The 127,518-nt window shown below is 47.1% G+C and overlaps 8 protein-coding genes and 1 pseudogene across 21 annotated transcripts; 6 read left to right on the forward strand and 3 right to left on the reverse strand.

Moving 5' to 3' along the window:
- Window positions 1–343: 343 nt before the first annotated feature.
- LOC102690941 (BTB/POZ domain-containing protein KCTD12-like) lies at window positions 344–23,108 on the reverse strand. 4 transcript variants are annotated; one of them, XR_011190266.1, is made up of 4 exons: window positions 21,154–23,108; window positions 14,263–14,319; window positions 1,954–3,141; window positions 344–1,854 (listed from the first exon to the last, which is right to left on the reverse strand). XR_011190266.1 is itself a non-coding variant. In XM_069193542.1 (4 exons), the coding sequence occupies exons 2-4, from the start codon at window positions 22,013–22,015 to the stop codon at window positions 2,612–2,614; spliced, it is 1,449 nt and encodes a 482-aa protein (XP_069049643.1). In that variant the 5' UTR covers window positions 22,016–22,824; window positions 22,969–23,108; the 3' UTR covers window positions 344–2,611. The 4 variants fall into 4 exon arrangements, 3 of the variants coding, with proteins under 3 accessions (XP_069049643.1, XP_069049640.1, XP_015206847.2); XM_069193542.1 differs by having other exon boundaries at window positions 344–3,141; window positions 21,154–22,824; window positions 22,969–23,108; XM_069193539.1 differs by having other exon boundaries at window positions 344–3,141; window positions 21,154–22,588; window positions 22,685–23,108.
- An 886-nt stretch (window positions 23,109–23,994) lies between these two features.
- LOC102687224 (exocyst complex component 1-like) lies at window positions 23,995–50,413 on the forward strand. Of its 4 annotated transcripts, none has more exons than XM_015351358.2 (19): window positions 23,995–25,183; window positions 26,445–26,598; window positions 26,812–26,945; window positions 29,922–30,046; window positions 33,030–33,189; window positions 35,856–36,043; window positions 38,022–38,249; window positions 39,702–39,834; window positions 41,398–41,507; window positions 41,951–42,100; window positions 43,096–43,198; window positions 44,337–44,422; window positions 44,526–44,645; window positions 45,097–45,140; window positions 45,428–45,725; window positions 46,009–46,192; window positions 46,794–46,993; window positions 48,197–48,391; window positions 49,099–50,413. In XM_015351358.2, exons 3-19 carry the CDS (start codon window positions 26,816–26,818, stop codon window positions 49,255–49,257), a joined length of 2,613 nt encoding a protein of 870 aa, XP_015206844.2. In that variant the 5' UTR covers window positions 23,995–25,183; window positions 26,445–26,598; window positions 26,812–26,815; the 3' UTR covers window positions 49,258–50,413. The 4 variants fall into 4 exon arrangements, with proteins under 4 accessions (XP_015206844.2, XP_015206845.2, XP_069049639.1 ...); XM_015351359.2 differs by having other exon boundaries at window positions 23,995–25,173; XM_069193538.1 differs by lacking the exon at window positions 23,995–25,183 and having other exon boundaries at window positions 25,841–26,598; window positions 48,248–48,391.
- A 765-nt stretch (window positions 50,414–51,178) lies between these two features.
- Window positions 51,179–54,503, forward strand: glod5 (glyoxalase domain containing 5). Its single transcript, XM_006632853.3, has 4 exons — window positions 51,179–51,327; window positions 52,498–52,659; window positions 53,835–53,990; window positions 54,307–54,503. Exons 1-4 carry the CDS (start codon window positions 51,268–51,270, stop codon window positions 54,454–54,456), a joined length of 528 nt encoding a protein of 175 aa, XP_006632916.2. The 5' UTR covers window positions 51,179–51,267; the 3' UTR covers window positions 54,457–54,503.
- A 6,802-nt stretch (window positions 54,504–61,305) lies between these two features.
- Window positions 61,306–67,515, reverse strand: LOC138241047 (cis-aconitate decarboxylase-like). Of its 7 annotated transcripts, none has more exons than XM_069193544.1 (8): window positions 67,328–67,515; window positions 66,613–66,772; window positions 65,930–66,000; window positions 65,185–65,239; window positions 64,293–64,480; window positions 63,910–64,002; window positions 63,595–63,800; window positions 61,306–62,791 (listed from the first exon to the last, which is right to left on the reverse strand). In XM_069193544.1, the coding sequence occupies exons 2-8, from the start codon at window positions 66,635–66,637 to the stop codon at window positions 61,864–61,866; spliced, it is 1,566 nt and encodes a 521-aa protein (XP_069049645.1). In that variant the 5' UTR covers window positions 66,638–66,772; window positions 67,328–67,515; the 3' UTR covers window positions 61,306–61,863. The 7 variants fall into 7 exon arrangements, with proteins under 7 accessions (XP_069049645.1, XP_069049648.1, XP_069049647.1 ...); XM_069193547.1 differs by having other exon boundaries at window positions 66,617–66,775; XM_069193546.1 differs by having other exon boundaries at window positions 65,930–66,054; window positions 66,617–66,775.
- Window positions 67,516–68,300: 785 nt separating this feature from the next.
- Window positions 68,301–73,672, forward strand: LOC138241100 (uncharacterized). The gene is made up of 10 exons (XM_069193847.1): window positions 68,301–68,684; window positions 69,029–70,513; window positions 70,664–70,756; window positions 71,192–71,296; window positions 71,544–71,653; window positions 71,940–72,134; window positions 72,374–72,536; window positions 72,817–72,982; window positions 73,223–73,317; window positions 73,513–73,672. Exons 1-10 carry the CDS (start codon window positions 68,528–68,530, stop codon window positions 73,596–73,598), a joined length of 2,655 nt encoding a protein of 884 aa, XP_069049948.1. The 5' UTR covers window positions 68,301–68,527; the 3' UTR covers window positions 73,599–73,672.
- An 11,636-nt stretch (window positions 73,673–85,308) lies between these two features.
- On the forward strand, window positions 85,309–91,186 carry LOC138240978 (uncharacterized). Its single transcript, XM_069192952.1, has 10 exons — window positions 85,309–85,666; window positions 85,989–87,473; window positions 87,624–87,716; window positions 88,156–88,260; window positions 88,511–88,620; window positions 88,907–89,101; window positions 89,341–89,503; window positions 89,775–89,940; window positions 90,181–90,275; window positions 90,481–91,186. Exons 1-10 carry the CDS (start codon window positions 85,510–85,512, stop codon window positions 90,564–90,566), a joined length of 2,655 nt encoding a protein of 884 aa, XP_069049053.1. The 5' UTR covers window positions 85,309–85,509; the 3' UTR covers window positions 90,567–91,186.
- LOC138241101 (cis-aconitate decarboxylase-like) lies at window positions 91,123–93,801 on the forward strand (annotated as a pseudogene).
- Window positions 93,802–97,448: 3,647 nt separating this feature from the next.
- Window positions 97,449–102,696, reverse strand: LOC102685129 (glutamine amidotransferase-like class 1 domain-containing protein 3, mitochondrial). 2 transcript variants are annotated; one of them, XM_069193551.1, is made up of 5 exons: window positions 102,588–102,696; window positions 100,921–101,033; window positions 100,148–100,319; window positions 99,322–99,523; window positions 97,449–98,258 (listed from the first exon to the last, which is right to left on the reverse strand). In XM_069193551.1, exons 2-5 carry the CDS (start codon window positions 101,026–101,028, stop codon window positions 98,066–98,068), a joined length of 675 nt encoding a protein of 224 aa, XP_069049652.1. In that variant the 5' UTR covers window positions 101,029–101,033; window positions 102,588–102,696; the 3' UTR covers window positions 97,449–98,065. The 2 variants fall into 2 exon arrangements, with proteins under 2 accessions (XP_069049652.1, XP_069049653.1); XM_069193552.1 differs by having other exon boundaries at window positions 100,921–101,030; window positions 102,588–102,684.
- Window positions 102,697–106,615: 3,919 nt separating this feature from the next.
- On the forward strand, window positions 106,616–113,860 carry LOC102684932 (uncharacterized). The gene is made up of 9 exons (XM_069193553.1): window positions 106,616–106,738; window positions 107,915–108,028; window positions 108,574–110,256; window positions 110,405–110,504; window positions 110,723–110,871; window positions 111,454–111,566; window positions 112,143–112,232; window positions 112,462–112,584; window positions 113,023–113,860. Exons 1-9 carry the CDS (start codon window positions 106,672–106,674, stop codon window positions 113,185–113,187), a joined length of 2,604 nt encoding a protein of 867 aa, XP_069049654.1. The 5' UTR covers window positions 106,616–106,671; the 3' UTR covers window positions 113,188–113,860.
- The last annotated feature ends 13,658 nt before the right edge of the window (window positions 113,861–127,518 follow it).

A 127,518-nucleotide genomic window follows, 5' to 3' on the forward strand; every position in this document is an offset into this window, starting at 1 on the left:
AAGCGGACTTGAAACAAGGCGAAGGCTTATTGTGCTGGAGGACGGCCCCGTGTAGATCTCTTCTGCAGGGGGGGGGTCAGCCCTGGGCGCGAGTTAACGTAGACAGAGGTGTGACCCGACTCACCAGCTCCACCAGCTCGGAGCCAGCTGCCAGGATGCAGGCAGCCACCAGCTGAAGCAGAGAAAACGACGCGGGCTAATCCTGCAATTCACACACGAACTAGTGCGCTCCTCCACTCTCAGCGTGACCTCGTGTGTGTCAGGCCGGGGTTTGCCGAGACAGAGCTTGGACGATGTAGCAGGGCAGACAAAAATAACAAAACACACAGATCTTCAGAACATGTTTTTGGTAGGATATGGTTTATTTGTTGTACATTGCATACATCTAGTAAACACTACTGGAAAATTACTTCTGTTGACAGTGTGCTACAGTCTTAGACCTAGCTGCTATTTCAATGTGCTGCTGCAAAGATCAATGAAATATTCATGGCTCAACGGATCAGTCATGCTGGTAGTGTAGATACAGCGGTGTTTCTCTTATGCAATCTTTACGCTACACGGACAGCTCCTCTTTCCTGGGATGTGTCTATCTTTTCCACTCCCAGGTTGATGAATGCTGGGACCTGTTTAGACAAGGTGACCTCTCAGAGCTCACACCAACACACGCCAATCTTTCAGTAAAGGCTGTAAGAGAGGAGGCTTCTAATACACATGCAAATTTAAAAAAAAGTCCTCTGCAATTTCTACAATCGGGACATGGGACAGAGTTGTGCAGCACCTTTCCCATGTGATTCCCAAATTTTTGGAAATCCACTCGGATTTTGGCTGCATTTTTTCCAGGAATCTAGGTGTATATGTTTCTGCGTGGCCTGTGACCAAGAGTTGTCCTGAAAAGTATTCTTGCTATCACGGCCGATTTCAGCCTCTGTTCTGAGAATGAGAAACAGCAAGAATCCAGCTTTTAACGTGCGACCTTATCTCCACATTAACACAATACTTATACAGACCCTGCAGCTGATTACGGTCTTCCTGCTCACCACTCGTCTCTGCAGGTCAGGGGTGTACACTCCTGGTTCTGGAGACCTGCGGTCCACCTGCTTTTTAAAGCGAATTTCTAATCGTCAGCGAGCAGAGAGCTGGAAGCAGTGGTATCATATACTAATTAGGAGAACTAGTAATTCAGATGAAGTCGTTAATTGTCCAGTATGGAATATAAACTATAAGAAGTCAGTAATATCAACGACTCTCTTCTCTCGGAAGCGTAAAGCAAAAGCTGAAGAAACCGATCTGATCGGGAGCGAAACACGAACGAGTTTTCGAGCTGCCTGCCCCGAACCCGACTAATTTATGTTCCGTCAATGAGAAAAAAAAAACTTTGGGTGAAATTTAATACATTTTTTGAGCGAAAAAACGAGATCTTATTTTAAACGCCTTTAACTCGTTTGAGCTTCAGCCAGATGATGGTCAAACACCGCGCGGGCTGAAGTATGAACGTAAGATAAACAGATGCGAAGCAGCACTTTTTAGACAGACAGTTTGCGTCATACGGATCAGATGGTGCGCTTAGGCTGTTCTCTGGAATTCGGAGAACTGGCCTGTTTGGATTAGTGTGTCAAGCGTTAGTCTGGTGCCGAGTCAGTACAATATAACAGAGAAATGGCATAGACATCCATCGCACAACGGTTTGGTCAAATGCGGTTTTATTTCTGTATACAAGCCATCTTCGGATCCTCAGTGTTTTCAAGCCGGTGGCATTAGTCGGTCATCTGCATCCCAACTTTTAAAAAAAAACTGATTTCAGGGAGGGAGGTGTCGCCCCTCCCATGAAAACTTGCGCACTTTTTCAAAGTCCCCCTTGAAAAAAAAACAAATCACAGCTATATAATTAAATAATTCGCTGATAGATACTATATGAAATATGCAATACACTACACTATAAATACTATAACTCACCAGTCCAGTTGAATAATCTCACTTTCTTTGCAAACTTTCGTTGTACAGAGATGCGGCTCGTTTTAGCGGATTTGAGAAAAATGCGGGGGGCGATTTCCGGGGGATTATGGATCACTTACGGGCGTCAGGGAGGAGAGGCTGATTTCCGGCAGACTTGGGATGTCTGAAATGCTGTTTAATATAGTTCATTTACACACGGCCTCATCAGACGTTTCGGCGAAAGCGCGCCGTAAGACCTGAAATGGCTCGGAGTGCCTTACAATAGGAGCCTTAGTGGTCCGGCTGGACCGGACAGTGGAGGCTGTGTCCACACTGACCTGAGCTGAGCAGAGCAGAGCTGGCCCAGTGGGCTGAGCTTCTATGCGTCAGAGTGCGGAGAGGCCGGACGATCCCGACAGGAGTTTGGTGCTGCACCAGCACTTTATCCTTTGTCTAATGAATGGCAGCTGACCTCTTCATGGGAACGAGGGATACAAGCACGAACAGCTAAGACTGCCTGTGAGAAGGGGGCGAGAGGAAGAGTATTCCCAGATTGGCCCCCAGCTGCAGCCTGGAGTCTTCCCTAGAGCAAGCAGGGAGCTGCGGGGGGGTGAGCTAAGCAAGGGGATGCCATGCTGTATGCAAGACCCCCCCCCTCCCACTCCCACTCCCACTCCCACTAGGCATTGTACTTCCGGAGCAGATCGCTCTGCCAGTGCCTCTTCCGGTCGGGAAAGAGCTGGGGGATGCGGATCCTCCGGAAATCCTCGATGCACTTCTGCAGCTCCTCCTCCAGCAGCTTCTTCTCCTCCTCCACGTCCGGGTCCTGCCTGGGGGGCGGCCCGTTCTCCTGCCCGCTGGACTGTCTGAGCAGCAGGGTGGTGGGCCGGGGAGGGGTGTCCTTGGGTGGGAGGGGTGGAGGCGGGGGGGGCACGCTGGGGGGTAGTGGGGGAGGCATGGTCGGAGGAGGAGGAGGAGGGGGGAGTGTGGGGCTAGGGGGTGGCTCCAGGTCATGTGGGGCTAGTGGGGGCTTGGGTGCATCTGGGGAGAAGCCATTCGTCAGGTCCAGCGTGGTGCTGGTTTCTGATTGGTCGCCTGGACTGGCTGAGAGCTCCTTGGCCACACCCACTTCAGGGTGGTTTTGGGTGTTGTCTGGCGGGTTGTCTCTGAGCGGCCTTCCCATGGGCACTGTCCCAGCCTCCCTCTCACCTGGGAACGGAAGACAGAGACGGGACTGTTAGATGAGCACTGCACTCGAGAGCCCTGCTGTCTATTGTATTTTAAGGGATTTCTTTGGTTTTTCTTCAGCAGCTGACATGGTCGTGCCCTTTCTTAAGGGAAACAAGGAAAACAGGCAACGATGCTCTCAGAGGGGGGTGTATCGATTCAACTGGGAATTTGGGAGGGTTGCCGAATTCGCCAGCAGCTAGATCACCCTGCAACCCACTGGAGCTCACACTGTGGTCTGTGTCAGTCCTAATGTCCCAGTATAGTGACGGGGACACTAAACTGTAAAAAGGCACTGTCATTCAGATGAAACATAAAACCGAGGCCCTGACTCTCTGTGGTCATTAAAAATCCCAGGGTGTTTCTTGAAAAGAGTAGGGCAGTTACCCTGGCATCCTGGCCAAATTTCCCATTGGCCTACTCATAATCCCCATCTCTGAACTGACTACATCACTCTGCTCTCCTCCCCACTGAGAGCTCGTGTGTGGGGAGTGTTCTGGTGCACTATGGCTGCCGTCGCATCATTCAGGTGGGGCTGCACAATGGCGGTGGTGGAGGGGATCCCAATTACCTGTAATGCACTTTGAGTGGAGTGTCCAGAAAAGCGCTATGTAAGTGTAAGGGATTATTATTATTATTAACCTAGAGTTGCAAGCACCCTCAGAGAGCATTGAGGGTCAAATGAAAAGTGTGAATTCGATCACCCGTCCTCATTTAGTCAGTGCCTCTACTTTTTTTTTGTGGGGTTCCTTTACATTTGCTGTGCTGACTGACAGTGGGACTGCCCTAAGCCCTGTGTCTCCTCTGCAGTCTGCAGGATATCGAACACTGCCGTAATGTGAGCGTCCCCACAGTACCCCACCCCTCGCTGTCCCACTCCTCGCTCTTTGAAAATTACCCATGATCCAACATCTCGCAATTGATCTGAAGTGAGATTTCCTGCCAGTCCTTGTTGGAAGAGCATCATTATGCTATTTTCTGTGTGTGTTCTGTTTTCTTTTATGCTGAGACTATTTTCCTGAATAATTCATCTTTCCTGCGTGGCTCCACTTGGCTGTTGAGCTCTGCGAGCGGATAACTGAGTGTGTGCAGTAATTTTGCCTAAGTGGCGACTCTCCATGTAAATGCAGCTCAAAGCGAGAGAATTAGGGTGTGTGTATGTTTCTGTGTGCCTCTGTGTGTGTGCTTCATTGCCCAAGATCACCAAAACAATTCTTTGAAGCAATTGCTTAGGTTTCAGGGTATTACATCCATTGAAATGTTCAATTTGTACTGTCCCTGTATTTGTTTCCCTTGTCCAAGATGTGCCATCTAGACAGATTTGATGAGCTGGTGGGACACAGGAAGGGGAAGAGATCGAGCTGATGTAAAGGTGTGTGCACCAGCGATGCTGTAACACTAGATCAGTGCTTTCCCCGATACTGTTAGTTCAGCATATTGAGAAGCTGACCTACGCAGTGCCCCCTGATTTCTGCAACATTGCTGCCTTGTGTAATCCCACAGACCGACAGGGAGAGCAGGCTGGAGAGGCTGGACAGTGACCAATCAAAGTGTGCATGACTGATGCTCTGGAGGTCATTTTTACCCCCCATTCTACCCCTCTAACAGGTCACTGTACACCTGCTACTGCCAGCACCTCCCTCCTGAATGTGCTATACCTACATTCCTGGACATTCCTTCTTCACACACTCACAGGTGGGAAACAGGCAGGGACACAGCCTTTCGCGCATGGGGGCAGTCTAAGAGCGAAACAGGGATTCACATGAGCACAGTAACCCCCCTTATATAACGGCATTAAGCCATTAGAGAAATCAGCTTGCTCCATATGGAAGCTCTCTGCATGTGTAGAATATTCTAGCGCAGTGGTGTGTGTGTGTGTGTGTGTGTGTGCGTGTGTCTCTCAGTTTGAGCACGCGTGAGCTGTGAGAGGAGGAGGTGATGGTGTTTCAGCACAGAGATTATTACCCCGGGGCTGAGGCTCATTTCTCTGCGAGGATTATAAAAAAGAGAGAGCTTTACACTTTCTCCCGTTCTTCCTATAGAATACAGATGCTCTGCACAATGAGTTCCTGCTCTGATCCCCAGAACAGAGCTCTTTCACAATGATTTCTATTGTCAGCAGCAGTAGTAATGATAGTAGTGGTGCTATCACATTGCAGTACAATAACAATAGCAGAGTAGCATTATCTCAGTACGCATGTGTATATACAGTATACCGTAGGCAGGATGTGTGAGAGAATGAGGGGTGACAAGCCATCACTACCATCAAATCATCTACTGCAACTCAGAACAATTTTATTTTCACCACTGTAGCAAGTGGTCTGTGCAATTACGTTGTTTAGATATTGCTTGACACAGAAATACCAACAGCTTGTGGGATCACAGCTGGCCATTCCTGACTTAACTGCCTCCAATGAGTTTTATCAAGCCAATCGAAGCTCGCGTGTGGTCTTAGAGGGCCTGTAAGTTCCCCAGGTTTGTAGTTCCAGGGGACCGGGCCCCGCCAGCCCTGGTACATGCAGTAACACAGTGTGACTGGGACGCTGTTTCCAGGCCTGGGAGAATCACTGGATTTTAGATGTGGCGAAGAGCATTAATCATTCAAAAGAACTTGTTTTGATCTCGTACCCGTTTTACACACCTTCAAATATTCCAAATTCTGTTGAATCGCGAACTTCCAATCCAGTGTTTCTCAGCGTGTCTGGCCACCCAATTGGACCCTGTTGCCCATGTACCATCTCCACACCTGCGTGATGGCTGCAGGACAGGGCAGAGCTGGGCAGGGGGGAGGGGCGCAGATTAGAGATCTCCTTGACGGACAGTACGAGGACAAGGCCATTTGAGGATTAAACCTAATTAGGGACAAGATTATTCCTCCGAAGTCTCCAGATGGAGGAGGTGACACTCCGTCCCAGATCTTGAAACCCCTGTACGGGTCCGTTGCGGGAGCAGATTCAATCTGCGGTTCCCCTTATCGCCAATCCCTCACCCACACACCCCGCTTGCACTGTAGGGTGAGGGGCACTGCCAGCCTGGGCACACTTTCCCATCCGACTGTCTGTCATCAATTTCTGTTCATTTCTCCTGCCTCCTCTCAGACGTCAGAGGGATTTCAATCACAGCCATAATGACTGCCTTGTAATTACAGCTCTTCAACACTGGAAACAGAATTTTATTGCTTGTACGGTTTTTTTTTGGTTGATTGCTGTCATGTGCTCTGGCTTTGTCAAATGATTAGCTGTTATTTTTTTCAAACACTCGGGAGCTTGCTTTTTAAAGTGCTTTTTACTGAACCAGATATTCTATTCTATAGTAGCTCTAAGCAACAGCAAGGTGATGTACCACAATCCATAATAATAATTCCTTACACTTATATAGCGCCTTTCTGGAAATTCTACTCAAGCAGTTTTACAGGTAATGTGTAGCCCGACCTGGAACCTGGATGATGCAACGGCAGCCATAGTGCGCCAGTACTCTCACTACACACCAGCTCTCAGTGGGGAGGAGAATAGAGTGATGAAGCCAGTTCATTAATCTGTTCACAGCTGCCTAGCTGCAGTGAGTTGCCAGTTGTGATTTGCAGGTTAATATAACTGCTGGCTAGTGCCCCAATACATAATGGACATCTCCAGGTGCCTCAGGGTGTCGCACACTGTAATTGTTGGAGGCCACCTGTATATGGGTTGTAGGTGAAGTTATCAGGGGGGCAGTGGGTCCCTACTCATTCAGGGGATGGGGAGTCAGCAGCTTTTTGGGGTTGCTTTGAGGGTTTAGCAAATGAGAACGCAGATCCCGTAATTCGTACAATGCTTTTCAACCCCAAAAGATCTCAAGGCAGCTCAGGGGGATCAGGGGAGCAGTGAGAAATCCTTTACTTCATTAATTTAATTAAGGGGGGAACTTTAGGTAGGTCAGACTGTAAGCCTAGAGGGGCCTAGAGCTGGGCTCACACCTGTACTGTTTCAAACGGTGCCATAGGATTTACTGATGAAGTAGTCAGCATCTCAGTTTCTCACCCCACCCACGGGACACCACCTCCAACAGCAAGGTGTTTCCTGTCACCGTACTGGGGCGTTGGTGTAGAAATTCTGGTCTGGAGGAAAGAGCACCACCTACGGGTCCACCAACATCACTAACAGCAGGTAAGTGATTAAGCTGGCCTAACCCACACCATGCAGGTCTCTAGATGTGCATCTGATTATCTCAGTTACAGGTAAGTTACCTGCACCTGCATATCCTGTGTGCATCAGAGTGATGGAGCTGATTGAATAGAAAACCACATAAGCCACATAACTTAATAGTTTCCAGTCCCCTGCAACTAGGGTATTGACTGATGTATTACTTTGTGCAACACCCTTCAACTAAGCAACATTTAGGTAAAAACTGAAGAGGAATTCAGCTGAAAGATGTTACAAACTACTTGCCACAGGTCTGTTCTAATGCTGGGCTGGTTTGACAGCATCAATTTCCTGCTTCTGTCTGCTGAAAGCCTGTAAGGACGAGTGATAGAAATACCCATTCTGGCTGTGTTAATCGCCCCTGAATAATTACTGACCACAGACTGTACAATGGCGCAATAATGAGGAGCTGCACACAGCTGGCCCGCTGCCTAAACAGCTATAAATAACCTTGTTGACAATCTGTTAACGAGTGCTGACCAAGAGGAGCCTCCCTGAGAGAAAGAGAGGGAGTGCTCCAGTCTGCCAGGGGTCTGCCTCTGGCAACAGCAATGCCAGCTGTTGGGGCTCCACGCAGGAGCTGAACAATTTGGGGCGCAGTGTCGTCCCCACCTTCGGGAGACGTCAGAGGAATATTGAGTTTCCCTGCTCTCCAAGAAGTCCTGAGCTGTCCTCTGCTCCGGCTGTTATATCTCCGGCCTTGGGCTCTGCACCGTCTGCAATCTGTGATAAATTGTTTCCTTCCATGTTTAATTCGGTTGTTTTTTTTGTAATTCATTGGTATCACAAGAAGTTTAATATTGCTGAACATGTTCGCATATATTGCAATTGAGTTAGGCCAAATACAAAAACACAAATTGATGATGACAAAAGGAAGCTTTGGAGCTAAACCAGCTGCACTTTCTCTCTCTCTGAGTGCAGCTGGACAGCGAATGCAGTAACACAATGACACAAGGCAGGAGAAAGCAATGTGGATCTGTTAGTACTGCCATACCTGCTGCACCAGTAAATCCAGCTTGGTGCTCATAGGAACAGCTTGGATTGACCTGTGAGGCCTACAGGCGCGTGCCACAATCGACAGTCTACTTTACCACCTGTATAAATTCTGGTACAGAGGGAAGGGCACTACCTTCTGGTCCACAAACATCACTTACAGCAGGCCTAACCCACACAATGCTCAATCCTGTAGGAAGTGTGGTGTCTTGAATGATATGCTGTCATTGACACTTTAAGACAATGACAATGTCTTAAAATGACGTTTAAGATGTTATTCAACATAATAAGACAACTCCTCCCACTTGAACCTGCTGTAATACTGTTGTAAAAGCTCTAACAATTCATTCGTTAAGGATGTCTCTTTACCTTGAGAACTCATTGGCTTCAGATCTAACATTGTCTCCACTGGTATGCCTGTCTCAGGCTGTTTCTGGGCTGCTGTTTGCTGGCCAGTTCTGTTTGTTGCAAACTGTCACAGAGTGTAGTGAATATCGAGGTGAACCATGAGGTCTTGACTGCTTAACACACTGTGGAAAGATGTGGTTGCATTGTGGCGGCCATGACTGTTGGATAACGTTGTGTCACCCTGCCATTTGCTTTACAGTTTCCTAATGCTTAAACCATCTGTTTCCTACATGTCACCTCAAAGCAACGGGATTATTTTCTTGCAAAGCATGACTCTGTAATGGTCCTGGCTTGAGCAAGGGCTACAGCACTGGACCTGAGACACAGACTCCTGCAACCTGGAGGTAGGATCCAGGGTGCTGGTCAGCCATTACTGACCAGGCAGGATAGTTATAATTAGTAGCTTCATAGCACGAATGCAGACATTCCAAACAAGATTAGCATAACTGTTTTAAAGTAGATGGTTCACATATCAAAATGATTTTCCTGTAAAACAAGTTTCAGGAAAAATATTAATCTTAATAAACCTCTCCTGCAATAAACACAGTTTCAATAGTGAAATGTTAGTCAAAGAACACAAGTGCAAGCTAACAAGTCCATTAGATAATTCAAACCACTTATTCATATAAATGTTTGTGAAACAATACACAGTCATGTTGCTTTCAAGAAGTGTCTAGATCAGATAATTATTAGCTACTGGTAATCAAAAATGCTAAACGGACCTAATGGCCTCCTATGTCCACCACCTTTTCAGTGAACTCATTTTCTAATGAATAAGTAAGGCCTGTCCTGAAGACCCAGTATACAGGCAAAGCATTATACTATGAAGCTACTGTGAACTATTGTGGCATTTGAAATAATCAAGGATTTTCTTTTACATTATAAATTACTGTTTTTGATGGAGTGTGATTCAAGGATCCCCAACTGTTTTCTAAAACGTCCCTGTGTTTACAACAGTTAATAAACCTTCCATTTCAGACAGTGGTCTCAGCCCTGGTCCTGGAGTACTCCTGTGCGCGACCACCGACTAATTTATCTTTATTTTCTGTCTGAGGCCTTTTCAGAAATGTGCTTTCAACTCTGAAACCACTGAATGAGACGTGGAAGTGGTGTGAATCCTGTGCTAATCAGTGATGCACGCGGAAATCTTACTAGTTGGACTTAAGCGGAAGGAAAACCGCTGACTCACGATGGGGCTTGTGTGGCGCCAAGAGGGCACTGCTCCTGGCGCTGTCTGCCCCTGCCCACCTCTCCCTGAGCGGCACAGTAATGGACACAAGACCGGTGACAAACGGGCGGAGGCCCCACGCAGCTCATCCGGCTCGTTAGTCCAAGTCCTCGTTTGTCAGAAGCGGGAGGACGGGATGTGAAATCCAGGAGGCGAGATGAACACGTGGCTCAACTGGGTGGCTGTGGGTGCCAGGCTCTGACTGCCTCCTGCAGTCCCTGGATCATCATGTATGCCCTGTGGCAGGCTGGTGCCACGAGGGAAAAGTCTGCTCCTGTGACACAGTACGGCCTCTTCAGTTTGCACTTTCCTTCACTATTGTGCCGTAAATAGTACATATATGCATTGACCATGCCTGGACTACGATTCTCTTATAATACAGGTGCAAACAGTCTTTAAGAGTCTTTATGAGGCTAGTAAATGCATTAAAATCCTTAGAAATTCCACTTAAGGTTTAATGAATTTCATCCATGCAGTTTGACGCAGGTGTTCTCTCACATTCCTCTTCCGCATGGACAGTTTTTGGATTCATTTCTAAAGGATTACAGCCTGCCCGTCAGGGGCTGCAGTCAGCTTTATCTTCGTGCCTTACTATTCTCTTCCTGTGCTGGGGGTTAGGAATGCACCTTTCCATCGGGAAAGAAAAAAGGATTTGGTTGTATTTCCACACTGCTGCTGTGCTCGATATATGGCTTGGTGTCTTTTTACCTTGGAAGAGGATTATTGAATTTTAAACAATATTATTATAGGGGGTTTTTGTTTTCCTTTTCGGACTGCTCTAAGAGAAGTGCAATTTATTTTGCAATATCCCTTGCTCTGCTCAGTTCATACGTTCACTTATATTTCAATGTCCTGATTCTGTGAGATTTTGATCGTGCCCAATCCGCGTGATTGACACAGCCGTGTAATTATCTGTGTTAAAACAGGATGCTTCAAAACAGCAGCTCATCACGAGGCCTCACAGATCCCAGCTGGGGGTTTTAACACTTTGGTTGCCGGGCAGCTGCCCCTCCTTCTTTCCCAGCTGCATGTTTTCACTCCAACCCGAGCAGATGACTTTCCTCGCCGCTGTGTGCGGCCCTTTTCGGCTCTCCGCCATTCGCTCTCCTCACCATCCCGGGCCTGGATCGTAACCCGCTGCTGCAGCCTGGCGCAACGCGGCCAGGACAACAGGCGTGCCAGTACGGGCATCGCCACTCTGACAGCAGCCTCGTGGCTCACAGGAGAACATCGGGGCGTTTCTCCCACCCTCCCGGATGAGCTCTGCAGAGGAGCCCTGCCCGCTCCAGCTGACGATCAGACCCGACTCTGCACAGAATTAGCACGTCACTTAGAAAGCCTGCAGCCCCCGGCACTGTCACCCCAGCTAATGTTTCATAATTACAGCCTGTAGCTGTAGAGCCCTCATTACTCCCGAGGATTTGAGAACAGGGGAAAAGCAGGGGGATGGCAGTAAGAGTGCCTGGTACGCACTTTGAAACACAGGGCTTCACATTAAAGCTACAGGGCTCACTGGCTAATTGGGACTCTGAGTTACGAGTCTTCCTCTCCCTCGATCCCCCTCTGTATTCTGCATAACGCTTCAGACTGGGTGACAAGAGCCGGGCCACCGCTACTGCATCTCATTGAGATCAGAGGCAGCGACTGAATCCAAACACTAAGAGACCATACCAGAGGTCAGCCTGCCATGTAAAACTGTATTGCGCTGCCCTGGAAACAGGGAGGGGCAGAGCTGTGCCTCCCAGGGTACAAATCTGACCCCGGCCTGGGGTCATTACTCCTGGCCTGGCTTGGGGGAATCTTAAACAGACACCTGCTGTTGTACCTGACACCTCAGGAATAGCTGAAAGCTAGAGATAACATGATCAGGAATAGCCACTAGGCCATAAGTGGCTGTTGGTAATGGCCACTCATAAACCCCCATTCATGGTATTCATGGTAATAACACAGGCTGACCGGAGCAGGACTTGGACTATGAAACTCTCTGTAACACTCCTGGAATGCAGGGCACTGTGGGAAATACACCTTGTGCGCGTCTCCTTCTGTGTTTTCCAGGAAGGGACGTTTTGGTCACAAATTAAACTAATCTCAAACCTTCACTGGGCTGCGCTTGCATCCCTAACCCAGACTGTGCGCTGCTGTACACTGGTGTGCCATGAAATGAGAAGGAAGCCTGTGGATCCAGGCTTTCTTCTAGTTTTTTTCCAGCCAAAACAAATGGACCGAACATTTAACTGTTCTCTTCCCTGAAGCAAGCCATCGACAGCAACAAAGCAACAGTGAAGTAAATGCTGACTGTTAAGGTAAACTTGTGTGCCCGCGGAAGGTGTGGAACATTAAAAGAGTGCTGGGAACCTGTGGCAAGCGCCGGGTTACAGAGCGATCCGAAACACATCGCAGGCTACCCCTCCCCCACTTGCGAGGCACCGGTCACATGACCCTCTAACAGGGCACGGTCATGTGACCTGGGCCAGCAGCTGGAGTCCCTGTGTGTCTCTGGACTGAGACACTCCGGCACTGCCTGCACCACTATGACTCCCCACGCTCACTTCCACGAAGCACGTACCTTCGTTAAATTCAATATTGATGAGCAGCACACGTTAATGCTCAAGTGCATGTTATTCCATGTCATTACATGTGCCTTTACAAAGTCTGAATGAAGCTCCTCTTATTTAACACAAAGACAATGTCAGGGTAAAAAAAAATTGTCTGGTGCTTGCTAGACCCAGAAGTTATATATTGATTCAAATGCATGCATGTGTGAATTGCAATTCAATTCTTCTAGAGTCCCTTAACATTCACTGTATTTTGTCACATATTTTAAAGTAATAAAATTCAAACAACATTACCCATCCAAAAGCATAACGAAGCAGGACTACATCCTGTGGTTTTACCATGAAATCCGTTTGAGTGATCTGACTTAAAGTCACAATTCACTCGCGGTTTCTTCCATCTCAGACTGAACTCCCTTGTCCTTCAAGCTCCCAGGTGCTGTCAGTGTATCACAGTGTGTCTGTTCAGATCGGTTTGGACTGGAGCCTTGAAGCTCATCCATGCAAATATTCAGGTCTTAATATGAGCACACAGAGAAATCCACAATGCTGGGACTCCACTGTACTACTCCGGTCTGAACCTCATGATGAGATATTACCTGCCAACTTTATATTCAATTTATATTCAGTAGACCCCTGGCTATGGGGTGTGGGTTCAAGTCCCATCCAGCATGGGTGTCAGATGCTCTCTTGTCCTCTCAACACTACAGAGCCAGGATCAGCTTTGTTGTGATGAGCTGCTATGGCCTTCATCTTTTCAGCTATGTTGAAAGTGAAAATGAATTAATGTAGTTTCCTTTTTACTGGGCCTTTTGCTTCTTGCTTGATTTACGCCTTTAATCTTTTATAACCTCTTTCATAACTAAAAGGGTGAGCAAATTGTGCTCTGGAGCAAATAGATATGAAATCTCTCCTGTGAAGGGGTGTATCTACCACAGTCTGTGGTATGCTGTAGTGTCAGTGTGGAGTATTGACATGTACAGAAAATAACCCACTGGTGTCCAATACTGAATTTCACATAGGATCCTCCTTGTATATTTTAAATGTGATGCTGTGTTGCCTGAATTCCTCAAATGCTCTAAATTATTTTAATAGCATCACAGGTTCTACCCATGCATGCTTATTTAACATACTGTACATATTCCCAGACCTTCTTTCTCAGTATTGGAACAAAAGGCCAAAGAACATGACTGCAGAATTGTTTTCCTCCCACTAACATGACCACCTTTGCCTCATTTTGGCAGAGCTCAGACACTAAAAAAGTTTGTGCCTGTTTATTTCTGGGAAGGGAGACCACTAAAGTTGATGGCACCAGAATTCCCAAATCAATTTTTCAGTATGGTGAAAGCTGTACTGTACTTTCAGCTGTAGGAAGTGCTGTCTTTCAGAGGAGACATTAAAACTGAAGTACTGCCACTATGCCTAGAAGTGCCTGTTGGGCCACTGTGGTCCCTGGGCACTGTTAGAGTAGAGGTGGTAACTGCAGTATCCTGGCAAAATTCTAGTCTGTGCCTGTTTGTACAATCTGACCTCCGTAAGGTGCTCCCATTATGCAATCAGTGAAGCAGTTTCTCACTTCTGCACCTGATCTGTGCAGCGGGGCTGCTGGCGCAGAACGGCTGCCACGCGTCACCCAGGTGGGCACTGCCCTTTCTCGGGGTAAGAGCAGGAGCAGGTAGAGGGCGGGGATACGGCTGAGTGGTCAAGCTGGGACAGGAGGAGGGGGTGAAAGGTGTCACTGTACCTGTTCCAGGAAGTGGCCGACTGCCGCCCTCCTCCTCGCTCCCGACTTCGCCTTTACCTGCGCAGACAAGACAAGCTCGTCACACCTCCCACTCCCCAGCTGCGACAGGCACACACCTCCCTCCTCTACAACCCCTTCAGCAGCACTCACTACCACAGGCATCACAGACCCTGAGCAAGGCACATGATTTAGTCCCAAGCCCAGGTGACTATAGGGTACATACACCCTGGTACATTTTTAAATCCTTTCCTATGGAGGTCTTCACATACTCCGAAAAGAGCTGTATTCCTAGTCCTGGGGCATAAAATACCACAGGGCCCCTGCAGAACAGTTTCGAAGAATGTGGAAAACAAACTTTTTTTCTGCCTGTTGATGAGCAGCATCACTCAGAGAGCGAGAGGCCTCTAGTGAGAGAGAGAGAGAGTGGGAGGAAAAGAAAGATTCTTGGATAGGCAAAAAAATCGAAAGAGGGGAAGTTTTTGTCTTGAGAGAGATGGGGAGGGGAGGGGCCGAGGAAGACTGGGGGTAGGGGGGGGAGAGAGAGAAAAGGAAGAGAGTGTGGCTTTCTGAACAAAATCAACAGGGGGGTGTTGGGGGGCGGGAGGCAGGGCGATTCACCTTGGTGATCTGGGATGGAATGGTGGTAATAGCAGAGTGAGTGAGAGTTTATTTTTAAACTGGGAAGGTAGGGGGGGGACAGAGCAAATAGCCTTGGGGAAAGAAAGGAGGGGGCCTGCAGGGAGCTTTTCTCTGCAGAGGCAGGCAGAGGGGAGCCCTGTGGAGACTTTAAAAATACAGATACACATTTGTAAGACCACAAAAGAACAGGAAGGTTACAGAGATGGGATGTCAATGTCTTAATGATTGCACTGACTCTTCTTGAATGTCCCCCATAAATGAACGCTAAGAGACTCAGAGATAAGGGCAGTGGTAGAAGCAGGGTTCTGCTGTTTTTATCCTCTGAGTGGATCAAGGCTGTGATCCCCTGAGTGGGAGGACTCTCTGGACCCCAGGCTGACCCTTGAGTGGGTGTGTCACTAGGATGTGACCAGGCCCTACACTGTGAGCACTTGCCTGCAGCTGCTGCATGGCCTCAGGCCGGGCTGTGAGCAAGGGATGGCGCCTTGTTATTACAGTACCAGTTTGTATTGGTAAGGCAATGTAATGGTCAGGACCTTTCAGATCACTGATAATGAAGACCTGGTACTAATTAGTGATCAGTTACTAAACTGAAGGTCCCAGACTGCCTAGGCGTGCAGGGCGCAGAGAGTTTCGTTGCTTCAGATGATCTGGAGAAGAGGGGCTACAAGCTCCAGCCCCAGTGTCAGGTGGTCTCCTTACAGATATGCCTCCACTCCCCCAGCCTCCGGGCAGGCTCAGATTCAGTGATGGCGTGACAGCCAGCTTCCCAGGCCGGCCCCCTGCGTCTGACCTACAGCTCCTCACCTTCGGCGGACTCCGTAAGGACACGGTCATATTGGATTGTAGCGATCGAATGTTTTCAGACAAGGAGACGGAACGCATTTAAAAAGAAATCGTGTCAAAGCATTTATCAGTAAGAGGACGAGGCAAAACCACAACAGGCAAATACTTTTCATTTGCACATCCTCCAATGCAGATTTGCGCTCTGTAATTTCCCTAGGGCTCTTTTATGATTTCAAAAGAACTGTTTTAGAGCACCGGCTCCTCATCCTTCACTTTTCCGCACACAGTGTGATCTGAATGCGAGCAGCTTCCCTCTTTCACGAGCAGTGAAGTGTTCATCTGCCACTTCAAAGACGAGCGATTCCCAGTTGCGAGACGACAGAAACACACACACTGCATAAATCAGATTGCCACAACCCGAGTTCATCACAAAATAACTTTATTGTCTTACTCTGGTCACAGTAGGCATACTATTCCATAGACATCAAAAAAGTGGATCTGCTCATGGTTTTGGCACAGGTTCATGCACATTTAAACTTTTAGCCAAGGGTTTTTTTTTTCGGTTTTCTTTTAAACACAGAGCTTTACGACTGGTCTGCTGTAACATCCCCAAAAAAGGCATGAAGTCTTTTTGTGCTTTTCTGAACAGCTATTCTCATTACTGCTGTTTAGTTCTCCCCGTCCTTCGGCGGAAGGATCCCAGGATGCTCTGGGAGATAAACACAAACGACACTGGCCAGTCTGTGGCTTCTTCACTTCAAGACACACTGAAAAATACACCCTGTCAAACACAGGCACAGGAAACACTAAAGAGAGAGCAGGATTCTGGGAGCAGGATCTTTTTCACTCTAGCAGATGTGCTTTTGGGGCTTTCTGGGTGTGTGTGTGTCCAGACGGACTTCACCAAGGTACCCCTTAATGTGATTCTCCCTGTCTGCACCCAAAAAAACTCCCTGGCACACAGAGGGTTAGTCTTGTTCCAGTGCTGACTGACCTGGCGGCAAGCAGAGATGGGCCTTCAAAGGCTTTACTCACCGACAGAGCACCCACCTCCTCCAGCGGGAAATTGAACATAAAAGAAACCGAGGAGGTAATAAAGAGAATGTAAAAATATAGTACCTATGGCTGGGCTGGAGATCTGACCCTGGTCTCAGAAACAGCAGCCTGAGTACAAACACTGATTTGCAGTGCTTTGTCGATCCGAAATCAGCTATCGCTTCAAAAACAAAATGCCTCTGTACAGAGTCCCACAAGGGTTCAGACACTGCCGGGGTTCAGGCACCCCGGCACTGACTTTCTCCATTCACGGGGAGCCTCGTATTTTAGTGGGTTCTCTTTTTTTTCTGCATTCGAGCAAAAGAAAACCTCTTGGAATCTTGCGGCTCATCAAGCCGGTGGGAAAAAAACGCTTGTTGATGTAAGCAGGCTGGCGGTGTGGTGACTGCGGCGCACGGGACACGAGTGGGGTTTGGAGTTCTGAACGCCCCAGAGGGTGTCTCACTCCAGAGGAAGGAGGTGTGGCTTCGAGGGGGGGGGAGGGTTGTAAGCTTTGTGCCTGCTTGGGAAATGCTGAAGACCCCACAAACACCGGTGTTGATTACTGACAATCAGAGCCTCGGAGCCCACACTTCCAGTCCAAGGGGCTGCTCCCTGGCATGGGTAGCGGAGCAGAAATAAAATCAGCCCCCAGAAGCACACAGCCTTTCAAATCCCTATAGGAGCTTATTAGCACAGCCCCTGAGTGTCTCTGTGCCTCAGTTCGCTGGTGCGAGAACATGAACCTACACTCACTCCCCAGAGCACAGGGCTTTGGTGCACTGGGAATCAGGAGTGTTTTGGGATGTGTTTGTTTTCTGTGCTTTCGACAGCCAAACTTTTCGCAATCTGAAGCAGGAGACCCTGTGCTGACAGAGGGGAATCTGTCTTTTGGCCTTCCCCAAATCCTGTCCTGGAATTACAGCCACTGCCAAAACCTTCAGCAGTCTTCACCTAATATCGAAAAACCATGAATATTTTTAGTCTAAAACGCAGGCGCTCAACAGCTTCAGCTTTGGGCAGCTCTTAGTCCTGGCTTTTCTTTGAAGGATAGCATCGAATCTACCGAATGGACACATTCAAAAAGCGACTGAGAAAGAGACACAATCAAACCTTCTGCTCTCTCCCTTCATATCCGTGGTGCAGGTGACCCTCAAACACAGAATGCTCGCAGTTTTCGAGACAGCACCTCTGACTCAGCCTCACTTCAAAGCTTCCCGATCCCACAGACACCCCCAAATCTGCAGCGCGTGGGACAAAAACTCATGGTGTTGGGGCGTCCCAGAAGTCCCAGACTTCTTCCTACGGTGACTCATCTCGTGGCCACAGCCTACTTCCCTGGCCCGAGCCCATTCACTGGAATGACACCCAAGAACCTCCTCTGCTACCAGATCCTGCTAATGAGCTGTAATTAAAAGCGATTTTAGCAGAGAGTCAGGAGTTGCCCTTTCCTCAGTTGTCAGTATAGAAAGCTGGCTCAGACACTTCTGTGAAAGACACTCGGTTGTGCAGTTCTGTTTTTCCTCTCCAGGAGCTACGGCAGGAAGATGAATTCAAGCCCCAATCAGACCTCGTAGCTTCCAGGGGCAGAGGAGACAGATCTACACCGAATCCGGGCTTCCCACTGCACCAGACATCTGGAGGCGCACTGAGAGACCCCTGGCCCTCACAAACCCACGCCTCCTCGCAAACACCACTTCCCACCTTCTCCTAACCTTTGGGGCAAATCGCGTCCACGAGAAGAACCAAAATCAAGAGGGGCTCCAGCCTGCACACCTTGCTTTCAGTTATCTGTAGCTGACTGACCCAGAAACCTCACCCGGCTGCTTCTTAAAGGATACCAGCCATAATACCACGGCAGGTTATTTCACTTGCAATGACTGTTCGCGAAAGGAGGCGGAGAAACAATCCCGAGGCCGACTTCTTTTTAGCAGTTCGACGGCCGAGATCCTCTGCATGCTAGCATGGCGGAAGTTGTCCACGTCGTGCGAATGGGCGAACATCATCGCAAAACGATGGCCTGTTCCTTATTGACAGGACAGTGAATACTCCTAGAGGGAGGTTGGGGGACACAGTAAAGTCACCTGGTTCTGGGGGTGTAGTCCCCTATAGCAGCTGAAGTGTTTCTCAGGGGTGATCAGCATGCCAAGCTAGTGGTCCACCTGCCTGTTGGATAACTGACTGGATGTGTGCCTACCTACCCCTAAGACACGGTTTTAAGTCCCCGTCAATGACCCTGACAAGATGCGCGGTTTTAATCGAATCTGCGCGTTACATCTTCTCTGTCCTTCTCCGCTAGCCTGCCCTCACTGCTGCCTCCTCACCCCCAGGAACCGAGCCTTCCTCCTGGGCCACAGGAAGGCAGGGCCAGCCTTTCCACAAGCTGAACAAAATGTAACCCCCCCACCCCCCCTTCTCTCCTCCCTGCTTGCACAGTCCTGGGGTACCTCCAAAATTCAGGAGTAAAAAAATTTGCCCTGGCAACACCTGTACTTCAGCAGTGTTTTCCCCAAAACTGCCACAGCGGTTGTCCAAAGGCTTACTTTAGTTATCTGTAGTAAAATGAGGCAGACAAAAACACTGCTCCCTCATCAAAGGCAATCCACCTGTAATTGTGATGGAATTACAGCAGTGCTGATTGTTGTGCTCTATTTTAAGTGCAGGCGATGTGCTTTCTTTTCTTTCCCGGAGAAGGCGAGGTGGTGAGGCTCAAAGCCTGACTTTTTGTCACCAATTAAATGCAGATCAATAAATATAATCATTGCCTGCCCGAGTTTTTGCAACAAGCTCACTTAATGGCGTCTATCACTGTGGCCGCACCTCGATGCACAGACCGTTAGCCGAGCACGCTCATTGATTTTGGCGTTATATAAACGTGTGGGAAAAAACAGGCAATAACACAATAGGTCTTCACATGACTCATGCTGCCCCACTTCTTAAACAGCTGTCCGGCGGGTCTCGCCGAGAAGCTCCTCTGGGGCCTCACAGCTGCCTGGCAGTGTGGGACACCTCTTACCAGCCTGGCGTCTCGCAGGTCTTCTCTGCAGGTGCGGGCGACTGCGGGAAACCTTAGCATTCTCCAGAAAACAGGAGGCAGGTCTAGAGTTTTAGCTGTCTGTCTGTGCTTGGAGAGAGCTTATCTTCTCGATTATTGGGCTCAGGGAAGAATCTGCGCCTTTCGGAGTTCAGCAGGAAGAGCAGCCTGGACAATGTGCTTTCTGGAGCCCCGTACAGTACTGCCACAACCCCTCCTCCACGGGCAACAGAATGTCAAGAAAAAAAAATTGTTCCCGGTAAAGTTAAACGGGATTAACAGCCTCTCGCTTGTAAATGTTGTTCTGCCACAGCAGCAGCAATGTCAGTATCGAGCACAGAAAGATGCAAGAAACTGGTGGAGACCAGTGGCAGCTGGAGGAGAGCGAGAGGGCAGGTGCGGCTCACCCTCATCTGCCCTGACGGCGCAGTGACAGAGCCGTTCCCCTGCCTTTGAAGCTCGCTCGTGTTTTTCCTTTTTTCCCCCTCCGCTGAATGTCCTGCCCAGAGACGCTCCCCCTGCCCCTGCATGGCCGGGGGGTCCCCGGGCTCACGGCAGGGCTGAGGAGGAGGGGGTAGGGGTGCCTACTGCTTATTGATCTAGTCCTCCCTTCTGCCTTAAGCCCTGAAGGCTTAGGAGGGCAGCATCAGTTCACGGGGATCACGTCGCGCTGCCTGATCGGCCCTCGATTTCCTACCGTATTGATCAAGGGGGGGGGGAAAATGTAGTAGAAAATGAAAGACGTTACCTCCCCGCCCCCCCCTTCTTCATCGGGGAAGGCAAAGAGGGACCTTGAGGTCATTTTTTTTTTCACGGTTTGATAATCACCAGAAGGAATTAAAAAAAGGATTAAAAAAAGCCACCCGGCAGCAGACCGAAAGGAATGTGATCCCGGATGACCGCCGGTATCAATAACGGCCCTCTTCTGTTTTATTATTTTGCGCAGATGTACCAAGAGGAAGAGAGACTTCGCCCCTGTTTAGCTGCCCCTTTTAGAATAATAGAAAGGGAACCTTTGCCGTTTCCCAACCCCACAAACCCCCCCACCGCCCGGGTCTCAGAGCCGAGCGCTACTGGAGACGCAGCAAGACGGCGTCACCAGTCGTTAAAAGAGGTCCTGCGGGGGTCCTGCAGTCTCTCCACAGGGCGCGCGAAGGGTCAGTTTGCGCTGTGGTTAAACAGCTTCTGGGTAAGAAGACCTGTTTGGGTGAGCTCGGGCACAAAGAGGGGGAGATGGGGGCAACGAAAGATCTCTAATCTACAGCAGGTGGGGCCGCCTTGGAGCACAAGGGGATTCTGGGAAGGCAGGCGGACGGGCGGAGGTGAGTGGGTGCGCGGGGGGTGCTGTGGGGGGGGCTCGGTAGGGGGCGGGGAGAGGGGCCGTTGACCTCACTCACGGTAGAACACGTATTCGGTGTAGCTGGTCCAGATCTTGTCGTCGGTCTGGTCGTGGGCGAAGGCGCAGGTGCCCGTGGAGTTGCAGGCCACCATGTGGAAGCCGGCGTCGGCCAGCCGGTCGAAGGCCTGCTCCAGGAAGGTGAACTTCAGGTAGTAGCGGGAGGTGTAGCGCTCGGGGGGCCGGTCGGGGTCCCGGCTCTCGTTCAAGGTGTCGCCGAACACCTCCTTGGCCAGCGAAGTCTTCCCGCACACCATGATGCGCGCAACCCGCCGGAACTTGGCGTCCGTCTGGCTGTCGCGGCCCAGGGTGTAGGAGCCCCGGTACCCGATGGTGATGAAGCCGGAGCGCCGGGTTTCGGCGCCGCCCCCGGGGGTCAGACTGGCACAGGCGGCGGCGGTGGCGGCACCCAGCGAGGACAGGTTGCGCGCGGCGGCGTCGGCGGTGGGCGAGGACTCCTCGGGGTCGCTGGGGCAGCCGTCGTCGCCCAGCGAGTTCTGCTTGCTGATCCTGGGCGCCAGCAGCTTGACCAGCTCGGGCAGGTTGAAGAACTCGGCCTCGCGCTGCAGCCGGCCGCGCTCGGGGAAGTGCTCGGGCAGCACCAGGGTCTGGTCGCGCATGTAGTCCAGGATGTAGCGGAACAGGAAGCCGTCCCGGTCCACGAAGAAGCGCCCCTTGGCGTCCCGCGCTAGCCCCCTGGCGCTCTTGCGGCTGAACATCTCCCAGAGCAGCGAGTCGGGCACGCTGGTGAGGGTGGAGGAGCGGGTGATGTACACCTGGCCGCCCACGTTCAGCTCCACGATCTCCGGGAATGCCGCCTCCTCCCCAGGCGGGCAGCCGCTGGCGTGGTCCGGCAGAGCCATGGTCGGGCGCGTCCGGGCGGGCAAGGAGACCCCCAGCCCCTCCCTCTCGCTATCGCCTTCTCTCGCCGTGTGCGGCGGCGACTTCTTCGGCCTCGCCGAGCTGGGCGCGCCGACAGGTAAGGGGCGACAACTCCACCGCGCGACTCTCGGACCGAGCGGAAAGCCTCGAGAGGGAGAGGTTGTGACACCGGTAAGCCCTGGAAAACGCCTTCTGATTTTCAACTTCTCTCGCAGAATAAAGCCGGTGAACGGGCAAGGTGTTCAGCAGAGCACACGGCTTGGTGGTGAAACTCCGGCAGGGCACAGTACCAGCCTCCTCCTCTTCATTGCCCGAGAGAAATCGCCGCCTGGCTTCTTCTCCTCCAGTCTTCTTTGCAGGTGGTGGTGGTGGGGGGTGTTTCTGTATTCCCAGGACACTGTGGGCGCACTAAGAGCCAGGCACTGCTATAAGGAAAGACCGCTACGGAGGCATTCTCAAGCTGTCAGTCCGAGACACGCAGGTAACAGCCCGTCTCTCTGGGACGCGTGAAATATGTTTGCAAACAGCAAATACAAAACATCTCCGTACAGCTTCTGCAGAAGAAAAAAAAAAAGGAAAAAATCTCTTCAGGGACGCGAACACGGAAGATGCGCAGTGAAAATCAAAACAACGAAAAACCGGGACAATACCTGCCGAGCCGCTCTCTGTCGATGAATCAAAGCCGTAAATTTGGAGTGGGGGAACTAAAATATCCCTCTGTCCAGTTGGAGAACACTCAGTTCAGTATCCGGGAGACCCGTTTCGCGTAAGTAAAAGCAAGCTGCGGCGGCTGGAGAGCAAAAAAAAAAAAAGAGATTGTCGAGGTCCCTTAGTCAAAAAAAACAAATAAAAATAATAAGGAAATAAAAGCAGGTTTCGGTACTTGGAGCGCCTAGAACTCCCCAAAGGAAACCACGAAGAAGGCAAACATAACTGTTAAAAATATGTTGAAGCAGTAATGGGAGCCGATGGTGACGGCTAGGACCACCTCTGGGTCCATGCCTGCGCGCAGCGGCTGTCGTCTGCCTTCGCTCCTGCTCCACGGCTCGCACACCGACTCTCCTCGCCCGACACCCCGCTCCCGCGCACTAATAGCCTCCGCGCCGGCCCCGCCCCCCCCCGGCCCCGGGGCTCGGCCGCGTCACACTGGCGCCGCTCCAGAGGCGTGAGCCCGAGGGGGAGCGAGCGCCCGGCTCGTGGCGGAAACGGGACGGCATGCGCGCCAATAAGCGGGACAGATTGTGCCAGACTTGAGTCCAGCATTTTTTTTTTATTTGCATGATTTATATATTTTTATTTTATTTGCCTGCAGTACAGTAGTGTATCTGAAATTATACTTAATTAACAGGGAGAAAAGCAAACGCTTATCACCAGAGTGAAAACCACTGGCCTGTACTGCACGTCCAATAGTAAATGAATAACGCATTCATTTGATTGCTCGATGTACATGAGGCTCTAAGATGCTTTGGAAGCGTTCCTGTAACACACTCCGTTTAACCAGCAGTACAGAAAGTTCCCACGCTGCTGTAAATCACGCCCTTCCAAGACTGGTGTGCTTTAATGCCCGACAGACGCAGCAGGATTGTCTCATATTCTGCTGGTGTTATTTGAGCGGGTGGGACAGGCTGGCAGTGTTTGGATTCTGTTCTGGTGATTAATAAAAATGCAATAACGAGAAAGTGAAAGCTTGCAGTTTCGGGTCGGAGTCGTTCCGGGCAGGGAACACACAATAAACGCTTACACTGCCGTGTCCCGTGCTTCCTGGGCACCAAACCTCCAGTTTTTAATCTTGCCTGCGGAGACAATTTAGCTTGTACATACTTGTGTGCCAACAGCACTTTCAGCCGGGGTTCGTGTATTTTTTTAACTTTTGCCGCGGTGACGCCAGAACCTTTGCTGTACGTCTATATGTGCGTGTGAGGTCGCGTTCATAATCATTGCTCGTCTCTTCAGTCTCAACCTTTCTGGACACAAGGTATCAGCAATTACACTTAATCACCTCACCCCGCAGACAGCAATGTGTGCTAAACACTACGCTCTAGGTGTGAATAATGTTCGACGCCTTATGTCTTATTGTTTATTTTATTTTGGGGGCGTTTGTAACTGAATGAAGCAAGCAGAATTAATTCTCTTGAATCGATGCCCATTAATCGAAGTTATAAATACGAAGGGAAGCTTGGAGAAGTGAGGACTTATTATTACGAAAAGCGAATAACGGTCACGATCCATCCACCGGCCTATTAAGAAAGCAAATGCTAATTAACAGAGCCGAATGCGTTTTGAGCACAAAGCGAGGAAACCGGAAAGCTCAGAGAAAAGCCCCAGAAGGTACCCCAGGCCGGACCTCGAACCCAGAACCAAATGACTCGTGAGGCGGCAGTACCAAATACTGGCATTTAACTGGGGGGAAAAAAATTAGAGAGCCTCCGATTGCATATTAACACAGCGACATCTAGTGTACACGATAGAAACAATCTGTAGGTGCTGGACAGCGGTAGTGTAACACCAGCAAAGAGTTAGGAGGGGTGTGGATTTCGCAGAATGTGCACGGTTATCACTAAACTGATTTAAAGGTGTCATTCCGAGCTGGTCAGACAAAACACCACGCTTTCGGTTTAAACGTTGCTCCGTATTTGTAGCACTGGAGCAGCAAAGACATCGATTGACGTAAAGCATTAAGCGCCGGGTGCCGTTACGCCAAGCCATGCGCTAAATTAAAATTCAGAGCAGCTCGCCACGGATATCCGACAGAAACGTCAGGCCCTAACCGCTACGCCTACGGCTCTGGCGTTGTTCAACTCCTGAATTCATTAAAGACGCGTTTTCGTTCTCATAATGAGAGAGAAAAAAAGTATTACAACTATTGCAGATGTGGACAACTTTGTTCAACTTGACAACCGCAGGGCAGCGGTCTCTATGGGAACTCCAACACGAGGCTGAGATTGACACGTCTCGTGTCTCCATGGAGATACCAGGGCAAACGGGTGCAGCGGGTCACAGGTTTCCTGTGTCTCCTTGGAAACCGAGGCACGTTAAAGGTTTTCTTTAGGAGGAATATTTTTTGATAAACTATTCTTCTATAAAAGTATGGTTAGGTTTTACGTCAGTACGGTGCTCACTACATTTAAACTAAACAAAGGTAAAGAAAGGTACGTAGAATTTACTCAAGCGTAAATTGAATAAACTGTATAGTCAATGGTCTATGTATTTTCCCGTCAAACATTTTTTGTTTAGTCCTTATTTTCTAGCATCTCCATTCATTCTTCAGCTGACAGGAGATGGGTCTGTAGATATTCTGCTTTCATTTGGATATTTTCAAAGCCCCACACTGCTGAACACTGTATAGGTAACATCTGTCTGCCAGTTAGTAACTTAATGTCGAGAACGCCGAGTAGTTTAAAAATAAGCATTCTTCCGAGTTGAATTCATTAAAATAATCTTGAGGTTCCTTGCCTTAGATAAAAAAGAGCTGTTCTTCATTAAGCACTCAAGGGAGATTGTGCAGAAATAGGAATGCCAAGCAGCAGAACACAGAAGCTTAATATTTGACTGTCTAATTTTTATTCAATAAGAATCCTATCTGTATTCCACGATGCGTACAGTTCTATTAACTCTATAACTCTTAAGTAGTTACAGAAAATAAGAATAAAAGTTGGTTCTCAGTCTGGATAGATCCAATTTAAAGTCATGGTGGAATATAAAGACAGATAGTTAATTCCTATATTTTTAATTATAAAAAAACTAGACCTTTGAAGTCAGTTCCCTCTTAAATCAGTGCAATTTGAACTTAAATTTGAAGATGTCCAAACTTGTACAAACGCCAGAGAATCGTGACTGTGGCTCCCTGTGAAGCTCACAAGTGGTAATTACTAAGATTAATATCTTTGGATGGAGAATCAGGCTCCAAGAGCCCGAGAGTGGGATAGCAGATCGGGAATCGATGGCAGGAATTAAATGCGACGGTTGTGTGAAAAGTTGAGTGAAATGTAAAAGAAGCCACCGGGCTGTTAGGCTGCATGGCTGCTCGTTGAGAAGTCGTGATGTCAGCCCTCTGCACAGGGCCAATGGGGACTAATTAGAGCTTCCGAAAAAGGGATGTGTTTAATGAGTGTGTCATGAACGTCAAACCACAGGAAACAAGCGGTATACAGAAAGCAAGAAGTTCCTGTAAAGCATCTGGTAAAAAGGTGTAGGAGGAGGGAGAAAACAAGACTCCAGCTGCAGCAAGCATCTCTTTTTTAAAGCCTTTCTGAGCATGCCGCCAAGCCCAGAAACAATGGCAGCAGACGGGGGCTGCTCTCAGCTGAACCGGTTGCCTTACGCTGTTTAACCTGCGAGTTTAAAGTCTGCGCTAGTCAGCAGAGCACAAGACGCACGGGGCCGTTTCACCTGCTCCCCACTTCTTTGTAGCCGAGCGGGTCTGTCCGAGCAGCCACAGCAACCTGCGACCAGCGGCCTCCTGCACCTCGCAGTCACCCAGCCTGGCTCTGTCTGGCAGGCTGCCGGCATCGCTGAGCCCCCCTCTCACCCAGCAGGACCGCAGGGGAGTGAAAGCTTGACGTGGGTAAGAGGAAAGCTACCAGGCTTCTCTTGAAGGGCCGTGGTTGCAATTTCACTCTGTTCGGCCTTCTAGCGAGGGCAAGCTCAGGCAGCAACGTGGCCTTTTTTGTGCGTTCGCCATTGTCGTCGTGCTTGCTTTTCTTTTTTTTGGGGTGTGAAAAGAGCCGCCAGTGAGCCGGGGTCTTTGTTTTTTGCGTGCGCCCCCACACTGCTGCAGATGGATGGCCGTGTTCTCGCTGCGCAGTATTCTCCAGAGGGAGGTCTTCACTCCGCGGGGGGAGCGCCTGCTGGGTGTGTCCTTCGTCTGGAAAGCCCGCAGGAAGAGGAAGAGTGCCATCCTGTGTGCAGCAGGTAAAGTGTCCCCCCCGCTTGGGTCCACCATCCTAGACAGGAGGGGGGCGAATTCTACCATGGCCCAAATTCTAGAAGCAGTTGCACCCCATAAGACACACGTAGGCCGACACAGCTAACTAGATAAATACTGTAAAAATCTGAAGGACCTGATAACGTGCAACCTCTGTTAAAGTCACCAATGAAAGGAGAGCCTCCTCTGCTTCAGTACTGTGAGATGATAAGAGTAAAAAAATTGCTTTTCCTCGTAAACCATTTGTTTGCTTCAAACGTATGGTGTGTTTCTCAAAAACAAAACGCAAACAGATCAGCCCATTGTGTGAAAAAACATTGTTCCTCTTGATTTAAAAGTCATACCCCTGAGCTGGTGGCCTGTAGTTGAAAAAGCTGTATAGTCACTGCACAGTTAGTGTGAAACATTTTTTTCCTTCTAGCACAGATTGCAGTCTTAGGCCCCTGTCAATGTGTTGGCAACATAGGTTGTTGGCACAGTCACTCTGTGCAGTAAACTAATGTCTTACAATTGATACAGACCGCTGTTTGTCTAAGCAATGGCCAATCACACCTTAAGAACAATGTCACATAAGATAAGATAAGACCACTTTATAGGCCATATACAATTTTCTCGTACTAGGAATTTGTTTTTTCACAGACCCCAACTTACTCTCCATGAGACACACAGACAGGGAGAGAAGCTTGGGGTCAGAGCGCAGGGTCAGCCATTTATACATTAATATATACATGAGAACATAAAAATTCAGTGTGCTGGAGGAATAGCAATTACCTTTATACTTTTGTTGCTTTGTCTTCAAAATTGTCATATTTAGTCATAGGCCATTTTGTTATATACGTGGAAGCTATACAACAGATTTGTCTTTTCCCAATACTTTTATTACATTATTAAGCAATGTAATAATGTAATAAGACGTAATTATCCCACTGATTACTCCCTCTATATTTCACTTCCTAATCAGAAAACGTTTAATTTACTGTAACATTCCATAAAACCTCTCTGTCCTTTGTTCAGGTGGCTGCAGTTTCTGTGGTGTACATTTAACTATTTAGTATTTAGTATCTATTTACTACAGCTGACAGAGATAGAGCACTGCTATCATTGCTCTCAATGGATTTTGTTTGTAACTTGTGGATTGAGGGAAGCAACCCAATGAGGGAGAGGGTTGCTGTAATGTAATAGTTTAGACAGCCTATACGTTAACACCTACGAGAGTGTCAAGTTTCCTAAAGGTCACACTCTGCAGGTATAGTTGATGCCCCCGGAGCTTACATGCGGTGACCTACAGTAGTTGGAAGGATAAGAGGGTATGTTTTCAAAAGATCTTTTAGAGTAGAAGCTGCACCTTTCTGCAGAGCGCTGTCAAAAAATATCTGTCAACAAGAGCATGGAGAGCCTTTTTTGCATTGATTATTTAAGAAGGCTATCAACTCGGACATGTGGCTGAAGAGAATCAGATTGGAGATGCGTTTTTGTCATCTTTTCCCAGTTTTTCAGTTTCTCGGTGGCTCAGTGGCCTGTGTGCTTGAATGATGTCAGACATAATTGGATTAAAATGCCTGGGCCACATCTGACTGCCTTGAGTGCTTCTCAGATTTGTCACAGCTTCCGTCTCTGTCGCCTTCTTTCTGCCGGGGGTGCAGGCAGGAAATGGGCACATGCAAGCGCACACTTGACATGAACCTGGCTAGACCGCAGAGCTGGCGCCACGCACGCAGATTGAGAAGAAGGTGACATTGTAGACTGAGCTGACGTCCCTAGGGGCCTGCCACAGCCCAGAAGACCTTGGCTTTTCTGCTCCCAAGAACAAGGCAGCGGTCCCTGGGTTAGGAATTATTTGAGCGTCAGAATGGGCAGTGAGTTGGGACAGGTTCAGCCCTGAACAAACCGGAGTTCAGAGAATGACTGCTGCTTCTCATTAGGGCGCCATTCACTTGTGTTCAGGTGTTGAGAGCGCAGTATTACAGCGCAGCCCACCAATAGATCTGCAGTGGTTTCAGAAGTAATGTGCAGTATAGCAGAACATTCACGGAGTGATGTAAGCATAAGTGATAGTGTGTGTAAAAAACAATGCAACATTTCTCTCACTCAGCAGGTATGCAATGTAGTTATGTTTGTCATTTTTCACCTATTTATGTTTTTTACTTTTTTTCTTAATTTATAAAGGATTTGTTTCCCCGTCCAATTTTTATTTTGCTTTTAATTAAAGAGAGGGTGCTTTTTTGGTTAATATAAATTGTTTTTTTGTGTGTTTTATCTCTTTAAATCCTATAGAATTGTGTAAAGAAGGCAGAGGATTACTGTATGTCTTGTAAGCCTGCGACAAACGTGCTTTGTAACATCTTTAGTTTACTTTTACACAGCAGCAGCTAGTTCATAAATTATGAATTATTTAAAACCAAATTCCACACCAATCAGAAAAAAATGAGTTTATAACAGAAGTCAGGCCATCAAGCTGCTTAGAAGGGCTACAGATTAAGGAGCCTTGATTAAGGAGACACTCTGCATCACAGCAGCTCAGCACAAGACAGGACCAAGCCCTCTCCATTGCCCAGGTTTATTTCAGTCACTTGCTCAAATCGTTAATTGCAGCCTCTGTGAATGCATTACATAATTGTGGATCAGATGGGTGAGAGCAAGTCCTACAGCACAATGAGCTGGAGGGTTGGTTTCTGCAGAAAATGTGGCTCAGGCAGCTCCTACTGCAGTCACCGGCCTGGCTGTGGAGATGCAGCCCAGTTATTCCTTTCTCTTTCAGTGGTGGTGACTCCCCTTCACTCTTGTTCCTGCCTTAGTTCTTTCCATTGAGGCATCCTCATCACCACATCTGGGAGATACCCCAGGTTAAATTAAACATGTGAAAGAAAAACAAAATAATTAATTTAGGCACAAAATAAATAGGCTGTTGACTGATTCTAAGTGCAGCTTTGCTCTTGGTGCTTGCTCTCTGTTTGTCTCTGCAGTGAGTTCAGACCAGTCTGGGCAGGTCGTCCTGGTGACCGTGAAGGCGGACAGGGAGCACTACAAGCTGTCGGCATGCTGGCCAGCCACAGAGCTCACACTGGTGGATGGGAAAGATGCTGTCAAGGTCAGGAGCACTGTGTAATTGCAGCAGTCCCCCATGTTGAACCAGATGATCTCTGCAGGCAGGCAAACCGTGTATAAACTCATTTAATTCCCCCAATGTTGAGAGGAAAAGTTCATTCGTAGAGATCATGAGTAGAAGAATGCAGCAAGGGCAAGTCAACAAGAAGCAAATGATTTGGGGTACATAAATGAACTGTTCCTGAGTTGTAATGGTGTAACAGTTATTGCCAGGTTTATGGAAGCTAAACTTTTAAAGATAATCTATGAATGGCGATCACAAAGGAGTACTGCGCATAGATTCAGGTGCATGACATAATGTTCATAATCAGATGTTTATAGAAAAAAAACCCAACAGAAATGTATTTACGTAAAATCTTTTAAATACCTTTTAAATTCTTCATTAGTTTACAACACCAGCCTACAAATTAAGGTTCCCTCTTGTACACTTGGTGTCTTTCTTGGTGTTAAACAGCAAATTCCATTAATTTCAGTGAGTCGCTGTGGAACAGCTTTAGTTGCACATAGCATGTGAGAGTGCACTGTTTGTCCACCAAATGTGTTATCGAACCTTATCATTTCAAATCATTTATAATCATGTCATTTCTTCTTTTTTGGCATTGGACAATTAATTCGCTGTTCTTCCTATCTCCATTCTGGATAAACTGACGCACAAGGAAAATGCCACAATTTTAAATCAATTTCTCATTAGACATAATATTGTTTACATTTTTAAAAATTCACTTAGCTCAAGTGCCAGATGTTCATTGTCTGTGAATTGAGGTACAATGGCCAAGGTTACATTAATCTGGATAAACAGTCATTCAAAAATAATTTGTTTTAATTATTGAAAGAATAGCAAAAGATACAACCTTGCCCTGCTTAGAAGATTGCGCATGATTGTTTGAAGGCAGCTGGTCTGTATAAGACTTTGCCTGGAGACTGAGATTTGATTCAGCAATCAGCAAAAGAGTCCAGAGACACCAGGAAACTGAAAAGAGGCTCATGTCATGGACAGGACATGTCATGAGACCACACTGACCCAACATTTCAGTGGCTACAGTACAGGAAATTCCAAGAAGATACTATTCACTCTTCATCAAAATAACTATAGATTGCTGTCTGCATAAAAATGATATTACAGTGCATGCTTGCAGGGCACTTAACACTAATGTTGACCTCTCAAAGTCAGCATCTTCTGTGAACTAGAAAACTAAAATAGTGACAGAGTGAGTGTTTGAGTGTTTTATTCACTAGTGAACGCTGTTGTGCCCTTAACGCTTCTGACAGAAGATAATGTGTTCAGAGACATTATGATGGGCATTGTGCTGAGTGTTGGGCTGTTCAAGCCAGCTGAAGTGCAAAGTTATGAAGAGGAATCTCCTTTAACAAAAGAATTCCTCTAGAGGAAAACGTGGGCTACTTCACCACTCAGCAGTACTTTGACAAAAACCTGCCTTGTCCGTTTCTCCATGCTGGAGTTCCATCGAACATCTATGGGACTAATTTGCTAATGCTATCAACAGGAGACAACCAGGAATGGCTAACCTCTGCCAACTGGTTGCTGTTGTTCAGGAAGAGTGGCATAACATCTCATATCAATCTCTCCAGAGATTGTGTTAACAAGGATAAGTCTGTGTACAGGGAGGTCATTCCTGATAGTTATTTAGCACTGTTTTCAGTTTGACAGTGTCACATTTCTTACTCACATGGCAAGGTTTCTTACAGAACCTTACCATGATTATTTAATTGGTCTTTTTTGAGAGATTGCATTAAGATCTATTTTAAAATCCATTGGATATGTGTCCAATGGGCACACCTTTTGGGCACCACTCTATATTGTGAGTAGCAAAGGGCTATGCAGTGGAAACCGTAAAATCTCAAACAAACGTATACAACTTCCTTTAAATGTGCTGTTGAAAGTGAATTTCAACTACAATGGCATCATGCTGTTGCTGCCCTGGCATGATCTTTCACTGATGTATCTGGTCCAAATTCCTTTGATTTAAAGGAATTTAAAAAAATATATAATATACAGAAAAAAAAGTAATCACTCCACAACTAGGAATAATTCTCCCCTATGCTGAATATTTTATCTTATGAAAATGAAAAAAGAGCTAGATTAAAAAAAAATGATTTTCCTCATCTTCAGGTTTGGGACTGGTTGCAAACAAGACTATTTAAAGAAAATTAATTCAGTGTTTATTTTTTGAGGAGGGGAAGATATTTTTAATACAGGGTATCGCTATAGACCAGGGACAGGAAACCCCAGATCTTGAGGACTACAGGGTGTTCTGGCATTTCATTCCAATTGTTTGAGTTAATTAATTTAACAAGAAGATTGTCTTGATTAGGTGCCAATCAAAATCTGCTTGTAAAAGCTGCAGGAATCCATCCCTTATGGACTGGAGTTGCCTATCTTTGCAATAGATGAAAGTTACTTTGAATTTATGTTTTTTGACGTGATTTCTAACCCTGTCCTCTTTAAGTACATTTTGTCATTCTCTCTGCCTTTCAGATGTTTGCAGCCCATAGAATCTGTACGGAATGCAATGCTTACAATTAAATTACAGTATACTGTATAATGGATATCTTAATAGACTTTAATTTGATTGAATGCAAGCAGCATAATGACATAGTGATTTTGCTGCTGCTTCCCAGCTCTTGGGTTCTGGATTTAATTCCAGACTAGAGTGCCTTCTTTGTGGAGTTTATATGTTTTTCTGCTTGGGATTTCTGTAGGTGCTTCTGTTTCCTCCCACTTTCCAAAGAGATGCAGTCTGGGTTAATCAGTGTCCTTTATACTGTATGTGTGAGTCAATGAATGCTTGTGCGTCCTGTGTGCAATATATGGCATTGCATCATATGCTACTGTAGATTAATTTGCCCGATGCCTAGGTGCAATGTAGCAGAGATGGTTTGGGAGAGTTAGTGATGAGTTGGCAAAACCTTTAACCTGCAGTTTTTAATTTCCCCCTGATGGACAGGAGACAGCAGAGTTCCACCTGCACCTGGACAAGGTATATAAATGGGTATCAAGCAGCTCTGGGGAGAAGACTGCCTTCGTCTCTTGCTTATGGAAGATCAACCAGCGCTACCTGCAAGACAAAGTCAAGTTTATCAACATTAGCCCCTCTATCCTAGAAGGTATTTGCAAAAAATGTTAGCAAGAGTGAATCATTTCTTGTCTGGGACACCATATGAAATACAGTCATTGTAACTATTGCTATTCATTTGCAGCTATAGTCTAGTAACACCAGCATAACTAAACAAACACTTATTCTGAAAAAAGATGAAGATGATGACATATGAACAGATATGGAAACTAATGCCCGTAGCCAGCTGCAATTAACCAAGGCCAAGCAAGTGACTACTTACATTTTCACCACAGCAGCTGGTCTTGTATGACCATACCTCCAGCAATAATACAGCATTCAGAGACATAATTGTCCTTAATATGAGGGGAATGCATTTTGTTACATGTCTTTGGTTCTCTGATTCAACAATTGATTGAATTATGGTACTGTATATGTGAATGATCTGCATGCACTGTAATATCCTGATCTTAAGGGCTATGAGAAAGGCACTAGGCATCAGATCTTGCTTAGACAGAATTTATGAATGGTCTGAAACATCTTCTGCCTTTATTTTTCACTTTATAACTTTTGCCTTTATAAACCTAATTTTTATTAGTTTTAATTCCAGCTGATCTTAAATGAACTGATGCAATCATTAATTTAATTGTTTTCTGCACCTAAATAGTTGCAGTTTTTGAGTTATATAAAAAATGTATAAACAGTACTGAGAGGCATGAAAACTCAATAAGTGAGTATTATAGCCAACAGCATCTGTTGCATTTTTTATGCTTCAGTATATTTGAAATCTTTCACATTTGCAGAGCTGGAAAGAATTAAAAACTGTCTAATTAGAAAATATAATCAGTAAATATGGGTTTCGGATAATCAAGATCTCAGAATTATGTGAACAACAGAGGTCACAAAGACCTGAATAGGGAGAAGATTGACAGGAGTATAGATTAAGAGGGCTGAATCAACAGTCACAAGTAAATGAATCAAGTTAAAGCACACTGAGAATCCAGCTGCAAACTGCACTACTCCTATGCTATTATAGTGTACTGTATATTTAGCTTAATTATATATGTAAATTATTTTACCTGAAAACACTTACATCTGATCGAACAATGTTTTATAAAGTCCACATACTAATGTGCTGGAGCCTGTTGACAGCAGAATACCACAAACCTCAGCCCAGAACTTGCTGTGTTAGAGGCAAAGACAGAAAGACACAGTGCTCTGAAGCCAGAGATTTACTTAACAGCAGCACACCTCAATGGAAGTAGAAATCCAAAATTAAAAGAAAAAATTAATTTGAACATCGAGACCGTTTTTACTTTTAACCAGCAAGAAGTCAATATCAATGACAACCTGTATTTACGTCCTGTAAATTATTTTTTCAGCACACGTATAGAATCGATGGTAACCTTTAGAGCTTCATTTACACAGAATAGGTCCCAGGGGAGGCTAAACAGCAAGAAGCACAAACAGGTGGAGCTGCTGCTGCAACACAGCGGAAAACAGGCTTGACTGCAGCTTGTGTGAGAGAAGGCTTTTCAATTGGTTTGTCAGTATATAGCTGGATTTCTGCTCAGAGACACCGTTCGCTGGCTCAAGCCTGGGAATGTTAGTCTCATAAAGTAAAAGATCACCCAGTGTTTACTGAGATGAGTTTCCTTAACAGCTTGTTGGTCTGTAAAATTTTTTTTCAGGTATTGCAAGCTTAAAGGTGGAAGTCCTGAGCTACTGATAATGGACAGCGTATCTATCAGACGACTTCTTAAAAATCTGTTTTACTTTTTCCTGTTGACATCTTGAGCCTCTGCCTTGTCTCCCACACTCTGCCCCATAGCTAAAATACTTCTCAAATCCATATGGGCCTTTTTTTCCTCTTGCCCAACTCTGTAAGTTTTTTTTTATAAAAAGAAAGAGAGCCCCATTACTAGCCTGATATGGAAATGCATGACTGATACTGATCTAATAGGAGAAGAGACAGCATTTCTGAATTAATTTGCATTTGTTTGTTTTGTTTGTTTGTTTGTTTTTTTTCATTCTTTTACTTAAGAACATGCAGAATGAGAAATTAAGTATTCAGTTCCCAAAGCAGTCTCACAATCTGCAGGATCCCCCAACCTCCTACTTATACCTCTGGGAACAACAACAACAACAACACCGCGTTAGTCATTAGTGTGCATTCTGTCTACATGTGGAGGTGCTGTTCCTCCACAATCTCCGGCCTCCTCTCTGACCCTGGCAGATGGTATATGACAGTCAGCTATAAGAGATGATATATCTCCCACTCACAGCCTGTACGAACCTCAATGTGGAAGCGAAATTATAAATGAACTTCATTAGATTTAAATTGTACTTGTCTAAGATAAATGTGATGTAAACTGCGTGTGTTTGTGTGTGGTGGCGGGGCATAGTTCAGATATTGTTCATTGTTGTTTTTAAAATAAGAAGTATTTGCATTCCTTCTCAGTACGAGTTATTCCCTGTCTGATTTAAAAATCCACCAGTGGACTGTTTGTGCACGTTGCAGTCTTGTGATTCATTATACACACTGCAGATCCATCCTAAGATAAATTATTCTCCTGTGAATAGAGAAGAATGCTTCACCTAGCTGTGTGCACGTTCTACAGTGAGGGAGTTCATGCAATATGAATACAGTATGTGTTTGTTTATGCACAGAGATCTGTGGGTCTCTCTTCCTCTAATCAACGAGTCCCTCCCTTGCAGAGGTGTTGCCATGGCAGCAGGGCAGGGCAGTGAGCTCGCAGGTTGAGGAGGAGGAGGACGGGTACCAGGAGCTGACAGCACGGGAGGCTGCTGATATCCAGTACCTGATGGAGCAGAGTGAGCTGGCTGTGTCCAATGCCAAGGCCTTCACACAAACACTGCATGCTAACCTACAGGCCCTAGATAAGGTGAGGACAGTGGAGCGGAGGATACCGAGACAGCAGTGACCGACAGTGAAAGAGCATTGGGAGCTGTAATAACCTGAAAGAAGAGGCAGGCAATGTGACATGAGGGCATGGTTGTTAGCACTACTGCCTCACGATTTTATAGGCAGTTTCCAGCTTGGGCCATCTGTCTTCATTTTCTCCCTCTTCCCCACAAAAACACGCAAGGTTCGGTTACATTGACTACTCCAAACTGTCCTTTTCCAGGGGTGTTTCAAGGGAATTTCATTTTAGTCTGGTCTGTTACCAGACACTGACTAATGGACAATAGAGGACCAAATTAGCATGAAGGGTCAAGTTGTCTTCTTTCATTCTTTACCTTTCTCATGTTCTGATCTTAATTGACAGAAATAATTAATTGACTGTACAGAAATAAATACTTCAGTGTTGTGTCAACCTTTTCACTCAGTGTGACAGAGCAGTAATAAGAATCCTGTCTTTTTCGTCGACCATAAAATCACAGTAGGTTTGCTTTTAGCTCTTTGCATTGCGGGTCTTAGACAATTGTACTATAAGTGCGCATTGACACTGTTATAATACTTATGATTGGACGTACAGTCACATATTAAACAACACCCTTCAGTTGGTTTGGTGCTGAGAACTGTTCAGGATTAAGTGAAGTTAGACACATCCAGTGTCTGTGTGGTTAAAATCTCTTCACGATGCAAGAGCTCGGTGCTTTTTTCTGCCTGCCATGTCCCCTTTGACCTCCAGGAATAGCCACTCTGTCAGGATGATACCTACACAAGCCAGGCTGTGTGCTTCTTCCTCTGTGTCTCATCCTCCTGGTTTATAGGCATGCAAAATGATTAAAAATTGATAACATACCGCTGGTTCTATCTGGGGAACAAGCATATTTTTATACTCTGTGAACAGTGCAAGCACAGCTTCCTGAGGGAGCCAGTCTGCCTGTGCAGTACAGAGACCGTGCAACACAGCCCTGTACCATAGCTGTTGCTTAGAGGCATGCCTTAATTTGTGAAGCTTCTGCATACTTTGGCCCCCTGTTCTATAGCTGGAGGAAATCATGCTCTATGGATTAAGTGTGCAGTCCAAGCTTACTGACTGCTGTCGGTCATGCTGTGCGAAATGAATTTAATCAATAATCACAGCAGTCTGCAGGAATATGCTTTCCAATTCAACATTTCAGAAATGAACCACGTGATTAAATTACATATAAAACTGTCGTGAAGTATACTTGTACTATACAGCGTATGAAGGCATGTCATTCCTGAAATAAATGTGTGTGTAGTTGTATGCAAATGTCTGTTTTCACAGGGAGTATCGCTTTGAGCCATGAAGGCTTCAATGCTGTGAAGGGAGCCTCACCTCCACACATGATAATCTAAAAAGATCTTCAGAGGCTATTGTAACAAATAGTCAGGACTGTTAATAAGCAAATTTGAAATTGTAGGAAATAATGTGCAGTACACAGTGTGCACTGTGAAATGAGTAGGAAATGAATAGCAATTGTGGGACTTCTTGGATCCCAGACATACATACAGAGGCAGCTGTAATGTACAGTAAGACAGATGTTATTGCTTTATTTACAGTCACCAGAACATTGAGGATGGTTGGTAGATCATTCCATATAGCCTTCTGGGAAATGTAGTTGAGACAAGAAGCTCCATATAGCTTCCTCCTGTACATCCTTAATGTGTTAAAGGTGCTGCATCAAGGGATTCGCTGATGCCTGTTTTTCCTTTCACTTTCCCGCACAGCAAAACTGTTAAGAGCGAGGCTGAGACAAGCTACACATCCAGCCACAAGTTTTTTCTTCCTCATATTCTTCATTATTTGTTTACCTTTTTTAACCACTGCGACCAGCAAGAAAAACAAACCAGGTCATAATAATAAATTGTAATTTCCACCATGTAATGCAGAATGTGCTGTGTTTTGCTTTATACGGCGAAATAGAGGACACCCACGTTTTCCCCTCCAGGAGAACCTGCTGGCCTTGCTGGACTCCGAGCGGCAAGTGGGCAGCCTGGTGCAGCTGCTTGAGGTGGGGCTGGAGGAGGTGGCCCGAATCGAGCAGTCGCTGAGCCACCACGACTCACTGCTGCGCACCGTGCAGCAGCAGATGGACAGCATCCACACGCGCAATGCCTGGCTGCAGCGCATCGACCGCAACCACGGCCTGCTGGACGCCGAGCTTTCCTACCTGGTGGTGAGGACCCCGCTGCACGGCCCCCACACTAAATAAGCACCCACTGGCAAGAAGTATTGGGATCCCCAAGGAAAATGAATGGGCTCTCTCAGTGACAGGCAACGAGTGGCTGGACCTAACGAGCTGGAGTCAGAGTTACATCACCTTCCCTGGCTAGAATAATTCTCAGATAAGGTCACTTTATTAGCCATATACAATTTCTTGCATTAGGAATTTGTCTTTTCACATACCCCAGCTTGCTCTCCATGAGACACAAAGACACACAGACAGGGAGAGAAGCTTGGGGTCAGAGCACAGTGTCAGCCATTGTACAGAGTTAAGGGCCTTGCTCAGGAGCCCAACAGAGTAGGATCCCTCTGCCAGCCGCAGGATTTGAACCGGAAACCTTCTAGCCACAGGGGCAGATCCTAAGCCACAGAGTCACTGGACTGCCCTAGATCTCAACCCTTTTACAAACTGATTGAGAGGCTTGGATCTGTATTTAGGTTTGTCACACCGTTACCCTTATTACAGCTTCAGCGGTTAAAAAGAATGACACTGAGCTGCAAAACCTATAAATATAAAAGACGTGCCACACCCTCTTCATATTATTCTTGCTCCTCTCAATAGGCCCAACATGTTGTTGATTGGGTTTGTAATAGTCTGGCCAGCGTGTAGTACCATGGGAAGACGAATGAACAACTCTCCCCTCCCCAGGGTCTCTAGCAGCACCCACTCTCTCCACTCCTTCGCAAAATCTACAGCACTAAACCTGAGGCTGGAACAGCATTTTCCACATTGCTCAATTCAGTGGAGATTCATGACATCGGACCTATTTTTTCAATTGGCATAATACAAAATACGAATGATCAGGGACACTGGTGCTGAAAGGCAAATCAGACTAATCCCCACAGGGCAGCCTGTTAGTACAGATTGATAAATTTGAAAAGATATTTTAAGAGCCAGCAGTTCAACATGCTTACAGGAAAAACATCCCTGTGCTTTCCGGAACAGCCTGTTGTATTCATGGGTAGCCTTAGGATCACCAGACAGATTATTAAGAGGGGATAAATCAATGGAGAACAATAAAATGCATCATATTTCCTTTGGTCTTATTATATTTTGCCTTTTTCCCGTTTCCATTTGTCAGTTTGTTATTTGTGTTAAGTGTCTGGTAACTTTCCACAGTGACTTTACATTTACTGTCCTCCTCTCCTGTCTTTCCCCTGTTGAAGTGCTTGACTAAGTTTGGCAGAACTTGCCGGAAAAACCACACGAATCCTGACCCGTAGTACCCTGTCGTGATTCATTTAAACAGCTGACATGGCCTCCCTGCTTCGCAGAAGTAGGGATCATTTATTGGGGGCTAGCTGTGGGAGAATTGTTGTTATGTGTTGTAACGAGAATGTGAGTGCTGTAATATGTTGTAGAAATATGTGTTTAACTGGTGTTCCCTGGCGGTCTGTGCTCCAGGACAGCCTGACTCTAAGCGAGGAGCATGTCTGGGTTCTGAGTGAAGGGGATCTTGGGAAGGAGCGGGATGTGAAGGCATGTGTTGCTGCGGTTCGAGCCCTGACCAACTGTGCCAACACACCGCTGACCCCAGGTACGGACCCCGTGCGTCCACTTCATTGCCCGGTCTTCTAGTATTTTTACTAGAAGTATCTTCTAGTATTATATATTTCTATATACTAAATAGAAATTTAGTTGTTTTTTTTTATTTGGAGAAACGTCCCTACCAAAGAATTTCAAGTTCTTCAGTGGCTAAACCTATAGGTCATTACCACATTTTTTGTTCTACTTTGTGCAATGCTAATTTCTGCCTGTAATGATTTTCTACAAGAAAAAAAAAGATTAGTTAAAAAGTTTAAAAACCATCAAGAATGTGTGTGGTTACTCAGCACAGTCCTCAGTGTATACTCTCCAGCAGCCATAAAGGGTTGCACTGATCCTTACTGGCAGCTCATTGCTGACAGCGAGGATTAATGTGAATGCCAAATTTAAACCTTTCCCACAGAAGTCAATGCAGAGGTTGAGTATTCACCTGAGTTCCCGCAGAGAGGTGTGGGTGTGACCCTGTGCCCCTTGTGCTTCTGCCTGCTGAGGGCGGGTGATACACACCTTCTTTTCCGCAGGCCTCCAAAGGCACATCCCCTGCAGCCTCCTCTCAATGCGTGCATGCTGTCAGAAGTATAAACTCCAGGGGAAGCCTGACCTCTTTGCTGGCCACTGGTGCCAGCAGTCCTTTTTTTCTTTCTTCTTCTTATTTTTGTCTCCAGGAATGTTCCTGCTTTAGAGTCACTGCTCAGAATCGCTTATGAATCATGAAAAAGACAATAGGTCAGGGTATTAACCCTGACAGAATTTCACAAGCAGAAAGAGTGCTGTATCTGACGTTCCCTTGTGGGGGTGTTGTGTTGAAATAAAAGCCGGGCTTCAAAGGCTTGGGTTTCATCCAAACTCTGTGCTTCAAGTATCCACACTAATTGTTTTTTTTTTCAAATATTTGCCCTTTCTCTTTTGCTGAATAGCCTACAGAAGCATTGGCAAGGCTTACAGGAATTTTAGGAAGTTTGAATGGATTATTTTGCAATATCATGAAGGAGAATTTCTTTGCCTGTGAGCTTGACTATTTATGCCATCTTCCCCACCAATATTTTTTTCTTGGCTCCCCAAGTATTTTTGTTCTGTATTTCTCAAGCACAAGCATTTTATCTTCATTGAATTTAATTTTTTGGAAGCTCTTCGCACTATCAATAGATTGATGAGAAACTCAGAATAAAGCTTGTCTGCAGTTTAGTTTTAGTCCTGTGTGTAGTGAGTTGCCCCAGTTCTCACCACTCTCAAACACTGTGACAGTGACATGATAAGTGATAACTATTGTAACAAAACACCAGCCAAATAATGTAGCAGACCCAATCACATAAATATTTGATGGCATAAAAAATATAAAAACATTATAAAAGGCCTTACAGAAGTACACAGATATGCGCACATACAGAAACCTGAACAGAATTTCTATTTGGGGTGTAAGTATACTGTGATAAAATGTAGCAGAATGCTCATTACTGTGGAGCAGAACTGTATCGTGCTTTGTCCTGGAGTCCAGTGGGCGCTGTGACAGTGTCAGTGAAGCACTGTGCTCAGGTTTCCTAGCTTTGTGTTGCAGGGCAGCGCAAACTGCATGCCGTGGCAGAGCAGCTGATCAAGTTTGAGAGTCTGCGTCAGATCTTTGAGCAGCGCAGCTCCTTGTACATCAACGCCCTCATTGTCCAACAGGTAAAGGCCACTCCGTGCAGGGCCAGATAGCCCTGTACAGCTGCTGGGGGAGACAGAAAAACAAGATTTAAAACAATATGTTCTTCATCTGAATCCAATATATTTTATTTATAGCTTTACCGCAGTGAAAAAATATTGAGTTCCACTCAAAATAATATTGTAAACTGAAGCCCAAACATCAGGTCCTCATGTCAATGCTTAGCAGAGCAGATATTATTCTGATTGGTGTGGTGTGTGATCTTATGATTATTGCATTGACAATTTTTTTATTTTTAATGCTTGCGTATACCATCTATCAGGAGGTGCCTTAAAACTGAAAATGAATTATTCTGCTGTAAAGATTAGATGTGTTTGCCAGTGTTCATTGTCACAGCTTGCCGAGATTGCTGTTCAAAAGGCCTTTGCTTGAGTGTGTACAGCAGTGGTGTGGGTCTTGTTTGCAGGATGTGGCAAATACTGGAGCTGCTGCAGTGGACGGAGACAGGCTGGTTCTACCAAAGCTCACAGATTTTCACCAGCAGCTGACACAGTATGCACCACTGATGGACTGGTTAAGAGAGACCAACCCTACTGCCTTTCAGCACCTGCAGAAGGTCAGAGCTATCTGTATCTAGACTGCATCTACGGTATTCAGAGTAGTAAGCTACTGCTGGAAGTATCAGAAAGAGAAAAGCCAGAGCATTGCAATGTTTTGCAACTCTTGCAGGAGTAATTGTTACAACTTTCCGAATAACTGTTGCAACAGCAATTTCAGTACAGAAATAAATACTTCAGTGTTGTGTCAACCTTTTCATTCAGTGTGACAGAGCCGTAATAAGAATCCTGTCATTTTCATAGACCATAAAATTACAGTAGGTTTGCTTTCAGCTCTTTACATTCCTAGGCAATTGTACTATAAGTGCGCATTGACACTGTTATAATACTTATGATTGGACGTACAGTCACATATTAAACAACACTCTTTAGTTGGTTTTGTTGTTTGCGCAATTGTGAAGAGACTCATTTGTTAGTCAAAAAATGGAAATCTTGTTACCGTAAATAAGGCTTTAAAACAAATAGCATTTTAATAATCATCCTTTTTGGAGCACAGCGTCACGACAGATTGAATCTAAAATAATACTGTTGTTAGTTGTTGTTTCTGTAGTGCCAGAACTTGTCAGATATTAGAGAAAAACTGCCATCTGGTGATGAAGCTGTGTGGCAGTGTGATGTCTACTGTGCAGAGGTGCGGTGTCGATCAGGAGATGTTCCAATTGTGGTTCTGGTCTTCTGCTTTTTATTACAGCCAAGATCTCAGTAATCTAACTCAGCCACTTGTTGGCTTATTTAGTCAAGATTTAAAGATAGCTACAAAGTCTGCAGAACTGGAGCTGTTTATGCCTACAATTGCTGTGGAGGAAAAAGATTTTTCCCAACAGCTAGAGAATGTTGTGCCTGTCCCCTTTTTTAATACAGGAGAAAGCTGCCCTGCCTCTTTAAATCGGGTCTGATTTACACTTTTAAACCAAAGATTCTCGTTGAATGTTTAACTTTATCCTTTGACTGCACAGAGGCTAAAAATAAAAACATATATTGATCTTCATTCCAGGTGTATACTGACATTATTGGAAAGCTTTATGACAGACAAATGAAGGACCTTTTTGACGCAGCCAAATTCAAGGTGTCTGGAGTCAAGGAGACAAAGAGATTTGGTGAGAGGGGCTCTAGAGTGTGAATCTGAAAGCTGGTGTTTTAATATGTCTGATGGTTTCACTAAATTTGAGTCCAGCCACATGTACAGTACAGTATATATTCATGTTGGAAAATAAGTTCACCATGGTGGTAAAATGAATTTTCTTTACTGCTTGTGTTATTCACTCTTGACTTCGCCAACCTGTCTTTGACCTCCTGGCTAACCTAATTTATTTAATCTTTGTTTTCTTACACACTGAAAGGAAAAGATTTGTTTGCCTGCAGGTCCTCTCTCCTTTATGTGACTGTGCTGTTCAGAGTTTCACACAGGAGAACTACTCATTCAAACATACACACTTCTGTAGGGGTCACTGAAAATAAATTGGATTTCTTTGGAATCCAATAGAAAGACTTGTTAATAGAGTGCCAAAAGATAAATTAAATTCTTCATGCTTCCTAAGTTTCCTTTTAAACCCAATCTAGCAATTTCTGAATAGATGGGTTTGAAAAATGTCTCTATTTTAGCCTTGCACTCCTATGTATTTTTTATTTAAAACAAGAGCTGTTTTCAATTTACTCCTGACTGCAACCTGGATAACTGCATATCTTTCAATCCAGCTGGCAGTGACACTGTTCAGAAATATTGGCTCAAGGCAGTTGTTTTCTGTGCACAGAGCTGCCTGGCAATGTTTTCATGCATGACATCCAAGAGGAATATTTGTTCCAGTGACCAGAACACTGTATTATCCTTCCCTCCCCCATGTCAAAGACCTTGAGTGTGAAGTGCATTGTTCACAGGTCACCTGGTACCTGTCAAACACAAATAGCAGGCTTGTCCAGTTATCTGCGTTTCTTTATTTTAACAGCTGTGTTAATACAATCTATAATTTATTAGGGCTGCAGTCAAGGAGGAATTTGTGCCCTTGGAAATCCATACCCCAGTGCAGATACTTCTCAGTCTACAATTACAGTTTATCTCCTAGTTAGCAGCAGTATAACCGCACTTCTACTTTTCCAAACTGTATGCTATTGCAGGTACTGCAGCTTGTAAAATTGATTTAATGATTGGGTGAGATGCGAATAGATAACAGACCAGTGTTCTCCTACACCTCCGTTTGATGTATATTAACACATAATGTTGTTTGTTTCCTGTGACAGGTATGATTCCTGTGCTCCAGGGGTCTATGGAAAGAGCCCCCAACTCCAGTTCTTCATCATCCAGTGCAGAGTGGAGACCCAAGAGGGTGAGAATAGAGCCACTGTCCTTTATTTCAGCAGCATTCACACAATAACTTGCATAGGTCCACCAGCCATGCTCAGTAACCCCCCTCTTCCTCTCTTGGCCAGGTTGTTGAGCAGATGTTGAGCGAACTGAGTTCTGTTCTCATCGCGGAGCAACAGTTCCTCACCATTTTCTTTGCACTGAACAGAGGAGACAGAGGCAGCAAGCACAGTCTCAGCACTGAGGTGAGCAGGAAGTGGGGGTCTCTGCACTCAAACCAAATACTGTCTAGAAACGTATTGAAGATTAAAGTAGTCTTCACCCTGTATTAAGTGTACTACAATGATTTACAAGTTAAGAGAATTTAGTCATCTGAATAGCACCAGAGCAGCCTTAAATCACAAAGCAAAATGTTTGGTGTCAGGTCTAGTCTAGTCTGTCCTACTAATTTCTCAGAGCCATGAAAGGAGGTTTCTGCATTGTTTGCTAGCCCAAAGGTTGATTGTATCTAATGTCATTCACTCATTTCGTGGTACAAATCCTGAAGGACATTCACTATGCGACGGGTTGCTCTGTTTTGCAGTGCTTCACTTACTCTTCAGCAGGTTAGTATGCACAGTCTGTAGAGTATAAGAGGCTGCCTCTTGGCATCTGTCTGTGTGACTTACTCTCTGTTCTGCTGTCTTTTCTCTGCAGTACCCAGCTGTAACCATAAGCAATGTGGCTGACCAGACTAAATTGTGAGTATCACGAATCCTGATTCATTGCGAAATGTTTTTTTAATCCCTCGTATTATGTCCTGTGAAGGCATAATTGATTTGATAGCTCTGACACCACTTTTACTTCTTTTTTAATTCTTGTACAAGACCATATTAGGCCTGCTATGCCTTTATTCCTGACCAGGAACTCATCCACCTGACAGCCTGTATGTGATCTTAGTAAATTCTGAGGATATATAACAAAACATTGCAATCCAGTTCATTAATCTAATTCCCAAATCTCACCGTGTGAGTTTCTTTGACTTCAGGCCAGCAGGACACAAGAAGAGGCCATGCAGCTGGATAAGAGTGTCAAACACTGCTCCCCTGGTATCATACGGCCCAGGAAGCTTAGATTGCATGCAGGAGCTGCTGGGGTGTGTGGAGCCCCGGCTGAGTGTTCTGCTCACCCTCTGTGAGAAGACAGAGCCACTCAGCTGCCTGTGGATGCTGAAGGAAACTGACCAGCGTCTCCACAGCACGCTGCGCAACCCCCATGCCTCTTTCTACTGCTCCCTTCTCTTCTGCACCCTGCAGCTGAGCCAGCAAAGCCTCCAAGGGCACACTGTGAGTGTCGTACCGCACACCAAATACAGCACTCCCTATACGGCACACACGTGCCACATAGTAGAGAATCACCACTCTCTCCCATTACTGAAACACTGATAGTTAAGTAGTGCGTATGGCACTCACAGGAAAGAGGGATGCTCTGCTCTCATCAATTGATTTTTTAAACTTTAAGAAAACAGAACAAACTAAGGGTGAGAATGGAAAGTGTTTCAAGTAGTTTGGAGGAATGGGGCTTTTGCAGCAATGCCGACCTGTTATGTTGGTTATATTGGTCTTGCAGGAAGCTCTGTGCAAGGAGATTGAAAACTTGCGGCTTTCCAAGAAGGCTCGGATGGGCCTGCTGCCATTTGTGCCCCGACTGGAGGAGTTTGTGTCAGAAGGGGAGAACGTTCTGCGCGGCTCGGAGCGGCGCTGGGGGCTGGATGCTGCGTACAGGCAGCTCTTTACTGCTGCCTTCCAGAGCTGTGCGTGTATCCGCCTTCCCTCTCAGTCACAGCACCGCTGAACTGGACACAGAGGCACAGCTAAACTAAACAATACACAGAACACATGCACTTTCTCCGTCATCTATCTGGAATAGTCATGCCTCTTTTCAAATCGCATGTCAATCAGACCATGCATTGTACACTTTACTCTTATATTATCTTACTATACTCCTACTATTATCTTTGTGACGCCGAGTAAAGTGTAGTAAAACAAAGGTGAGATGATGACACATGGTAAAGTATGGTAAAGTATGCAATGAAAGAGCATGGTGAAACCATGGGGAAATCATGGACAATCTACAGACATTACAGGCAAAAGCTACCAGTAAGGTTTTATATGAAACTGGTGGCAAATAGCATTGCCCTTGGGAGCACTAAAAATGTAGAATCACAATCTGTAATAATTCTCTTTCTCAAATGCATTCCTGAACCACTTGGTAGGTGTATTAAAAATCTCAAAATGTAATGAGTGTTAGGCTGTAATGTTGTATCAGTGTAGCAAAAGCGTGTATTCCGTGCAGAACGACAACTTTCACAGCCGCTTCCTGAGGCCGTTCTCTTTCTCTCCTGTGGGTGTCAGTGGAGAGCCTGTCCACCCAGAGCTTGCGCACACACCCCCTAGTGGTGCTGCTGCTGAACTTCCACCGGCTACACGGTTTCATATCCCGCTTGCATCTGCCGGAGCTGGAGTCGCTGTGCGAAGAGGCCAGAGAGAAGAGCGCCCTCTACCGGCAGCAGTATGTCACTCTGAACCTGGGGCAGCCGCTTGGCACACTCACTGTAAGTCACTGCGTGTGAGGGACTCAGGTGTAAAGACTTACAGTATATGCTTAGTATAAGGCGCATCAGTGTTTTGAAGTGTGAGCATCTGTGCGTGTGGGCAGCAGTTTGTAGGAGAAGCTGATTGTTGCCTTAGGAGCTCTCTCTCTATAATATCTTTATCTACTTCTCGCAAACTCTTGTTATATCTCCATTCTTCCTTACATAAGATCGGGAAAAAAACTCACAGAAAGAGCCAGTCTTTCAGCCCATTTTGCTCACTTGTTTAATAGAAATACCACTGCGTGACAAAGAGGCACTACAAAGAGTTGTGGCATCAACCGATGAGATTCGCACAATCCGCCGTTGCGGAAAAAGCCCAATCCATTATTCAGAATCCCAACCATCCCGGCCACAAACTCTCCTCCCCCCTGCGCTTTGGCAAGCAGTACTGCACTATTAAAGCATGACCACTAGACTTAAAAACAGCGTCTACCCTACTGCAGTACGCACACTTAATAGCTAACTGCACTGCCTCAGACTCAGAGCACATCTGCACTATGCACGTTGTGCATGGCCTACCATGTTTTCATTTTTCACTACTACATATTTATTGTTCTCCACAACATCTTTATTGTTCCTGTCTTTATTATCTAATATGTTTGTAATGTACTGTCTACAGTGTGTGGTGTTGTCTGTTGTACTGTGTGTGTCCTGAGAGACCAGCGTGAATCAGAGTTCCAGTGTACATGTACATATGGCAGTAAACTCCTCAACTCTCTATGCTAGAAGTAATTGATCCAAGGATAAAGCCACTTCCTAAAAGGATCCAGTGAAATCTACTTCAACAATATCCGTTATTGCAAAGATGCATTTCTGTTCCTGGCCCTAAGTTTGAAATAGATGATATAAAGCGCTCTGAACTCAGTGTACTCCCGTCAAGATAAGTTGGTGCTGAAGCTTAAAGGCAGTTGGAACTTGTTGGGTTTTTTCATTTTCAGTTCTTCCGCCAAGTCTCCCGTGTATGCTATCTGTTCAAGAGAGGCCTGCAGCTACTGCCCTTCTCTCTGCCTTCTCTGTCTTCCTCTAGTCCCTGCAGGACTGCAGGTCTTCCCTCTTCTGTTCTTTCCCTTTTCTTTCAGCCTCACCTTTCTCCTTTTCTGTAAGGCCCTCGTAGCCGCGCTGATCCCTCTTTCCCTCGCCCTCCCTGCCTCCCCGTCTCAGGAGTTCCTGGGAGGGGTGCGGACGTGCCTGGCCCACGGCGTGCGCGAGGAGGAGGTCTGTTTCAAGCTGGCGTACAGCAAGCAGGAGCTGCGCAAGGTCATAGAGCGTCACCCAGGGCGGGAGGTGCGCAAGACCATCGAGACGCTGTACAAGCGGGTCAGCAGACACCTGGCTGAAGACGAGAGCCTCCTGCAGGTGCAGCACATTGTACACTACTCCAGCAGAGCACTGCAAGGGGTTGCAACTGCAGCGCCTTATGTGTGGAGTTTGCATGTCCTCCCCGAGCCTGTGTCTCTGTCTTTGCCAGGCTTCTCAGGTTTACCCTTGCTTTCCTAAGACATACCAGATAGGTAAATTAAATGGTGAATGTCTTGTGTTTTCGAATTTGTGACTCTTCCTATCGTTATATCGTATGTTTTACAGTTCGCAGGCACTGCAGACAGGTGGCAAGTTCCTCTAGTCGTTCGGCTGCATTCATCTCTCTCTGAATGCATTTGAATGCATTCAACTTACTCTCTTGCAGAGAACTAGATAGCTAAATCAGGTGGTTAGTTCCTTTACACCTTCAGCTGCATTCAACTCACTCTGAATGCATTTAACTGCATTCAACTCACTCTCTTGCAGAGAAATTGATAACTCTGTGAAGAAGGACATATTAAACAGATATGTATCTGTGTAATGACAGTGTGTGTTCCATGCAGGATGACAGTTTGGAGGGGCTCTTCCTGAGGCTGTTTACTGGCTGTTTACTCGTATTGATCAGTACGAGTACGTCGGCATTGATTTCTTTAGCTGTTGAAGTGTTTTTGGCAGTACTAGAGCCTTCTTATCACCCCAGTGCGGTTACGTTTGATAATGAATGTGAACCTTAGTCTGAGCGGTGCCGATTTCTCTCTGAGCAGGTGGTGTGGAGAGCCATGCAGGATGAGTTGACAGAGCAGTGCCGCGGGTTCGAGCAGCTGATCGAGAGGTGCTACCCTGGAGCCAGGATCAAGCTGGATTTCACTGAGGAGGAACTGCAGCAATACTTCAGCTCTGTCAGCTTTAGAGATAGAGAGTGAGGGACAGAGACAGGAAGACTGAGGGGTGGAGTGAGTGACAAAGAGAGAGCACGGATGAGTGACTTCCACTGACACCTATTCATTTGTAAGGGTTCATGTCAGATGTTAGATTTATAGTCCAAGAATAAATCTATTGTAAAGTGATCAGGCCCTCACATCATCATGGAAACCTGACAGAAGTCTATCAAGGCATCATTGATAGATGCCTTCACTCTGCAACTCACAACTGGCAGCCCCACTGAAGCTAAGCAGGTGTGAGCCTGGTCAGTACCTGGATGGGAGACCTCCTGGGAAAAACTAAGGTTGCTGCTGGAAGAGGTGTTAGTGGGGCCAGCAGGGGGTGCTCACCCTGCGGTCCATGTGGGTCCTAATGCCCCAGTATAGCGACGGGGACACTATACTGTAAACAGGAGTCGTCCTTCGGATGAGACGTAAAACCGAGTTCCTGACTCTCTGTGGTCATTAAAAATCCCAGGGCTTCTCGAAAAGAGTAGGGGTGTAACCCCGGTGTCCTGGCCAAATTTCCCATTGGCCCTTACCAATCATGGCCTCCTAATAATCCCCATCTCTGAACTGGCTACATTACTCTGCTCTCCTCCCCACGTAGAGCTGGTGTGTGGTGAGCGTTCTGGCGCACTATAGCTGCCGTCGCATCATCCAGGTGGGGCTGCACATTGGTGGTGGTAGAAGGGAGTTCCCAATACCTGTAAAGTGCTTTGAGTGGAGTGTCCAGAAAAAGCGTTATATAAGTGTAAGCGATTATTATTATTATTATTATTATTATTATTATTGCTCTCCAGACAAAGGCAGTGCCCATCCAGCACACTCTGCAACATATTCTTGTGCTCATTTTAGAGTGGTCAGGGCTTTGAGACATAAACTGCCTTTGCACTGAACAAAGGGTTATCTTACTCTCCTTGTTTCTGGACCAGCCCTCTGAACTCCTGAATAATGGAGTGTTTCATGCAGTTACTGTTTATGCAGGCAGTTCTCACATGCTCAGTAGATTACAGGAATTTTAAAAAAAGAGCTCTTAACAATTGTCAAAGAAAACAAATATCTATTATACATTTTTGAAATTGCTTACTTGATTTCTTTCTATGTCTTGCTGATGTAAATGGATATTTTTAATATTAAAAATGCAGATTCAACATTATGCTTCTCATATCTTATTAATACAGTAACAAGGACAGGGGTGTGCACAGCGTGGTTTGGGAATACCCCTGGTTTTGAGAAGCCTTGTATTTAATAATTTAATTTTTAGTTAATGAGTAATTAATGAATAATACATTAATAAGTAATATAACAATAGTAATGTAACTTAGGAAAAGACAAAAACTGCAAATATAAAATGGATAATACAGAGCTTGAAGAGGCAAATAATGAGAGGTGTTTAGACATCGATTTTATCTTCCAGGCAATGTGGGAAGCAACAAAACAAGGCAGACAGACTGTTAAGATATATCATTATATATGTCAAGGGACTTTAACATCCATTGTTAAAACTCTCAAAGGCACTGAGGAAGTATGGACGTCTTCAGAATCAACAGTGTAACATGAACAGAAAGAAGCAAGAGGAAATGGGAGTTGCATTTAAAACCGAGAATGGGATGCCTCTCTTTACACCAAGGGTTGTGGGAGTCTGGAACATGCGGACCACCCATATTACTCTAGTTTCTTTCAATTATGTATGAGATCTTTGGTTCAAGTAGCTACTGAAAAAAGCAAAGCATGGCCTCCCTTAGTTTGTAACTGGTTTGATATTCTTCTCAAGTTTTTATTTTTGCACGTTTTAATTCAAATTATGATAATACTTATAAAATGAGCAATAGTGAGCGAAAGAAACAGAAAAAACACCAGAAACCAGAAAGCCATACAGAAGATGCCTATTCCTGAAGGGAAATACGGTAAAAGGTCCTGTATTCTACGTTTTACGGTACTGCCATAGTACAATAGCGCGTTTGTTATTTTTCCCCCTTATCAAGTTTCAAGTTCTCAGGTGCTAAAGCAATGGTGATTTTAAGAACCCACTGGTACTCCGCGGTGCAATGGAGACTTTTCTGTTACAAGGTAAGACAGTTAATTGTTTATCTGGGCTTCGTACGGAATAAGAGATCACTTTTCAACACTAGAAGCAACGTCACCGAGCTCTCGTACGTTTAAGGAGTCTGTAACTTCAGTCATGGCCGCGGTTTTCCTTGCCAGAGAGTTACGTAAAGAAGGCAATCAAATCCCATTAATAGCAGTATCCGGATGGGGAAGATATTGAAGACACTGAATTTCTGTCCCGAGTTCACGTCCGGTGGGGAAAGGCGCAGGCTTTTGCTGGCAGTGACATCTTTATTATGCTTGTAAGCCACGAGCAGTTCAGCTGAAATAAAATATTCGGGTCTTTTTTATATTTAAAGAATTCATTTTTCCCCCTACATATCATTTTCATACCAGCGAAATTTGAGTGGGGCGGCACAGCGGCGTGACGGTGAATCCTGATGTCTAAACGTTAATGACCGGAGCGCTTTCTGTGTGGAGTTTACATGTTCTCCCCGAGTCTGTGGGGTTTTTTTTTGCCAGATGTTCTGGATTACCCTTGCCTTCTTAAAACACACCAGATAGGTTAAAAAAATTGGTGAATTTATTGTGCTTTAGAGTTTGTTCCCGTGCGTTTTCCAGTTCAGAGGCACTGCAAACAGCGGATTTGTTTCCTTTAGTCATTCGACCCAGGGAGACGAATCGAGCATCGAGCTCAGTGATTGTCAGATCGTAACAGACCTTGTTTAGATTGGAGGGTTGTTTCACACATGTTTTTGCTGGTTATTTCAGAGCCCTGTTTCGATTCGACTTTATATATTGCTGGAGTTATACCAGACTATTGTTATTACTGAAACTACTGGTTGCGGCTACTCAAGTAGGAATACCTAATCGTATTCCCTAAAAGATCAACCTGCTTTTTACTGGCGTGCCCGCTGGAATAGAATCAGTTTGACCTTTCCCAGGAAGCTGATTTCTGGATTTTGGCTTCATATTTTCTGACAAATTAGATTGAATATACGTTTTTTTCTGGCATTGATTCAGCTAAAATCGTGCAGTTTTTAAAATGAGCTTAACGAAGTCTACATTAACGGGTTTACAAGTTAATTAAATATGAATGAGTGAATACTTGTTAGTAACTGTCCACACGCAGAGCAGCAAATCAGACCGTCCCGGCTTTGTCCTGATGTAAGATCTACGTCTCTGTCCCAGTTCCTGGCCAGCCGGGTCACAACTCCAGCCAGGTTCTGCAGCTCCATCCCATCGCCGATCCAGATCCACGGTCTGGACCATCTGGTGCTGACGGTGAGGAGCGTGCCAGACTCCCTGGCCTTCTACTCCAAGGTGCTGGGCATGGAGGTCGTCACCTTCCAGGTACCGTGATATGGAGCTGCCGCTGGAATGAGCAGATAGTGACTTTGAGTACAACTTGCAGATTGGATTGGTGTAGTACCTCCTACTGTCCACTAGGTGGGGGCAGCAGCACATACAGAGTGTGCCGCAGAACCTTGTTTTTCTTTCTTTTTTTTTCTTTCCAATCCACCTAAAACAAATTCCGGCTTTTCCTGCTTGGAACTTTCTTAGATCCCCTGCCATTGCCTCGCAGCTGTTTACAGATTCGGTGCCTGTTGATGCCAGGCTTGAAGAATTCTGTAACTCCAGGCATAATAAGTTAGGGGTTTGATCCTGCTAACAAGCTGTAATTGTAGAGAGCTTTACTGTAAAATCAAATTTAACACTCCAGTGAACACTAAACACTCAATCTTCAGTCTGAGCACATCAATTCCAGTCAGCGTCCGCTCAAATGATAAAAGCAGTTTAAAAGACCTTTCAGGCTGATGTGAATGTTTTCTGCGAATGTGGGCACATTATTAAGCTTTAACTCCTTGCCAGCAGTCATATCACAACTGGCACACTGGCAGCCCACTGAAGCTCAGCAGGTGTGAGCCTGGTCAGTACCTGGATGGGAGACTCCTGGGAAAGCTAAGGTCACTGCTGGAAGAGGTGTAAGTGGGGCCAGCAGGAGGCGCTCACTCTGTAGTCTTTGGGTCCTTATGCCCCAGTATAGTGACGGGGACACTATACTGGAAAAAGGCGTCATCCTTCGGATGAGATGTAAAACCGAGGTCCTGACTCTCTGTGGTTGTTGAAAATCCCATGGCGTTTCTCAAAAAGAGTAGGGGTGTAACCTAGGTGTCCTGGCCAAATTTCCCCCTGGCCTTTACCAATCATGGCCTCCTAATAATCCCCATCTCTGAACTGGCTTCATCACTGTTCTCCTCCCCACTGGTGTCTGGGGAGTGTACTGGTGCACTCTGGCTGCTGGCGCATCATCCAAGGGTGGTGGTGGAGGGGTGTCCCCAATACCTGTAAAGCACTTTCAGTGGGGTGCCCAGAAAAGCGCTCTATAAGTGTCAGGTTCTTGTTGTTAACTGCACATGCACAGTCCTGCAATCCAGAAGAGAAAAAGACACAAATGCAGACCGTAGCGCTGCCCCCTGTGTACCTCTGAGCTGATCGCCCTTTCCCTCTCTCCGGACCTGCCCCAGGGCAATCGGAAGGCTCTGCGCTTCGGGAGCCACAAGCTGAACCTCCACCAGGCAGGGCAGGAGGTTGAGCCCAAAGCCCTGCGCCCCACGCCGGGCTCCGTCGACCTGTGCCTGGTCACTCACACCCCGCTGCCCACAGTCACACGGCACCTCCAGGTGAGGGCAGCACTGGGCCGATTCCTTCATTGTCTCTTTCTTTTAGACCTTTTTAGGGTGAAACCTAATGCACGGGCCCCTGAGTTTTCAACACACATATGTCCAGCTGTGTGAGCTGCGGTGAAAGTCCTTGGTGCTCTGATCCTGCATGCTGTTTTTAATTCCTTCTGGTCTTTTAAAGCTGGTGAGGAGGGATTTTACTTCCAGGATACTACCCCAGTTCTTCATCTCCTGGGGCGTAGGGGAATACTAGATCAGCAACGGACAGTGTTCCGGTTGTGAAGCTGCTGTGCTCACCGTGGGTCTGTGTCTCCAGGGCTGCGGGGTGACAGTGGAGCAGGGTCCTGTGATGAGGACAGGCGCCGTGGGCCCCATCACCTCCGTCTACTTCCGGGATCCCGATGGCAACCTGATAGAGGTCAGCAACTATGACAGGCGTGCTGGAGACGCAACAGGGAAACAGTGATCCCCCTGGCTGTTTCATATCTCATTAAATACTTTGATATCTCATGACCCCTTGATTTTGTGTGTTGATTATTTCCGATTTTGCACGCTGAAATAGGCTACACAGGGTCCACACAGCATCCTCGTACGGCCAAGCAGTGCAGCCATGGGATCTCGCTGTGTCCTTTGAAGGGTCACCCACTGCTGCAGTTGTGAAGCCCTAACGAGGAGAAGGGTCCTGGGGCTGGTGGGTGGGGGGGGGGCTCCATAACTCATGCTTGCTTCCCTTCCTTACAAGGGGGGAATCTCTGCTCCCTCCTCAGAGGAAGAGCTGTGCAGTGTGAGCCGTGAGAAAGAGGTTTGCACACACTCCACTCCACTGCAGCGAGGAGCTCACCACTCTTGATTGTGGGAAGACGATTGAGACCAGTAGAACGGTGGAAGGGACCGGAACGCCTCCGTCCGTCTCCCCTGCCCTGTTTGGGAATTTGCCAGCTGTTGTAGTTCTCTCCCTGACCTGTAGCAGGCGCTCAGTCCTCACGTAACGGGAGGAATGTACGAACACGGATTTGAAACCCAGTACGATAAGATCTGGAGACTGTGCCAGTTTTAGATTAGCTCCGCTTGTTGTTCTCAGAATAGCCCCTGTTTTGGGTGCTTGCGTGTGTGGCAACAAATAGGCCTTTCTGCAGCTTTCTGAACTGTACTACAGCCTTTCTGTATTCCGTGAGCAGTACTCAAAGAGCCCCAGAGTTTCATAGGTTCATATTTAAGTGCTGTTGGCTAGATGTTATAGTAGTGTCCTCAGAAAAGTGCAAGGCTAGTGGACATCAGGAAAATATGGAAAATTTTCTGCAACGATATTTTCTGTCTTTTACTTCACAGGTGTCTTTAGGTAAATTACATTTTATTTTTTTTCAGATGTTAAAAATTGTTTCTCCACATAACGTACCCACAGTATTGTGACCAGCAGTGTTCAGGAACTTATCAGGAATAGTGTGACTTACCGTACTAACTGCGTGTTGTAAATGACACCCACTGTTGACTGACCACACAGCCTTTAACAGGAAGAAAGAAATGAAAGCCTTTCAAGCCATTTTATTGTACATTCTTTTATTTGTTTTATCATTGATTCCTTATTCACAAACTGGCACACATATATGTTTCTAATTGATTTTTTGAATCTTTAATAAATGCTTTGTTTCTGCATAATTACATCAATAAATGATGCTTAATGGTGTGTAATGCTTTGTCAGCCTTTTCATCTTTTCTTTACTGATTCATGTTCTTAAAATGAATAAACCCTGGACTTTATTTCTCATAATTAAACAATGCTTAACAATTGCTATTTAACTTTGACTCAGTAACCAAATCTCAACTCAGTGTAGATCCTTCTCAGAAGCATCTTGTGTTGAGGTTGTACAAAGAATCAGTCACAGCAAAATACTTCATTGCAGTCTTACTTTTTAATTTGATTTCAGTTTAAATTAATTCAGTGCTGTGCTCCTTGAATGCCAGGCACATAATGACACAAATAGGCACAGATGACCGCACATTCCTCCTCTTCTTTTTATAGCAAATTATATCAAACAAGACTACACTTCTGTCTTGACTTTTCAGCCACCTTAAATGCCACATCCTGGCAATAAAAGAAGAAATGCTTGCTACTGGTCGACCAATATGCCTAGATGCTCCATTTGAAAGTTGGGAGTGCTTACCTTTAGTTGGGAGTGTTGCCATTACCTATCTGTAATGGGGGGCCTTCATTGTCCTTTCAATGTAGGGAGAAGGCACTGCTATCAGTTACCAGAAACCCATCTGCAGCAGATCCTCTGAACCAGGTAGTATGGGCGGAGGACCTGCACACATGCAAAACCTCTGCTTAGTGTGGGAAAGTGTGGAAGTAGGCTGAGGGCTGCCCAGCCCTAGTATGGTCCTTATCCTACCTGCCTTTCCATATCCGTTGAATCTGCACCTTTTCCTATTCTGCCGGCCGATCCTGTTTGGCCAGGAGCACTTCATCTAACTGCCAGATTAAACCTGCAGTTTGCCACCCCAGGAAGAGCCTTTACCTGATCTATCCTATCCCAGATATACAACAGCTGCTGTGTTAAACTCTTTTTATAGAAAGAAATTGGCTTGCAGATATCTGAAGACGAGTGCATTATATAACCTAAGTACAAAACCTTATTGAGCTCTTTCTCTTAGTCTCTGGAGCGTACCTATCCCACCCTCTCTAGCAGCCTAGTCCAGTATTAACACTCAAGGTCCTGCAGTTCCGTTACACCTATCCATGTAGATCTAAAGAGGAATTCTTTGGATTTCATTCTTCAAGACTGCAAGTCAAAAGTCAAAATAGCTCTCCTCAGAAGCAGATAAATCCATCAAAAATGTGGAAAAAGCAGAACCGAGACAGCTAGTGTATCTCAGTCATGTTTGTTAGACAAGCAAGACTGGATGAAATTCTCTTCTTTCACCCAGATGAAAGTTAGGTTTTCCTCTGCGGGTCCCAGGTAGCAGAGCTAATAGCCAGCTGGCCTCCTACAAGATGGGCTGAATGGCTTCTCTCATCGGTCACCTCTCTTGTGATTCCAGATGATTTGAATGCCTATTAATTTCAAGCAGTGTGCTCTGACTAACACATTGACCTGTGCTGGAAGTGGGCAACAATCATTAACTATTTCTGCTGGAGAAATCTGAGATTGTTTTTGTTACAATGCTGATGCCTAATCAGGATTATTTAGTTAGCAAAGTTTAATATTACATCCTTTGTCCTGTGAGTCAGCACTGATGGAAAACCACGTCAACTTTGTTACTGGCACAACTGTTTGTTTCTTTCAGGGAGCACTGAATACCTTAATTTCCTCCTTCCTCCTGCATTGTAACAGAATTAAATAAAGCATAAAGCAGTTTTTTTAATTCAAAGAAGATAAATCTAGCATTGCACTTTACTTGGTAGCTTCCCTCTAGTCAGTTTAAGATTCCAGTCACTGTGTTCTTTTGCAGTTTCCAGCAGCTGAAACTTGAGTTGCCTCAATCGCTTATGCAACAACAATTGTTTGACTGACAGGCAAGAGCTGATCAGTAAAAGGAAGGTAGAGAATTCCTCTGATTCACTGCTGTTCAAGTGTTGTTATATAACTCTTTACACAGGAAGTGCTTGGAAGGCTTGTTTTTCTTAATACATCATTCAAGAGGCCTTCCTGGTATTAGGATGTAGGTCTGTGACACCTGAGTTTTATGGGAACTGAATTTTACAGTAACAGCAATAGAAATGTCCAAGATTCTACTGGAAAGACTTCTAGGGGAAAGTAAATTTGGTCCGTGACCCCGCGCTGACCCCTGCCATGTTGACAGAGCGAAAGAGGTTGGGTCAAGGGGGACAGGAGGACAGTTCCGCAAGGGGAACACAGAACAGGTCCTTCCTCACGCAGAGGAGTGTGGTCAGCACTGAAGCAGAAAGGAGCTGGCCTGGCGCAACTGGAGGTTCTCCTGGCGTGAGAAGAGGATGTCTCACAACGTCATTTTCTTTTTATTTTGAATCCCGTCTAAGTTTTTTCCGCCTGCTGGTGGGCCAGCCTAAATTTGCAGGACAGTGGCTCAGTGTTTCAGGGGAGCCCCAGCTGTTTTTGTAGCGACCCGCCAGGACAGCAGCCTTCCTGTCAGTACTTTTGGGGGGGCACTAGGTGTAGGACCTGTCCTCCACACCCCCATCAGAGCAGCTGGGGCCTGCACTTACCCAGGGTACTGTAAAATACAAAAACACACGTGCGACATTCCGAACAGAACTTTTTCTTTTACAAAACCACAGACTGAGGAGGTCACAATTTCCACATTTCCAGAATATATTTTTAGCTTTCAGTGGCCCTGGTGTTTGGAAGGGACAATAAAGAACTCTCTTTATTCAAGTTTCATTTTTTTTTTTGGCCTCGTGCATTTCAGACTCTTGCATCAGAAGAGTCCGATTAAAATTCACAGGCCGAAGAATGGGAGTATTGCCAAAGCAATAACTGAAAGACATTTACAGACATTATAGTTATTAATAATAATTATTGCTCTCTGTTACATGATCAAGTACTGGTCTGCAATTGTTTCATTCACTGAAGCGCATCATTAAGAGGAGAGAAGTGACATAGATTGTCTTTTGTGTTTCTTATTTGTACAAAATATGTTTTAGGATGTTTTCAAAGGTGGCATCATTGTGGTGAGTGAGTGTTTGTGTGTCCATGTATGTGTATTCTTGTGTGTGAGAATGTATGTATGTGCGCATGTGTGTGTATGTGAGTGGGGGTGTGTGTGTTTGTGTGTCCACGTGAGTGTCCATGTGTGTTTTCTCTTTATCTAACACACCACAAACAGGGCATGACCAGGTCAGTAGTTCGGCTGTGTTCTAATTAAAGTATTGAAGGTTTGAAACTATGAAGAGTTTATTTGGCTCCACTCACTTGGTGAGGACCCTGCTCTCCTCACGAGGAATGAGCTGCCTGGGTGAAGATGGCTGGGAGGGAGGAGAGGGAGAGAAGCTCAAAGGGGGTGAGACACCTGTGTAGGAGGGAGGAAGTGGGAGAGTTGGGAGAAACATGGGCTCTTCCTGACCCCAGTGTGGAGAACCTGGTGTGGAAAAACACCATGAGCTTGATCTCAGAGCCCAGCCGGGCCGAAGAGACGGGCACGAAGCCAAGCGCCTCTTCCACCAGCATCCAAAGCGACCTGTTTGTTTCTCTTCCGTGCTTGTCGAAGTGGGAACCTTCTGCCAAGGAGCCTTTATTTTTACATCTGTTCCAGGTCGTAAATATGTTTTCTTTCCCTCCTGCTGGTCGCCAGAGCTCCTGTTTGTGTCCCTCTGGCCCGGCTGACCAAGGAGAGAGAAGAGGCCCACCCTCACTGCCCTGCCAGCCTGACCACAGCCCGGCCTTTGGCCAATCCTGAAGGCACCCGTTCCCCTGCTTCTGAACAAGGGGGATATTTTTTTACCCAGACAGCATAAAGTCAAATTGTGTTATCCCTCTCTTTTAAACACAGCACTTTTTGCCATCTTTTCCAGGCATTCAGAAAGAGCCCATCAGGGGTCAGGCTCATCAGTCTGTACACTGTTTTTCTTGTTGATCCTTATTAAAGCACACAGTTGTTTTCTGGACAGGAAATCCTGACTACTAGCGAGTCAATGTGTATTTAAGTAGAAAAATACAGGCAGTTCTTTAAGGCTTTCCAGGCACGTGTACTACCCACTTCTCTTAACAGAGTGAAGTAAGGTGAGACTAGAATCATGCCTCCTAAATTTGGAGCTATAAGCAATACTCAATACTCTGCCAAAGTCATTAATCCTGCTTACAATATAGCTGTAACATTAAAGTCTGGGGTCAATGGAAAATCTTAATCTAACCCTAGCTCAAATTCATCTCTGCGCCCTTCTGAAAGTGTTGAATACAAACATTTTAGCAATAAACCAACTGAAAGAAAAGCCAATCATATGCCTTTCTAACCTGTGACATGAATTTTTCCAGTTTAACATTGTTTTTGTGTTAGGGAACAAGTAATAGGTTTATTCCACGCTGAAAAAAAGAAGAAAGAGAACACAACGTTTCGGCCGTGGAGCCTTCTTCAGGTGTGAGAGAGACAAGGTAATAGGCAAAGGTAATGTAGTGGGAGAACAAAGGCTGGGAGGGAGGGGGGGTGAGAGGCGAAAGTAGGGGACAGAAAGAGAGGCCAATCAAGAGGTGTGAAGTCAGAATGGGTGCAGAGAGGTGTGAAATGAAACTTCCAATGAATGGAGAAAATTTAAAAGAACAGTAGTCTGTCGTTAAGGGAAGGGAGAATGTGTGATCCTAGCTGCAGAATAATTTTAGTTTCGGTGGTCTTTCTGATGTATGAGTTCGGAAAACCGTCTTTGAGAACACAAATGGAGAGATTAGAATGGCCGTGGCCGTCAGAGGTGAAATGAGGAACAATGGGCTTGGAGAGATCTTTATTCTTCACAGCCCTGACGTTTTCTCTGAAGCGGTCTCCGAGTCTCCTTCCTGTTTCTCCAATGAAGATGGCTGGGCATTTACTGCAAGAGATACAGTAAATAAGGTTGCTTGTTTTTGTGTTAGATGTGTATGCAACTAAAACTACAGATGAACAAGTCATAGGTTTATTCCATGCTGAAAAGAGAAGAAAGCAAACACGTTTTGGCTGTGGAGCCTTCTTCAGGTGACGCAGCTACCCACCTGAACTAAAACTACAGATTGTGTTTATATAGCATCTGATGTGCTGATGTTTAAGGGTTACTAGTCTGATTAAAGCTGGACTCGATCATTGAGGTTGTTATATAAAGAAGTAAGAAAGTTTGAGAAGCAGATTGTGTAAAGAGTGCATTACTCTTTAGGCCTAATAGCATATCAACAGCAAACATCTAAAAATGTAAAGACCAAGTTATCGCTCAACGTGGTAAGCCATTGCATTGGTGCTGAACACCACAAGAGGAGGTGTTTGCACAACTACTTAAATGCAGGGCTCAAAACTATGTGTAGCTTAATGAGTACACAGTAGGGTACAAGTTGCTGCTAGTAACTAATCCAAAATCCTTGTTCGTTCACCTGAGCATGACTGGGCACCTTGCTTCAAACACCCACACACCTTTGTGTAAAGTAGCCTCCTCTGGCTTTCTGTTTTAAAATGCATTTTCTTTCAGTTCCAGGCTGTGTCCTTAGCAGAGGACTTTGACAATATTTTTGAGTATTGTGAACACTTCAACTAAATGGTGCACTTTGTTTTTAACAGCTACAGTCCTCTAACTGCAGGCACTATATGCAAGTATGCAAAGATCTCAACGTGTCAGAGCGAAAACACACAGGCAGCAGAGCTTATTTCATCTTATTTATTTGTCAGAACAAAAATTCTTATTGCCCATTTTTACATCACATAAAGGTCATAATCAAAAGTTAAAAAATACATCATTCTTAATTCATTTACATAAAAAGTAGCAATAAATTAACAACAAACCCTGATTTTTTTTTCTCCAGCATTTACAGAATTGGTCTTCCGCAGCCAGCAGCTGACAAGTCCAGCGGGCTAGTTTGGATCAGAACGGCACCGGGCATGGTGAGACCTTGTCATCACCGCAGGACAGGTGGGCCCCGGGACAGGAGCCCCTCGCTCACCTTCGGCATGTATCATTCATTCACACGCAGCTCCCGGCACGCGGACATTCAAACAAAGCCCTCAACAGAAAGTACAGTAATCGGTTTTAAAAAATGACTATTTAACAAAGAGATTCAGTTCCCAGACAAGAATGCAAGAGCAGCTCGCTCTCCCGAGAATCTCCGATGCGTGAGTGCCCCAGATCCGTGCACGCGTCCCGAAGCAAAGCGCGGAAGAGGATGGATAGACAGTAAATCTGGGAAGAGAGCTTAAAACCAACATGCTGGCGGGGGTCCGGGGCCGCGGCTCAGTGCAGCTGCTCCAGCAGGGGGCGGCAGTCCCCCAGCCTGTCCAGCCCCTCCACCGTCTCGATCAGCGCCTCCACCTTCTCCCCGGGCAGCACGGCGCCGGCGTTGTGCCGGAACTTCCCCTGCAGTGCCTCGGCGCTCAGCGGGTTGCGCCAGTGCCCGTAGAAGGTGTCGCAGCGGCCCCCCAGCTCCTCCCCGCCGGCCAGCGTGACTCGCACCTCCCCGTACATGCGGTCGAAGTTGGCGGGGTTGTCCTCCGGGTGCTCCACTCGCACCCGGGCCAGCAGGGCCTGCAGCTCGGGCCGGCGGCGGGCGGCGGGGAGGAAGGAGCGCACCGTCACCTCCCCGTCCAGCAGGGCCGTGCAGGCGCTGAACTGGAAGGAGTGGCGGGCCTGGTGCTCGGACTCCGGGAAGGGCCGGTTGATGTACTTGGAGCGGGGCACGCGGAGCAGGATGTCCCGGATCAGGCCCGGGGAGAAGGAGCCGCCGCGGGCGCCGGGCAGCTGCTCGTGCACCAGGGCCGCTGCGTCCGCCACCCAGTGCATGCCCAGGTGGGCCGGGAACCGCTTGAAGGCCACGTCCTGCTCCTCCAGCAGGAAGCGGGGCTCGGCCTCCTCCGGCGAGGGCAGCGGCCGGGCCGCGTAGTCCTCGTAGAAGGCGCTGAAGCCCGCCACCCCTGGCACGGCGTCCAGCACCAGCGGGCTGGCCTCCAGCCCGCGAGAGGCCAGCAGCGCCGCCTCCAGGCCCAGCCGCGCCGCGTTGCCGATGTGCAGGGGCTTGGTCTCCGTGGCGGCGTTGGCCATGGGGGCGCCCGCCAGCGAGGCGGCGATGGCGAGGGCGTGGGCGCACTGGGTGCGCTCCAGGGCCAGGAGCCTGGCGCAGGCGGCAGCACTGCCCATGGTGCCCACCACGCTGGGGGGGTGGAACCTGCAGAAGGAGAGGAGAGAGGGGCATCAGAGAGGCCAGTATTCACCATGAGAAGGCCGCCAGTTGTTCTGCAGGAGGAAAAGCACAGCTGCAGTGTTAAAAACAAAATGAGTCCATACTGGCTCTTTACGCTGGCATTGGGAAGGAATTCTGAGATACATTATAATGCGTCTTGATTTCTCCTTAATGAGAAATCACTTGCATGACGTGAAGCATCCGATGAATAATATCCTCATTGCATGCAAATTTTGCTCATTGCATTTTTCATTTTAGCAAGTTTCTTGAAGGAATAATAGGACTTCAAGCTCTGGTTCTTTCCTCATGGAAAGACACGTTTGAACATTGTTATGTGGGCGAGGTTAATACCACAGTCTGCATCAAATCGCCATGAAAGAAAAGAAACAACTCACTGGCTGGTGAGTGAGTAGATGTCCTTTTCATGCATTTATAGCCCTTTATTTATTTATTTTTTGACAGTAACAAACCAAAACACAGAATGTTCTTTAATGGGCCAGTTCACCCAATAAACCATCCTTCATTATCCAAGAAATAATTGTGCGTTATTTTTACCTGCGCTGGCTAAACATAATAGAAAGTGTTTCTGCTGATAGAGCCTTCACTTTTTGCTCTACAACATGATGAGATAACTATCCCCGTTTCCTTCTCTACACGGATTAAATCCTGTTTCCATTCCCATGTTGGCACTAGACACCCATTAACCCAGCAGCTGCTGGGGTTAGGCCAGAGGGAAGACTTTGAGCCGAGACAGATCGGGCTCGAGAGAAGGTGGGCTGGAGTCTCACCTCTTGGGGATGTTGTGCGCCTCACTGGAGAACCTCATCAGCCTGCCCTGGACCTCGATGCCCACGTTGAACGCCAACAGGAAATCCAGCCCGCTGGGCTTGCTGTTGCTAGGCAACATGTCACTGACAGCCAGGAGGGCAGGAAGGACCGCCCCTGAGGGATGAGTGGCAGGGTGCCAGGTGTCATCGAAGTCCATGGAGTGGACCTGGAGTAGCAGGCGAGAGAAAGGCTGAGTAACGAGAAGAGGAGCATTCCTCTGTCCATCCGTCTCCCAGCTCATCACAGAAAGCGGGCACGCCACAGCGCCACCTTACCGCCACGCCATTGACGAAGGCCGCCAGCGTTGGGGAGAGCCTGGTCTGGCTGCGGCCGTAGACGGAGCTGATGTCATCGGGGGCGTACATGTGCTGGAAAGACAGGAAGCAGTCGGTCACTAACTCCACCAGCAAACTTTCACGCCTTAGGGCCACATCCCCACTGGACACTGACCAGAGCCCCATTTTGCCAGTGGGATTTTAAATAAGGACTGAAGCAATGGCCTGTACTGTATGAAAGGTAATCAAAGCTTCAATCACGTTTACCGAAAGGCATGACCATGCTTGATTATGAGATCGGCGCCAAGGCGATCAGGACAGCTGAAGTGAAGGAGCGTGCCCTGATCAGCGGTCGTTCTGTGCCCCTCGTGCGGCCCGCTCACCTGGCAGTGCTGCAGCGCCAGCTCAAACACCTGGGTGGTGCTGCCCAGCAGCCCCACGCCCAGACTATCCAGCACCATCCTCTTGCTGCGCCTCAGCACCGTCTGCGTCAGCTGCTCCGGCTGCACGGCCTGGATGAAGCCGCCGAAGCTGGCCGTCACCGTCTCCTCTGGGACAGGCCTCTCCGCCACTGCAGGACACACAGAACACACGGCGCTGACACCCGGCTCGCCCTACAGCAGGGCTGGCCTGGTGCCACGGCTCTCACTGCGGCCGCTTGCAGAGAGTGGAGGCTGAGAACCTGAAGAGAGAAGAGACTGGCTTTTCCAGACCAGGTATCTAAAGAAGACCTACAGCCCTGCATTAAGGCTTTTATGAGCAGCTGACCAGTCCTGAGGCGACATACTCTTTACCGGCCAGATAGAGTTAAGGACCTATATTCCAGGCAATAGTATATATTTGACTTTTTTACCCCCCTAAAGAGGCTTTCATTGCCTTCATTTATACAGAACCCTAACCGTGCTCAAGGGTGCACCAGCACTCTCTTATGTGAGATTTGAACCTGCAACCTTCCAGTTACAAGTCCAGAAACCTGACCGCTGCTCCACTCTGCCTCAGCTGAAACTGGTCTTGAACCCGCAGGACCCATCACTAAGTATTAGATGGCGAGAGCACATCCGCAAGGAACTTGCAACATGCAGAAACCCGCTGGGGCAGTGAAGCCTGTGCAGCTACAGAACATACAGCTCCTACATAATTAATCCCTTAAAACTGGTAAAAGGGTAAAAACAGGAAAAGGGCAAAGCCTGGGAACATAGAATTGACTTGATCAGTTTTCACTGCTGGTCTAGTAAATGAAGAGACAGATTTTGGAGAAATTTACAGTCTCTTTACCTTCCAGGGCAGGCTTGTGAAGCTGTCGGATGGCACAAACACGTCTTGACGTTCTCTGCAAAAAAAACCCCAACAAGATTTAACTTTTGATATGCCAGAGGAAAGTGACGGTTTGATCAAACCAACCACTAGGGGTCCTGCAGGTGTCTGGTAAAGCGAAGACTACCTGTGCATACTGTAAAGTAGGACAAAATATTTTTACAAGACCCTCCAGTGGTAAAATGAAGGCAAGAACTTTCAGAAGATACACACTGAAAAAGAAAAAAATACAGTTCATACCACTTTTTTTCTAGTTCAGTTTTAAAAGTTGTTTGACCTGCTCTGGTGCTGAAAGAAAGCGTCTTGTTCAGTTTGCCGACAAGAAACTCAGGCACAGAAGAAACTCAGACAGAAGAGCCAGCATGGTGAACACAACCGTTAATGCTGCAGTGACAAGTCTTTAAGCCATGTTAAACTTTCTAGTAAAACCTTGGTAAAGTAAAAAAAAGAAATAACACACCCTTACAGAGACATGCTAAAAGCAAAAACTGACAAAAATAATTTAACTGCAGTTTCGGGAGACATTCTGGCAAGACATACTCTGTACATTTTCACAAAACACTGAAGAAAAGGATTTTTAAAAAAAAAGTCACAAAACACTTAAACAGACTCTTTCACAAAAGCAGAACATCACAGTATAGCTCCATTTCACCAGCGGTGATTAAAGTCTCAAGGAGTGGCAGTCCGTCCTGGGTGCTGTGCTTACCTGCAGTGTGGAGAGCATGGTGTCCGCTGTGCTGGCAGGATCTTCAGGAGTCTCTGTGAGCCTTGGTGTTGCTGTGAGGAGCAGCTGTTAATCAGGTGAGGCTCTGCTGACTGCTTATATACACACTGACCCTCGGCAGACAACAATACACCCCATTCTAAGGGAGTGGGTTGGGCTGGGGCTTCCAAAAAACACCCCTTGCCCCCCCCCACCCAAACAGGTATTTCCTGCACGTATTCAGGGGGGGATTTCTCCGAATCTGAAAAGGAAGTATTATATAAGAAGGTGGGGGGCCTGTGATATCATTTCTGTTATCAATGCAGGGTGGAGGAAACAAGAAAAGCAGGGACTGTACAGACTCCTCCTGCTCCCCCTCCTCCATTTATAAAGCATATACTTACACCACCCTCAGCCTGCTCGCAATTTTGGGAACGGAGCCTTCTGGACAGGTAAATACCATTCTTCTCCTATATCTCCATAGCCTCTGAAGTGTTTTAACTTCCAGTGTGTGCTATTTTATCAGAGGTCTCAGTCTAGAAGAACACAGCACGTTACAAGTTCTGAGAAAAGCCACTCTGAGTAACAGGTCATGCTTGGTAAAGTACTACATACTTTTTATGACCAGAACTTCCCATCTCTTTGTGTTAGGAGGTATGGAGAGATCTGAAAGCTAGAATTCTAACCTACAAAACAGGTCGAGCACAGCATTCCCACGCGACTGCCAGGGACCCGGGTGTCCACAGGTCAAGCAGGTGCTCTGTATCGATGCCACCAGCCGCTTAACTCCGTAGTTGCCAGCGTGCGCCGCATCCCCGGGAGCAAATAAAGACTCGCACCTGCTACCTGCTGGAAAAGGGACATTGCAGGCGGCGTTGGGGACAGATTTGTTCCTTAAAGATAGTTCGGGCCCAGTCTCGCCTTTCGGAGAGAAGTCAGGCTTTCGCCTCGAAGGTGCGAGAAACAGGGAGCGCGAAGACCTGACTGATAAAACCACTCTGATTGCGCTCTGAACCGCGGGAACATTACAGATACAGCAGTATGTAGTTTCAGACAGGAGTACTGACGCTCACTGACATAAGTATTTCCCCCAACCCGTCATCTGCAATAACTAAATGCGATGTGTTGTGCTACTGTATACTACTGTATCCGCTGAGGTTAATGGATGCGTATTTACAGAGACAGTGTCTTAAATTACTTTCTTCCCAAGATCGCCGAGTTTTCGATCATTTTGGAAGCCGTGCACTTGTCGTAGATATCTTCTGTATAGTCCACCAAGCAGTACGTCTTAGGTTTAATGGTAAATAATTAGTGGTCATTAGGAACCGAGTGACCGCTGGATACATTTTAAGCTTTGTAATATTAATACTACACTCTACACTCTTAATCGCCATGAGTTACCAGCTACGGTGTCTTATTCCAGTATCCGGCTGTTTCTGAGCTCAAGTTTAAATAGTAATAGCGTGGGTCTGTGTCCGGGCATCTTCAGCCGTTGACTCAGTCCAAGGGCAAACCGTAGAGCCCGGTCCTTTGCAGTTTTGGAGACCGATGGTAATCTTACACGCGTTGTATTTTATACATCTGATCAAATCCAGGCCGTGCGTCACGTTCACTCGTGAAGTCTGGCGGACATCGTCACACAAGCCGCTCCGTATCATCACATACTGTACCAAAAAAAAACCTCTTCAGTGTGATCAGAGTAATAACTTTAACTTTCAACTTTATTGTCATTAAACTTACACAGGTGCATAGTGTAATGAAAAGTGTTTCTCATTAGTCACTCAGGTGCAGTACATAAATAGGACAGAAGATAAGACAATAGACAGTTACACAATAGCAATAACAGTAACATGTAATAACATAACATAAATAACACTGAGTAAATAACGAACAAAAAGCACCATTGTTTGAGAGCTAATGAAGCCGCTATAGATATAGTGAACTGTATAGTGAACTGTAACACCGACAAAGTTTTACCAGTCGAAATAAAGTCTTGAATATGCAATGTGTATTATTAAAAATTAAATAAATTATGCTTCGATTTAAAGCTGCACAGAATTATTCAGAGGGAGGTGTAACCGCTGACGGGACAGGTGTGATCTGAGCGGCGGTAGGAAGAGAGAATTTTCTCCAGGGGGTCCGCAGAGGGCGCTGTCTTCCAGAAGTCGCAGATCTGTACAGCTATTTTAGTGGAGCGCGCATAGTCGCAATTTACCGCTTTTCTCTAGGTCAATAAATGTATCGGTAAATTAACAACAACAAAAAAAAACCTTAGAGCTAAACCTTTTCCCCGTCCTCATTCAAATGTGTCCGTTAAACTATGGCCAATTCACAACTTTAGATGGCAACGTGATTAAATAAAAATCAAAGGGCGATTTTGTTCTGTTGTTTAGAGTCGGTGCCGTAGGTTTTGGCTCTGCCCGCAGAAATGTGAATTAGAAAAATAAAGATCTATTCTGTTGAGACAGTGCAATTAATCCACAAAGTAGAGCTCGGTATCACGAAACTAGTGCATATAAAACCAGGAAAGCTTGCGACGTGACCGTGAATCGTGCTCTCTGGTTTCTCCCAGGGACAGATACTGCACACACAACAGGCCACATGGCGACTACTGACGGCTTCGCTGCTGTGTTCTACGGGGAGCCCGGTGTCTTGGGACTCCTGGCGAATGGAATCAGCGCTTTCCTCGTCCTTCTGCAGAACTTCCACGGAGCGCACACTGGCGTCCCGGCTGTGGGCGTGGAGAACATCCTAGCTGGTAAACACCGCGTCCCGAGCCGCCGCTTGCGTGAATAATGCTGGTTCTGTGTCTTTAATGGCTTTTTTAGTTCTGTATCTCAAAAAGATTTCAAAATTATGCCTGGCCATCAGAATTGTATTTCAAGTGTCTCGTGTTGTTTTTTTTAAGCACCTTTAGTTTACTCCTGTATTTTATGGGTCATCTCAACAAAAAATTAAAAACATTCACCATTTCTGTGCTACACAGCTCCGCTGCATGCCCCCTTGATGTTGTTACTTTAAAACGGGAGGAATTATTGCAATAGAGCAATCTCTGACCCCTGACTCTTGACCCCTGACCTCTGACCCATGTCATTTCCACAGGTGTTCACCTGATCGTGATAGGAGGCGTAACTCAGCTGCTGGCTGGCCTGCTGTCCTTTCGCAAGTATGACCACTTGAGTGGAACATCCTTCATTGCCTACGCTGCTCTCTGGACCAGCTATGGTGCTACCAGGATCGTTCTGGGTGCCAACCCCCCGCTGAGTGACCTAAAAGCTAACAGCTCGAATGGCAGCCTTGGCCTTAATTCCAGCACTTCAGTCGCCTTGCTGAGTAATTCCAGCTTAGCTGCTCCTGCCATCCAGGAATCCGCCATCTCTGGGCTGGTCCCCTACATCTTCATCTCCTTCATCCTGGCCTTCTGCTCCGCCACGGTCAACTACATCATGCCCTTCGTGTTTGGCGCCATCACCTTGACGCTGGTGTTCGAGGCCGTGGGGCTGGTGGGGCGCTGGGCGCTGGTGGTGTCGGGCGTTCTGGAGCTGGTCATCCTGGTGTGTGGGCTCTATGGGGCCACCGCCCTGCTGCTGAAGGGCATATTGCAGCGCAATGTCCTCAAGGGCTTCGGCAACCCGCTCTTCAACGTCCTCCTGCTCGGCACGGCCAACAAGAGCAGCTCCCAGAGCCTGGGCCAGGAGAAGAAGAAGAACACCAAGTACGCCGAGCCCATGGCCCTGGGCTACATCTCCGATACTGTCTCCCCCTTCATATTCGCCTTCTACTGCTTTGGCTACATGCCCAACTTCTTTGTGGGAGCCATCTGGGTCTCCATCACCTCCTTCGCCCAGCTCTTCTCCAGCTACTACGCCTATCTGCGTGAGGACAGCTACCACACCACCAAGTTTGGGCTGCACTGCTCCTACTGGCTGATGAAGGCGTGGGAGGAGTTTGTGCTGTCCGTGATGGTGGGCAAGGAGGAGGTTGGAGGAGCCAGAGACGGCATGGTCGGGGACTGGTTCTTCCTGGCCGCAGCCATCGTCCTCTGCCTGCTGTCTCTGAACACGGACACCTTGGAGCTGCTTCACAACGCCCTTTTTCTCCTCCTCACCATCTCCACCATCTCCCAGATCCCACTGCAGCGGTACTACATCTTTTTTGGGGTGGCCTGCTGCCTGTTCCTGGCCCTCTCCCTCTATGCCACCTTCGCCAGGCAAGTCAACAGCATAGCGGAGAAAGCCCTGATCCCGGTGGGGCCAGAGCCTCTCTCCACTGACACTCTCCAGAGTGTGCTGATCGTCCTCAAGAGGTCTTGGGTGAAACCTCAGGATCTTCCACCCAGCTCCGCCTCCCAGCTGCCCGATGCCCTCTTCTTCCTCTGCAACGGGGTGGCGGCCATGTCCGCCATCCACAACAGCGGCCCGGGCGACTCTTTCCTGCACCTCGCCGTCCCCTGGGTGCTGATCACAGGAGCCATCATGCAGCTTTATGTGAGCAGGCTGGCGGTCCAAGGAGGCCACAGGTTCGGACCCATCATCCCCATCTCCTATGCCGCCATCTGGGCAACCTGGACCTGGTACCGGTTTGCAGGTAATTTGGCCAGCTAAGCTCAGGTGTTTAATACACCAACAGAATAGAACATACTGACTAGTCCCAGTTCTAGACAATTGCCACTTTCACACAATCTGATACGCCAGTTCCCAGGATCTCACTCCTTGCTCTCTTGTGTGTTTTTGTTAGGTTTTCTGCTTGACATCACTCCAGGTTCAGCTGGGGGATTTACAGCAGGAGCCATTGCGTTCCTTGTGTTGAATGGTTTCCTCATGCTTACTGGTAAGTCAAGTCAAGTTCTTAAGGATTTGGATTTTGGCCAAATCTTAACAATACTTTTAGTATTGGTTTCACTTTCCTTTACTGCTTGGGACTAGATTTCACCCAGTGTTGAATTTTTCATGCAATATTTTTGGCTGCAGTATTGGTATTGTTCCCAAGTTTATTTTTTAGAAAGGCAAATGTCTCTGACAATCTATACAGTCTTGGTCCTGAAGGGCTGGTGTGTCTACAGGATTGCTAGATCACTTAAAAGTAGCATATCAAGTGACCTAATCATGCCAATAATGAACTATTGGGGTAGTTAAGAGCTAAGATGTTCCTGAAAGACCAGGGATGATCAGAGCCATGTCTCTAAAATGGTGACTTAGGAGGTTGATTGCCAGTGATGTAGTAGGTTATACAGGTTCAAGTGCTCTCTTCATTCTCCTTCCACAGCCGGCTACAGGAACCTGGTGCTCCTGGCACTGACTACTGTGATGGAAGTCATCTTGGTCTGTTTCCTCCTCTCCACCTTGGACAGGCTGCCCTACAAACTGGAAAGTAAGACATTCCCCAGCTTTGTGAAATAAGCGCATCAACAGTCCTCTTTCCTTTCTCATTTGCCATAGTTCATTGCTGTCAGCAGTTAAATGCAATGTGCTGCAGGTCCTCCGCTTTGAGGAAGAGGAGATGCTCTTTTGAGACCCAACTGATGGGCATCACCCGAGCAGTTCCTTCATTCTAGACTTGCCTCACAAAGCTGAGAGTGATGTGCCACTCTCCTAACCTCCCTGGGTGTCTCTTGCAGTTGCCATGCTGGCGATATTCTCCATCATCTGCCTCTATGGCATGCTGGCCTCCCTGGCCAACGCCATCTTCCTCAAGGATCTGCTCCCCCTCGGGCCCCCTGTGCTGAAGGTGAGGCCCCCATCCGCCACTGCTTATACACTGCATACACACACTGGCTACCCACAGGTTCTTCTTTTCAGTCCAGAACGCGGTCTTCTCACCTCTTGGGATAAATCAGAATTATGTTGGATTCATATTTTAATCTTGATATTGACTTTACTCTATGCGTATGTCCCTTAAAATGAAAACCTGGATTCAGGGCAATGTGGAAAAATCAGGAAGCCTTTCCAAACAGTCATGCCACGTGGCCCAAGCCGAGAACTGCCCACTGACTAATTCAGCTCGTTACACCCAGGCTCAGAAGAAGGAACTGACCGAGAGGCCTCCTCCTCCTTGCCCCATTGCCAACTCTCGACTGACCAGCGGGTTGATAACCATCTCCAAGCTGTTGGACAGCAGTGGCGTATGTGGCATCCCTACTGACACAGTGTATGCCCTGGCCGCCTCCTGCAAAAACCCCAAAGCCATAGAGAAGATCTACAACATCAAGGTAAGAACAGGCCCCTTTCTGTGTGTAGAAGCAGCCTTCATTCCCTTTGCTTTCCCTTTGTCAAGAGAAACCTCTCGACAAGTTCAGTAGCAAACGTTCCTGCAAGCGAAGCCTCACACTATGCGACTGTACTGCAGTGCATTTTCTAACACGGTGACCTACAGAATCTTGAACAGCTCAAATGAGCTTTCATTTTCACAACTGGCGATCCCTGAGCATCTGGCACTGCCTCCCAACAGGACCGCCCTGCAGAGAAGCCCATCTGCATCTGCATCTCGAACCTGGAGCAGCTGGCCGCCGTCAGGCCTCCCTTCAGCACCCTGCTGTGGGAGTTCATGAGGAATGTTTACCCAGGGGGCATCAGCTGCATCGTCAAGAAGGGCGAGTGGCTGTCCAGGCTGGGTGAGTGGGGTCTACTGCGATGCGGAGGGATGTTGTGGGAATTGTGGTTAGCATTTTCCACTCATGGTCTACTCTCAGCTCTGAGGTCCTTCACTCCAGTTCTGTGTCTTATTCTCAATGTAAAGCACTGCAGATTCAAAAATGAATCACTTGACACTGGACAAGCACAACATTTAGGGATCCTCCTAGCCTGCCCCAGGAAAAAGTCTGGCTTGGCTGGCTATCCCGGCTATCCCAGTCCTTCCCTGTTACTGACAGTCCTCTGTTGGCTCGCTTCCAGGCGTTGGTCCTGCCTATGACCGGGTGGGCACCAAGGACAGCATCATGATCCGGGTGCCTGACCACACGGTGACCGCACACCTGTGTAACATGACTGGCCCCCTCGCCATCACTTCTGCCAACCCCAGTGGAGAGCCGGACAGCACGCACCACGACATGGTCATCACGTGAGTCTCCGTTTGTCCGTAGAGCTCTTCTTTATGGGAATGGGCCAGATTTGAAACCTCCCTGATCTTTGGGAAGGAACTGCTGCTTCTTTCTTCCGACAGCAGCTCATATAGAAAGATCTGCCTAAATCCTGCATATAATATATCCTTTGAAATTGATACCATATTCCCAATTGATGCCATATTGAGGTGTGTTGCTTTGCCTTGAGTCTAAATCCCCTTTTTATTCTTCTCCTCTAGGCGTCTTGGACACAAGCTGAACGGAGTTCTGTGTGATGGAGAATCGAATGAAGTCGTGGCATCCACTGTGGTCAACTGCTTGAAAATCGATGAAGGTACAGTACGTTCTGTTCTTTGCAAAACAGCTCTTACTTTCCAGGGCTGCCACCTCTGATCGGACATCACAGAAAAGGCCTCTTTGAGCTCTGTGTGGTCAGTCGGAGTTTGAGAGCTATACAGAGGGCCCTTGTTTGTAGGCAGCGAACGTGTCCTGTCATAGAGAAAAACCTAACTGTCCTTTTGTGTTTCAGGCATCATCACCATCATCAGAGAAGGCTGTGTTCCGGCTGTCAAAGTCAGGCAGATATTTGAGAAAGTGAAGACCAGTGTGGCATAAACACCAGGCCTCATCCCTTCGAACCTGAAATACTCTCTCAGGAACGGCAAGCTTTGAAACCACGTGGAGGAGCTTTAAACAATGCAGATATTTATTTGTATATTATTATTATTGTATTTTTTATATTAAAAAATAGCCATAGGTGGGAATGACTTTTGGGTTTATTTTCACCATTTTTTAAAAGGATTTTAAGATTCTGCAATGTACATAATGAAGGCCTCTTTTACTGTATCTGTTGGTGAACTACAGTACAGTTCTGTTGAATGCAATAAAGTGATTTATCAGACAACACCTTTATCTTTTGATTTTTGGCAAACAATAGCATTTGTATTATAAGATAAGTAGATCTTTTCAGCCCTCCCCATTGCCAAGAGATCTCAGATAAAGAGACTCCAATGGTATCTCCAGGTGTTCGGAGTGCTGTTACAGTAGCTCTGAAGGCACTATTCCAGCCCAGTGTTGCTCAACTATACTGAACTACACTTGCGTCCTCAAACACATTGGTTCTGCCGATTAGCATGTTTGCTTGTACAGTATCTCTGCACTGGTGGTGTGGTGCGAAATATTATGTCTCTTAGTTTTTAAAATGCAAACTGTTACTGCTGTTTGTGGTGAATAGTGAAATTCATTGCTTGTACAGTATGTTGAAAGCTGAATCAGTTTGTGGGCTAGTGTACAATGCCATTCTGGGTGTAGATATCCATTTCTTTTCCATTGGAGTCTCAAGTTTATAATCCTAATGCATATTGTATTTGAGTACTGAATACCCAAATAAAATCACCTGAATCAGTAAGCATGCTTTGATCTTTTGCCTTTTTTGCAAATCCAATAAGTGAATGTCTCACGAAAAGACAGCAGAAGCCTTTAAAAGATTGAAAAACACGGTCGCAGGCACAGCAGCCTGCAACATACAGACAACCTCTCCATTGCAGGGGAAGCTTAGCAAACTAGGTGTAGTCTACAAAGGAACAAGTAATAGGTTTATTCCATGCTGAAAAAAAGAAGAAAGAGAACACAACGTTTCGGCCGTGGAGCCTTCTTCAGGTGTGAGAGAGACAAGGCAGTAGGCAAAGGTAATGTAGTGGGAGAACAAGGCTGGGAGGTAGGGGGGGTTAGAGGCGGGAGCAGGGGACAGAAAGAGATAGCAGGACCACAGCTACTGAGCTGTGGAGAGATCTCTCTTTCGAATACTGGCCTTTCTTACCGAACACAATGTCCTGAGCAAGAGTCAGATTGGCTTCTTGCCAGATCACCGCACATCTGATCACATTTACACCCTACACACACTGATAGACAAACACGTCCACCAAAAACACAAAGGAAAATTTTTTTGCCTGCTTTGTCGATTTCAAAAAAGCATTTGACTCGATTTGGCATGAGAGATTGTTTTACAAACTACTCCAAAGTGGCATAGGGGGCAAAGTGTACGACATAATTAAATCAATGTATTCAGAGAGCAAATGTGCAGTGAAAATTGGAAACAAAAGGACTAAATTCTTCACCCAAGGCCACGGGGTGTGACAGGGCTGAAGCCTGAGCCCAACACTGTTCAATATCTATATCAACGAATTAGCAGGAATGTTGGAGCAGTCTGCAGCTCCTGGTCTCACACTACACGACACAGAAATCAAGTTCCTGCTCTACGCAGATGACCTGGTCCTGTTGTTGCCCACAGAACAGGGCCTGCAGCAGAACCTGGCACTGCTGGAGCAGTATTGTCAGACCTGGGCACTGACAGTCAATCTGGACAAGACCAGAGTTATGGTTTTCCAGAAGAAAGCCAGACCTCAGGGAAACAGGTACAAATTCACACTGAACAACAACACATTGGAGCACACATCCAGCTACACATATCTCGGTCTCACCATCAGCTCTTCCGGGAGTTTTGACCTGGCAGTGAAGGCACTGAGGGAGAAGGCACTCAGGGCTTTCTACGCAATAAGAAGGAGGCTCTTCAACATCAACCCACCAACAAGAATCTGGCTCCAAATATTTGAAAGCTAAATCCAACCCATTGCCCTATACGGCAGTGAAGTGTGGGGTCCCCTCACAGACCAGGATTACACCCAATGGGACAAACACTCCACAGAAACTCTGCACATGGAGATCTGTAGAAACATCTTCCGTGTGCAGAGATAAACTCCTAACAACGGGTGCAGGGCCGAATTAGGCCAGTACCCACTATTGATAAACATACAGAAAAGAATATTAAAGTATTGGCTACACCTAAAAAACAGCGACCAAAATTCCTAGCACCACAAAGCCCTGCTGAGCCAAGAGCTGAGCCCAAAACAGCCCCCTGAGCCAGCTGGTCCTGAGGCTCACCGACCTGAGCCACACTGACACTAACCAGCCTCAGGACAGCACTGCTAGAGCACCACAACCCAGACTCAACCACATCACAGCACAGATCAAACAGCAATATCTCACACACTGGGACACACACACACAAACACAACATAAATTGGAATGCTACAGAACCCTAAACAGACAATACACACTAGCTGAATATTTGACCAAAATAAAAAATAACAAACAAAAACAGACCCTGACGAAGTACAGGCTCAGTGACCACAGCCTGGCCATAGAAACTGGGCGACACAGGCAGACCTGGCTGCCCAGAGAGGACAGGCTGTGCTCCCACTGCCAGCTGGGAGAAATAGAGACAGAGGTGCACTTCCTACTGCACTGTGACAGATACTCTGGGATTAGAGAAACATTCTTCCCGAAATTCAGAAATCTAATCCCAGAGTTCCAACACCTGCCAGAGTCACATCGGGTCCCAATCCTACTGGGAGAGGGAGGAGGGAACTCTATTGATCTGGCAGCCCAGTATGTGATCTCCTGTCACAGCCTGAGGAACAGTGAGTCTGTCTCCCAATAATGCTCCAGCCATCTACAGTATATGTCAATATTTTATAATATGTCTTTGTTGTAAATGTCTGTAACATGTCTGTAGATTTTATTTTACTTCTATTTTTTGTTTTGTTCCATGTTAATTTTATTATTTTTATTTGTTTTGGCAACACTGATTGTACCCATCGGTCATGCTAATAAAGCACCTTGAATTGAATTGCATTGAATTGAGAGGCCAATCAAGAGGTGTGAAGTCAGGATAGGTGTAGAATAGTGTGAAATGAAACTTCCAATGAATGGAGAAAATTTAGTAGAAGAGTAGTCTGTCGTTAAGAGAAGGGGTAAGTGAAGGGTGTGATCCTAGCTGCAGGATAAATTTGGTTTCAGTAGTCTTTCTGATGTATGAGTTTGGAAAAACCATCTTTGAGAGAGAGATTAGAGTGGTCGTGGCCGTCAGAGGTGAAATGAGAAACAATGGGTTTGGAGAGATCTTTAATCTTCACAGCCCTGACGTGTTCTCTGAAGCGGTCTCCAAGTCTCCTTCCTGTTTCTCCAATGTAGATGGCTGGGCATTTACTGCAAGAGATACAGTAAATAAGGTTGCTTGTTTTTGTGTTAGATGTGTATGCAACTAAAACTACAGATGAACAAGTCATAGGTTTATTCCATGCTGAAAAGAGAAGAAAGCAAACACGTTTTGGCTGTGGAGCCTTCTTCAGGTGACGCAGCTACCCACCTGAACTAAAACTACAGATTGTGTTTATATAGCATCTGATGTGCTGATGTTTAAGGGTTACTAGTCTGATTAAAGCTGGACTCGATCATTGAGGTTGTGATATAAAGAGGTAAGAAAGTTTGAGAAGCAGATTGTGTAAAGAGTGCATTACTCTTTAGGCCTAATAGCATATCAACAGCAAACATCTAAAAATGTAAAGACCAAGTTATCGCTCAACGTGGTAAGCCATTGCATCGGTGCTGAACACCACAAGAGGAGGTGTTTGCACAACTACTTAAATGCAGGGCTCAAAACTATGTGTAGCTTAATGAGTACACAGTAGGGTACAAGTTGCTGCTAGTAACTAATCCAAAATCCTTGTTCGTTCACCTGAGCATGACTGGACACCTTGTTTCAAACACCCACACACCTTTGTGTAAAGTAGCCTCCTCTGGCTTTCTGTTTTAAAATGCATTTTCTTTCAGTTCCAGGCTGTGTCCTTAGCAGAGGACTTTGACAATATTTTTCAGTATTGTGAACACTTCAACTAAATGGTGCACTTTGTTTTGAACAGCTACAGTCCTCTAACTGCAGGCACTACATGCAAGTATGCAAAGATCTCAAAGTGTCAGAGCGAAAACACACAGGCAGCAGAGCTTATTTCATCTCATTTATTTGTCAGAACAAAAATTCTTATTGCCCATTTTTACATCACATAAAGGTCATAATCAAAAGCTAAAAAATTCATCATTATTAATTCATTTACATAAAAAGTAGCAATAAATTAAAAACAAACCCTGATTTTTTTTTCTCCAGCATTTACAGAATTGGTCTTCTGCAGCCAGCAGCTGACAAGTCCAGAGGGCTAGTTTGGATCAGAACGGCACCGGGCATGGCGAGACCTTGTCATCACCGCAGGACAGGTGGGCCCCGGGACAGGAGCCCCTCGCTCACCTTCGGCATGTATCATTCATTCACACGCAGCTCCCGGCACGCGGACATTCAAACAAAGCCCTCAACAGAAAGTACAGTAATCGGTTTTAAAAAATGACTATTTAACAAAGAGATTCAGCTCCCAGACAAGAATGCAAGAGCAGCTCGCTCTCCCGAGAATCTCCGATGCGTGAGTGCCCCAGATCCGTGCACGCGTCCTGAAGCAAAGCGCGGAAGAGGATGGATAGACAGTAAATCTGGGAAGAGAGCTTAAAACCAACATGCTGGCGGGGGTCCGGGGGCTGCGGCTCAGTGCAGCTGCTCCAGCAGGGGGCGGCAGTCCCCCAGCCTGTCCAGCCCCTCCACCGTCTCGATCAGCGCCTCCACCTTCTCCCCGGGCAGCACGGCGCCGGCGTTGTGCCGGAACTTCCCTTGCAGGGCCTCGGCGCTCAGCGGGTTGCGCCAGTGCCCGTAGAAGGTGTCGCAGCGGCCCCCCAGCTCCTCCCCGCCGGCCAGCGTGACTCGCAGCTCCCCGTACATGCGGGCGAAGTTGGCGGGGTTGTCCTCCGGGTGCTCCACTCGCACCCGGGCCAGCAGGGCCTGCAGCTCGGGCCGGCGGCGGGCGGCGGGGAGGAAGGAGCGCACCGTCACTTCCCTGTCCAGCACGGCCGTGCAGGCGCTGAACTAGAAGGAGTGGCGGGCCTGGTGCTCGGACTCCGGGAAGGGCCGGTTGATGTACTTGGGCAGGACCCATCACTAAGTATTAGATGGCGAGAGCACATCCGCAAGGAACTTGCAACATGCAGAAACCCGCTGGGGCAGTGAAGCCTGTGCAGCGACAGAACATACAGCTCCTACCTAATTAATCCCTTAAAACTGGTAAAAGGGTAAAAACAGGAAAAGGGCAAAGCCTGGGAATATAGAATTGACTTGATCAGTTTTCACTGCTGGTCTAGTAAATGAAGAGACAGATTTTGGAGAAATTTACAGTCTCTTTACCTTCCAGGGCAGGTTTGTGAAGCTGTCGGATGGCACAAACACGTCTTGACGTTCTCTGCAAAAAAAAAACCAAACAAGATTTAACTTTTGATATGCCAGAGGAAAGTGACGGTTTGATCAAACCAACCACTAGGGGTCCTGCAGGTGTCTGGTAAAGCGAATACTACCTGTGCATACTGCAAAGTAGGACAAAATATTTTTACAAGACCCTCCAGTGGTAAAATGAAGGCAAGAACTTTCAGAAGATACACACTGAAAAAAAAAATTACAGTTCATACCACTTTTTTTCTAGTTCAGTTTTAAAAGTTGTTTGACCTGCTCTGGTGCTGAAAGAAAGCGTCTTGTTCAGTTTGCCGACAAGAAACTCAGGCACAGAAGAAACTCAGACAGAAGAGCCAGCATGATGAACACAGCCGTTAATGCTGCAGTGACAAGACTTTAAGCCATGTTAGACTTTCTAGTAAAACCTTGGTAAAGTAAAAAGAAAATAACACACCCTTACAGAGACATGCTAAAAGCAAAAACTGACAAAAATAATTAAACTGCAGTTTCGGGAGACATTCTGGCAAGACATACTCTGTACATTTTCACAAAACACTGAAGAAAAGGATTTAAAAAAAATCACAAAACACAATTTCTTTTTTTCTTGTGCAAATCACATTCTTAGTTAAACATGATAATGTTTCTCACTGTTTCTTGAGATATTGACCTATGCCCTCTATTTCCCACAGATTTTCTATTTCCTCCCTCCCTTCTCTCCACAGATCTCTGAGGTAATAGTTCTCTCGGGTGATGAACAGGGCCAGGCTACCTGCTGCCTTGACTGGGACCTCGGTGCCTGAACAGCCAAATGTTCCTCACTCTCCACAGGGCGTCTTTCCCACTGTTCACCACGGCCCAGATCCTGTCGAACACGTCAGGAGGAAGTTTGACAGGAGAGATGCCGTATATAACGAAAGCAGCGGTCAGGAAAAATTGGGGCGAGAGAGCTTGCAACCAATCTTCAAACTGTGCCCAGAAGGCCTTAGCAAAAAAGCAGGACCACAGGAGATGGGTCACAGTCTCCTCCTCGGGGCAGCCCACCCTAACGCAGCAAGGGCTGGGGGTGAGGCCCCTACGGTACAAGAAAGTTCGCACCGGTAAGCACTGGTGGACGACACTCCAGGCTAAATCTCTGTGAATGTTGCACAGAAACTTAGAGGATGTGTGTTTCCACACCTTCCTTGTTTGGGCTGATGTTAAAATGCCCACAGGGGCCTGCCTATTGTTCTGGGGTGCAACGAAATCTTCCAGGTTTTGGACGCTGACATCTCGGGGGGGAATATGGCCAATTGGGTGAGATCTTAGAAAACTTTTAACTGTCCCATAAATTGCAGGGCATGTGTCAGAGAGTGGGATATCCAGCTTGGGTCTGACACCCCACACTCTGAACACCTCCCTACCTACCCAGAGCCTGGAAAAATAAGTCCAGGTACGCGCTGCAGGTGCTGTTGCAAAGCCTCTCAGCACAGAGGCCAGGAAAATGCACAGCAGCTTCGTAGCAATATCTGGGACAGACTTCCCTCCTGAGACTAGCGGCCTGTACATTATTTCTCTTCTGAGTCTTTCCTGCTTCCCACCCCATAGAAATTGAAACATCAATCTCCTCAGCACCGCCACAACACGGTGTGGGATTGGGAAGGTAGAAGCCAGAAAATTCAAGACAGGCAAGAGCTCGGCTTTGATGACCAGCACCTTCCCTGTCATGGTGAAGTCTCGGTCCTTCCATTGCATCAGTTTTGTTTAAGATTGGCAATTTGTTCTGCCAATTTACTGTTCCCATCTCTTCTCCAAAATACACCCCTAGGACCTTAATTTTCTTCTCTTGCAACCTGAGATCATGTCCTTCTTTTGGTTCCCTCCAGTTCTGATAAAAAATCTCACTCTTAGATTTGTTAATTTTTGCGGAGGAAGCCAAAGAGAACCGATCACAGCACTGCAGAGCTCTGCTAATTGAGGCATTGTCAGAGAGGAGCAGGGTGATGTCATCCATGTATAGAGATGTCTTTACCTCTCCTCCCCCACTTCCAGGCACTGGTATCCCATTAATGGCCTGATCCTGGCGCAAGGCACAGGCTAAGGGCTCCATAGCCAAAACGAATAACAAGGGGGATAATGGGCAGCCCTGCCTCACCCCTGAACATTCAAAGGGGCGTTATCTATTGCCATTAACCATTACTCTGCTGTTGCTACCTGTGTACAGCAGGTTAATCCACTTTCTCATGATGGGGCCAAACTTCATGTGCTCAAGTACCGATGTTAAGTACTGCCGGTTTAGACGGTCAAAGGCCTTTTCTAGGTCTACACCTAAAATGCACAGAGGGAGGGAGCGGTCCTCTGAGTACAGACAGACATCCCTCAACCAGGCCAGGTTGTCGCTCATCAGGCGTCCTGCTATCCCACAAGTCTGTTCTTTCCCTACCAGTGAGGCCACTACATTTTGTAGGCGCAGGAAAAGGGCTTTGGACAGGATCTTAGTGTCCACACCTAACAGGCTGAGGGGTCTCCAGTTCTTTATGTCATTCTTTGCTCCTTTCTTAAACAAGAGAGAGATAGTGCCTTCTCTTAAGGAGTCAGGCAGCAATTCTGTCTTATAGCTTTCCTCGAATAGGAGCAGTAGCGGATCCTGAAGCAGATCCCAAAAGGTGCAATAAAATTCTTTAGGGAGCCCGTCAGCACCCGGAGTTTTCCCCTTCTGTAAGCTCTCCATAGCCTGTCTCAGCTCTTCTACTGTCAAATCCCTCTCAAGTACTTCCCTATCTTCTTCACTCAAAACGTTTTCTAGCTTTGAGGTAAAAAAATGAATTTCTTCATCCTTTACCTCTGTAGAGCTGTACAGTCTTGAGTAGAAGGCCTCGGTGCAGGAGAGGATAGCACCCGGCTCTGTTCTCTCTCTTCCCTCCTCATCAACTACACTTTCCATGACAGACTTGGAGCCTACCACTTTCCTGAAAAAGAAGCGAGTACACTTCTCATTTTCTTCCAAGAACTGCACTCTGCTTCTTAACAGCACTCCTCGACTACTTTCTTCGGCTATGCCCAGGATGTCCTTTTTTAAAAGGGTGATATCCCCGAGCACATCGAAGCCACTGTGCAGCATCGTGTAGAGACGCTGCAGCTGCCTCTGTTTCCTGGCTAGCACTCCTCTCCGTCTGGCAGCAGCCTTCCTTCCCTCAGTCATGAAAAAGGCCTTTGTCCTCACCTTCACCTCCTCCCACCACTCTCCTACTGACCCGTACAGACACTGCAAGGACAGCCACTGTGATAGTTTCTCCTTGTAGCGGGATACTACCCCCTCGTTCTCTAGCAGCTTTGTGTTGAGTTTCCAGAGGCCTGGGCCAAAGACAGTCCCGCCCTGGAGTTCCACTCTACACCCTAAAGCCTGATGATCTGAGAAGAAAACGGGCTGAAGAGTGACCCCAACAACTTTCACTCTCTCTGAGACAAAGCAATAGTCAATTCTGGAGCTGCTATTCCTCCCTGACCATGTATATCCTGCTGTTGTGGGATATATAGATCTATATGTGTCTGAGAGTTTAAAGTCTTGAACTAAGTTTTGCAGGGCCAGTGAGCTGGAATCCAATTTTATCGGAGAGCTAGACTGCCTGTCTGTGTGCTCTAAGATACAATTAAAATCCCCTCCCACTATTACATCTGTGCTACATAACAATAGGGGAGAGAGTCCCTTGAGTAGCTCCACCCTTCCTCCCATGTCAGTAGGACAACACATATTGATTAGACGCAGGTTAACGGTCCCCCATTCGACATCCACACACAGAAACCTGCCATCTTTGACCCTCTGAATACTTTTCAATTTGAAAGCCCATCCTTTGAAAAGAATGGCCACGCCAGAGGCTCTGTTGTTATTGTCCCCTGACCAAACAGAAGGCCCTTTATCCCACCTATCTTCAAAACTTTTATACCTCTCTTGATAGGCTAAAGCACACTCCTGCAACATCAACACATCTCCCTCTCTCTGCTGGAGGTAATCAAAGACAGACTGGCATTTAACTCTGTCATTGATACCTCTGGTGTTAAGAGAAATTATGTTTAGAGCCATATTACATAAGAAAGTGGAACCAGTCTTTACAAAACACATTTCTCTTCTGTCTCACCTGTTACCTTCTTCTTTTTCTTTTTCTTCAGGTGAGGCTCTGCCCTCGGCAGACAACAATACACCCCATTCTAAGGGGGTGGGTTGGGCTGGGGCTTCCAAAATACACCCCTTGCCCCCCCCACCCAAACAGGTATTTCGTGCCAGTATTCAGGGGGGGATTTCTCCAAATCTGAAAAGGAAGTATTATATAAGAAGGTGGGGGGCCTGTGATATCATTTCTGTTATCAATGCAGGGTGGAGGAAACAAGAAAAGCAGGGACTGTACAGACTCCTCCTGCTCCCCCTCCTCCATTTATAAAGCATATACTTACACCACCTTCAGCCTGCTTGCAATTTTGGGAACGGACCCTTCTGGACAGGTAAATACCATTCTTCTCCTATATCTCCATAGCCTCTGAAGTGTTTTAACTTCCAGTGTGTGCTATTTTATCAGAGGTCTCAGTCTAGAAGAACACAGCACGTTACATGTTCTGAGAAAAGCCACTCTGAGTAACAGGTCATGCTTGGTAAAGTACTACATACTTTTTATGACCAGAACTTCCCATCTCTTTGTGTTAGGAGGTATGGAGAGATTTGAAAGCTAGAATTCTAACCTACAAAAAAGGTCGAGCACAGCATTCCCACGCGACTGCCAGGGACCCGGGTGTCCACAGGTCAAGCAGGTGCTCTGGATCGATGCCACCAGCCGCTTAACTCCGTAGTTGCCAGCGTGCGCCGCATCCCCGGGAGCAAATAAAGGCTCGGACCTGCTACCTGCTGGAAAAGGGACATTGCAGGCGGCGTTGGGGACAGATTTGTCCCTTAAAGATAGTTCGGGCCCAGTCTCGCCTTTCGGAGAGAAGTCAGGCTTTCGCCTCGAAGGTGCGAGAAACAGGGAGCGCGAAGACCTGACTGATAAAACCGCTCTGATTGCGCTCTGAACCGCGGGAACATTACAGATACAGCAGTATGTAGTTTCAGACAGGAGTACTGACGCTCACTGACATAAGTATTTCCCCCAACCCGTCATCTGCAATAACTAAATGCGATGTGTTGTGCTACTGTATACTACTGTATCCGCTGAGGTTAATGGATGCGTATTTACAGAGACAGTGTCTTAAATTACTTTCTTCCCAAGATCGCCGAGTTTTCGATCATTTTGGAAGCCGTGCAATTGTTATAGATAACTTCTGTATAGTCCACCAAGCAGTACGTCTTAGGTTTAATGGTAAATAATTAGTGGTCATTAGGAACCGAGTGACCGCTGGATACATTTTAAGCTTTGTAATATTAATACTACACTCTACACTCTTAATCGCCACGAGTTACCAGCTACGGTGTCTTATTCCAGTATCCGGCTGTTTCTGAGCTCAAGTTTAAATAGTAATAGCGTGGGTCTGTGGCCGGGCATCTTCAGCTGTTGACTCAGTCCAAGGGCAATCCATAGAGCCCGGTCCTTTGCAGCTTTGCAGAGACCGATGGTAATCTTACACGCGTTGTATTTTACACATCTAATCAAATCCAGTCTGGCGGACATCGTCACACAAGCCGCTCCATATCATCACATACCAAAAAAAAAAACCTTTTCAGTGTGATCAGAGTAATGAATACTAGCGCAACGATATAGTGAACTGTAACACCGACAAAGTTTTACCAGTCGAAATGAAGTCTTGAATATGCAATGTGTATTATTAAATAATAAATAAATGACACTTCGATTTAAGCTCCCCAGAATAATTCAGAGGGAGGTGTAACCGCTGACGGGACAGGTGTGATCTGAGCGGCGGTAGGAAGAGAGAATTTTCTCCAGGGGGTCCGCAGAGGGCGCTGTCTTCCAGAAGTCGCAGTTCTGTACAGCTATTTTAGTGGAGCGCGCATAGTCGCAATTTACCGCTTTTCTCTAGGTCAATACAGGTATCGGTAAATTAACAATAACAACAAAAAAAAACCTTAGAGCTAAACCTTTTCCCCGTCCTCATTAAAATGTGTCCCTTAAACTATGGCCAGTTCACAACTTTAGATGGCAACGTGATTAAATAAAAATCAAAGGGCGATTTTGTTCTGTTGTTTAGAGTCGGTGCCGTAGGTTTTGGCTTTGTCCGCAGAAATGTGAATTAGAAAAATACAGATCTATTCTGTTGAGACAGTGAATTAATCCACAAAGTAGAGCTTGGTATCACGAAACTAGTGCAGCCAGGAAAGCTTGCGACTTGACCGTGAATCCCGCTCTCTGGTTTCTCCCAGGGACAGATACTGCACACACAACAGGCCACATGGCGACTACTGACGGCTTCGCTGCTGTGTTCTACGGGGAGCCCGGTGTCTTGGGACTCCTGGCGAATGGAATCAGCGCTTTCCTCGTCCTTCTGCAGAACTTCCACGGAGCGCACACTGGCGTCCCGGCTGTGGGCGTGGAGAACATCCTAGCTGGTAAACACCGCGTCCCGAGCCGCCGCTTGCGTGAATACTGCTGGTTCTGTGTCTTTAATGGCTTTTTTAGTTCTGTATCTCAAAAAGATTTCAAAATTATGCCTGGCCATCAGAATTGTATTTCAAGTGTCTCGTGTTGTTTTTTTTAAGCACCTTTAGTTTACTCCTGTAATGTATGGGTCATCTCAACAAAAAAATTACACAGCTGCGCTGCATGCCCCCTTGATGTTGTTACTTTAAAACGGGAGGAATTATTGCAATAGAGCAATCTCTGACCCCTGACTCTTGACCCCCTGACCTCTGACCCATGTCATTTCCACAGGTGTTCACCTGATCCTGATAGGAGGCGTAACTCAGCTGCTGGCTGGCCTGCTGTCCTTTCGCAAGTATGACCACTTGAGTGGAACATCCTTCATTGCCTACGCTGCTCTCTGGACCAGCTATGGTGCTACCAGGATCGTTCTGGGTGCCAACCCCCCGCTGAGTGACCTAAAAGCTAACAGCTCGAATGGCAGCCTTGGCCTTAATTCCAGCACTTCAGTCGCCTTGCTGAGTAATTCCAGCTTGGCTGCTCCTGCCATCCAGGAATCCGCCATCTCCGGGCTGGTCCCCTACATCTTCATCTCCTTCATCCTGGCCTTCTGCTCCGCCACGGTCAACTACATCATGCCCTTCGTGTTTGGCGCCATCACCTTGACGCTGGTGTTCGAGGCCGTGGGGCTGGTGGGGCGCTGGGCGCTGGTGGTGTCGGGCGTTCTGGAGCTGGTCATCCTGGTGTGTGGGCTCTATGGGGCCACCGCCCTGCTGCTGAAGGGCATATTGCAGCGCAATGTCCTCAAGGGCTTCGGCAACCCGCTCTTCAACGTCCTCCTGCTCGGCACGGCCAACAAGAGCAGCTCCCAGAGCCTGGGCCAGGAGAAGAAGAAGAACACCAAGTACGCCGAGCCCATGGCCCTGGGCTACATCTCCGATACTGTCTCCCCCTTCATATTCGCCTTCTACTGCTTTGGCTACATGCCCAACTTCTTTGTGGGAGCCATCTGGGTCTCCATCACCTCCTTCGCCCAGCTCTTCTCCAGCTACTACGCCTATCTGCGTGAGGACAGCTACCACACCACCAAGTTTGGGCTGCACTGCTCCTACTGGCTGATGAAGGCGTGGGAGGAGTTTGTGCTGTCCGTGATGGTGGGCAAGGAGGAGGTTGGGGGAGCCAGAGACGGCATGGTCGGGGACTGGTTCTTCCTGGCCGCGGCCATCGTCCTCTGCCTGCTGTCTCTGAACACGGACACCTTGGAGCTGCTTCACAACGCCCTTTTTCTCCTCCTCACCGTCTCCACCATCTCCCAGATCCCACTGCAGCGGTACTACATCTTTTTTGGGGTGGCCTGCTGCCTGTTCCTGGCCCTCTCCCTCTATGCCACCTTCGCCAGGCAAGTCAACACCATAGCGGAGAAAGCCCTGATCCCAGTGGGGCCACAGCCTCTCTCCACTGACAATCTCCAGAGCGTGCTGATCGTCCTCAAGAGGTCTTGGGTGAAACCTCAGGATCTTCCACCCAGCTCCGCCTCCCAGCTGCCCGATGCCCTCTTCTTCCTCTGCAACGGGGTGGCGGCCATGTCCGCCATCCACAACAGCGGCCCGGGCGACTCTTTCCTGCACCTTGCCCTCCCCTGGGTGCTGATCACAGGAGCCATCATGCAGCTTTATGTGAGCAGGCTGGCGGTCCAAGGAGGCCACAGGTTCGGACCCATCATCCCCATCTCCTATGCCGCCATCTGGGCAACCTGGACCTGGTACCGGTTTGCAGGTAATTTGGCCAGCTAAGCTCAGGTGTTTAATACACCAACAGAATAGAACATACTGACTAGTCCCAGTTTTAGACAATTGCCACTTTCACACATTCTGATACACCAGTTCCCAGGATCTCACTCCTTGCTCTCTTGTGTGTTTTTGTTAGGTTTTCTGCTTGACATCACTCCAGGTTCAGCTGGGGGATTTACAGCAGGAGCCATTGCGTTCCTTGTGTTGAATGGTTTCCTCATGCTTACTGGTAAGTCAAGTCAAGTTCTTAAGGATTTGGATTTGGGCCAAATCTTAACAATACTTTCTTTTGGAATTGGTTTCACTTTCCTTTACTGCTTGGGACTAGATTTCACCCAGTGTTGAATTTTTCATGCAATATTTTTGGCTGCAGTATTGGTATTGTTCCCAAGTTTATTTTTTAGAAAGGCAAATGTCTCTGACAATCTATACAGTCTTGGTCCTGAAGGGCTGGTGTGTCTACAGGATTGCTAGATCACTTAAAAGTAGCAGATCAAGTGACCTAATCATGCCAATAATGAACTATTGGGGTAGTTAAGAGCTAAGATGTTCCTGAAAGACCAGGGATGATCAGAGCCATGTCTCTTAAATGGTGACTTAGGAGGTTGATTGCCAGTGATGTAGTAGGTTATACAGGTTCAAGTGTTCTCTTCATTCTCCTTCCACAGCCGGCTACAGGAACCTGGTGCTCCTGGCACTGACTACTGTGATGGAAGTCATCTTGGTCTGTTTCCTCCTCTCCACCTTGGACAGGCTGCCCTACAAACTGGAAAGTAAGACATTCCCCAGCTTTGTGAAATAAGAGCATCAACAGTCCTCTTTCCTTTCTCATTTGCCATAGTTCATTGCTGTCAGCAGTTAAATGCAATGTGCTGCACGTCCGCAGGCGCTTTGAGGAAGAGGAGATGCTCTTTTGAGACCCAACTGATGGGCATCACCCGAGCAGTTCCTTCATTCTAGACTTGCCTCACAAAGCTGAGAATGATGTGCCACTCTCCTAACCTCCCTGGGTGTCTCTTGCAGTTGCCATGCTGGCGATATTCTCCATCATCTGCCTCTATGGCATGCTGGCCTCCCTGGCCAACGCCATCTTCCTCAAGGATCTGCTCCCCCTCGGGCCCCCTGTGCTGAAGGTGAGGCCCCCATCCGCCACTGCTTATACACTGCATACACACACTAGCTACCCACAGGTTCTTCTTTTCAGTCCAGAACGCGGTCTTCTCACCTCATGGGATAAATCAGAATTATGTTGGATTCATATTTTAATCTTGATATTGACTTTACTCTATGCGTGTGTCCCTTAAAATGAAAACCTGGATTCAGGGCAATGTGGAAAAATCAGGAAGCCTTTCCAAACAGTCATGCCACGTGGCCCAAGCCGAGAACTGCCCACTGACTAATTCAGCTCGTTAAACCCAGGCTCAGAAGAAGGAATTGACCGAGAGGCCTCCTCCTCCTTGCCCCATTGCCAACTCTCGACTGACAAGCGGGTTGATAACCATCTCCAAGCTGTTGGACAGCAGTGGCGTATGTGGCATCCCTACTGACACAGTGTATGCCCTGGCCGCCTCCTGCAGACACCCTAAAGCCATAGAGAAGATCTACAACATCAAGGTAAGAACAGGCCCCTTTCTGTGTGTAGAAGCAGCCTTCATTCCCTTTGCTTTCCCTTTGTCAAGAGAAACCTCTCGACAAGCTCAGTAGCAAACGTTCCTGTAAGCGAAGCCTCACACTATGCGACTGTACTGCAGTGCATTTTCTAACACGGTGACCTACAGAATCTTGAACAGCTCAAATGAGCTTTCATTTTCACAACTGGTGATCCCTGAGCATCTGGCACTGCCTCCCAACAGGACCGCCCTGCAGAGAAGCCCATCTGCATCTGCATCTCGAACCTGGAGCAGCTGGCCGCCGTCAGGCCTCCCTTCAGCACCCTGCTGTGGGAGTTCATGAGGAATGTTTACCCAGGGGGCATCAGCTGCATCGTCAAGAAGGGCGAGTGGCTGTCCAGGCTGGGTGAGTGGGGTCTACTGCGATATGGAGGGATGTTGTGGGAATTGTGGTTAGCATTTTCCACTCATGGTCTACTCTCAGCTCTGAGGTCCTTCACTCCAGTTCTGTGTCTTATTTTCAATGTAAAGCACTGCAGATTCAAAAATGAATCACTTGACACTGGACAAGCACAGCATTTAGGGATCCTCCTAGCCTGCCCCAGGAAAAAGTCTGGCTTGGCTGGCTATCCCAGTCCTTCCCTGTTACTGACAGTCCTCTGTTGGCTCGCTTCCAGGCGTTGGTCCTGCCTATGACCGCGTGGGCACCAAGGACAGCATCATGATCCGGGTGCCTGACCACACGGTGACTGCACACCTGTGTAACATGACTGGCCCCCTCGCCATCACTTCTGCCAACCCCAGTGGAGAGCCGGACAGCACGCACCACGACATGGTCATCACGTGAGTCTCCGTTTGTCCGTAGAGCTCTTCTTTATGGGAATGGGCCAGATTTGAAACCTCCCTGATCTTTGGGAAGGAACTGCTGGTTCTTTCTTCCGACAGCAGCTCATATAGAAAGATCTCCCTAAATCCTGCATATAGTATATCCTTTGAAATTGATACCATATTCCCAATTGATGCCATATTGAGGTGTGTTGCTTTGCCTTGAGTCTAAATCCACTTTTTATTCTTCTCCTCTAGGCGTCTTGGACACAAGCTGAACGGAGTTCTGTGTGATGGAGAATCGAATGAAGTCGTGGCATCCACTGTGGTCAACTGCTTGAAAATCGATGAAGGTACAGTACGTTCTGTTCTTTGCAAAACAGCTCTTACTTTCCAGGGCTGCCACCTCTGATCGGACATCACAGAAAAGGCCTCTTTGAGCTCTGTGTGGTCAGTCGGAGTTTGTGAGCCAGCCCCAGCTATACAGAGGGCCCTTGTTTGTAGGCAGCGAACGTGTCCTGTCATAGAGAAAAACCTAACTGTCCTTTTGTGTTTCAGGCATCATCACCATCATCAGAGAAGGCTGTGTTCCGGCTGTCAAAGTCAGGCAGATATTTGAGAAAGTGAAGACCAGTGTGGCATAAACACCAGGCCTCATCCCTTCGAACCTGAAATACTCTCTCAGGAACGGCAAGCTTTGAAACCGCGTGGAGGAGCTTTAAACAATGCAGATATCTATTTGTATATTATTATTTCTTATGCACTATACTAATAAGGGGTGGTGGAGCATACTGGGTTAGCTTTTTGACTCATGACTTCTTGGTTGTGGGTTCGAGTCCCCACTGCAGACACTGGTGTTGTAGCCTCGAATGAGGGACTTTACTCCAGTCCACCCAGCTGTGAAAGTGGGGACCAGCCCTGCTGGGGTATCATCACTATGATGGACCAGCGTCCCATCCAGAAGAGGGCATCACAATCTCTCTTGCCCAATGAATCCCACTAAAATCAGGAGGAGTTATGGCCTGATGAGTCACTGTAGCTCTAGTATGGACGTCACCTTTTACACTAATATTACAAGAGGAAAACTATTAAGCTCATTCCCAGCTGACCCATCAGCTTTGCACACTTTACAGCTTTGCAAAGCTATAGAGTGAAGTGAATCACTACAATAATGAACTTAGTGTAATTACTTTGTGGAAAATGTGGAATAAAGGGTGAAATGTATGATTGTGTGAGTAGTGACCTACAATTACTTCGGTACTTCTGTGTCAGAACAATAATTTATTTTTTAAATTAAGAACATATTTTTGAAATGTAAAAAATAGCCATAGGTGGGAATGACTTTTGGGTTTATTTTCACCATTTTTTAAAAGGATTTAAAGATTCTGCAATGTACATAATGAAGGCCTCTTTTACTGTATCGGTTGGTGAACTAGAGTACAGTTCTGTTGAATGCAATAAAGTGATTTATCAGACAACACCTTTATCTTTTGATTTTTGGCAAACAATAGCATTTGTATTATAAGATAAGTAGATCTTTTCAGCCCTCCCTGTTGCCAAGAGATCTCAGATAAAGAGACTCCAATGGTATCTCCAGGTGTTCGGAGTGCTGTTACAGTAGCTCTGAAGGCACTATTCCAGCCCAGTGTTGCTCAACTACACTGAACTACACTTGCGTCCTCAAACACATTGGTTCTGCCGATTAGCATGTTTGTTTGTACAGTATCTCTGCACTGGTGGTGTGGTTTGAAATACAGTATGTTGAAAGCTGAATCAGTTTGTGGGCTAGTGTACAATGCCATTCTGGGTATAGATGTCCATTTCTGTTCCATTGGAGTCTCATGTTTATAATCCTAATGCATATTGTATTTGAAAATCCTTTTGCAAATCCAATAAGTGAATGTCTCATGAAAAGACAGCAGAAGCCTTTAAAAGTTTGAAAAACACGGTCGCAGGCACTGCAGCCTGCAATATACAGACAACCTCTCCATTGCAGGGGAAGCTTAGCAAACTAGGTGTAGTCTACAAAGGAACAAGTAATAGGTTTATTCCATGCTGAAAAAAAGAAGAAAGAGAACACAACGTTTCGGCCGTGGAGCCTTCTTCAGGTGTGAGAGAGACAAGGCAGTAGGCAAAGGTAATGTAGTGGGAGAACAAGGCTGGGAGGGAGGAGGGGTTAGAGGTGGGAGCAGGGGACAGAAAGAGATAGCAGGACCACAGCTACTGAGCTGTGGAGAGATCTCTCTTTCGAATACTGGCCTTCCTTACCGAACACAATGTCCTGAGCAAGAGTCAGATTGGCTTCTTGCCAGATCACCGCACATCTGATCACATTTACACCCTACACACACTGATAGACAAACACGTCCACCAAAAACACAAAGGAAAAATTTTTGCCTGCTTTGTCGATTTCAAAAAAGCATTTGATTCGATTTGGCATGAGAGATTGTTTTACAAACTACTCCAAAGTGGCATAGGGGGCAAAGTGTACGACAAAATTAAATCAATGTATTCAGAGAGCAAATGTGCAGTGAAAATTGGAAACAAAAGGACTAAATTCTTCACCCAAGGCCACGGGGTGAGACAGGGCTGAAGCCTGAGCCCAACACTGTTCAATATCTATATCAACGAATTAGCAGGAATGTTGGAGCAGTCTGCAGCTCCTGGTCTCCCCTGCACATCGGCAACGCGGCGCGGCTGGGCCTGGAGGCGGCGCTGCTGGCCTCTCGCGGGCTTGAGGCCAGCCCGCTGGTGCTGGACGCCGTGCCAGGGGTGGCGGGCTTCAGCGCCTTCTACGAGGACTACGCGGCCCGGCCGCTGCCCTCGCCGGAGGAGGCCGAGCCCCGCTTCCTGCTGGAGGAGCAGGACGTGGCCTTCAAGCGGTTCCCGGCCCACCTGGGCATGCACTGGGTGGCGGACGCAGCGGCCCTGGTGCACGAGCAGCTGCCCGGCGCCCGCGGCGGCTCCTTCTCCCCGGGCCTGATCCGGGACATCCTGCTCCGCGTGCCCCGCTCCAAGTACATCAACCGGCCCTTCCCGGAGTCCGAGCACCAGGCCCGCCACTCCTTCCAGTTCAGCGCCTGCACGGCCCTGCTGGACGGGGAGGTGACGGTGCGCTCCTTCCTCCCCCCGCCCGCCGCCGGCCCGAGCTGCAGGCCCTGCTGGCCCGGGTGCGAGTGGAGCACCTGGAGGACAACCCCGCCAACTTCGACCGCATGTACGGGGAGGTGCGAGTCACGCTGGCCGGCGGGGAGGAGCTGGGGGGCCGCTGCGACACCTTCTACGGGCACTGGCGCAACCCGCTGAGCGCCGAGGCCCTGCAAGGGAAGTTCCGGCACAACGCCGGCGCCGTGCTGCCCGGGGAGAAGGTGGAGGCACTGATCGAGACGGTGGAGGGGCTGGACAGGCTGGGGGACTGCCGCCCCCTGCTGGAGCAGCTGCACTGAGCCGCGGCCCCGGACCCCCGCCAGCATGTTGGTTTTAAGCTCTCTTCCCAGATTTACTGTCTATCCATCCTCTTCCGCGCTTTGCTTCAGGACGCGTGCACGGATCTGGGGCACTCACGCATCGGAGATTCTCGGGAGAGCGAGCTGCTCTTGCATTCTTGTCTGGGAGCTGAATCTCTTTGTTAAATAGTCATTTTTTAAAACCGATTACTGTACTTTCTGTTGAGGGCTTTGTTTGAATGTCCGCGTGCCGGGAGCTGCGTGTGAATGAATGATACATGCCGAAGGTGAGCGAGGGGCTCCTGTCCCGGGGCCCACCTGTCCTGCGGTGATGACAAGGTCTCGCCATGCCCGGTGCCGTTCTGATCCAAACTAGCCCGCTGGACTTGTCAGCTGCTGGCTGCGGAAGACCAATTCTGTAAATGCTGGAGAAAAAAAATCAGGGTTTGTTTTTAATTTATTGCTATTTTTTATGTAAATGAATTAATAATGTATTTTTTTATGACCTTTATGTGATGTAAAAATGGGCAATAAGAATTTTTGTTCTGACAAATGAGATGAAATAAGCTCTGCTGCCTGTGTGTTTTCGCTCTGACACGTTGAGATCTTTGCATACTTGCATATAGTGCCTGCAGTTAGAGGACTGTAGCTGTTAAAAACAAAGTGCACCATTCAGTTGAAGTGTTCACAATACTCAAAAATATTGTCAAAGTCCTCTGCTAAGGACACAGCCTGGAACTGAAAGAAAATGCATTTTTAGAAAGAAAAACAAAGCCAGAGGAGGCTACTTTACACAAAGGTGTGTGGGTGTTTGAAACAAGGTGTCCAGTCATGCTCAGGTGAACGAACAAGGATTTTGGATTAGTTACTAGCAGCAACTTGTACCCTACTGTGTACTCATTAAGCTACACATAGTTTTGAGCCCTGCATTTAAGTAGTTGTGCAAACACCTCCTCTTGTGGTGTTCAGCACCAATGCAATGGCTTACCACGTTGAGCAATAACTTGGTCTTTACATTTTTAGGTGTTTGCTGTTGATCTGCTATTAGGCCTAAAGAGTAATGCACTCTTTACACAATCTGCTTCTCAAACTTTCTTACCTCTTTATATCACAACCTCAATGATCGAGTCCAGATTTAATCAGACTAGTAACCCTTAAACATCAGCACATCAGATGCTATATAAACACAATGTGTTTTAGTTCAGGTGGGTAGCTGCGTCACCTGAAGAAGGCTCCACAGCCAAAACGTGTTTGCTTTCTTCTCTTTTCAGCATGGAATAAACCTATGACTTGTTCATCTGTAGTTTTAGTTGCATACACATCTAACACAAAAACAAGCAACCTTATTTACTGTATCTCTTGCAGTAAATGCCCAGCCATCTACATTGGAGAAACAGGAAGGAGACTTGGAGACCGCTTCAGAGAACACGTCAGGGCTGTGAAGATTAAATTTCTCTCCAAGCCCATTGTTTCTCATTTCACTTCTGACGGCCACGACCACTCTACTCTCTCCGTCTGTGTTCTCAAAGACAGTTTTCCGAACTCATACATCAGAAAGACCACCGAAACTAAAATTATTCTGCAGCTAGGATCACACATTCTCCCTTCCCTTAACGACAGACTACTATTCTACTAAAATTTCTCCATTCATTGGAAGTTTCATTTCACACCTTTCTACACCTATCCTGACTTCACACCTCTTGATTGACCTCCCTTTATGTCCCCTGCTCCCGCCTCTAACCCCCCCTCCCACCCAGTCTTTGTTCTCCCACTACATTACCTTTGCCTACTGCCTTGTCTCTCTCACACCTGAAGAAGGCTCCATGGCCGAAACGTTGTGTTCTCTTTCTTCTTTTTTTTCAGCATGGAATAAACCTATTACTTGTTCCTTTGTAGACTGTGCCTCCGAATATCAAGCGCAATATCATTTACCCTCACAAGGGCCTCGCTGACCTGTGTCAGTACAGATAGACTACACCTAGTTTGCTAAGCTTCCCCTGCAATGGAGAGGTTGTCTGTATATTGCAGGCTGCAGTGCCTGCGACCGTGTTTTTCATTCTTTTAAAGGCTTCTGCTGTCTTTTCGTGAGACATTCATTTATTGGATTTGCAAAAAAGGCCAAAGATCAAAGCATGCTTACTGATTCAGGTGATTTGATTTGGGTTTTCAGTACTCAAATACAATATGCATTAGGATTATAAACATGAGACTCCAATGGAAAAGAAATGGACATCTACACCCAGAATGGCATTGTACACTAGCCCACAAACTGATTCAGCTTTCAACATACTGTACAAACAATGAATTTCACTATTCACCACAAACAGCAGTAACAGTTTGCATTTTAAAAACTAAGAGACATAATATTTTGCACCACACCACCAGTGCAGAGATACTGTACAAGCAAACATGCGAATCGGCAGAACCAATGTGTTTGAGGACGCAAGTGTAGTTCAGTGTAGTTGAGCAACACTGGGCTGGAATAGTGCCTTCAGAGCTACTGTAACAGCACTCCGAACACCTGGAGATACCATTGGAGTCTCTTTATCTGAGATCTCTTCACATTGTACCCAGGGCTCTTCCGGGAAACACCTGTGTGCAGCCACACGCGTGTGGTTAGACACGGATGTGTTTGCATCAGCCACATGCCTCGAGTCACAATAACGCACGCACGCACGGCCAGACCAGTACATACTCTCCCACAGGCAGACGCACAACCCACAACCACCCTGAACCTCCCGCCCAGCTCAGAGTTTTATCATCTTCGCAAGTTATTTTCTAAGCCTGAGGTTTCCTACCAGCATCTGTTAAATCTCAGTTCACACATATTTTCACTTCCTCATATCGTTGCATACTGCAGCCTGACCCTCCAGGTAGTGGTTTAATAAATGTAACAATAACAGTAATTAGAATGTCCTGAGGGTTAATATAAGAGGGCTGATCTCCAGTGTCCTGGCCTGGGCTTCAGCTTTCAGCTGTTGCGATGGAAAGGGTGGGCCTGATGGTTTTACTTCCTGCTGAATTCCATCAAGTTCAGGTATTGCATTAAATTGGCTTCTTTGGCCAGAACACTTCTTGGGTTCTGTGTTCTCAATATGCGATATGGCTCAAAACTCTGGATCTCCCCTTCAAATTAAATGCTTCCTTGGATGCACAAAAAAAATCTTTCAAACCAGCACTTAATTTAGCCTGTACAATTGTGGCTTGATTTTGCAGTGTATCTTGTGTTTTCCATACTGCACCTTGAGGTGGATTTTACAAGATGCTAGGAAGTCAGATGAGATTCCAAATCTCTTTTACACAGCAGGGTGAGGTTGACAACACAAACTTTCCAAATCCCACAAACACACACAGCTGTTTCCCAGGCCACACTGTTTGCCGGTGTGATTCTCATCCCTCTGGAAAATATGATCAAAATCAGAGCACTTTTTGGGCCACCTGTATAATGAGCAATATTTGTGTTACTGTGATACTTTATAAAGAGAAGGAAAATTAAACATGTTCATTGGTTTTAACACACAAAATCTGACCTTGTTCCTGTTCCATAACAGTGACTAGATACAGCAGCTATGTAGAGGTGTAGTTTGGCTTGCATCAAAAGAGGAGTCTTTTGTACTATAGCAGATATGTTCCCTTGTTTCTGCACCAGCTTTCCATCCTTACAAAATAGGGAAGAAATGCCTGCCCTGCTGGTTTCTAGTTCTGCAGGTTCCCTGCACTCAGTCAAGGAACATGTGTGCAGGTGTTGTAAGAATGTCTCCACAGTTAGTGGGCACGGCCTGTTCTCCAGACACATTGCCAACAAAGAAACGTTGCTGCTGTGTCAACTCAGAATGCTAACCAGGAAGAGGCAATGGCACCATGCAGCCAGTCAGGAGCGCTGATCTGTCACTATAGCAGCCTGGAACAGGTCCCTGTACAAACCCTACAAAGGTGCCAATTTGCAAGGCGGAAATAACCAAGCAGTTAATAAAGGAGAACAGTGACCTCCATACTTAATCAATTTAAAAATGAATCTGAATTGTATCAGTTAAACCATATTTAATCAACACATTTAATCAGACGGGATGAATTCACCGATAGTTTCACTTTCTTTTTATTGAACGATGACAGAAAACTCACACATTAAATACACACACAGGGGTAACACAAACATGGCATTTGAATCAGTTTACGTTTAGCAGGTATAAGCTACAAAGGAACAGGTAAAGGTCTATTCTGTGCTGAAAGGAAAAGAAACAACACTTCTTCAGAAGTCGTACTGTTTTGTTATTCAGACTCGAGGGGTAGCTGCGTCTGTCCGAACATAACTGTGTCACACCTGGAGAAGGCCCCACAACCAAAATGCTGTGTCTCTTTCCTTCTCCATTCAGCATGGAATAAACCTTTACCCCTCCCTCTGAATCAGTTCTCCTCGTTTCAATGCCCAGCTTGTACACGACACTGCAAAGACACTCCACTTGGAGCAGGCTGATGGAGGCCGTGGCCCCTACCTAGCAGGAGCATTCCAAGGAACATGAGAAGGCCAGGATGAGCCAATCAGGGTGTAAAACACAGCAACACTCGATTTAACAGCCAAGGGCGTAAGAAACTGTACACCCCTGGGGTAACTCTTCCACGGGGGGGCCGTGACCTCCTCAAACCACCACTGTAACGCCTCTCTCACGCCTCCCCCGAGCTCTCCGGTCCAGGAGGCTCTAGGCCATCTTGAGGACGTCGGCGACCATGACGCCGATCCCGTCGAAGATCTGGTGCAGCGGCGCGTTGCACATGAAGGCGCTCGTGGTCACCAGCTTGTTCTTCGCGTCCACGTGCACCTCCCCCACGTCCCTGTTCACGTGCTTGCAGCCCATTTCCTTCACCGCGGCTGCAGTTCCCGCGTACGGCCACCTGGGGGCAGAGCAGAGCAAGGCGGGCGGGTAAACGGCTGCGGTCACGCCAAGAGCCCGCTTCGGGGAGCCGCGGTTCGTGACAGCCAACCTGCACAAGCGACTTTAAAATTGGCCATCTTCGGTGGCTCACTATCAATTCAAACAGGAGATCTAATTCTGTCCTTGAAGGTGGCCTGCGCACGTGTACTTCACGAATGCGTCTTTGCTGATTGACATTGACATTTGTTTTTCACCTAGAGGAGCAATCTGCGTTTTCCCTAATGGCGAGTCACCGAGGATGGCCATTCAAAGGGGAACTGCAGTCCCAATTTCTCAGACCAGTGATTAAATCAAGTAACAGAATAAGTTCTTTGACGTTATAGATTTTTTAAACCAATTTTATATTAAGCACAAACTCTCCGCGGTCGAGAGGGAGAGTTCACGAGAACCGCGACATGAGGCGGCCCTTCCTGCTCACTAGTCACTGTACATTTCAGGGTTAGAAAGAATCGTCACTGACGAGCGATTTCGAGCCGCAGTCAGAGTAACGCGACGTACGAGTGGAAAAGTCCAGGTTGTGCAGCAGATACTTCCCCGCAGAGATGTTCCCACGTGAGCCGCCTGCAGAGTTATCGAGTGGCAGCTGTCGGCAAACCCGTCTGGAAGTGGAGAGCAATCTTTCCAGTGGACTTACAGAGCTGGATTCCCCAGCCCGCTTGTTCACAGTGGAACAGGGCCACTTCACCTCTCGGGAAGTTTGGTTGCCTGGTTCTGAACCACAGAGGCATTACCAGGAAACGCCGTCTACCGCGTGATGTAAATTGGAGGTTATACTCATTACCCTTGTACGCTTTACTTTTATTGCATTTCAAACGGCACTCATCAGTGCCAGTTCTCTCTAACCACGAAATGTAAAAAGAGCGGTGTGGTTCCTCTTTAACTCAGGTTAAAGGCCACAATTAGACATCCTGTTCTAAGGAACATTTGCGTTCTTGGCTCTGGTGACCATCAGCTCTATGGAACGGACGCTGCTGGCCCCACCAGCCCACCGCCTCCTTCCTCACCGGCGGCCCCTCACTCACTTGTCGGACTCCTTGTCGTGCCCCACGGTGACCTCGCAGCCCGGCAGGATCTTGGCGGCCAGGACGGGGGAGATGCAGCAGAGGCCCAGGGGCTTGCCCGCGCTGTGGAAGGCCCGGACGGCGGTCTCCACGGCGGGCCGCACGGTGCACTCCTTCCCCTCGGTGGCCCAGGAGCTGAGGTTCTTCGCCACGCCGAAGCCCCCTGCGCGCGCCGGGAGAGCAAAAACACGCCGCGAGGTCAGCTCCCGCCTGCGGCGCGGCCCGGCCCTCCCCGCAGGAACCTTCTGCTCAGCGCTGTGCGATCAGAAACTATGCAACTGAAGAGAAGGCTAAATAAATGTAGCCAGTAGCCAGATCACCCTAGAACCCACTGGAGCTCAGCAGGTGTGAGCCTGGCCAGTACCTGGAGGGGAGACCTCCTGGGAAACACTAAGGTTGCTGCTGGAAGAGGTGTTAGTGGGACCAGCATGGGGCACTCACCCTGGTTTATGTGGGTCCTAACGTCCCAGTATAGTGATGGGGACACTATACAGTAAAAAGGCGCTGTCCTTTAGATGAGATGTCCTGACTCTTTGCAGTCATTAAAAACCCCAGGGTGTTTCTCAAAAAGAGTAGGGGTGTAACCCCGGCATCCTGACCAAATTTCCCCCTGCTCTTTACCAATCATGGCCTCCTAATAATCCCCATCTCCGAACTGGCTTCATCACTCTGCTCTTGGGGAGCTTTCTGAAATGGGGTTCTATGCGTCACTGTGTTGTAGCCAGGTCTGTGTGCACAGCTGGTCTCCGTGCATCAGTACAGCAGTGTACAGCCCTGTGTGACTCACCGGGGATGATGAGGGCGTCAAACTGCTTGGGGTCCAGCTTGGCCAGGTCCGCGATGTCGCCGCGGGCGATGCGGGCGCTCTCCTGCAGCACGTTGCGCTTCTCCTGGGTGGGCTGGCCCTCCACGTGGTTGACCACATGCATCTGCTCCACATCTGGGGCGAACATCTGCACCTGCCACACGGGAAACGTCGGCATCCGTCATCCGCAGAACGGGAGAGGACAGACCCAGCTACCCCGCGAGTCTGAATAACAGGCCCGGGTGCCATGTCTTTAGGAGAGAGCCGTGCAAAACCCCCATACGAAGGTACAGGCAGAACATGTGGACTCCCCACAGACAGACTCCCAAGGCCAGAACCTAGAACAATAAGGCCATTCCTCCCTCCCCTGCAGTCAATAATGTGTCCTTAAACACATGCTACTGATGAAATATTCACAAAGGCCGGCTATCAGATATCCTGACTGTGTCAGACACCAGCTAAGGAACAATACTGGATCTTAACCGCCATCAGCAGGTTGAAAATTCACCACCAACACCTGCCAGGAAGCAGACCATGAACGGAGAACAGGTACGTTTTGTTCTGCTCGGACTCAAAAGCGTGGGGGGTCGTTGTGGGTGAATGTCACGATAAGGGAACACAGACACAGGCCAGGCTGGGCATTGCCAGTTCTACTGTGGTTCTGCATGAGGCGTGCGTGCCTGCCTGCGTGCGTGCGTGCCTGCTTGCGTGCGTGCCGGCGGCGTGGGTGGGTGTTTGGGGGGGCGGATCCTTACCTTGGCGCCCGCCCTGCTCAGGTGCACCAGCACAGCAGAGGACTCGTGGACTTCACTGCCATCGTACACCCCACAGCCAGAGAGAATGACCGCCACTCGTTTCACCATTGCTGCTGAACGCAAAACACACACAGAGCGTCATTAGGACAGAATAATAATAATCCCTCACACTTACATAGCTCTTTTCTGGACACTCCACTCAAAGCGCTTTACAGGTGATGGGGATCCCCTCCACCACCACCAGTGTGCAGCCCCACCTGGATGATGGACTAGTACACTCCCCACACACCAGGTCTCAGTGGGGAGGAGAGCAGACTGATGAAGCTAGTCCAGAGAGGGGGATTATTAGGAGGTGATGACTGGTAAGGGCCAGGGGGAAATTGGCCAGGACACCAAGGTTACACCCCTACTCTTTTAGAGAAACACCCTGGGATTTTTAATGACCAGAGAGTCCAGACCTCGGTTTTACGTCTCATCCGAAAGACGGCGCTTGTTTACAGTATAGTGTCCCCATCACTATACTGGGGCATTAGGACCCACATGGACTGCAGGGTGAGCGCCCCCTGCTGGCCCCACTAACACCTCTTCCAGCAGCAACCTTAGTTTTTCCCCAGGAGCTCTCCCATCCAGGTACTGACCAGGCTCACACCTGCTGAGCTTCAGTGGGTTGTGAGTTGCAGGGTGACATGGCTGGAATGATCAGTGCAAAAGCAAACGGACACCGCAATACTGTAAAAACGGTATTTAATTGGACTGTGAAGTGTAGTAAGCGCATCTCGCCTGCCCCTGTCGCTCGAGGAACTGTCACGCCCTAGACAGCGCCACAATCAAGTTCAACTTGCTCTGGAGTGACGTCACTCCCGTCGCTCGCTCGGCACGCCGCGCACGGACACGCCAGCTGACTACTAATAAATCATTATAATTTCAGGCGGTTAGCATTTCTTTCTGTTCAAGCGTCCCTTCAGACAAAGCGTTTCTCTGCCAGACGATAGGTTCCCAGGAGGTACCAGAAGTTAGAAAGACTTCTGATAGAAGGATAACCACCATCAAACTCGCAGGCTGTCATGAAAACCAGGTGCTATTCACAGCGGTAGGGTACCAATACAACTGCTGCTGTGCGTTAACAAGCCAGCAGCACTCTAACCCTTCAGTAACTAGTAGTTCAGATGGGCAGCTGTGTCAGCACGCGTAGGCTGCAAAAAAACAAGTAAAGGTTTATTCCGTGCTGAAAAGAGAAGGAAGAAAACACACCGTTCCGACCGTAGATGCTTCTTCGGGTGTGAGGGTCCACAGCCGAAACGTTGTGTTTTCTTTATCTCTTTTCAGCACGGAATAAACCTATTACTTGTTCCTTCAGTAATTAGGACGAGAGAGTGCGAATGAGCGATCTCCCATGAGGAGTGCGCGCAGTGTCTCCAGGCCAGGTGTCAGGGAGAGACCTCTGTAAACAGGGCCTGCAGGTAACACGCAGACACCACTGGATTACTTCTGCACAAAACGGGAAACTGCAAGGCACTATTTGGACAAAAACAGACCTAGATCGGACTTGCTCTTGCCTCAGCCTTCAGGAAAAAAAAAATCTCTTCTTTATTCTAAGTAGTCTGGATATATAAGTCGACATGCGATAGAGAAGCATCCATAACACGTTCATACTGCGGTTTTCTTACCTGTTGAAGAGTTGGTAGCCGGCAGGTAAGCAGAGGTACACAAGGAAGAATGTTCCGACTGGGAGATATGAATGACTCTCGCTGCGCTCAGCTGACTTATAGCAGCAGCCGCTGAGCACCGGTGTGGCCGCACCCACGGGGGCCGGGTCCCACGGCTCCGACTCCGCCCACGCGGGCGGGTTTATCTCGCCTTTGCGGGCCTGAAGAACAAACACGGGGCTCTCCGTGCTGCGCAGAACAAGGAAAACAAATTAAAAACCCATTCAGAGTGAAAAGAAACTCGTCATTCTTGCTCCGTGCTATTTTATCATCAGGTTTATTGACAGTACCTGTTCAGACCAAGTCCCCTCACCCAGTCCCAGTCCCAGCTCTGCAGGCCCACACACACCTGCCGGTTTTCATTCCAGTTGAGCTGCATTACCGAAAAAAAAACAAACTTCTGCGAGGTTTTTTAAAATCCCATTTAAGTAGTTTGTGATTGTGTGTTATGTGTGAAATGCAACAGGTTAGACAGCGGTGCGCGCATGATGGAAATGTACGCGGTCACTCTCGCCTCACAGAAGGCAACCCGGACACGCAGAGATCTTGACTCGCCTGGAACCTCTTTATTACCCCACTTTCAGGGAGAGTACACCGCGGGGGGGCATACCCCCTATATCGATGAAGAAAACCCATCCGAGTAGTGAAATAAACTACCGTTAATCCCACAGTCCTACACGGTGCAATGACGCAGCCTGTCCAATAGGGGCAGCCTTCCCGCTGCTATCTGCAGACTTGCTTCAGGAGTCGGAAAACTACGGCTTTTCTTTAAAGAAAGTTTGGGGTGTTACTCTAGTCATGTAAAATTTGTATATTTCCCCCTGTTTGTACTGTCTTGTATTGTCGTGTTTATACTGCTCTTGTATTGGATTTATATATGGCGTGCCATGCAGATTAATGTTACGGCCTCATTGTTCTTAGTTTCAGGGTTTGATTTCCAGGCTGGGACTCCTTCCTGTGTGGTTTGGGGGTGTTATATTTCTCCGGAGATAGTTATGATGGCGCTGTGGTCGCGATGCCAATATCGTCAGCCCCTCTGCCCTCACAGACAGGGATATGGAATCAAACCACGATCTGATCTGGGGGAACGACTGGCTCTCTTCATTACCCCTCTCGCTTTTTTATAAGCAATCAGTCGAGATTAATTCCTCGTGAATAACTGGTAAAACAGTGTTTCATGGGGGAGCTATTTCCAAACGTGTGACTAAAATGCATTGATGCAGTTCTCCACTCTGACCTCACACATATTTATATAAGTCATACTCATATACTGTATACCCATCCATTCTCTTACACCCTTAACACAGGGTCACAGGGAGCTGGAGCCTATTCCAGCAAGCAACAGGCACACACAGACACACTCACGCCAGGGCTCATTTACAATTAACCCACCAGTATGTTTTGGACTGTGGGGTGAAACCAGAGCACCCAGAGGAAATCCACATAAACACAGGCAGAACATGCAGCCTCCACACAGACAGCATGCCCAGCCAGGTCTGGAGCTGAGGGGCTCCAGCGCCGTGAGGCTGTAATACGAGGTCTCGTTGACAGGTTCTTCATCAGCAGCAGAAATCGAACTCTGAAATCCCAGCCATTGGATATCGAGCTCTCAGCAACCAGAACACTAACCAGGTCCCGTTCAAGTAAGCATATTAGTCCTGTCTACAGGAATCTTGTTTTATGATTTTATTTTATTCTGTTAATAATGTATAAATAGTGATAGTTTTATTTTCAACACTGCCAATCTTTGTATTAATCATAACATTCTTTTGTTGACAGATTTATTTTCTTTTGTAATTTAGTTAGACTCAACCTTCACCTCCCTAATTCTAAACGTCTGTGTGTTCTCACTATAGGACTGTGCAGGCTGGGCTGTTCTCAAACCTCTGAAACTCCCTTCCAGATACAATCATAGCCTTTTAAATCAAGCTGAAATCTTTGCCATACGGCACACTGCAAGTTTTTGTTTTCTGCCTCGTGCTTATAACTTCCACAAAGGAATTGTTTCTGGTTTTGAACAGTGTTTATAAAACAGGGGGAGTTATTGTATCACACAAAAACAAACGTCATTTCTCAGGCGACTGGGAAATATGATCGAAATCGGCGCACGTTTCCAGCCATTTACAAAACGATCAATACTTAGGTCAGCAAGGTATTTTAAACAAAAGGAAAAATGAAAAAAAGTTCAATGTTTTTAACACACACACACGCAAAGGATTTCTCGTTTGGTTTAATACAGAGATGAGATGTACAGAAACAGTTGCATAGAGGTTTTTGATCGCGACGTGTTAACGAGTCCTGCCTCTGTCGCCGGTCTCCAGGAAGTGAGGGCAGGCAGGGTTCCAGGAAGTACCGTGACGAGCCGGCAGGGACGAGCAGCAGGTGAATAATTAACCGAGCGAAGGTGCTCAGCAGCTCAGCACAGGCGGGCACTGCCCCGGGGATAGGCGTTGGTCAGCCGTGCCGAGAGCCATCTCTTGACTCCTTTCAAGAAGCATACTGGGTGAATCACAGCATTAAAATAATAACAACTACTGTGCCGTGAGATATGCCATGGTAATGGAAGCCATTAACTGACGTCCGGAGGGGACGACAACGACACAGCTGCACCTAATCACCCTCATGACTAAACCACCTGCATAACCTAACTTCAGACGCCTCTCTTCACACTCGCCTCATGCCTCCCTCCTCCACCCTTCCACTGCCAATGGGGCCACCCTGTCTGAATGGGGTTCGAGCCTGCACGCCCTGAGGCCAGGAGGCTGACCATTAACCAGGGTCGTCAAGCCAAACCTTTCTCACCCAGTATTCCAAACATCACAGGGCACTCAGCTCTTGGATGTTGTCGTCTCTATATAGTACTGTATAACACATATCAAACATATCAGTCTATATATTTATAAATAGTGCAGCGTGATGGCACAGTGGTTAGCGTTGCTGCCTTGCTTCATTTCAGGACCAGGGGTGCTGTCTGTGTGGAGTTTGCATGTTCTCCCTGTATTCGTGGGAGTTTCCTCTGGGTGCTTCAGTTTCCTGCCACTGTCCAAAGACATACTGGGAGATGAACTGGCTCCTGATAACATGGCCGCTGGTGTGAGTGCTTGTGTCTGTGTCTCTGCCCTGTGATGGATTGACATCAGGTCCAGGGCGTACCCTGCCTTGCGCCCGTTGCTTGCTGGGAAAGGCTCCAGCTCCCCTGCAGCTCTGAACTGGAAGAAGTGGTTAGAAAATATTTACAAATGTCCACACCTTCTACTTACATAATATAGGAAAAAGTATACACTGCCACTGTGCCTGTTTACATCGCTCTATGATGGCCGGACATCTTGCACCCCAAATCACCCCAATTCCCTCGCTCGAGCCTGTTGTTCGCTGTATAATCCAGCTCAAACCATTTATATGTCTGAACGTCTTCCCTTTAAACTCCTGCCTCTTCTCCAGTTCTGTGAGTGGGGCTCTGTGTATCACCTCTTGCTTATCCCACGCTGAAAGACAGGCTGGGGCCATGTACGTTTGGATTTTTTTTCCCCTTAATAATATAAACCTTCATTTAAAAACTGCATTTTGTGTTTACTTGTGTTATCTTTGTCTAATATTTCAATTTGTTTGATGATCTGAAACATTTCAGTGTGACAAACATGCAAAAAAATAAGAAATCAGGAAGGGGGCAAACACTTTTTCACACCACTGTAGTTGTCATTTTCAGAAGGCTTTTCCTTGTATTAGAAGTGTATCCGTGCTGCGAGTCATACATCATTCCCAGGAAATTATGCCTTTTTTATCTCTCTTTTTTTCAGGGCCACTCAGCGTAAGAAATGCATTACGTCAGCGTAAGAAATGCATTGTTCTTCTTCAGGTGACGGGTTTCGGGTGCCTTCTAAGAAGTCCCAAAGTAGTTCTAATTTACATACTACCAGGCTGCCTAACTTCCTCCAGGAAGAGAAGCGAGCTGTCCGAGAGGGGAGGGGAGGATTTATAAGGGCTGGGGTCTGATAAGCGCCGCAGTGTGTCTTGTTCACCCGAAGCCTCTGGGCAGCACGCAGCGATGGCAGAACCGCGGGCGCACGTCGAGTCTCTGCACTTCTCAGTCGGAGTTCTAGGAATCGCCGGAGGTACCATCTTTCTCATTTAATTGACTGTTGCTTCACTCCAGCAAATTTAACCCTTCACGAGGAAAATCAGTTTATAACGCCGCTCCCCCTCTCGAAACTTTAGGCGCAGTGATGGGGAAACGGTAAACGGAGTCTTTTAGAATAGATTATCTGCTTTATGTATTTTATACAGAAGTGTAGAAACCGATTTCAGATTTTGTGTACTTTAAAGCATTAAAACACTTAACCCAGGTAGAATAATATCTCGCTTTTCGGGAAATGCTTCATTTTAATATTCCTTAAGTAATATACCACACTTTCTGATCAATTACGTTTTTAGCTGAAGAAATGTGTATTCCAGTTTAATAAATACCCCGCAACCCTGAATTGGAAGAAGGGGTTAGAAAATGGAGGAATGGAAGTTTAATATATGAGTTTAGAACAGAAAAAAACGCAAAGCAGATAAAAAAATGTCTTCATATCACTGAGGGGACAGAAGAATGAGTACTTATCAGCAGAACTGTAATTAATATTATAGCACAGGGCATTTTCTAGTTTTTTTAAATAAACCTGCGAACCACGGAAATTCTGCAACCGTTTCTCGATCACATTCCACTTATCTGTGTCATTTTAAGAATGTTCTGGTATTTTGTACAACTACAGCTGAACTTCTCTGCCCCTTTTTTCCGCTCGGATCCAGCCTAAGACCGAGCTGGTGTTGAGTGAGTCAGAAATGAGCAGTTACATTCAGAGACTGGTACAATTGGGCAATATCTGCGTCCCCCATCGTGCAGAGCAAGTGTCGCTGTCCCAAAATGCCTTCAGTCAGAAAAAGAGCTCCTTGAATCGCTTTTCTTTGTGTACCTCTAAGACCCGTTAATTAGGATGAGAAAGTGTTTGATCTATTTTATTGTGGGTTTTGGTCCCGAATTAGCGGCGAATATGAGCACCGCGTTTGTCCCGGGGTAGGAGCCGGCAGATCAGAAGGGCAAGCGGCGCTCCCAAAGCTGTAAACCGAGAGGAGTTTGCGAAACGACAGGACGCGATGAGAAATCGCGCTTTCGAAACCGGGTGTCCTGTACCTGCGGGCGAATCACCGACAGAGGGCGCCGCGCGAAGCAGTTGCGAGTAAAACACGCGGGCGGTTGTAACGCAGGCTTTCGCTAACGGTGTCCGGTGTGGCGTTGCTTCCTGCAGGGTCCCTGCTACTGCTGGTCAATGGCTACACTGACTCCCCGGTCCAGCCCCTCATCCCTGGCACAGCCCTGGGCATCCTCCTCCTCATCATCGCCTCTCTCCTGGCCTATGCAGGTATGGCAAGCAGCACTCTCATCCCCAGCATCCAGCTGTAATGCACGAATAAAAATGGAAATGCACGAATGTCACTTTTCAATAGAATTGTTACTCAGGCCCTAAGGACAGGTGCAGTGAGTGTTTCAGGAAAAAAAAGACTAGTTATAAAGATTGGGGTCATGCCCGATGAAGCAGGGGAGATGGAATAGCATATCAGTAAATAAAAGTCATGTGAGCACAGCATTTCATTTTGCAAGAACTTCTGGAAGTTTGTTAAAATATACAAAATAAGCTGCAAGTGTGTTCTTTAAGTTGTCCAGGAGTCTTGCACTGTGTGTGTGAGAGGTTACTGATGATAGTCTCTGCCTCTCTCTCTCCTCTCTCTCCTGTCTCTCCCTGTGTCTCACCTCTCTCCCTGTCCTCACTCCCCGTCTCCCTCTCTCCCCGTCTCTCTCCTCTCTCTCGACACTCCCTGTCTTCCTCTCTCTCCTCACTTCCTGTGTCTCTCCTCTCTCTTCCTGTCTTCACTCACTCTCTCCCCTGTCTCTCCCCCTGTGCTGCAGGAGTGCGTCGCTGCCTGTGCCACGCCCCTCTCTTCAGTTCTCTCAGCCTGACCATCTCGGCGCTGTGGTGCGGCTCGGGGCTGGTGCACATCCTGTCTGGGCAGGGCGTGGTCCAGGGCCCGGCGGGCCTGCGGGGGGCGATGGTCCCGGGCCTGGCGGCCTTCACCCTGGCCCTCCTCATCATCGGCGTGGTGGGGCTGCTGCAGAAGGAAGCGGTGCTCTCTGTCATCGCCTTCTGCGTGAGCATGGCCTGCGCGCACCAGATCGCCGGCCTCTACGACCTGGGCTTCGGCCAGGGCGCCACGGCCGCCAACTACCTGCTGGTCTGCTTCGTGGCCGCCTACTTCGGCACGGGGCGGCTCCTCAGCTACATCACCAAGGGCGCGCTGCAGCTGCCGGGCACGCGGCTGGGCAGGAAGGCGAAGCTCACCGCCGCCCAGGCGCAGGACCGCAACGACGTGACGACGGCCGGGCTGGCCTTGAACCTGCTGTCCGCCAGCGTGCTGGCCTGCCCGCTGCTTGGCGTGGTGCCTGCTCTGTTCCCGGGCCAGGTGCCCTGGCTGTGGACGGCGGGCGTGTACCAGCTGGGGGTGTGCATCTTGTCCTACCGGGCCATGGACACCCTGGCTGCCACCTTCTACGGCTTCACCTCGGTGCTGAAGTTCGCCGAGGGGTACAGCCTACTGCTGGGCGCCTGGAGCCTGCCACCACCCTACTCCCCCGTGCCCTTCCCCACGGTCTTCGCCGTGCTCTTCTTTGTCCTGGCCCTCTTCAGCACCCAGAGGAGCCTGGCCGAGGGGCTGTACCAGCTCTTCTACGTGGCCTACTGCATCGCGCTGGCCGCCCAGCCCAAGGGCTTCTTCCAGGGCGGCACGCAGGGCGTGCAGGCAGCCATCTTTGTGGCGTCCGCCCTCATGCTGCTGGTCACCCTTCACAACATGGCCTCCCCCTGGCGGGTGCCCACGGGCGAGGGGCTGCTGAGATCCCTGCTGTCCCGAACCAGCCGCCTGGTCCTGCGGCCGCAGGACAAAGACCTGCACGCGCCCTACCTGGGGTACTCGAAGTACGCGGACGCGGAGGTGCTGGGCCACGCCTGCAGCGTCCTGGCCGCCTTCGCCATCACCGCCACCGTGGGCCCCGAGGGGCCGCTGGGGGTGCTGGTGCTGCCCTGGGTGGTGGTGGCCGGGGGGGCGCTGCAGCTGGTGTGCGGCTCGGTGGCCTTCGCCCGGGGGAAGACGCTGGAGAGCACGGCCTTCATCCTGTACGGCATCATGTGGGTGGTGTGGGGGCTGACGAGGTACGGCGGGCTGTACGGCAGCGTGCGGGGGTTCAACGTGGCCGTGGGCATCATCTGCTTCATGCTGTTCAACTGCTTCGTGACGGCGGGGGCGCTGTTCCTCAGCAAGGCCTGGTTCGCCTACGCGTTCACCTTCGAGCTCATCCTCATCAGCTTCCTGCTGGACGCGGTGGGCGCCCTGCCCTACGGCTACGACATCGGCGTCACCATCATCTACGGCCTGGTCAGCTTCTACTGCTTCCTCGCCAACCTCTTCAACAGCAGCTTCCAGAGCCCGCAGCTGCCTCTGGGCAGCCCCTTCGTCAAGCTCAGCGGGTACGGCAGCGGAGGCGACAAGTGCCCCCACGTCCCGGCCCGCAAAGCCACCTCCGTGCTGCAGATCGCAGGTGAGAGCGCCCCCTCCTGTTCCAGGCTGCCCTCTGCCACCTGCAGCCTCATTTCCTTTGCAGCCATTGCCCTAACCTGCACATAGCAAGTCACCATACATTTGCATTGAGTCTTGGGGTGTCTAACTGTTGTCCCATTGACCTGCAGAGATCCTGAAGAACGGTGGCGCCTGTGGGATGCCCACAGACACAGTCTACGTGTTGGTAGCCGCGTGCAATCGCCCTGATGCAGTGGAGAAGGCGTACAAGTAAGTCGCTGACCTCTATTCAGACCTCTCCCCTTCTCTGATTTAGGGGTGATCCTATGAAGCATCTGAAATCCCACCTTTGGTTACTGGTGTCCTCCATATCAGCCAAGCATTTGCAGGTTTCCCTGTTGGTCAGCCCGAAGAGGCTTTGCTCCATCACTGCTGTTAACAGATCCTTTTGGGTCGCTGGTGCTCAGTGTTGTGTGTCGGTCTTGCAGGGTAAAAGTGCACGCCCAGGACAGGCCCATGTCTCTGTGGATCTCTAGCATCAAACAGCTGGAGCCATCCAGGCACCTCATCAACCCTGTACTCTGGGACTTCATGGAAGCTGCCTGGCCATCCTCCATCAGCATGGTCATCCCCAGAGGTAGGTGGCGCTGGCTGTAGAGCACAAAAGCAGTGGAAATGCTGGTGGTAGAGGAGTTGGGTCAAGAGTAGAAGCTAAATCTGTGCTGGTTCTGCAGTGTCAATGGATAAAAATGTAGGACCAATTCAGTGAATAATCTGGACAGAGTTAAGGCCAGGGCTGTAGTTCTCTACATCCAGATCTGAATATAGGTGTAGTCTCTAACTTGTATTTACAGATTCATTACTCTCCACATGTGCTGTTTTCTTTCATACATTTGTGTCAATTTTCTTAATCTTACATTTGATTAAAGAATTTCCATAATTCAAACGTTCTCCCTGTTGGCGACATGCAAACATGCAAATGCCTTGTTAAACAGACGAGTAGTTCAAAGGCTGCTTACAGGAGCTCACGGGCAGGTGTGCAAGCCGTGCCGGGAGTCAAGCTCGATGTTCAGCGGGAGGACGGTGGTAGCACTGTGCCGGAGTACTCGGGGAGAGTTCCAGCCAGGATGTCCTGCTGATTTCAGAGGCAGCAGCTTGTGTGTGTGTGTGTGTGTGTGTGTTGAGCGACGTTTACAGGGAGTGTGTCTGTGTCCCACAGGCCCGTGGATGGACTGCTTTGGCTTGAAAGAGTCGGCGAAGTACATCGGCACTCCCCAGAGCGTTGCAATCCGCAATCCTGACTGCACGGTTGCCACACACCTCATTGACCTGGTGAGATACGGACAGGTGCACCTCGGCACACAGGAGCAGCAGACAATCTGTCCAGCTCCAGACCATTCCCACACCACACTGTGATCCAGACAGGATTGCATTCATTAAAAAGGCCCTCAGTCACTCAATCTGGGATGAAGTCTTTGTAGTGGGATATTTCAGAATGCAAACAGCGAAGAAGCCGGATTTGGAACACACCCCAATGTTTTGTTCTTCCACTGTCTGTTATGTGTGGGGCTGTCCCTGCTCGTATGGTGCGATTTGTGGGAAAAGGTGGAAGCTGTGTGGGAGTGCATTTAAAAGTGAGAGGAAGAGGCATTTCTCTGTACAGAGGGATGTAAAGAATGATACGAATGAACTGGCCATGTTGTTGAAACTTGCACCCCAGCTTCTTTCAAGAAGCAGCTGGATGAGATCCTCGGGTCCAAACGGGCCAGATGGTCCTCCGGGGCTCCTCTTGTGTGTAGCCGTTGTTATGGTGCTCCCACCGCGGTCGGGTCGTGTGCTGTATAAGCCACAGGTCACTACTCCCCACCGATGGGCCCGGCAGACACGAACCCCTCTTCTCTCCCGCAGGTTGGGCCCATCGCCACGATGTCCGCGAACCCCACAGGCGAGGCGGACACGACGCATCACAACCAGGTGTACGCCAAGCTGGGAGACAAGGTGAGCAGGTGGAGGGGATCAGCTAGGGGAAGGAGAGCCTCTGTCCCCATGTCGCTCCAACTCTAGCTTGGCGATCGTCGGCTGTCTCTGCAGGGATGGTGGCTTTGTGTTCAACGGTCGTAGCCTTTGTCCCCACGGCCAGCTCCCTCTCCCTCCGAGCGGGACTCTGTCTGCCCTGTCTCCTGACGTGTCCCATCGTGAGTGCAGATGCCATTACCTCTCCCCACAGGTGGATGGCGTGCTGTGTGACGGCCCCTCTCCCGAGAACATCGCCTCCACGGTGGTGGATTGCACCAAGATCGAAAGCGGCAACATCGGCTTCTTCAGAGTGGGCATCATCCCCAAGTCCCAGGTAATCCCTGCGCCCATTGGGCCACCCATCTCTGTCCCCATCTCCCAGGGATCTTGGTCAGCTTCTGGAGACATTGTCTCATCCGTACAGTCAGGCGAATGGCAGCAGGTCCCCTGCAACCTGACCATAAGGATGATGGCAGGAAGTGAATCAGATCTGGCAGGGTGGGTGGGGATGATGGGATAGAGGGAGGGCTGCAAAGGAGCTGCGTTAAAGCGGTGAGATATCTTTGCATAGCAAGAGTGGAAGTGGGCAGGAGTATGGATAGACTTCCCCCAGAGTTGCTGTTTAAAAAGAATCCTAGGAAATCCGATTTGAATGTAGAGCGGTCTCACACCCGAGTTACAAACCACGAGACTGCAGCGTTCCGTCCTGCTGTTCCCAGCTCCCTCCCGGGGTCCCAGCCCCTGCTAACGCGCGGCGCGTCTCTGTCGGCAGGTGCTGCAGATCTTCGAGGAGGTGCAGAGGAAGCACGCGGGGGGCGGAATGGTGAACCCCACCTTCGAACCAGACACCCCCGACGCAGGCGAGGAGATGGACCACGAGGCTGAATCCCAGCAGGGGGAACTGAGCCCAGTGAGGGAGGAGGATGAGCAGTTGTAGGAGCTGTGCCCTCCACACAGCGCCCTCAAAGACAGCTGCATGCTGTTTGTAATTAAAAGCATGATCCGCAGGGATGTGGTACTGCATGACAGCAATACAGTACCTCTTACCTTACTGTCTGTCTGTCAGTGTGGCCATGTCCTTCATCAGTCTCTGTATGAGTGAGATCCTTAGTGTCATTCATTCAGTGTCAGTGGGGAGCTGTCAGCTCCACACGCCTCCGTTATGTCAAACCGAGTCCGAGTGTCCATAATCGTTTGAAGAGCTCATTCGCCACACCGCAGTCTGCACTGCCTGGCGCACTGCTTGTTCAGAGACTGGGAGATCTGCAGAGATCTGCTGCCCCCTCTTCAGAGATTTTCAAACACCTGGAGATGGCCCAAATGATCTTTTATATATTATTAGAATATCTATTCCAAAAAGAGATCATTTGATTGATCATTGTAAATAATGTAAGTATGCTGCTTTTTTACCATCTTCTTGAAAGTTTTCAATGGAACTTTGAAGGAGTTGATCCATGGTGCTTTGTTTTAAAAGTAATTTGAATTATTTATTTTAATTTTCTAGCAGATTTGCTCTGCGTATCGTCCCTCGTAACTCCTTTGTTTTGTGTTTTTTTTTTTTTATTATTATTGGACTTTTTCCTGCTCTGCAATAAAGCCCTTGTGGTTTACAGTTGTGTTGTGTGTTCTGTTGAGAGCTGCTGGTATGGCATATTCAAACGGGCAGTGCTTGGCAGAAATGACTGCGGAAAATCCAAACGGTGAAACTCAAAAAATAACCCAACTTGTAATTAAATACATACTGCATGACGGCAAGGCAGAACTGAACACAGAAGTCATTATGCACATGGTTTAACATTGCCCTGCCTGTTCACTGCATTTATAATACAGACTATTGTTCACAAGGCAGGGTCACTATTATAGTAATATACAAAATTATTTAAGAAGTCAGGTGGGCAGCTGCGTCAGCACGCGTAGGCTGCAAAGGGACAAGTAATAGGTTTATTCCACGCTTTGGCTGTGGAGCCTGTCGCGATTGTCACCCCTCCTCTTAAGGGCGCTCTGACCATTTCACATTTTAGTTTCTTATGTGCACCTGCCCCCTGTTTTGCCTGTTATTATTGAAGCCAAGTGCTCCCACTATTCCTGGCTCAGCATTGGAAGATGGACGCCACAAGGCTTGGCTATTCCCCGGGCTTGTGGGTATCCCGAGGGCTGGTCTTATTCCCAGACGTCCTGACTGCCTGGGCCGGCACCTGTGACAGAGCCTTCTTTGGGTAAACTTACACCCGAAGAAGGCTCCAGAGCTGAAACCCGTTTCTTTCTTCTCTTTTCAGCATGAAAATTCTTTAATGACGTCATTCTACTTCATGCACCTTAAACTATTTCTGCAGAAATCCCATTGAATTCGATCACCCTTGTGCATTCTTGTAAACAAAATTCTGGAAACTTTTCAGAAGTAAAGTAACGTTTCCTAAATAAAAAAGGCAAATGAACGTTGGTGTCGGAGGATTATGTGAATATGTGGAGAATGTCCTGCGGGCCAGCGAGGGCAGGACACGGCAGGGTACAGGAGCCTGTGCCACGCACCTCCGTGGCACTGGGCAGAGAGATGACAGACCAGCAGGGGGCGACCTGCCTGCTGGGCCCATCGGTGCTGGAAAAGATGAACGCCCAGCCCGAAGACAAGCCCAAGCTGGTGGAGTCCTGCTCAGGGTCCTTAATTGCTCATTCCAAGCATAATAGCTGCTTTGTTTTCCGGTTCCTGGGTTTCCTCAGGACAGGGGTGGACAGGGGTGGGCAGAGGCTGAGCAGGGGAGGGGGTCTCCCAGAAAGGTGTGCTGAACCTAAATAGAGACAAACATCGGCACAGGGAAGGCATGAGATTAATTCACTTCCTGTCACACGCTTAACTGCAGGTGTTGGGCTCAAAAACACCTTACCTTGGCTGTTTAGTGGTAATTCGGAGTTTTGGGCAGTCTCAGAGGGTGCACTGTGTTCTTGGGCATACTGTTATTATGGTTGCTTGCTCTCCATGAGGCTCTGCTGACTTCGCCTATTAGCTAGTTCACCATGAGTGCAGTCTGATGTGCAGCACCTGAGAGAAAGGGTATAAAGAGACACAGGAGTCAGAGATGGCTGCATTTCAGCTATAACAGCTGTTGACTGCCCCTGTATGCCTCTTTATCCTTTACCTATTTCCTGAAGTCTTCTAATTCAGCATGAAAATCCAATGGAGTATGGAAGGTGCACTAATTAACCAACAAGGTTTTTAATTGGATGGCCAGGAAGATTTTTAGGGCCTACAACCTGGGTTGTAGGGGCTTTTGTAGGGCACCAGTCTGAAAAGATATGGAACAATTCCATTGTGATCAGTTAAAAGTGTGATTTGTAACATTCTATGGTTTTGAGATAATTTAGGTCTAAAATCTAAGTACTCTCCAGCCCTCCAGAGGACTGGAGTTCTCTTACTTGAACGGATTACTTGCTTTAAACAGAGGTGTTATCTGTCTTTAGAAACGGGTGACTTTCAACAGTAAGTGGATTGGGGCTCTCTGGTTGGAGACCCCTGTACTGTACAAACACTGAGGAATAATGATTATTGTTATTCGTTAATTTGTTATTTCAGAGTTTTTCTGAAAAGCATCCCTGAATCAATTGTTTGCAATTTGGTATTCCACATCCACTTTTTAACTGATTTTTTTTAGGATGGAATGCTTTTTACTTTATACCAAGTGGATTAGTCCAGCCAAGGCTAAGTCAAATAGACCTTCGTGATCCAATATACATAAGACATGTTGGAAAAAATCAGCAGGATTTTGTATTTTTATTTGTCTTGCGGTGCATTTTCATGGCACAAACTAAACATGAAAAAGTTTATTAGACTTAGCTTGAGACTGTGTTGATGTTTCAAAAACACACTAGAGCTGTGTCCTTAAATATTTATTTCACGTGGACAGTTTTAAATGTTTTTCCCCTTGCACGATTTTTTAAAATTTGCTAAGCAGACTCCTTTATCCAGGGTGATTTACAATGTACTGCAGAAAACGTGGGGTGGTACAGTGGTGCTGTGGTTCGCAATTCTGCCTCGCAGTGCTGGAGGCCTGAGTTCAATCCAGACCTAGGGTGCTGTCTGTGTGGAGTCTGTATGTTCTCCCCATGATCATGTTTGCATGGTTTCCTCCACACACTCCAAAGCCATGCTTGTAGGATAATGGACTTCTGGTAAACTTGGCCCTGGTGTGAGTGTGTGTGTGTTTGTGTCTGTCTGCCCTGTGATGAACTGGCATTCCATCATGCCTTATGCCTGTCGCTTGCTGAGATAGGCTCCAGCTCCCCCATGACCCAAAACTGGATGTAGCAGTTAGAAAATGGATGGATGTAGCCAGTGTACTTTCTGGACAAAGAGCAATTGTCCAGGTTTGAGAAGGTAAATCAGATTAATAAAAAGGCAATGAGGTATGAACTGGACAAGCATCACAGACGCCACTCAAACAAAAGGCGCAGTCAGAACGAAATTACCCAGCAGCAGTGTAAACATGTCTTGCTTCCAGTGCAATAAGATGGAAAATGAAAAGCATGAGTGCGATACAGTGAGAGAGACGGCGATGTAGCAGAGAACTGAGAGACCACCACCGCTGTCTGAGCAGGAGGATCGTGAGTCAGAAGGGGTTCGGAGACTCGGAGAAGCTCTGATTTCTCTGTGGTGTAGATTGAATGACCAGGCTGTGGCAGTCTGAGAATGGAGAGGCGATATTGAATGCAGGAAGGGTCGTTTAGTATTACATCATTTGTACCCAATATTCCCTTTTGGAGTCATTGATATGCACCTTGTACCAGACTTTGTGTCTGTCACGGACGTCCAAAGGGACTAACCGTGGGGAGCAGGAGAGCGGAAAAAGACCCATATGCGTAGCGGCGAGACAGGAAAAAAGGCCCGGGCTCATAGTGCAAAGAGTTCAGGAATGCCGTATAGAAACCTATGCCCTCAGGGAGTGGACGTGGGGCGCCCTGCTGCTAGGCGGGTCTCAGGACATCAGAACGTCAATGCTGAGCGAGGACAGAGAGCAAGACCCGGAAATATATAGCCCAAGGGAAAGAGAGGGACAGGAAGGACAGCAGACCGGAAACTAGGGACAGGACAGAGAAGGAGCGCCCTCTGGCTGCAGAGGGCGTGACAGTGTCTTTGTGTTATTTGACTATGAAAAAATGTGAACGTTCTATTCAAAAACGCTCCAGTCATTAATTTGCCTTTATTTTCGTGCCAGTTTTGCTATGGGCTGAGCTTCAGACCTGAACTTCATAGGAGTGCCGGGACACAGGTGGAAGTGAAGCTGAACTAAAAAAACACCTGGGGATCAGTTAGTTTTGTTAATAAGAAGTTTCCAAATGTAAAGCTTGGGTATATACATATATAGACACAGTCTATATTGACAGATTGAGCAATGTAAACTTTGCATTATGGAATATGGTACTGCATAGTATACTGGTAAAAAATATATCAGCTTTCAAATCCATTGCTTAATGAAAGTTCAACACAGTTATTTCATAGATCATTCAAATGGATTGTAGAAAATAAGCTATTGTATTTATCAAATAAAGACCCCGGAAGGTTTCTCCTTCATGAATAGGGCTTTTGTGTTTCAGGGTGTGGGAGTCACTTGTTCTTTATGTCTTAGAGGGTGGGTTGTCACAAAAGGATTGTCAGGAGGGCTTGGGGGGAAAAGCATTAAATAGCTCTAATAGTTTCAACAGGTGCTTTTCCATCAGAGATCTGTCACTTGCGGTGGAGGTATTCATAGCTGTGAAAAACACAACAGGCTACTCCAGTAAATTGAGTTACAGGTATTTATAAAATAAATAAATTGTAATTCTAAATTTAGGAAAGGAAAACTCTAGACTCCGTAGTGCACTCGAAGGAGCACTTACTGGAAATTGCACGACTTCCTTGTTGTTCAGCTATTCCTTGCATCTTTCTCGACAGCAGGAAAAGGTAACCCTCCAGTGGGCAGCTTTGGCATTGTCCTTGGTGATGCCAGTAACCCAGACCATTCTGGGATCTTTCCCTGGCTGTGCCCTATTGCTCAGAGCCATGAAAGTGGACAGGGGCGTGACATCACTGCAAAGCTATGATATTTCTGATTAAGACAATGACGCCCCCTCGGTTTAGAATTACATATGGAACCTTTTCCTGCTCATGAGCACACATGTGGACAGTCCCCATCCCTGTGGAGCTCCTCGCCTCAGGCTGTCACTGCATCCCCTCATCCCTGCAGACTCTGGGAAAGACGAGCTCCCACCATGCTCTGACTGAGGGGTACAGCCTGCTGCAGTTGTATCTTTACCGACCAGTCGGCTGTGTTCGGAACCTGCTGTACCGCTTGTATGCAAGAAAGACAATTCTGAAGTACCTGAAGTGCTAAACTTGCATTTCTTGATACAGTCATGGTTTCCTCTGAACTAATATACATTCAAACTCATGCAGTCTTTCCACGCTCCAGACATACATGCAATATTCTGCAGAATCAAGTCAAAGCCAAGCAAATTTATTACATTTGCTTAAAAGAGACTCTGAAGTGATGAAGTTATGTAACCTTCCAGCTTTGATATAAGCAGTGTCAAATATTCTCACACAGCCTCTTTCTCTTGATTCTTGCTTCTACTATGTTTATTACTTAATCATCTAATTATCATTTGCATTATATTATACCCTGAGTTAGAAATGATTAGTTTCAAACTTCCTGTGAATAACTGAACTTTAAAGTCCTTTGAGTTATCATTTTGCTATCACCTGGTCAGTCAGCTCTCAGCACAGGGAACTCTGGAAAATAAAGGCATACAGGTGGCAGATGCGATGTGTCATTCTCTGTTGGGCACAACCACACAGGATGAGTTTCTTGAGCTACAAAAAACAGATGCTGGGAAAGAATTAGCGTTGCTGTCTCTTTCTGCGCAGCATGTACAGAACAGCACCGAGACCAGTGCTGGATGGACAAAGGGGTGTGCTTTCATTCTGTGCTCATAAAGACTTAAGACATAAAGACTAGTAGAATGAGAGCAGAAATCAGGTTGGTGCAAAAGTTGCATTAAATTATTCTTGCCTTTCTATCATGAAGATTCTCAGGTTTAAAAAAATAACCAGAAGGACATTGTCAGACATGGTGTGTGAGTGTAAGAAACATTTCTGGATTTGGAGTGGCGACCATGGTACAATCATAGGCAAAGATTCAGCTGAAAGAGCATGGTTTGCAAAACAGGAGGCATTACTGAGTGTGCCGAACATTATTTTAACTGAAATCAGTGATATGATGCGAAGCTGTGTGTGTCTGAGAATAGGCACTTACCTTACTCATACCCCGCTTCATTTCCATAAGTATCTGCACTCGAGGGGTGGGAATCTCTCCCTAACTAGCCCCATTGTCCTCTGGCACGAGGAAGGAGCCACACTTAGTAATGGCTCAGTGGCCTTGGGGTAAACTAGGAACACTCAGCCCCTCTGCTGCAGGAATCACCCAATGTTCTGGCTGTGATTCAAACCTGATAGTTCAGATTGTTTTGACAGACTTTGTTGGGCACAATTGTCTCCTGTCACTTCCGACACATTCCTCATTTGTGATGAAACTGGGCTGAACCCCATTGTCTACTGGGACTCCACCAGTGATGGCTCTCTGGGTCTGAGGGTTGACCAGAGACACTCACCTCCCCCTTCAGGAATCACTGGATGTTCTGGTTTTGAGTTTGACGTATGTTGAGTTCCGGCATTGATTGTAAGTGAATAGCTACTGTTTATAATATATAGTTTAGTTATATTGTAACAAAATAGCCTCACCAGTCTGAATTGATCGGCATTAGAAGATAAAACACAGATCTTCCTCATATTTACTGGATATACAGTACTATACATACAGTACTTGCAGTTGTACTTGTCAAAAACACAGCCTGGCCGTGATCAGGGCCCTTGTGTTGTACGTCAGAGGCTGTGGGTTCCAGTTCCAGCTGGAGTGAAGCTGCAGAAAGATCTTAGGACTGGTAGGAGTTAGTGCAGCACTATGGCGCAGTGTTTAGCAATGCTTAGCACCACTGAGTTCCTGTGCCTCAATTCCCAACATGCTTGACGTTAGTACGTTCTTCCCATGTTTGCCTGGGATTCCTCTGGGTGCCCTGGTTTTCTCCCACAATCCACACACATGCTGGTAGTGCAGGTTAATTTGCCTTTTGCCAAATTGGCCCTGGTGTGAGTGTGCGCATGTCTGTGTTTGTGTCTGGGTGCGGGCCCTGTGATGGACTGACGTCCTGTTCAGGATATACCTTGCTTAGTCCCCTATGCTAGCCAGAATAGGCTTTGGCTCCCCTGCAACCCTGTATTGGTTACACTGGTTAGAAAATTGATGGATGGATAATCTATTAGATGAGAAATTATAAGACTGTGAAAAGATCTCTTTAGATCTTCTCAAGAACAAAGTGAAATCTGGACAGTGGCAGGTTGCTCTAGAAATAAGGTAACTCATTCAAAAGAGGTATTGTACTGTACTGTATGTCTGCATATGTAATATGACCTCCATCATTACATGCATGACATATCAGCATAGTGTCAAAACTCCCAAGAGCTGGACTGGACTGCTGGGCTTTACCCTATGTTTTCAAAGCCAATGTTATGCAATGCCTACAGTGTTTTTGAATACAAAATTTAAATATTGCTCAAATATTGTTTATGTTCAGATTGCACATTGGGTCTGGGAAATCAGATGACAACTTGACAAATAAGAAATTGCTATCAATACAAGACTGGTTACTTCCTATAACAGGCAACATTATGGTTATATTGCAAATTAGTTCAGGTGGGGAGCTGTGTCAGCATGTGTAGGCTGCAAAGGAGCAAGTAATAGGTTTATTCCAAGCTGAAAGAGAAGGGAGAAAGAAAACAGCATGGAATAAACCTATCACCTGTTCATATTGCAAATGATAATACTTGGGGATCTGAAGATTGATTTGAGTATAATATACTGATACTACTTGCTAAAGCCTTGCTTTACAAGACACAACAAGCAAATATCTTAATTGTAAATGGTTTAGGCGTAGTGTTAAACATTATTATACAGTGTGTTGAAAATGGCTGTTATGGGGGATGCTGAGACAAGGAAGTGGCTGACTCAGTGTGAGGGATGGAGGGGGTAATAAGTCATTTTTGGTAATTGATTTGGATAGAAGAATATTGAATAATGGACTATTTGTGTTTTCCTTGTCTTTTATATTGTTTGTTGTATATTGTTTTTGGTTTGTGCTTTAATAATATTTGTTTGCGTTTATGAGCTGTTTGTTGAAGAGAAAATAAAAGAAATTGCTGCTTCATTTCCATAAGTAACTGCACTCGAGGGGTGGGAATCTCTCCCTAACTAGCCCCATTGTCCTCTGGCACGAGGAAGGAGCCACACTTAGTAATGGCTCAGTGGCCTTGGGGTAAACTAGGAACACTCAGTCCCTCTGCTGCAGGAATCACCCAATGTTCTGGCTGTGATTCAAACCTGATAGTTCAGATTGTTTCGGCAGACTTTGTTGGGCACAATTGTCTCCTGTCACTTCCGACACATTCCTCATTTGTGATGAAACTGGGCTGAACCCCATTGTCTACTGGGTCTCCACCAGTGATGGCTCTCTGGGTCTGAGGGTTGACCAGAGACACTCACCTCCCTCTTCAGGAATCACTGGATGTTCTGGTTTTGAGACTAACCTGTATATTGAGTTCCGGCATTGATTGTTAGTGAATGGTTACTGTTTATAATACATAGTTTAGTTATATTGTATCAAAATAGCCTCTTGTGACTAAACCCCAAGTCCCGAGTAACCTAAGGAGACCTGTGGGTTTCTAGAGAGCTCCAATCCAGCAGGTGTAACAGGTGGTCTTAAGTCCTCAATTGCCAATGGCCTTGAACAATTTAGCTGCAATCCAGTTAAACTCGTGGTATGTCCATTTCAGTCATTTGGACCATAAGAAAGGTTACAAGAGGAAGCCATTCAACCATCTAGCCCCTTTTGTAGTTAATTGAATTAGAAATCTCAATTCATTATTTCTTGATTAAAGTCAGTTTTCTTACTGAGTTTAGCTACATGGCTGGGAAGCTTCTTCCATATTCTCACAACTCACAACTTCTCATATATGGCCACCAAATTAACTAGATAGGCCTGGTAGTTTCCCTTCTTATTTAGGGATCAAAAAAATCCAAATACCCTTCTCCCCACGATGTTCAGTGTTCACTTCACTGAAGCACTATTTGCTTAATTGATAAATTGCTTAATACCATGGTGAACTTGGCATCTCTTAATCCTTAAGAATTGAATCCACTCCATTGTTCTCCCAGGCCCTGGGATAGAGCAGAGGCACAGAGTTTCTGCTGCGGGAATCACAGAAAGTTCTGGTTGTGATTCAGACCTGAACATTCAGATTCTGGATTGATTGGTATTCATGGGCATAATTGCTCTAGGGTCACTTATAAGATATCGCTCTTCTAAGTACAGACTAGCTGTCCTGTTTCAAATACTGTAAATGCAATGCAGATGCACTGATGTCTATTTTAAAAACAAAACCTCGGAGTCGTGTCCCTTCTATAGAGCCCTGTGGAGTGGACTGTCCCTGGGCTCCCCAGCCCATGAATTGCACCCCACTCTGTTTCCCCAGGATCGCGAAGAGAGGACAGACCAGAACCCCACACTTCAAACGAAGGGGATTAATACGTGCTGAGACTGAAACTTTAATTGTTGACATTGCCTTATTACCAGTCTGAATTGCTCGGCATTAGAAGATAAAACACAGATCTTCCTCATGTATACTCTTTTACTTCATAAGCACATCCAAATACTAATGCATATTAATTTCCAGAGCCATGACTAGCATGACCCCTGTTTATTTGTTTAGTTTTTCTCTGCACTGAGCTACTTTCGATCCAGCAACAGAGCCACTGGATCTTCCCTTGACTTCAATCTTAAATCATTAAACAGCCTGCAGTTGTTAACCCTATTAACAAAGTCGTAACAGATGTTAAAATTAAGTCAGCACCCATGGACAGGTGCCTGAAACACAGTGCACCTGTTTGTGCTGGTGTTGTCTATTATGTTGTCAGTTATGTTATTTTCAAGTTTTTATTAAAAGATACTTAAGATTGAGAGGAAACATGACTGAGGGCCTTGAGCCCGTCATGGTGATCTAACTCCCCAAGAACTTGTACTGCATAGAGCTGTCTTGAATTCCAGTAGAGCAAGAGTTACAGGGGTGTACTAGTCAGCGATGGGAATGTGGAGGAGGACTTTGCCAGTTAAACACGTAATTCCAGCAACAGAGTGCAGCAGTATTCAGCTAGGGGAATCATTTTATTAAAATAACAAAATGGCATACCTGAATACTGCACTAATCGGCCAATGGGATCAAATTAGCCACACCCTCCTTCCCTTCCTGTTAATGGAGTTTTTAAAGAAAGTTCAGGAGGTATGACAGCACCACGGTCTCCATAACCTCTGAACTCCGTTATGTAATTTTCCATGACATCACTTTCTGAAAGAGGCCAATACCTTCTCCTGCAGCCCTCATCCAGCCTGTGGGGCTCCCCTCTGGTTAGCTCCCCTGGCATAAAATCAGACAAGGGGGGAACACTTCTGATCACACACACCTTTCTGCCTTCATGAATTCTGGGAACAAGCAGAATAATTATGTCAGGTGTTTTTGCTCCCCACCTTATCTTCACAGCCTTGGTTTCTTGTAGAGTCTTTGGATTAAAGGCAATCGACAGCCAAGGCCTATGTAGTAGCACCAAACAAAGCTATTGTCAGATAATAACTATTATTTGCAGTAATATTATAATATATAATAATAGTTTATACTGTATAGTTTGTAACACTTAACAATTGTCTAAATTCGTTCAGCATTTGTATTTAGAAGCATACAAACTTTGCTGAAATAAAGAATTTTTCATTAAAGGATTGCTCATTGAAGCCCGTAGGCCCCCAGCACACCTGTCCTCCAGGAGATAGCCAGCAGCAGTGGGTGATGCATTAAGGCTGTAGGAAAAGCGAGAGCAATTACCTTTCACTATACAGTATATTATTAATGTGACAGAAGGCACCGGAGCAAGTACATCTACACATCTCTCCTGATCTGTTTTTAATAAAGACCTTGGTAGTTTAGGATTTGAGTTTCATAGACTGAAAAGGCTTATTAATGTCACAAGGGAAGGTACCTGACTTAATCACTAACCTCTGTGCCCTCTGAATCCAATTATCTGCTGTGAGTGTAGGCTTAAAAAACAGTTTTAAAAGCTTTCAGAATTGCCGTGCGTGAAAGGTTTAAAAAGAGGAAGCTTACTTAAGAATCAAGGCTGATCTTTTGGAAGAGATCAGAGATCCCAACCCTGCAGACAGCTGTCTGAGCAGGTAGTATTTTCAATAACCTTTTCTGGCTGCAGGTGAGTGAAATTATCGTGCGCACCAGGATGGGACCAAGCTACAGTATGCTAACATGTTTGTGCCAAAATTTCTTCATGCTGTTTGTTTAAGGAGTGAGGAACATTTTTAATCGAGAATGCTAATGTTGACTGATCCGATAACTATATCTATGTATGATTCAGTTGTGTTGCTTGAGGAGATAGTATGTACTGTACCTGACTATCACCAGATGTTCTGTCACACCAGTAATACAATCTTTACAGAGCAGCGCAGTCATGCAATGACTGTTGAACTAGGTTCGGAAATATAATCACTTATAGGATTATTGCTTGTTGAAGAGAACAGAAACAAAACACATATAACTCTGTAGGGCAAAATACCTTAACCTTCTGATAAAACATTTTTTTCAGTCAGATAGAGCAAAGTAGCAGTCTAATCATGAAATTCAACCAAGCCAACACGGAAATATGCTTCTCACGAAAATTAAATTCTGCAGTTTCCTTGCTGGAAATGATATAAGTGTTGGACAGGTCGAATGCACATATTTAAAGTGTTCTGGATAGATAACAGTGAAACTGGCTTATCAATGAAGTTTTGACATGTGAAAAAAAAATCACATTGTTTGTCTACAAACAGAGGCTTCTGTTTTGCAGGTTTTTCTGATGTAATCTGCTTGGAACTTAAGAAGTGTCACTTGCACTTACTGTAGGTAGTATCATTATAATATAAAATTTCCTGCAATGACTACATAGTCAATACAGCCAGTCTTTTGTTAATTATAAATTATGATTGTTCTGAGTTGGCTGCATAATTCTTTTGGAATCTGTTGGTTACAAGGTCATTTAGTAGGGAAGCGCATTGTCCTTTACTCATAATTATGACAAAATTATCTTGTATTTACGAGATACTAATTCTCGCATACTTTGTCTGGTCAATAGCACAATTGTCATATGATACCTTTATCACTACGTGTGGACTTACAGGTTTAAGCAGTGGAACCGATTGCATGTATCGCAAAGCAATAACATAACCATCATTGCTTTGATCTCTAAATCCCACAAAACCGGTCCTCATGCTAATAACGATTCTGTTCATATTTGCTAAAAATTGCAAGATTTCATTATGACTAAACCCCCAGTCGAAAATAAAACGGTACAACTTCTGCAGCACTGGACATTGACCCAGTCATGAAATTGAAAGTGCCAGCCAAGTTCACAGTAGCTTCTAGATACTTCATTCATAATTACGAGATAGGGGAGCAATTATTTTTTCCCTTGGTGGCAGCAATTAGAACTCTTATTCATTTTTAAAACAAATTCATTGATTAAACAAAATAACTTGACTGTCATTTTGCATATAGAGACCCAGTTCATGAAGAGGTGATATTCTGCAAGTGACCATACTGGTTAGTCACTGGTTAGTAATTGGTAACTGGTCAGTTAATTTGTCTTGCTCCATACATGGTCCCATCAAAAGCTCCCTTCCAGCTCTATGCTTCCCAGCGCAAAGATGGGGGCTTGATTCCTAGAGCGAGACTGTTCTTGCACGGTCACCGCCGGTAGGTAGAGAACCGTTTGTATGAGGCAGAGCAGAGGCCTAAAAACTAGGGGAGATCTTCCTGTGGTGAAGTGCACAGCCTGAGAGTCTAAGGACACGCTTGCTCTCTTGCATCACACATCAGCGGTTGAGATGACCAAACTCTCAGCGTTTCCTCAGAAGAGGAACCATGACAGAGGGAATCCAGTCATGCCTCTCCTGTAGCCAGGTTTTGCACAACTTCCTTCTTCAACCTGGACCCTGGTTTCAACACGTCCGCACTAACGCTGCTCACCATTACACAAGAGTGAGGAGAGGGGGGGTGGGGCTGGGGGGTGCTGGAGTTTTCCAGAAGAAAAGGCCAGGGGACAGATAAACACCAGGTGCTGGGGTATCCTCCCTCCAGGCTGTGGGAGCTCTCCACAGATCCTGTCCCGCCTGATCTTGGTGGGATTTTTCCGAAATGGCTCCTTTCCTTCGTGGGCACTCCCTCGTGCTTTGGAAAGATAAAAATCACGGATTAGAGAAGTAAAATCACAGCGTCATGCTTCATGTCGTGCGCTGATTACTTCCCGGTGCTGATTTTTGTCGTTCTATATGCATGCTGTGTTTGCTGTTGTTAAAGTGTGCCTGGGCTAGTTTAACACACAGTTGTCTGTGTTGGTTTTGTACCAGGGTTGGCTGTAGTTTTGCTGTGGTGTCCTATGGTGTGAGCATGCCTTCACCGTGCTGTATGTCTCTGGACCACAGTAATTCACAGTAATGTGCTGCACGGTGGCTTTCCCATGGTGCTTTGTGGTAAGAAACAGCGGAGGCACTGTTAAAGTGTGGAAAATCCATTGGAAAACCATCCAGGGGAAGAATATAAAGGATCTGAAAACAAATGATTAAAGTCCCTTTGGCTACAAGGAAGAGAAGCAAGTGATTTCTTGTCAAACTATTTCCCAGAAACTAAAAGGCTTCTTTGATGAACATAGTTCATCCAAAATCACATTCCTACTGCTGGTGCACAGCTTTGACAAAACAAAAGATCTCTGACTCTTTCTGACAGACATGTAGTCTGAGGTAATCTGGTTGGCACTTAGTCAGTACAGACAGTACAGACCCAGCCAGTAGTGGAAAGGGTCTTGAAAATGTCTGGCTTCCCCTCCTGTTAAGGAAGTAAGCCAAATCGTATTTTTACCACACCACAAAAATCATTTTAGTTCACCTTCTGTTTGTGAGCAGACCTGCTCCTTAAATATTTGGGGAGCTGTGTCAGTGTACATTGTCTGCAAAGGAACGAGCTACTGTAAGATTAATTCCACATTGAAGAGTAGGACGATGAAATTACATCTGAAGAAGGCAAAATGTTGTTTCTTTT

The sequence above is a fragment of the Lepisosteus oculatus genome, chromosome 8 (assembly GCF_040954835.1).
Source record: "Lepisosteus oculatus isolate fLepOcu1 chromosome 8, fLepOcu1.hap2, whole genome shotgun sequence".
Lineage (NCBI taxonomy): Eukaryota > Metazoa > Chordata > Actinopteri > Semionotiformes > Lepisosteidae > Lepisosteus > Lepisosteus oculatus.

What these genes read in the sequence shown, in the direction of transcription:
- LOC102690941 (XM_069193542.1), bottom strand. Translation starts at nt 22,015, where the DNA reads ATGGCTCTGCCGGACCACGCCAGCGGCTGCCCGCCTGGGGAGGAGGCG. An exon ending in CACCGAATACGTGTTCTACC is followed by an intron (nt 14,320 to 21,153) that starts GTGAGTGAGGTC and finishes TTGTCTGCGCAG; the next exon opens with GTAAAGGCGAAGTCGGGAGC. An exon ending in TCGGCCACTTCCTGGAACAG is followed by an intron (nt 3,142 to 14,262) that starts GTACAGTGACAC and finishes TTCCGTTCCCAG; the next exon opens with GTGAGAGGGAGGCTGGGACA.
- LOC102685129 (XM_069193551.1), bottom strand. Translation starts at nt 101,028, where the DNA reads ATGGTGAAACGAGTGGCGGTCATTCTCTCTGGCTGTGGGGTGTACGAT. An exon ending in TGACGCCCTCATCATCCCCG is followed by an intron (nt 99,524 to 100,147) that starts GTGAGTCACACA and finishes CGGCGCGCGCAG; the next exon opens with GGGGCTTCGGCGTGGCGAAG. An exon ending in CACGACAAGGAGTCCGACAA is followed by an intron (nt 98,259 to 99,321) that starts GTGAGTGAGGGG and finishes CTCTGCCCCCAG; the next exon opens with GTGGCCGTACGCGGGAACTG.
- LOC138241100 (XM_069193847.1), top strand. Translation starts at nt 68,528, where the DNA reads ATGGCGACTACTGACGGCTTCGCTGCTGTGTTCTACGGGGAGCCCGGT. An exon ending in GACCTGGTACCGGTTTGCAG is followed by an intron (nt 70,514 to 70,663) that starts GTAATTTGGCCA and finishes TGTTTTTGTTAG; the next exon opens with GTTTTCTGCTTGACATCACT. An exon ending in CACCACGACATGGTCATCAC is followed by an intron (nt 72,983 to 73,222) that starts GTGAGTCTCCGT and finishes CTTCTCCTCTAG; the next exon opens with GCGTCTTGGACACAAGCTGA.
- LOC138241047 (XM_069193544.1), bottom strand. Translation starts at nt 66,637, where the DNA reads ATGCTGTGCTCGACCTGTTTTGTAG. An exon ending in GTGCTCGACCTGTTTTGTAG is followed by an intron (nt 66,001 to 66,612) that starts GTTAGAATTCTA and finishes TGCTCCTCACAG; the next exon opens with CAACACCAAGGCTCACAGAG. An exon ending in GCGCACAACATCCCCAAGAG is followed by an intron (nt 62,792 to 63,594) that starts GTGAGACTCCAG and finishes CTCCTTCTGCAG; the next exon opens with GTTCCACCCCCCCAGCGTGG.
- glod5 (XM_006632853.3), top strand. Translation starts at nt 51,268, where the DNA reads ATGGTGATTTTAAGAACCCACTGGTACTCCGCGGTGCAATGGAGACTT. An exon ending in TGGAGGTCGTCACCTTCCAG is followed by an intron (nt 52,660 to 53,834) that starts GTACCGTGATAT and finishes GACCTGCCCCAG; the next exon opens with GGCAATCGGAAGGCTCTGCG. An exon ending in CAGTCACACGGCACCTCCAG is followed by an intron (nt 53,991 to 54,306) that starts GTGAGGGCAGCA and finishes CTGTGTCTCCAG; the next exon opens with GGCTGCGGGGTGACAGTGGA.
- LOC102684932 (XM_069193553.1), top strand. Translation starts at nt 106,672, where the DNA reads ATGGCAGAACCGCGGGCGCACGTCGAGTCTCTGCACTTCTCAGTCGGA. An exon ending in AGTTCTAGGAATCGCCGGAG is followed by an intron (nt 106,739 to 107,914) that starts GTACCATCTTTC and finishes TGCTTCCTGCAG; the next exon opens with GGTCCCTGCTACTGCTGGTC. An exon ending in CTCCGTGCTGCAGATCGCAG is followed by an intron (nt 110,257 to 110,404) that starts GTGAGAGCGCCC and finishes ATTGACCTGCAG; the next exon opens with AGATCCTGAAGAACGGTGGC.
- LOC102687224 (XM_015351358.2), top strand. Translation starts at nt 26,816, where the DNA reads ATGGCCGTGTTCTCGCTGCGCAGTATTCTCCAGAGGGAGGTCTTCACT. An exon ending in TAGCCCCTCTATCCTAGAAG is followed by an intron (nt 33,190 to 35,855) that starts GTATTTGCAAAA and finishes CCTCCCTTGCAG; the next exon opens with AGGTGTTGCCATGGCAGCAG. An exon ending in TACTGCTGCCTTCCAGAGCT is followed by an intron (nt 46,193 to 46,793) that starts GTGCGTGTATCC and finishes TGTGGGTGTCAG; the next exon opens with TGGAGAGCCTGTCCACCCAG.
- LOC138240978 (XM_069192952.1), top strand. Translation starts at nt 85,510, where the DNA reads ATGGCGACTACTGACGGCTTCGCTGCTGTGTTCTACGGGGAGCCCGGT. An exon ending in TCGGGCCCCCTGTGCTGAAG is followed by an intron (nt 88,621 to 88,906) that starts GTGAGGCCCCCA and finishes CGTTAAACCCAG; the next exon opens with GCTCAGAAGAAGGAATTGAC. An exon ending in CTGCTTGAAAATCGATGAAG is followed by an intron (nt 90,276 to 90,480) that starts GTACAGTACGTT and finishes TTTGTGTTTCAG; the next exon opens with GCATCATCACCATCATCAGA.